Consider the following 116,888-nt stretch of genomic DNA (forward strand, 5'->3'; position numbering starts at 1 on the left):
GGACCGTGCACCAGTCTGGCTAACGCTAAGCTACGTAAGTCGTTAGCCAGTACTTTTCCCCTCCTCCTAACCAGCCAGTGCCGTGTGTGTCATTCTGGAGCTTTCCCTGGTGAGTGAGGACATCCTTACCTAGCTGCAACACCTAAACTTAACATCAGTGATTATTGTGACCCACTGGAAGTTTAAAATTCTCAAGCAGGAGAAGGCTAAGAAGTGAATTGGATTTTAATCGTCAGACACCCAAATAGGGTGCAGATTACAAAATTAGCAGATATTATTCTGATTACAGGCCTCAAGCTGAAGAGAACAACAAGAAAACACTTACCTCAAGCTAGAAAAAAGGAAAATACTTACCGTTTTTGAACCAAATTAAAGGGAAACCTAAGGAAAAGGACATTTAAAAGATACCACTCTGTCATGCCTGATGAAGGACAAGCCGCCCTCCGAAACGTTGCAACAAGGCAGAGTGAAGCAGGACCAAGTCGGCCTGAATTAAAGATAAATGAATCAACAGCTACAGGACCCGTGGAGTCCAATTTTTTGAACCGGCGCAGAGGTAATGCACCTTTGTGGCTTTTATAAGGTGAAATGTGGAGTTGGGAGGTGTTTTTCACTTTCTGGGGACTCTGAAGGCACATCACAGGACCGTGCACCAGTCTGGCTAACGCTAAGCTACGTAAGTCGTTAGCCAGTACTTTTCCCCTCCTCCTAACCCTAACCCTTCTATTCCTAATCCTAACCACGCCCCGACCTCTTATCCTAACCTTAACCATTTTACACCCTTGCCTAACCCTAACCAGATTGACCCCAAATTATGTGGACATTTAGTTAATAAAAATTATATATCATCTATCAGTTAAAATTAAAAGTCACATCTCATTTAACAACAATTGGCATGCAAGGGGTTAAAAAGCAAACATGATTCTAGACCTATTAAAGCAATTATTGACATACAAGGGGTTAAAAACAAATTCATTGTTATTCTATCAGTAACACTAATTAAACGGTAATAATTCCAAACAATAACAGTGTGCAAAGGGTTAAAAACACATGATATAAGTCCTTAAAAAACATCTATGGGCCTACAACAACAAACAATTCATCCAACAACATCATTGACTATTTTTTAAAACTACTTGTAATTCAATAGATGTAACAATGCATACAACTAAATCTGCCTTAAAAATACTATAAAATTCTAATTGGCATAATCCAGAATAGAAGGGGTTAAAAACAAATTCATTTTAATTCAATATAAAACACTCATTAGTCTCCAAGGGTTAAAAAACGGACAAATTCCTATGAGGCAGAATGACAAGCACGGGAGACTATAAATTGAGGGGAGTGGCCTCCTCCTTCCTTCATTCTTACTCTGACTCTCCATGAGGTAACATCTCAGCCAGCCTGCCAGTTTCAGCATTCTTTTCTTACCTGTATTGTGCCTTAGCCTGAAGAAGACCCATTGGGGTCGAAACGTCGCGCACGGGCACACACAGTAGAATTACTTTTTTTACAGAAAGCTTAAATTTAATTTTCGTTCGAAAAAAATAAATTTTCCCGTTATTTTGAATCTTTTCGGTTTTATTTTTTAAAAAAACAATTTCAGTTATTTCAGAGAGTAAAACCTTTTTTTCGCTTTTAGTTTATAGAGGGCTTAATAAGACCACTCAGTCATGAGTCTCACTCATGGCGACGGATGGACCGTGGTTCGCCGCGGCGGACGACGCCGACCCCCTGGACAGGGGGTCTATGAAGATCGTCCACGAACAGGTTTTGACGGACGTCAAAACCACTTCTCTTACCGTGGGGGAAGGGACTACCGGGGGAAGGACCGTGCACCTCCTGTCTCCCATCGTGATGGGGGTCAGGTTCAGTTCCCCTTCTCTGAACAATAGGCTGAAAACCAATTTCAAATCAGTAATGATAGATTTGGGGGTCTTACAGGACCATCAAGTAATTTCAGCCTACAGGAAAAACAAAAATCTAAAGGACCTTTTGGTACGTGCAAAACTTAAACCCATACGACAACCAAAAATCAATTCTACACCTGAATATTTCTGTAGCCTAAAATTTGTACGCAACAGGGTTAATAAGACTATTTTTGAAATCCCACAAAGGTTTAGCCCTCATACCTCAAACTGTATCTACATTATTTTCTGTTCCAAATGTGGAATACAATACATTGGGGAGACCAAGAATTCTATTTCAACTCGTATGACACAACACCGATATAATATCAGGAATAAAAAGGAAACTCAGATCCCCATAGTTAAACATTTTATTTTCCATGGCTTGCTGGCTGTTAGAGTGGCAGGGATCCATAGCAATTCCTTTTGGACGGACACTGAAAGAAAGAAAATTGAAAGAAAATGGATCTACCTATTAAGTACAATAGAACCATCAGGATTGAACAAAAAATATAATTAGACTGACAATTAGGTTAAAAAGTTACAGTTCATGGAATGAAGGACTAACACAAATTTTCCCTCCTCACTCTTCCCAATTTTTCTCCATCTTCCTTAATTTTCCTACAGTTACCCTGAATTCTATTCCTAATCCTAACCACGCCCCGACCTCTTATCCTAACCTTAACCATTTTACACCCTTGCCTAACCCTAACCAGATTGACCCCAAATTATGTGGACATTTAGTTAATAAAAATTATATATCATCTATCAGTTAAAATTAAAAGTCACATCTCATTTAACAACAATTGGCATGCAAGGGGTTAAAAAGCAAACATGATTCTAGACCTATTAAAGCAATTATTGACATACAAGGGGTTAAAAACAAATTCATTGTTATTCTATCAGTAACACTAATTAAACGGTAATAATTCCAAACAATAACAGTGTGCAAAGGGTTAAAAACACATGATATAAGTCCTTAAAAAACATCTATGGGCCTACAACAACAAACAATTCATCCAACAACATCATTGACTATTTTTTTTAAAACTACTTGTAATTTAATAGATGTAACAATGCATACAACTAAATCTGCCTTAAAAATACTATAAAATTCTAATTGGCATAATCCAGAATAGAAGGGGTTAAAAACAAATTCATTTTAATTCAATATAAAACACTCATTAGTCTCCAAGGGTTAAAAAACGGACAAATTCCTATGAGGCAGAATGACAAGCACGGGAGACTATAAATTGAGGGGAGTGGCCTCCTCCTTCCTTCATTCTTACTCTGACTCTCCATGAGGTAACATCTCAGCCAGCCTGCCAGTTTCAGCATTCTTTTCTTACCTGTATTGTGCCTTAGCCTGAAGAAGACCCATTGGGGTCGAAACGTCGCGCACGGGCACACACAGTAGAATTACTTTTTTTACAGAAAGCTTAAATTTAATTTTCGTTCGAAAAAAATAAATTTTCCCGTTATTTTGAATCTTTTCGGTTTTATTTTTTAAAAAAACAATTTCAGTTATTTCAGAGAGTAAAACCTTTTTTTCGCTTTTAGTTTATAGAGGGCTTAATAAGACCACTCAGTCATGAGTCTCACTCATGGCGACGGATGGACCGTGGTTCGCCGCGGCGGACGACGCCGACCCCCTGGACAGGGGGTCTATGAAGATCGTCCACGAACAGGTTTTGACGGACGTCAAAACCACTTCTCTTACCGTGGGGGAAGGGACTACCGGGGGAAGGACCGTGCACCTCCTGTCTCCCATCGTGATGGGGGTCAGGTTCAGTTCCCCTTCCCTAACCCATCGTGATGGGGGTCAGGTTCAGTTCCCCTTCCCTAACCCTAACCCTAACCCTCAAAAATTTCTTCCCTAACCCTAACCCTTTCAAAAATTTCTTCCCTAACCCTTTGGAGGTGCTTTTCACTTTCTGGGGACTCTGAAGGCACATCACAGGACCGTGCACCAGTCTGGCTAACACTCGTTAGCCGGGACTTTTCCCCTCCTCCTAACCAGCCAGTGCCGTGTGTGTCATTCTGGAGCTTTCCCTGGAGAGTGAGGACATCCTTACCTAGCTGCAACACCTAAACTTAACATCAGCGATTATTGTGACCCACTGGAAATATAAAACTGAAACCTCAAGCAAGAGAAGACTAAGAAATTGGATTTTAATCGTCAGACACCCAAATAGGGTGCAGATTACAAAATTAGCAGATATTATTCTGATTACAAGCCTCAAGCTGAAGAGAAGAGCAAGAAAACACTTACCTCAAGCTGGAAAAAAGGAAAATACTTACCGTTTTTGAACCAAATTAAAGGGAAACCTAAGGAAAAGGACATTTAAAGATACCACTCTGTTATGCCTGATGAAGGACAAGCCGCCCTCCGAAACGTTGCAACAAGGCAGAGTGAAGCAGGACCAAGTCGGCCTGAATTAAGGATAAAAGAATCAACAACTACAGGACCCGTGGAGTCCAATTTTTTGAACCAGCGCAGAGGTAATGCACTTTTGTGTCTGCTACAAGGGAAAATGTGGAGTTTGGAGGTGCTTTTCACTTTCTGGGGACTCTGAAGGCACATCACAGGACCGTGCACCAGTCTGGCTAACACTCGTTAGCCGGGACTTTTCCCCTCCTCCTAACCCCTAACCCTAACCCTTCCTAATCCTAACCACGCCCCGACCTCTTATCCTAACCCTAACCATTTTACACCCTTGCCTAACCCTAACCAGATTGACCCCAAATTATGTGGACGTTTAGTTAATAAAAATTATATATCATCTATCAGTTACAATTAAAAGTCACATCTCATTTAACAACAATTGGCATGCAAGGGGTTAAAAAGCAAACATGATTCTAGACCTATTAAAGCAATTCTTGACATACAAGGGGTTAAAAACAAATACATTGTTATTCTATCAGTAACACAAATTAAACGGTAATAATTCCAAACAATAACTGTGTGCAAAGGGTTAAAAACACATGATATAAGTCCTTAAAAAACATCTATGGGCCTACAACAACAAACAATTCATCCAACAACATCATTGACTATTTTTTTAAAACTACTTGTAATTTAATAGATGTAACAATGCATACAACTAAATCAGCCTTAAAAATACTATAAAATTCTAATTGGCATAATCCAGAATAGAAGGGGTTAAAAACAAATTCATTTTAATTCAATATAAAACACTCATTAGTCTCCAAGGGTTAAAAAACAGACAAATTCCTATGAGGCAGAATGACAAGCACGGGAGACTATAAATTGAGGGGAGTGGCCTCCTCCTTCCTTCATTCTTACTCTGACTCTCCACGAGGTAACATCTCAGCCAGCCTGCCAGTTTCAGCATTCTTTTCTCACCTGTATTGTGCCTTAGCCTGAAGAAGACCCATTGGGGTCGAAACGTCGCGCACGGGCACACACAGTAGAATTACTTTTTTTACAGAAAGCTTAAATTTAATTTTCGTTCGAAAATAATAATTTTTCCGTTATTTTGAATCTTTTCGGTTTTATTTAATTAAAAAAAACAATTTCAGTTATTTCAGAGAGTAAAACCTTTTTTTCGCTTTTAGTTTATAGAGGGCTTAATAAGACCACTCAGTCATGAGTCTCACTCATGACGATGGATGGACCGTGGTGCGCCACGGCGGACGACGCCGACCCCCTGGACAGGGGGTCTATGAAGATCGTCCACGAACAGGTTTTGACGGACGTCAAAACCACTTCTCTTACCGTGGGGGAAGGGACTACCGGGGGAAGGACCGTGCACCTCCTGTCTCCCATCGTGATGGGGGTCAGGTTCAGTTCCCCTTCCCTAACCCTTTATCAGGTATTTGGACGATATTTGGGGAATTTATCAGGTATTTGGACGATATTTGGGGAATTTATCAGGTATTTGGACGATATTTGGGGAATTTATCAGGTATTTGTACGATATTTGGGGAATTTATCAGGTATTTGGACGATATTTGGGGAATTTGGAGTTCTTTACCATGGATATAGAGAGTCTCTATACTAATATCGATACCCAGGCAGGTTTACTGGCAGTCCAAAAAATATTTCAAAAATATCCTGATGAAAACAGACCAGATGACGCAGTATTAAAGCTTTTGGAAATTAATTTAACCAAAAATGACTTTGAATTTAATGAAGAATATTATTTACAAATTAAAGGAACAGCTATGGGCAAAAGGTTTGCCCCAGCTTATGCCAACATATTTATGGCAAACTGGGAGGAGGAAGCCCTATCCAAATGCCCCAAGAGGCCTCTCTATTATCTCAGGTATTTGGACGATATTTGGGGAATTTGGACATATTCAGAGCAGGAATTTGACCAATTCATTGATATTTTAAACAACCATGACCCTTCTATTAAATGCAAACACATAACTAATCAAAACTCAATAGACTTTTTGGATACCACAGTTTACAAGGGACCATCGTTCATTCAGAACCACACATTGGATGTTAAAGTGTTCTTTAAAAAGACGGATACACATGCCCTTCTTTTTAAAACAAGTTTTCACCCAAAACACACGTTTAAGGGCATTGTGAAATCCCAATTGTTGCGATTCAGTCGAATATGTACGCAGACAGAGGATTTTTGGAAAGCAGTCCAAATTCTTTTCAGAGTATTACGTGAACGAGGTTACTCGAGAACCTTTCTGAGACAGTGTCTCAAATCTTTCCAAGTTCAGAAACAGAAATCCCGAAATACAATCATTCCTATAATCACTACATTCTCATCGGCCAGTATGATTCTGAACAATAAGCTGAAAACCAATTTCAAATCAGTAATGATAGATTTGGGGGTGTTACAGAACCATCAAGTAATTTCAGCCTACAGGAAAAACAAAAATCTAAAGGACCTTTTGGTACGTGCAAAACTTAAACCCATACGACAACCAAAAATCAATTCTACACCTGAATATTTCTGTAGCCTAAAATTTGTACGCAACAGGGTTAATAAGACTATTTTTGAAATCCCACAAAGGTTTAGCCCTCATACCTCAAACTGTATCTACATTATTTTCTGCTCCAAATGTGGAATACAATACATTGGGGAGACCAAGAATTCTATTTCAACTCGTATGACACAACACAGATATAATATCAGGAATAAAAAGGAAACTCAGATCCCCATAGTTAAACATTTTATTTTCCATGGCTTGCTGGCTGTTAGAGTGGCAGGGATCCAAAGCAATTCCTTTTGGACGGACACTGAAAGAAAGAAAATTGAAAGAAAATGGATCTACCTATTAAGTACAATAGAACCATCAGGATTGAACAAAAAATATAATTAGACTGACAAATTAGGTTAAAAAGTTAGAGTTCATGGAATGAAGGCCTAACACAAATTTTCTCTCCCCAGTCTTCCCAATTTTTCTCCATCTTCCTTAATTTTCCTACAGTTATCCTGAATTCTATTCCTAATCCTAACCACGCCCCGACCTCTTATCCTAACCCTAACCATTTTACACCCTTGCCTAACCCTAACCAGATTGACCCCAAATTATGTGGACGTTTAGTTAATAAAAATTATTATATATCATCTATCAGTTAAAATTAAAAGTCACATCTCATTTAACAACAATTGGCATGCAAGGGGTTAAAAAGCAAACATGATTCTAGACCTATTAAAGCAATTATTGACATACAAGGGGTTAAAAACAAATTCGTTGTTATTCTATCAGTAACACTAATTAAACGGTAATAATTCCAAACAATAACAGTGTGCAAAGGGTTAAAAACACATGATATAAGTCCTTAAAAAAACATCTATGGGCCTACAACAACAAACAATTCATCCAACAACATCATTGACTATTTTTTTAAAAAAACTACTTGTAATTCAATAGATGTAACAAGGTATATAACTACATCAGCCTAAAAATACTATAAAATTCTAATTGGCATAATCCAGAATAGAAGGGGTTAAAAACAAATTCATTTTAACTCAATATAAAACACTCATTAGTATCCAAGGGTTAAAAAACGGACAAATTCCTATGAGGCAGAATGACAAGCACGGGAGACTATAAATTGAGGGGAGTGGCCTCCTCCTTCCTTCATTCTTACTCTGACTCTCCATGAGGCAACATCTCAGCCAGCCTGCCAGTTTCAGCATTCTTTTCTCACCTGTATTGTGCCTTAGCCTGAAGAAGACCCATTGGGGTCGAAACGTCGCGCACGGGCACACACAGTAGAATTACTTTTTTTACAGAAAGCTTAAATTTAATTTTCGTTCGAAAAAAATAATTTTTCCGTTATTTTGAATCTTTTCGGGTTTTAATTTTAAAAAAACAATTTCAGTTATTTCTGAGAGTAAAAACTTTTTTTCGCTTTTAGGTTATAGAGGGCTTAATAAGACCACTCAGTCATGAGCCTCACTCATGGCGACGGATGGACCGTGGTGCGCCGCGGCGGACGACGCCGACCCCCTGGACAGGGGGTCTATGAAGATCGTCCACGAACAGGTTTTGACGGACGTCAAAACCACTTCTCTTACCGTGGGGGAAGGGACTACCGGGGGAAGGACCGTGCACCTCCTGTCTCCCATCGTGATGGGGGTCAGGTTCTGTTCCCCTTCCCTTATATTAGTCAAGTATATGTGATGGTGTGTGTGAGTGTCTGACATGGCCTGATAGTGTGGGGCAGGATGTACAATTTCATACAGCCTTACCAGGTTAATTGAGCCCTAACCTTAACCATCTGACCCTCTGACCTAAACCTAACCAATCAGGATATTTTAATTACTGTAATTGATACACACTGAGTGTTAATTTCAAACTGATTTGGCACTACAAGTACTTTAGGTTAAAAACTACAAAATGACTACCCACTAGGGGGCGCCACTGGAGGATCTCTCACTTCCCAGGTGGTGGGAGGGGTCAAGGGTCATAGAAGTTGCTGACTTCCTGTCCCGCTCTCAGACCCTGTTTTTGCTCGTTTTTGTACTACAGAACTCAACGCACAGTAAGAATTTAATGCCTGAAGAAGGTCCTTTTAATGACCGAAACGTTGCATTACTGCGGGTTTATTATTTATTTATTTTTATAATAATAAAACCTTGCAAACGAACCATCACGACTGGCTTTTTTCACTTTTTCACTGTTTAGCTTAGTTTTGAAGTGCTAGCTAGCTGTCTTCCCGACACTGCCACACACTGAAAAACCTGCTGAACACCGCGAACATGACGCACCGAGGAGAGGAGGACTGGACGCGGGTCCACTACCGACACGGACGGATGCAGCAGCGGGGCCGCTCGCCACCGTCACGGGTAAGAGAGAGCCCGTACTCCCGCCGCTACCACGAGCCGCGGCAGCCTCCCCGCTCCTACGCAGCGGCCGTCAGGGCCCCGCCAGCTACGCGGACCTACCGCCGCGAGCCCCCGCACAGAGAGGACCATCGCGGACCTCCACCGGTCCGAACCAGGACCGACTTCTCCAAACGCAGCAACAGGTACGAGGGGTTCAATAGAGCGACCCGAGGGCAACGCGGCACAGGCGACCCTCCGCCGTCTGACCCAGACTTTACCTTTAGAACCAGAGTGGTTTACAGACTGATCAAAGCTAAACACCACCTTAGCAAGGTCATGGCACCAGAACCACCCAACTCCATCACTAAGATGACCCACAATCTGGCCACTGTTATCAAACCGGCGGCTCCAAACGCCACGACCCTGTCACTCATTGACGGTAACGCCAGAAACTGGGCCTACAACACACTGCTGATACTCAGTGACCACTACAGGGACTGCATTCAGACGGACCTGCAGATACTGGTAGAGTTAGAAGTGACTGACTGGCGAGAGAACTTTGAGGTAGCCTCAGCCTGGGCCAGACGCCATTTTGGGCGCAGACTGCACCAAGATACGCTGGATGACACACAGGTGCTCCTGATCCAGCGCCTCTCCAGAGCCCCACCGGCTCACGCCGAGCCTGGCCCGCCAGCCCACACATCCGCAGCAGCACAAGCAGTAGTAGTGGACCCGACCTTAACAGTGGCCAGCACCACACAGATAGACGACGCACAGCCTTCCACACAGACTCAGACGGCGACAGCTCTGCCCCCCGGGCCGGTTGGCATTCAACCTGGGACTGCTCAGACTCTACGGCCACCAGCGGCCCCACCTTCTACGCCGGCGGCTCCACCGCCCACACCAGCGGCTCCAGAACCTGCACAACCACCTGCCGCCACCCAGCCTCCACGCCGGCCCCCTGCAGCGCAGGGGAACCCAGCGCCGGCTCGTCAGCTCAGCGTGACAGCGGAGGTACACGCCCCACCTGCAGTGGACGTCCTCCTGCCAGACATCACAACACCGGCCGGACCGTGTCTCCTCTCCACGGCCACGATGACAGAGCAGGGGACGAACGGGCCCACAGATCCTCAGTCTCCCCCTTTCCTCCCTTCTCTCTTTCCTGACTTTCTCTCCTCTCCCCTCATCTATCTGTCTGCACCTGTCCTCCCTCCCTCTCTCTCTCCGTCTTCTGAGTTCGTCCCTGACACGTGGCTGAAGCCCCAGGAGCAGAGACCCAGGCGCACCACGGGGCGCCGTAGCGTGGCCCCCAGCTCACCTCAACCTCCAGCTCCTCCTGAGGACCCCAGCGCCACGGCCACGGCTGACGAGGTAATCGTGGTGGAGGCATCTCCGCAGGTAGCACCTCTGCCTCCTGCCCCAAAAACTGCTTTGGGGCCTGTTCAAAGACAGCTGACCTTTGACCCACCTGCAGCTGCTGCTGCAACAGCAGCAAACACACCGGCACGTCGCCCCACACGACACACTAACACCAGTAGGAAAATGAAAAAGAGGTTCCTGTAAGCCAGGAACAAGTGGCTGATCATGGGGGATTTGAATGATTAGATGTAGGCAGTGTAACATTCAGTATGTTGGGGAGACGGGGAACACCCTTTTGACCAGGTTTACACAATACAGATACAACATTGGGAGGAAGAAAAAGACACACATCTCACTGGTCAAACATTTTATTGAGCATGGCTGGTCCCAACTCACCGCACTGATCCTGCAGTGTGACCCCTACTGGTCCACAGCTCAGAGACGGCCTGAGGAGAGGCTCTGTATTCACCGTCTGGGCACTTTTATTCCAGGGGGCCTCGATGGGAAGTGGGGGCTAGGAGCTAGCTGGCAGCTGATGGCCTGTGCATTCAATGTCGCCGCCTTCGGCGTCGACATTTCAATTTTTTCTTCCCTAACCCCTAACCCTAACCCTAACCCTTTTGTTTTTTACCATGGGAAATGTGGAAAAATGCTTCAAAACTCAAACAAGGAGGGAGTGTTTTTGCCTTTTTGGGGTCGCTGGAGGCGCATCACAGGACAGTGCACCAGACTGGCTAACGCAGAGCTTTGTAAGACGTTAGCCAGCTCTTTTTTCCTTCCCCTAACCAGCCAGCGCCGTGTGTGTCCTCTAGAGGGCCTCACGGGGGTGGAGACACTCTTACCCAGCCCAAATCCCTCACCTTAACCTCAGTACTTACCGTGACTCACTGAAGACCTCAATTGGAAAAGACTCAAGCAGAAGAATCCTGGAAACCTAAAATACATAGCCTCAAGCTGAAGTTAAAAAGGAAAATATTGACCGTGTTCAAACCTCATTCAAGTGAAACCTAAAGAAAAAGGAAACTTAAAGATGCCACTCTGCAAAGCCTGATGAAGGACAAATAGTTCTCCGAAACGTTGCAACAAGGCAGAGTGAAGCAGGACCAAGTAGGCCTGGATTAATAGGACAGGAAGATAGGAAAATTCATCGTAAGACATCCAAGTAGGATGCAGACATTAAAGGATTCGTGAAGTCCAATTTTTTGAACAAAGGCAAAGGTAATGCACTTTTGTTTTTTACGATGGGAAATGTGGGAAATGCTTCAAAACTCAAACAAGGAGGGAGTGTTTTTGCCTTTCTGGGGTCTCTGGAGGCGCATCACAGGACAGTGCACCAGACTGGCTAACGCAGAGCTTTGTAAGACGTTAGCCAGCTCTTTTTCCCTTCCCCTAACCAGCCAGCGCCGTGTGTGTCCTCTAGAGGGCCTCACGGGGGTGGAGACACTCTTACCCAGCCCAAATCCCTCACCTTAACCTCAGTACTTACCGTGACTCACTGAAGACCTCAATTGGAAAAGACTCAAGCAGAAGAATCCTGGAAACCTAAAATACATAGCCTCAAGCTGAAGTTAAAAAGGAAAATATTGACCGTGTTCGAACCTCATTCAAGTGAAACCTAAAGAAAAAGGAAACTTAAAGATGCCACTCTGCAAAGCCTGATGAAGGACAAATAGTTCTCCGAAACGTTGCAACAAGGCAGAGTGAAGCAGGACCAAGTAGGCCTGGATTAATAGGACAGGAAGATAGGAAAATTCATCGTAAGACATCCAAGTAGGATGCAGACATTAAAGGATTCGTGAAGTCCAATTTTTTGAACAAAGGCAAAGGTAATGCACTTTTGTTTTTTACTATGGGAAATGTGGGAAATGCTTCAAAACTCAAACAAGGAGGGAGTGTTTTTGCCTTTCTGGGGTCTCTGGAGGCGCATCACAGGACAGTGCACCAGACTGGCTAACGCAGAGCTTTGTAAGACGTTAGCCAGCTCTTTTTCCCTTCCCCTAACCCTAACCCCTAACCCTAACCCTTGGATGACATTTGGGGAATTTGTCCCTACTCGAGAGAGGATTTTGATAGTTTTGTGACCACCTTGAACAATCACAATCCATCCATTTCACTCAAATTCTGTATTAGCCAGACTGCTGTGGATTTCCTTGACACAACCACCTTCAAGGGCCCAGATTTTGTGTCCACCCTCAGGCTTGATCTCAAGGTTTTCTTCAAAGAAACAGACACACATGCCTTGCTACACAAATCCAGTTTCCATCCAAAACACACATTCGCAGGGTTAATAAAGTCACAACTTCTGAGATTCCATAGAATTTGTACTAGAGTAGAGGATTTCAAAGGAGCCACAAAAGTGCTGTTCTCAGCTCTGGCCAACAGAGGGTACTGTAGGTCCTTCTTGCGCAGAGCTTTGAAAACCTTTCAGCACCCTAAAGTTGTCAATACTGACTCTCTCCTCCCTGTTATCACTACCTATTCCCCAGCAGCAGTAAAGCTTATTAGGGCACTCAAAAACAATTTCCACCATTTGACATCCACCACCCAGCTGTTACAGAACCATAGACTCATCGCTGCATACAGGAAAAACAAAAATCTGCAAGACACTTTAGTCAAGGCCAAGCTGGCAGCAACTACTCACTCTAGATCCATAGGACACGGAGAATTTTTTAGGCACCACCCCTGGGTGCTGAACCCACACAACAACAATGTTTTTCCTACACATAGGCATGGAAGTGTTCATTCCAGGAATTGTGTTTATTTGATTAGATGTAGGCAGTGTAACATTCAGTATGTTGGTGAGACGGGGAACACCCTTTTGACCAGGTTCACACAACACAGGTATAACATTGGGAGGAAGAAAGACACACACATCCCACTGGTCAAACATTTTATTGAGCATGGCTGGTCCCAGCTCACTGCACTGATCCTGCAGTGTAACCCCAGATGGTCCACAGCTCAGAGACGGCGTGAGGAGAGGCTCTGGATTCACCGTCTGGGCACTTTGATTCCAGGAGGCCTCAATGAGAGGTAAGGGCTAAGAGCTAGCGGGCAGCCGATGGCCTGTGCACTCAATGTCGCCGCCTTCGGCGTCGACATTTCAATTTTTTCTTCCCTAACCCTAACCCATGGTCTGATAGTGTGGGGCGGGATGAACAATTTCATACAGCCTTACCAGGTTAATTGAGCCCTAACCTTAACCACTTGACCCTCTGACCTAAACCTAACCAATCAGGACATTATAATTACGGTAATTGATATACACGGAGTGTTAATTTCATATTGATCTGGCACTACAATTAAATTAGGTTAAAAACTACAAAATGACTACCCACTAGAGGGCGCCACTGGAGGATTTCTCACTTCCCAGGTGGTGGGAGGGGTCAAGGGTCATAGAAGTTGCTGACTTCCTGTCCCGCTCTCAGACCTTGTTTTCGCTCGTCTTTGGACAACAGAACTCAACGCACAGTAAGAATTTTATGCCTGAAGAAGGTCTTTTTAAAGACCGAAACGTTGCATTACTGCAGGTTTATTATTTATTTTTTTATAATAATAAAACCTTGCAAACGGACCATCACGACTCGCTTTTTTTACTTTTTTACTGTTTAGCTTAGTTTTGAAGTGCCAGCTAGCTGTCTTCCCGACACTGCCGCACACTGAAAAACCTGCTGAACACCGCAAACATGACGCACCGAGGAGAGGAGGACTGGACGCGGGTCCACTACCGACGCGGACGGATGCAGCAGCGGGGCCGCTCGCCACCTTCACGGGTAAGAGAGAGCACGTATTCCCGCCGCTACCACGAGCCGCGGCAGCCTCCCCGCTCCTACGCAGCGGCCGTCAGGGCCCCGCCAGCTACGCGGACCTACCGCCGCGAGCCCCCGCGCCGAGAGGACCATCGCGGACCGCCAGTTCATCACCGCCGCGGACCTCCGCCGGTCCGAACCAGGACCGACTTCTCCAGACGCAGCAACAGGTACGAGGGGTTCAATAGAGCGACCCGAGGGCAACGCGGCACAGGCGACCCTCCGCCGTCTGACCCAGACTTTACCTTAAGAACCAGAGTGGTTTACAGACTGATCAAAGCTAAACACCACCTTAGCAATGTCATGGCACCAGAACCACCCAACTCCATCACTAAGATGACCCACAATCTGGCCACTGTTATCAAACCGGCGGCTCCAAACGCCACGACCCTGTCACTCATTGACGGTAACGCCAGAAACTGGGCCTACAACACACTGCTGATACTCAGGGACCACTACAGGGACTGCATTCAGACGGACCTGCAGATATTGGTAGAGTTAGAAGTGACTGACTGGCGAGAGAACTTTGAGGTGGCCTCGGCCTGGGCCAGACGCCATTTTGGGCGCAGACTGCACCAAGATACGCTGGATGACACACAGGTGCTCCTGATCCAGCGCCTCTCCAGAGCCCCACCGGCTCACGCCGAGCCTGACCCGCCAGCCCACCCTCCCGTAGCAGCACACGCAGTAGTAGTGGACCCGACCTCAACGGTGCCCAGCATCACACAGACTTCCACACACACACAGACTCAGACGGCGACAGCTCTGCCCCCCGGGCCGGTTGGCATTCAACCTGGGACTGCTCAGACTCTGCGGCCACCGGCAGCCCCACCTTCTACGCCGGCGGCTCCGCCGCCCACACCAGCGGCCCCAGAACCTGCTCAACCACCTGCCGCCACCCAGCCTCCACACCGGCCGCCTGCAGCACAGGGGAACCCAGCGCCGGCGCGTCAGCTCAGCGTGACAGCGGAGGTACACGCCCCACCGGCAGTGGACCTCCTCCTGCCAGACATCTCAACACCGGCCGGACCGTGTCTCCTCTCCAAGGCCACGATGACGGAGCAGAGGACGGACGGGCCCACGGATCCTCAGTCTCCTCCTTTCCTCCCTTCTCTCCCTCCTGACTTTCTCTCCTCTCCCCTCACCTGTCTGTCTGCACCTGTCCTCCCTCCCTCTCTCTCTCCTTCCTCTGGGATCGTCCCTGACACGCAGCCGGAGCCCAAGGAGCAGAGACCTAAGCGCACCGCAAGGCGCCGGAGCGTGGCCCCCAGCTCACCTCAGCCTCCAGCTCCTCCTGAGGACCCCAGCACCACGGCCACGGCCGACGAGGGAATCATGGTGGAGGCATCTCCGCAGGTAGCACCGCTGCCTCCTGCCCCAAAACCTGCTTTGGGGCCTGTTCAGAGACAGCTGAGCTTTGGCCCACCTGCAGCTGCAATAGCAGCAAACACACCGGTACGTCGCCCCACACGACACATTAACACCAGCAGGAAAATGAAAGAGTGGTGCCTGTCAGCCAGGAGCAAGTGGCTGATCATTGGTGACTCAAATGTTGCCAGGTTTCCCCCTTTCCAGTGCCCTGACCTGCAAGTAGACAGCTTCCCTGGGGCCACCTTCAGGCACGCAGAAGCCATTTTGGCTAGGACCAATGTGTCTGCTAACATTGAAAAACTGATTCTCTCCTTTGGGGTTAATAACAGGGCACAAAAAACAATGACTACTGTTAAACAGGTACAGAGGGCAATCAGGATGGCGAAGCTGGCTTTTCCCCAGGCCACAGTCATGGTGCCGGAGATTAATTTCTCCAGACACCTGCCTCACGAAGAGCAGGAGAACCTCAGACAGCTGAACCACTATCTCACTAACAATCAGCTGTTTATCCCTGCTCTCCCAAGGAACGACTTCACCACCGAGAGAGACGGCATCCACTGGTCTCACTCCATGGCCCAGCACATGCTGGACCACTGGTTGGAGTCGTTAAAGTAGGTACCCCCGTGAACACACGTCCTCAGACGGGGGGAAAAATTGTTATTAATTTGTGCCAGAATTTTGAATTGTCTGCAGCCCAGTCTGCTCTACTCAGCAGGGGTCTAAATTTCATTCCCTCAATCAGCAGCAACTCGGACTTGAAAAAACAAATCAGATTTGACATCCAACAGTACCACAGACGACTCAAATTAGCGACTTACTTTGCACACAGACCCGACACAGACCGCCCACTGTTCACCCCTAAATCGCAGTGGGTTCCCCCGAAGGGCAAATTACCCCCCGAAATTGAAACACTCATTCAGACGGACTTACAGCACTTCCAGGACCACTTCAGACTGGGCTGGGTCCCACAGAACCTGAACAAATTCGAATCTGAAGCATTAGATCAATTACGACACAACAAAGACATTGTCATCAAACCAGCGGATAAGGGCAGTGCAATAGTGATTATGGACAGAGAGCAATACCTGTGGGAGGGATACAGACAGCTACTGGACACGACTTACTACTCCAAATTAAAGAAACCCATCTACATGGACACAATCCCGGCAATTGACAAGATTATACAATCACTACATGACAAAAAATTCATCAACCATAAACAAAACTGTACCTGATGGGAGACAGCGAACCCCGACCTAGACTCTTTTACATGCTGCCTAAAATCCACAAACCCCCTGCTGGGTGGAGCAGACCCGGGGAAATCCCTCCTGGGAGACCCATCGTGTCCGACTGCAGCAGTGAGACCTATCACACAGCTGAGTTCATAGACCACTATCTCAATCCTCTTTCGATTAGACATGCCAGCTACATCAAAGACACATATGATTTTGTTGAAAGAATTAAGCAGATCCGCGTACCCCCTAATGCATTTTTATTTACCATGGACATTGATAGTTTATATACAAATATTGTCATTTCAGAAGGCATTCAGGCCATTAAAAACATATTCCTACAATTCCCAGACGCCAAAAGACCAGACAGAGAGTTGTTGCAGCTCCTGGAAATAAATCTGACCAAAAACGACTTTGAGTTCAACGGACGATTCTTCCTCCAAATTAAGGGAACAGCTATGGGTAAAAAATTCGCACCTGCTTACGCCAATATTTTCATGGCAGAATGGGAAACAGCTGCACTCAACTCCTGTCCCAAAAGACCCCTTTATTATTATAGATACCTGGATGATATTTGGGGAATCTGGCCCTATTCGAGAGAGGATTTTGATCTCTTTGTGATCTCCCTGAACAACCACAATCCATCCATCAAACTGAAATACTGCATTGACCAGACTGCTGTGGACTTCCTTGACACCACCACTTTTAAGGGCCCAGATTTTGATTCGACTCTCAGACTTGACCTCAAGGTGTTCTTTAAAGAAACAGACACACATGCCCTACTACACAAATCCAGTTTCCATCCCAAACACACATTCGCAGGTCTGATAAAGTCACAGCTCCTGAGATTTCACAGGATTTGTACAAGAGCAGACGATTTTAAAGCGGCCACGAAGGTGCTGTTCTCGGCTCTGTCCAGCAGAGGGTACTGTAGGTCCTTCCTACGCAGAGCCTTGAGAACCTTTCAGCACCCCAAATTGCTCACCACTGATTCTCTCCTTCCTGTCATCACCACCTATTCCCCCGCAGCAGTACAGCTGGTTAGGACACTTAAAAATAATTTCCACCACTTGACATCTACTACTCAGCTGTTACAGAACCATAGGCTCATTGCTGCCTACAGAAAAAACAAAAACCTGCAGGACACTTTAGTTAGGGCCAAGCTGGCACCACCCACTGACTCTAGACCCATCGGGCACGGAGAATTTTTTAGGCACCACCCCTGGGTGCTGAATCCCCACAACAATAATGTTTTTACCACACATAGGCATGGCAGTGTTCATTCCAAGAATTGTGTTTATTTGATTAGATGTAGGCAGTGTAACATGCAGTACGTTGGAGAAACAGGGAACACCTTGTTGACCAGGTTCACACAACACAGGTACAACATTGTAAAGAAAAAAGACACACACATCCCCCTGGTTAAGCACTTTATTGAGCATGGCTGGTCGCAGCTCACCGCGCTTATCCTCCAATGTAATCCCAGGTGGTCCACAGCCCAGAGACGACGTGAGGAGAGGCTCTGGATACACCGACTGGGCACTTTGACTCCGGGGGGCCTCAATGAGAAGTGAGGGCTCGGGACTGGCTGGCAGCTGATGGCCTGCGCATTCGGCGTCGACATTTCAAAAATTTCTTCCCTAACCCTAACCCTTTCAAAAATTTCTTCCCTAACCCTTTGGAGGTGCTTTTCACTTTCTGGGGACTCTGAAGGCACATCACAGGACCGTGCACCAGTCTGGCTAACACTCGTTAGCCGGGACTTTTCCCCTCCTCCTAACCAGCCAGTGCCGTGTGTGTCATTCTGGAGCTTTCCCTGGAGAGTGAGGACATCCTTACCTAGCTGCAACACCTAAACTTAACATCAGCGATTATTGTGACCCACTGGAAATATAAAACTGAAACCTCAAGCAAGAGAAGACTAAGAAATTGGATTTTAATCGTCAGACACCCAAATAGGGTGCAGATTACAAAATTAGCAGATATTATTCTGATTACAAGCCTCAAGCTGAAGAGAAGAGCAAGAAAACACTTACCTCAAGCTGGAAAAAAGGAAAATACTTACCGTTTTTGAACCAAATTAAAGGGAAACCTAAGGAAAAGGACATTTAAAGATACCACTCTGTTATGCCTGATGAAGGACAAGCCGCCCTCTGAAACGTTGCAACAAGGCAGAGTGAAGCAGGACCAAGTCGGCCTGAATTAAGGATAAAAGAATCAACAACTACAGGACCCGTGGAGTACAATTTTTGGAACCATCGCAGAGGTAATGCACTTTTGTGTCTGTTATAAGGGAAAATGTGGAGTTTGGAGGTGCTTTTCACTTTCTGGGGACTCTGAAGGCACATCACAGGACCGTGCACCAGTCTGGCTAACACTCGTTAGCCGGGACTTTTCCCCTCCTCCTAACCCCCCCCCATTTTTAGATGATTTACACACTTCGTACTTTAACAAACTCCTCCTAGGGATTTAGTCGGATCGATGAAAAATTTCTGCTGTGCCTTCTAAAGGCATTGACAATGAAAAGTTGTGCTATTTGCGAGTTTTCGTCAATGGGCGTGTCCGTGGCGTCGATGATTCGCCATGAAACAGGAAGTTGTCGTATCTTCAGTGTACATGCTCACATCTGCACCAAAGTGTACATGTAGGATGAGAGTCCCGCCCTGAACACATGTACATGCTGACATTCACCCACAGTCATAGCGCCACCTGCTGGCAACAGGAAGTGACTTTTAACGAAGCAGCCCCCGCCGCACGTTTTATCTACGTGCACGAATTTTCTGTGGTACGTGTATCTTGTCCAGACGCACAAAAAAGCCTCTTGGAGCGATGCCCTAAAATCAACAGGAAGTCGGCCATTTTGAATTTTACGTCAAATTTTGGATGATTTACACACTTCGTACTTTAACGAACTCCTCCTAGGGATTTAGTCCGACCGACTTCAAATTTGTGCTGTGCCTTCTAAAGGCATTGAAAATGAAAAGTTGTGCTATTTGTGAGTTTTTGTCAATGGGTGTGTCCGTGGCGTGGCGTCAGAGATCAAGTCTTCGCCATGACACAGGAAGTTGTTGTAACTTCAGTGTATATGCTCACATCTGCACCAAACTGTACATGTAGGATGAGAGTCCCGCCCTGAACACATGTACATGCCGACATTCACCCACAGTCATAGCGCCACCTGCTGGCAATAGAAAGTGACCTTTAACGAAGCAGCCCCCGCCGCACGTTTCACCTACGTGCACGAATTTTCTGTGGTACGTGTATCTTGTCCAGACGCACAAAAAAGTCTCTTGGAGCCATAGCCTAAACCCAACAGGAAGTCGGCCATTTTGAATTTTACGTCAAATTTTGGATGATTTACACACTTCGTACTTTAACGAACTCCTCCTAGGGATTTAGTCCGACCGACCTCAAATTTCTGCTGTGCCTTCTAAAGGCATTGAAGATGAAAAGTTGTGCTATTTGCAAGTTTTCGTCAATGGGCGTGTCCGTGGCGTGGCGTCAAAGATCAACTCTTCGCCATGACACGGAAGTTGTCGTAGCTTCAGTGTACATGCTCACATCTGGACCAAACTGTACATGTAGGATGAGAGTCCCGCCCTGAACACATGTACATGCTGATATTCACCCACAGTCATAGCGCCACCTGCTGGCAACAGGAAGTGACTTTTAACGAAGCAGCCCCCGCCGCACGTTTCACCTACGTGCACGAATTTTCTGTGGTACGTGTATCTTGTCCAGACGCACAAAAAAGTCTCTTGGAGCCATAGCCTAAACCCAACAGGAAGTCGGCCATTTTGAATTTTACGTCAAATTTTGGATGATTTACACACTTCGTACTTTAACTCCTCCTCCTAGGGATTTAGTCCGACCGACTTCAAATTTGTGCTGTTCCTTCTAAAGGCATTGAAGATGAAAATTTGTGCTATTTGCGAGTTTTCGTCAATGGGTGTGTCCGTGGCGTGGCGTCAAAGATCAAGTCTTCGCCATGACACAGGAAGTTGTTGTAACTTCAGTGTACATGCTCACATCTTAACCAAACTTTACGTGCTTGATAACTCTCCCACCCCGCTATGGAGGACCGATCCTGACACAGTCAGAAATAAATACAGAAATAAATAAATGCTCAATAAATAAATAAGCATCCAATTAAATGCACAAAAAAATAAAGTAAATAAATAAATGTAGGTAGTAATTAAATTATACAAGGAGACATCAATGTATATATTTTAATTAGTGCCTTTACTTATTCACCTTTGTTATAATTACCTTATTTGTTTATTCAACTTTATTTATTACTAATTTTTTTAATGTATTTATTTATGTGTGTTTTTAATATTTTTGTCTGTTTTATTCTTCCTTTGTATTTATTTACCTTATTTATTTTCAGCCATGGTATTTATTTCTGCCTGTCTTTTTTAAATTTTTGTCTCATTATGCAAATGAGGAGGGGCTGTGTCTCAAGGGGTCATCTTCTCTGCTATTGGTGGACCAATCAGACAGGAGAGCTCTAGGCCTACTCTGCCTGCAGACATCAACGATCTTGCCCCTCACACAGTCAGATGGCTTCCTTCAGTGCGCTGAGGTGTTTAACAACTCTGAAGACACTACCAGCCATGTCTTCCTTCTCTTTTCACGTAGACGCTCCGACAGACAGTGCTTTCAGTTTGCTGCATGCATGGACACAGAACTGCGGTATAGAGAGAAGCACACGGTCAGCTGGCTGCAGCTAAATCTGGAGTGCACTCGTATTCAATTCTGTATGGTAAATTCAGTTTTAACGGAGCAGAGCGAGCTGACAGGCAGAGTTAGAGACTTTTTCTGTCCGTTTCTCTCTTTACAAAGACGCATGTTGTGGTCAGAGTCTTCTCTGAGAAGCGAGCACGACATACAACACAATTTATCAAATTACACAACGGATATACAGTATGAAAATAAGATTGATTGGATTATACTCAAAGGAAGTATAAAACCTCTTACATGGGTCTATTAAAAGTAAAGTAACACAAAAATGTCCGGGAAATTACTTTGATTTAAGTACTGCAGTTATACATTAGAAATAAAAATAATAATAATAATCCTTATTTGTAGAGCACTTTTCAAAAACAAGTTACAAAGTGCTTTAACAAGTGTAAAGAATAATACAAAAAAAAAGATAAGAGCATGAAAATTTAATATAAAATTAGTAAAATACAATAAAATAAAAGGGATAAAATAAAGTCAAATAAGATCGGGAAAGCTCTCCTATAAAAGTATGTTTTAAGAAGGGACTTAAAAGAGTTCACTGACTCAGCCGACCTGATTTCCTCGGGCAGGCTGTTCCAGAGCCTCGGGGCCCTGACAGCAAACGCTCTGTCCCCTTTAGTTTTCAGTCGAGACTCTGGAACAGACAACAGACCTCTGCCCGAGGATCTCAAGGTACGTGCTGGTGCGTATGGGACTAAAAGTTCAGAAATATAACAAGGCGAGAGGCCATGAAGAGCTTTAAAAGTGATCAATAGAATTTTAAAGTCAATTCTAAAACATACTGGGAGCCAGTGTAATGAAGCTAAAATAGGAGTAATGTGGTCATATTTCTTTGTTCTGGTTAAAAGCCTGGCAGCTGAGTTCTGGACAGTCTGGAGTCGATCAATAGATTTTTGGGTTAAACAGGTGAAAAGGCTGTTGCAATAATCCAGGCGTGATGAGATGAAGGCGTGTAAAATGGTCTCGGTGTCCATAAAAGTTAACATAGATCTAATTTTAGCTATATTTCTAAGTTGATAAAAACATGATTGAACAAGCTTTGTGGTGTGCTGCTCGAAATTTAAATTACTATCAAACCAAACACCAAGGTTCTTTGCCACAGGCTTAATGTGATTTACTAGGGAACCAGCAGATGGCAGTATTTGATTTGCCATCTGCTGAGACCCGATGACCAGGATTTCTGTTTTGTCTGAGTTCAGCTGGAGGAAATTATTTGACATCCATTTTTTAACTTCACAAAGGCAGTTGTTAAGTGAACTCAGCATTCCAGGGTCTGTGGATCTGACGGGCAAGTATATTTGTGTGTCATCAGCATAAATATGAAAAGAAATGCCATGTTTATGGATAATATGTCCAAGGGGAAGCAGATACAAGGAAAACAAAATGGGTCCTAAGACCGACCCCTGAGGCACACCATATTTAACTGGACAGAATGAAGAGACATAGTTGTTTACAGACACGCAAAACTTCCTATTTGACAGGTAGGATGAAAACCATTCTAGAGCAGTACCAGAGATCCCCACCCAGTGCCTCAGTCTGTCTAACATGATGTTGTGATCAATGGTGTCAAAAGCAGCGCTAAGGTCCAGGAGTACAAGGACTGAGCACATACCTTCATCAGCAGACATTAAAAGGTCATTGGTGACTTTAAGCAGGGCAGTCTCAGTGCTGTGGTACTTCCTAAAACCAGACTGAAACTTTTCAAATATTTTGTTATTTTCCAGCACAGTGAGCAGCTGTTTGGACACAATTCTTTCTAGAATCTTTGCAATAAAAGGCAGTTTTGAAATTGGTCTAAAATTTTGTGGGAGGGAGGGATCTAAACCAGGTTTCTTTAAAAGTGGGTTCACGCAAGCCGTTTTAAAATAATCAGGGACACAACCAGTAGATAGGGAGCTGTTGAAAACAGAGATCAAATGGGGCCCAACAGAATCTACTACTTTTAGTAAAAATTTTGTAGGTATTATATCAAGTGGGCTGGAGGACCCTCTCATTTGTGATACTGTTTTTAAAAGCTCAGCCAAGTCGATGGGATAAAACTGGTTAAAACTCTGTTGTTCCTGGTGAGGAACCTCTGAGTAAGAGGCCACGGGGGTAATAGAGGCTCTGATTGACACCACCTTATTGGTAAAATAAGATAAAAACAATTCACAGTCATCATTACTTCCAGCTGAGGCACAAGGAGGGGTTGGGTTTACCAGCTGATCCACAGTCTTAAACAGAAACCTGGGATTGTGTTTATGTGTAGTAATGAGTTCAGAAAAATAGTGTGTTCTCGCATCCTTAACCATTTTATTGTAGTTAATTAATAAATCCTTCAGACTGAGGTAATGGACTTGGAGACTAGATTTTTTCCATCTGCGCTCTGCTTTCCTGCATTCCCTTTTTAGGCTGCGAATGCTGTCATTTATCCAGGGTTGCTTACTAGCTTTAGACGTAGGCCTAACCTTTAGAGGAGCAGTAATATTTAGTGACGACAAGCAGATATGATTGAAGTGATCGACCAGATTGTTGGTGTTGGAATCAGACAGGTGTTGGCTTTGGCTCTGAAAGAATGCGCAAAACTTTGAAACACTTTGTTCATTAAAGATGCGACAACACACGGAGCTTGGTGAGGCGGCATGAGTAACAGGCGAATCGCAGCTAAAAACAATACATCTGTGGTCAGATATGGTCATGTCCACTAATTCCACAGAGGAAATGCTGACACCCAGGGTAAAAACCAAGTCCAGTGTATGACCACGGTTATGTGTTTGCCCTTTGACATGTTGTTTGAAGTTAAAAGAAGTGGCCATATTTAAAAAGTCAGTTGCATTAACATTGTTGGGGTCATCAACATGAATATTAAAATCGCCACAAAGAACAATTCTGTCATAATTTAAAACCAGAGTAGATAAAAATTCAGGAAGTTCTGATAAAAATCCTCCAGGCGGTTTTGGGGGGCGATAAATTATAACAAATATGATAGGTTGCAGCCCTCCAACTTTAAGAGTGAGAACTTCAAAGGAGTTAAATTCATCACAGCGTACTTGATGACATTTAAAATTTTTCCTATACACGCTCACTAGCCCACCACCACGACCACTGACCCTCGGTTGACTAAAGCAATCATATTGAGGCGGACACAGTTCAGCTAGCTGGCTATAGTCATTCATCTGCAACCAGGATTCAGTTAAAAACATAAAATCTAGATTTGCAGACAAGATAAAATCATTTAAGATAAAAGTCTTACTTGAAAGTGATCTCACATTGAAGAGAGCCATTTTAAATGAGTTTGTTCTGGGTGCTGGAGTTGGTGCAGTTGTCCTAATCCTTAAGAGATTACTATTATTTCTGTGTGGGATGTGCACGTTTCGGTTTACTGGTCTATGCGTGATGATGACAGGAATAGAAGTCTGTGGAACAGCGCTGGGAGCAGACGGCTTTACATGCCAGCAGGTGGAGACAGTTGTTTGTGGCAGTGAGCCAGAGATCTGTTCAGTGAGTGGTGGTGTGTCCAGGTGTGCTGCATGAATGATTAGTCATTCACGTAAGTCATGTGTGGACCGCACCACATGCTGTATGTGCGCAGCTAACATTTCTGAGCCCCGTTTGTTTGGGTGAAGTCCGTCTGTCTTAAAAAGAGACATTCTTTGCCAGAAAATATTAAAATTATCCACATAACACACACGATGAGCCCTGCAGGCGGACTGGAGCCAGTCGTGGAGGCCAAGGAGTCTACTGAAGCGGCCAGCACCGCAACCGACTGTGGGAATGGGACCAGAGATAAAAACGGACTTTCCGCACTGCTTTAAAAAGTTAGAAGACGGTTAAAATCTGATTTTGTCAGCTCAGACTGCCGAAGAGCTGTGTCATTTGTTCCGACATGGACTATCACTCTTGTGATGGAGGACGGGAGCGACGGCATTAGGTCCTGGAGTTTTTTTAAAATGTCAGCCGTGGTGGCACCGGGGAAGCAGCGAGTGGTAGCGTTAAAGAAACGGAGGTTTCTGGTTATGGAGTCACCAATTATTAGTGTGGTTGGGGAGAAAAGGGACGAGGAGATGCCGGTTGTGGGTTCCAGAGCAGGACTGAGCAGAATCTGCTTCAACACTGCGTGCGGACTGAGGATGGAGTGTGTGAGCTGTTGAGTGTTGTGTTGGAGTAGCAGTAACAGACCTGAGAGAAGTGCTACCCGACGGTGCAGGGTAGAGACGGCCTCCGGAGCGTCTGAGCACAGCCTCCTTCAGGATCCTACGTCGGGAAGCGGAGGTTTTTGACCGGGATGACGGCCGCCGATCAGGTCCGGCGGCAGACCGGCGGCCCAGTGCAGGAGATGTAGCCGGTGAAGGAGATGCAACAGTGTCGGCAGGCACTGTGCGCCGAAAGAGATCCGTATCAGGGAGACTCGAAGCCGCAGGTGAATCCGCTGGATGGACCGGAGTGTCGTTAGACAAGGCTGCATAGCGGTTGGAGAGGCCGATGTCCGGAGGAGAGGCAGCCCCATCCGAGCCTCTCTTAAAGCCACGGACCACCACTTCAGCCCAGGTTGACTGATGCTTCGGAGTCGAGCAGGATGAAAGCCTGGGAAGGGTAGAGGGGTCCCATAACACGGTGTCCTGGATGTTAGCGGTTGTGCTAAGAGAAACAATCTGTTTGGCTTGTACTGAAGCCACATCCATAAAGCCAGTCAGCAGGGAATCTTTCTCTTTGAGTTCCTCTGAAAGTCGTCGGATGTCTTCCATAAGGTCAGCAATCTTCTTGTTCGCTTTCTTAAGGAGTGAGCAGTCCTCAAGGGGCAGAGTTATCTCGGCTTGCATAGTCACCGGAGCTTTGTTGCGATCAGTAGCGTTGATCGCGTTTTTACGGTCATCTATCTTAAAATCCATGTCGGATGACTAAAATCCTTAACCCACGTAAAACTTAAATAAAGTTAAGTTAAATAAAAGGATATAAAAAATGTAACGAAAAAAGTGGATTAAAACTGGATAAGAGTCCGGTTCAAGACGGAGCTTCCAACAGGTGGCTACAGACGCCAACGCATGCGCAGAGTGCAGATTACGTCAGCAATTACGTCAGAAATCTTGTGATACCTTCCTACCTTTCTGATAGGAAGCCTTCTTGAGGTGGTATAAAACATTTCTTCTTATATTCTGATTTGAGTTGTGGACAACTATGACCACATGAATTAAAAAAATTAAACATTTCACTGCCCAAGTCAGCTATAACACAAGTCTTGTTCATCAGACTACATGCTGTACAGTATTTGTGGACAGATTTTGTCCCAGGATTTATTATGCATTTCTTCTTCTTCGTTGCATGATTTAGAATAATAAGGTGAGAAATGGGTCTGTTCTGAGTTCATCCTGCACTGCAGCAGCTAATAAAGTCCATTTAATCCCAAAACGCTTTTCTTTTAGGCAGGCTGGAGCAGAAAACAACTCACCTTTCTCAAGTTGTACAGTAATGTCACATGTGTATGAAGGTGGATCAAACAAGCTAATCTTAAATGTCAAAGTAGAGAGGAGCCTAGTAGGCCTATTTATTTTCATTCATTACACAATATGAATAAGCTATGCAGACAGTTGTAAAGAAAGAACATCTTTTTCTTCTGTTCTCTACTTGTTATAGTTACACAGTATTAGGGGTGTGGGCTGTATTAAAAGTATCCACTGTTCTCCCATGCTCTAACACACAGTAACGATGAAATGTGTGCTGTTCTCACATTCTTCCTCTGTATGTACACATAAACAACAAGGCAGGGAAATATAAAAGGAATTTATTTTATTGTTTGGGTACATTATTGTTCAGTGTACATGCTCACATCTGAAACAAACTTTACGTGCTTGATAACTCTCCCACCCCGCAGACATCTACACACCAATACCGATTTATATTCATAGCGGCAAGTGCTATGTAGCTCCACATAGGGGACACAGGAAGTGACATATAACACCTTCATGCGGCGTCATAACCGCGTAGCAAATTCACAGCCGCACCGGCAGAGCTCCAGAATGTGCAACTCGGCCGGCTCACACGCGGACGCGCTTACAAGTGCGAGGGCCCGCCCAACGCTGCTTGCAGCTTTAATTATTGTTATTATAATCATTAACATGATGAATATAAATAATAAATATCTGTACCATTTTTCATTTAGTCTATAGCAACATCACCTTTACTGTCTGTACCTCTGTGTGTGGATATTCTGGAGGCTTCATCCCTCTCTCTCCCTCTCTCTCTCTATCTCTCTCTCCCTCTCTCTCCCTCTCTCTCTCCTTCATCCCAACCGGTGGAGGCAGATGGTCGCCCACCCTGAGTCATGGTTCTGCTCGAGGTTTCTGCCTCTTAAAGGAAGTTTTTCCTTGCCTCTGTCTCCTAGTGCTGCTCTTGGTGGGAACTTTTGGGCTTCTGTAAATAACATCACAGAGTACGGTCTAGACCTGCTCTTTTATGAAAAGCGCTGTGAGATAACTGTTGTTGTGATTTGGCGCTATATAAATAAAATTGAATTGAATTGAAACAAGATTGCAAATCCACGATCAATAAGAAAATCACTCACACATTTAAAACACTTCATTACTGAGATAGTTTAAGCATCATACAATATTAACACAGGGGTTTCTAAAATGTAGAAACAGTAACGTAAAAGCAACCTGTGTTTGCATTCTCTATCTGCGACAGCTGTGAGTTCGACTTTAGGATGTGATCTAAGCCAAGATAGAGATCACCCAATCTACTATCCTAACCATAGGAGACAATTTTAAGTAGCTTTTTCTCCTTGCTGTGTAGGTCCCCATGGTACTTCAATAAAATAAATGCTCTTTTTCTCCTCTCGGGCTACACGGCAGGTTACCACAATAGTCATCGTTAAGAGTCACAGAAGAATGAAAAGAGAAAATAATCACTCGTGCATTTGAAACAGCTTGTTACTGAGAAAGTTTAATTGTCATTATTTACTATAACACGGTTTAACCACAGTTAAGTAAAAGTTTGTAATATAATTGCAATATATAAAACGTAAGTACCCAACAACAGAAATGTGGCTAGTGAAAATGCTGTGTGACTGACAGTTTCGGGAGCCACAGGTGCTGTTTGACCTGAAAGCAGAAATGTTCCCTAGGATCTCAGCCAAGGAATTAATTGACCTTAGTGAGCTGTCATTGGCCGGGCCCACCTAAAGGACCAAATGTAGCAAAAGGTCCCAAAGGAGTTTAGAGGAGTTTTCCTGTGAAATGTACATGTCAGTTGCTCACCTGTCTCAACAGTTATTCCTGTTGGATTCATGGTGGCATATGAACATGTAGCTGAGTTGCTCAATTGTTCTGTGGTGAGGCAGTGCAGGAAATGGTGCACATAGATGGGATCTTGTTTGCACAATCTTGGACTGTATGCACCAAAGAAAAACAAATAAAACCTTCCTGCCTGTCTTCATGTTACTCAGATCTGCAGTATTGGCAGTTTCAGATTGTTACAGTTATATTTTTCAGTACAATTTCCTTCAGCAAACCTGCTCCAACTTGAAGCTTTCTGTTACGTAAGCACATTTTTTGTTTTAACCACACAGGTAGAGGAGATGTAAAAGATATGAACTTTGTCATTGTTTCCCATGAAAGGAGAATTAACTTTGGGATGGGTTTTAATGTAGAAAACACGTGGTTACTACAAAGGGTGGGCCAATCAAAAGTATTATAATTGTTCCGAATGGCCAGACTAGACTGCTCTGCTTTGAAATTATGAGCTGATCAAAGGTTAACAAAAGTCTCTGTTTCAACACATGTATCAAAATGTTTTCCTGAATGTTTCCCACAACTCATTTTGTCACTAAACTATTTCACTCCTCTCTCTATGAAACCGTTAAAACAAAAGAATCCTTCTGAGTTGTCAGTTTTCCTCACATTAAAAGAGAAGACAAACAGTGGTTTAATCAACATTCTGATGCAGTCTTTTGGCCTAAAATCCAGCAGTTTACATTTTAAGAAAGACAGTGATCACTGAAATACCTTTGGTAAGAAATATCAGCTTTGTTGTAACTTTTCAAACTCTAAAGTGTATGATATGAACCAATGAAATAACTAGTATTTACCTTGTTTACTTAGCTGTGAGTCCTACTTTAGGATGTGATCTAAGCCAAGATAGAGATCACCCAATCTACTATCCTAACCATAGGAGACAATTTTAAGTAGCTTTTTCTCCTTGCTGTGTAGGTCCCCATGGTACTTCAATAAAATAAATGCTCTTTTTCTCCTCTCGGGCTACACGGCAGGTTACCACAATAGTCATCGTTAAGAGTCACAGAAGAATGAAAAGAGAAAATAATCACTCGTGCATTTGAAACAGCTTGTTACTGAGAAAGTTTAATTGTCATTATTTACTATAACACGGTTTAACCACAGTTAAGAAAAAGTTTGCGGGAGCGTGCAACACTAACATTTCTTTATTTATTTTATTTTTAAACCTGTCCTGCCCAGCAGCCTGGTATAGAGTATAATGACCTGGATACCATATTGTGCCAGACAGATTTTACTTTAACGAGAGAGTATTAAAATACTCCTTTGTCGGTTTTATTATTTATTTAATTATGTATTGATTTGTCACCGGGCCGGACAGGGGGGCAGACACGGGGATGGGGGGGCACAAACAGACAGCATACAGAGAAAGGACAAGACCTGCAAGAGAAGGGGGATGGAAGGTGGGGACAACAGGGAAAAGCAGTGGGAAACACCAATTGCAGAAAGCAACGAAACCTGCAATAGAACAGAGAGGGGGGAGTAGGAGAAAAACACAACAACAACAACAACAAACAAACACAAACAAAAACAAACAATAAAAATAAAAATTATAATAATAGTAAAAGACAACCAGCCGAACAGCAGCAATGAACAGCTGACATAGTAAGACAACTAACAGAGAAATGTGAAAACAAGAAACAGTCACACACACTAAATAAGCAACACAGCACAGCCACGAGAGCTGGAATAATAATTAATTTAAATAAGTAACTGAAAGAAAAGCATCAGGAATAATTCTACCAGGGACAACCTAAGTTTGTTTGTGTCTGTGTGTGAGACTGTGTGTGTCTGTGTGTGTGTGTGTACATGTGTGTGAGCATAAGCCTGTTAAAGAATGTAGTCGTTAGTGAGAGTGGGACGCCACGACTGTGCCACACCGACCCCAGCAACAGGCAGGCAAGAACCCCAGTAGCCAATAGGGGTTAGAGAAAGAAAAAGAATAAATCAATCAAAAAAAAAACAAAGACTCCCAGATGCACCGCGATGCAAACGCAGAAGACCCCGACCCAAATGCCAGTTGACAACATAATGCCAACGGAACGCAAGGAGTTACTTAGTGAAAATCCTATAGTGACGGTTTCTGTCCCCCGACCATCGAAATTATTTAAAAAGGTAAACAGAAGAGGAGCTGTGCATAAAAACCTCATAAAAATTAAAACCACAAGAGCAATAGTGCAAACGAATAGGAGAGTTAAATGTGGACTCTTAAACATCAGATCTCTCTCTTCTAAAGGTGTACTAGTAAATGAACTAATATCAGATTATGATATTGATTTATTTGGTCTTACTGAAACCTGGCTGGGTGATGGAGAATATGTTAGCCTAAATGAATCCACCCCTCCCAGTCATATTAATACTCACATTCCTCGAGGCACAGGCCGAGGAGGTGGAGTTGCAGCTAACTTCAACTCTAGCCTACTAATCAGCTCTAAACCTAAACTATAACTCATTTGAAAGTCTTGTTCTTAGTCTTTCGCACCCAAGTTGGAAATCACTGCAACCAATTCTCTTCATTATAGTGTACCGAGCACCTGGTGCGTACTCTGAATTCTTATCTGAATTTGCAGAGTTTTTGTCAACTTTAGTCCTTAAAACGGACAAAGTTATTATTGTAGGGGATTTTAATATTCATGTGGACGTTGAGAATGACAGCTTCAGTACTGCGTTTATCTCTTTGTTAGATTCCATCAGCTTCTCTCAGAGTGTTCATGAACCGACTCACTGTTTTAACCACACCCTCGACCTTGTTTTGGTGTATGGTATTGAAATTGAACATTTAGTGGTGTTCCCACAGAATCCCTCTTTATCCGACCACTGTTTGATAACTTTTGAGTTTGTATTGCTGAACTACACGCCATTGGGCAAAAATTTCTATACAAGATGTCTGTCTGATAGTGCTGTAACTAAATTTAAGGATGCGATTCCATCAGCTCTAAATTCATTATCTAGTCACAAAGTAACGGAGGACTCCTATGCTAATTTCAGTCCCTCCCAAATCGATCATCTTGTTGATAGTGCTGCAGGCTCGCTGCGAATGACACTGGACTCTGTAGCCCCTCTAAAAAAGAAAATACTAAAACAAAGACGGTTAGCTCCATGGTATAATACTGAAACTCGCAAATTAAAGCAAATATCACGTAAACTTGAGAGGAATTGGCGTTCCACCAAAGTGGAAAATTCTCGTTTAATTTGGCAATATAGTCTTAAAACTTATAGGAAGGCCCTCCGTAATGCCAGAGCAGCGTACTACTCGTCATTAATAGAGGAAAATAGGAACAACCCCAGGTTTCTTTTCAGCACTGTAGCCAGGCTGACAGAGAGTCACAGCTCTATTGAGCCAAGTATTCCCATAGCTCTCAGTAGTTACGACTTCATGAGCTTCTTTAATGATAAAATTCTAGCTATTAGAGACAAAATTCACCAAGACCTGCCCTCAACTGGCACCAACTTATCTCTTAACTCAGGAACCTTAGAAACAGCTGTAGAACCAGATACATGTTTAGACTGTTTTGCTTCCCTCAATCTTTACCAACTAACTTCAATAATTTCTTCATCTAAGCCATCAACCTGCCTCTTAGACCCCATCCCGACTAGGCTGCTTAAAGATGTTCTACCCTTAGTCAGCACCTCTATACTAGATATGATCAATCTATCTTTATCAACAGGCATGTACCACAGTGTGGGGCGGCTGTGGCTCAGGAGGTAGAGCCTGGCTCCCCCTGGTTGCGTGTCGAAGTGTCCTTGGGCAAGATACTGAACCCCGATTTGCCCCTGGCGGCTGTTCCGCCAGTGTATGAATGTGTGTGAATGTTAGTTTCCGTTTGAGCACTTAGGCTCAGTGTGTGAATGTGTGTGACTGGTGAATGCAGATGTACTGTAAAAGCGCTTTGAGTGGTCGAAAAGACTAGAAAGGCGCTATACAAGTACGGAGCATTTACATTTACAGTACTTTAAAGTAGCTGTAATTAAACCTCTTCTGAAAAAGCCCAAACTTGATCCGTATGTTTTAGCAAACTATAGACCTATATCTAACCTTCCATTTCTCTCTAAGGTTCTGGAGAAAGCAGTTGCTAAACAGCTGTGTGACTTTCTACAGAGCAATAGTTTATTTGAGGATTTTCAGTCAGGATTTAGAGCTCATCATAGCACAGAGACAGCACTGGTGAAAATTACTAACGACCTCCTTATTGCATCAGACAAAGGACTTGTCTCTGTACTGGTTTTATTAGATCTAAGTGCTGCATTTGATACCATTGACCATCAGATCCTATTGCAGAGACTGGAATATTTCATTGGCATTAAAGGAACCGCTCTAAGCTGGTTTAAGTCCTATTTATCAGATAGATTTCAGTTTGTACATGTTAACGATGAGTCCTCCATGCACGCCAAAGTTACTCATGGAGTTCCTCAAGGATCTGTCCTTGGACCAATCCTCTTCACTTTATATATGCTTCCTTTAGGCAATATTATCAGGAAACATTCCAAAAGCTTTCATTGTTATGCAGATGATACTCAGTTATATCTATCGATCAAGCCAGATGAAACTCATCAGTTAGCTAAACTTCAAATGTGCCTTCAGGATGTTAAAAGCTGGATGACCTGTAATTTTCTCATGTTAAACTCAGATAAAACTGAAGTTATTGCTCTGGGGCCTAAGCACCTCCGTGACGCATTATCTAAAGATATAGTTTCCCTGGATGGCATGGCCTTGGCCTCCAGCAAGGAGGCATCTTGGAGTTATCTTTGATCAGGACATGTCGTTTAAGTCTCACATTAAGCAAATTTCAAGGACGAAAATGCGAAAGGCGAAAATCAGGAACATCCTGTCTAAAAATGATGCAGAAAAACTAGTCCATGCATTTGTTACTTCTAGGCTGGATTACTGCAATTCCTTATTATCAGGCTGCTTGAAAAAGTCCGTTAAGACTCTTCAGCTGATCCAGAATGCTGCAGCACGTGTTCTGACAGGAACCAGGAAAAGAGATCACATTTCTCCTGTCTTAGCTTCTTTGCATTGACTTCCAGTAAAATCCAGAATAGAATTTGAAATCATTCTTCTTACCTACAAAGCTCTTAATGGTCAGGCACCATCTTATCTTAAAGAGCTCATAGTACCTTACTACCCCACCAGAGCACTGCGATCCCAGAATGCAGGTTTACTTCTGGTTCCTAGAGTCTCCAAAAGTAGACTAGGAGCCAGAGAGTTCAGCTATCAAGCTCCTCTCCTGTGGAACCAGGTTCCAGTTTGGGTTCAGGAGGCAGACACCATCTCCACATTTAAGAGTAGGCTTAAGACTTTCCTCTTTGATAAAGCTTATAGTTAGGGCTGGCTCAGGTGAGTCCTGAACCATCCCTTAGTTATGCTGCTATAGGCCTAGACTGCCGGGGGATTTCCCATGATGCACTGAGCTCCTCTCTCCTCTACCTTCTCTCCCTCTGTATGCAACTTCATCCCATTATTGCATGTTACTAACACAACTTCTCCCCTTTCTGGTAGTCTTGTGCTTTCTCGTCCCTCTCCTCTCTCCTACAATCACTTCCTGCAGGTTTTCTGGCTCTGGAGCTGTGGAGTCTGGATCTGTGGCTGCGGGTCACCTGCTGCCCCCGTGTTCCTGCTCGACACCCTCTGCTGCAACGACTATTGTTGCTAGTCTTATTGTTATTATTGTTGTTATAATCATTAACATTACGACTGTTATCATTAACACTATTATAAATATCTGTACCATTTTTCATTTAGTCTATAGCAACATCACCTTCACTGTGTGTACCTCTGTGTGGATATTGTGTAGGCTGCCTCCCTCCCCTCCCTCTCTCTCTCCCTCTCTCTCTCCTTACATCCCTCTCTTTTCTCTCTCTCTCTCTCTTTTTCTCTCTCTCTCTCTCTTTCTCTCTCTCTCTCCCCCCCCCTTCACCCCAACCGGTCGAGGCAGATGGCCGCCCACCCTGAGCCATGGTTCTGCTCGAGGTTTCTGCCTCTTAAAAGGAAGTTTTTCCTTGCCTCTGTCACCTAGTGCTTGCTCTTGGTGGGAACTGTTGGGCTTCTGTAAATATCATCACAGAGTATGGTCTAGACCTGCTCTTTTATGAAAAGCGCTGTGAGATAACTGTTGTTGTGATTTGGCGCTATAAAAATAAAATTGAATTGAATTGAATTGAAAAAGCGTAACCCCCGGAAGAGCAGCACCTGGGACGACCGCGGCGCGCACACAACATAGACCAGTGCTCCCCCCCCACCCAGCACCCCACCGCCGCGCAGCGAACAACAAACAAATGCCCAAATGCCACGCAGTCATCAACACCAATGCACAAGTGACGAGCCCAACGCGCACACTGCGCGCACACTGCGCGAACACTGCGACACCCAATGCCCAGTAGCCCCCCGCAATTCCCGCGTGCGTGGTCGGGCAAACGAGAGAGAGCAAACAGAATAACACGACCAGCAGAGAGAAACACCAGCAGCAAGTCCCAGCCTGGCAGCAAACGCGCCGCACAGGTCACCGTGCACCCGCCAATAAAAGTCCGCCGTCCCTCCAACCGCCGGAAAAAACTAAGGCCGCCGGCCCCAGCCGACATCCCCCATGCCCAGCATGCCCCCCCGGCCGCCGTGCAACACCAGCCAAACCAGCAACGAGGCAAAATCAACTAGCTCAGCTGCATGCCTCCAACAACCCACCGACCCATCAAGGGCCGAGAACTCCAGGCACAAACCCAGAACAAACCGGAGCACATCCCGAAAACTAACTATATACCTCAGTATCCAGAGGGGTCCAACAACTGGCCGACAGAGAAATGGGGAAGCATGGATCCGAGGCCAACGAAGCAAAACAGGGACGCAAACAAGTCCCTCCAAGCCAACGAGGAAATGACTCCCCCGGACTCCCAATGCACAAACTAAACGCCCAGCAGCCATTCAGAGACCCTGCCCAGGGAAAAAGCATAATGCATCAAGATGCATCGACAATCGCCCCACAATCCCACCGCAGCCCACCAAACCGCAATCCGATCAACCCGCGCAGAAACCCCCACCCCCAGAAGCCAGGGCACCCTGTGACCCCCCAAAGCGCAAAGGACCCCAGACCGCATGTCCCGGGGTAAGCTGTACCCCGCCCCAAGGAAGGACAGCATAAAGCCGTGCCGGGAAGCTCCCTGCCTCCAGGGAGCGATAACGCGGAAGAAACCAGGCCAACGGTCCCCCAGCCCAGCCAGAGGCATCCCTCCCCCTATAGTGCAGGCAGTGACAGCAGCCCCCGAGGCCGATCTCATCCCCGGACAGGGGCCCAGCCCCCCCAGTCAAGCACCCACAAGGAGGAGCACCAAAACCTACCCCGACAACACCGGCCATGCGCCCCAGAGACTCCCAAAAGCCCCCACTGTGAGAGAGCTGGCAGGGGGAATCAGCGGGAGCGAAGAGAGGAGACAACGGGCCCCCAGGCCCAGGGACACACCACCTGCCCAGAAATGAGCAAAGGCCACAAGCCCGAGTCCCCAGAACCCTAGGTCAAGGGCGGGCCCCCACGCCAGGGGAGCCCCGACCCCCCCTAGCCCACCCCAGATCAGGCAAGGCCGTCCCCAACCCCACAGCATCCCCGCCGCCCGGGGCTCCAGGGGTAGGACACGGGGCCAATGAGAATCTCTCCCACTTCTTCACCCCTCTGCCTGCCTAAATGTATGGGTTTGTGTTGGATGCATGTCATGGATTGTGAAGTGTTGTATGGTGGAGTAAAGATAAGGTGTGTGGTATCTAAGGTGCAACTAAAATTGGAGGGTAGTTGAAACACAGGCACCCCACAACTGTCAGGTAGTGGAGCCTCCCATTGTGCCCCTCCCATCCCCCAAGCCATCTGTGTCTAATGTGTAATTAAAATTGAGGGGCGGGCAGTGGGGGAGGAAGAGGTGCGAGGCCGCAATAAAGCAGCCCCACCCCCCAAATGCCCTGCAGGCTGCCCGCCCCCCAGGGTCTTAAGGGTGTATGTTGTGAGACATGACCAAAGGGGAAAAGGTGAAGGTCATAGGGAGGCTAGAAGACCAGATTCCTGACTGGCCCCATCATTCATTCTGTCCCGTCCCCCACCAGGTCCCTCCAGCCCAGGGCTTATAGCAAGAGCCCCTCTAGCACCAGCAGCACCCCAGAGTCAGCGACAACCCCGCCCATCCCCAGGACGGGCCCAGGGGTGCCCAGCCCCCCCAGCACACAGACCAGCCCCAGCCCCAGAGGCTCCAAAGCCATGAGCCCCAGACCCCCACAAACCCCCGAGGCAGGTCAGTTCAGCCCCAACCCAAAGTCCAACAATCCCCTGTCCTCGCCGGGGCCCCTCCGGCAGCCCCACTGCCACCCCCCTACCTCACCACTCCCCCACAATCAGGAGCACCCCGAGCACCACCTGGCCATCGGAGCTGCCCCCCCCGAAGGTCAGCCCACACCCACCCCGTCAACCCCTTCTTCCCCGTCCCCCAACCCTCCAACAACCAGTCGCCAGACCCCTCAGAGAACCGAAATGCAATTATCAGGATGGACAGCATGCACACAGGACAGAGCCGCATGCCAGCCCAGTTCAGGCCCGCACCTGATGCCCCCCACCCCCGACAAGCACGCAAGCCAATAACGACCTACAGGTGAGCCAACCAACACTACCCAGCTACCAATCTAACTAGCGGCACACAACAGCCAAGTAATGCGCTGCACAGGAGAGATGCCAGCCGGCGCAAACCGCCCCCATCCCCACCGCAGCCAGAGAGACCACAGACCCCACCCACGGCTACACCGTGACCCACACTGCACGTTCACCACCAGACCGAAACCAACTACAAGCATCCCCCCCCGCCAACCCACACCGCCATGCCCGCTGCCCGCCCCCTCCCCCCAACCCGGACCCACACACAGGACACACAGAGAGGCAGCCAAGCACCTAGCGCCACCACATCCGCACAGCGCACGAGTCAAAATCACCATCCGCGCACCAATACAGACAACCATGCGACACCCAAGCAGAGTGGCTACCCACCCCGCAGCAGCGGCACAGCGAATACAGGGCAAACACCGGTCCCCCCGTCAAGCCCGCGCCCAAGGCATCCCGAGCACCGCCCCCCCCGCCAACACCACGTCATCAACCAACATTTAAAAAAAATAGAAAAGTCCCCCATGCCCGCACTGCAATGCATCTAAGAATCAACCCACCCCGAAACACACCTACCGGCCGTACGGGACCCTGACCGGCAAGGCAGCACACACCCACCCCCATTAAGTGATAAAGTTGATCAAGGGGGACCAGAGAGATTGGAATTGTGTCAATTTGTTTTTTTTACAGCAGACATTTTCTCCATGCTAATGTGATCTATAAGGTGATTCCGATGTTGGGTGATACTTATATTCTTTTTGGCCTTCCAGTTCATGAGGATAGTTTTGTTGGCGATGCATAAGGCAGTGAGAAGCATGTATGATGTGTCAACCTCTATACTAATGTCACTTAGGTCCCCCAGCACGCAGAGTGATGGGGAAACTGGGACGGGGTAACTTAGCCATCTTCTGCCAGAACTTTTGAACAGGTGTACATTGCCACATAGCATGCATGTAACTATCAGATATAATAATAATAATAATAATAATCCTTATTTGTAGAGCACTTTTCAAAAACAAGTTACAAAGTGCTTTAACAAGTGTAAAGAATAATACAAAAAAGATAAAAGCATGAAAATTTAATATAAAATTAGTAAAATACAATAAAATAAAAGGGATAAAATAAAGTCAAATAAGATCAGGAAAGGCTCTCCTATAAAAGTATGTTTTAAGAAGGGACTTAAAAGAGTTCACTGACTCAGCCGACCTGATTTCCTCGGGCAGGCTGTTCCAGAGCCTCGGGGCCCTGACAGCAAACGCTCTGTCCCCTTTAGTTTTCAGTCGAGACTCTGGAACAGACAACAGACCTCTGCCCGAGGATCTCAAGGTACGTGCTGGTGCGTATGGGACTAAAAGGTCAGAAATATAACAAGGCGAGAGGCCATGAAGAGCTTTAAAAGTGATCAATAGAATTTTAAAGTCAATTCTAAAACATACTGGGAGCCAGTGTAATGAAGCTAAAATAGGAGTAATGTGGTCATATTTCTTTGTTCTGGTTAAAAGCCTGGCAGCTGAGTTCTGGACAGTCTGGAGTCGATCAATAGATTTTTGGGTTAAACAGGTGAAAAGGCTGTTGCAATAATCCAGGCGTGATGAGATGAAGGCGTGTAAAATGGTCTCGGTGTCCATAAAAGTTAACATTGATCTAATTTTAGCTATATTTCTAAGTTGATAAAAACATGATTGAACAAGCTTTGTGGTGTGCTGCTTGAAATTTAAATTACTATCAAACCAAACACCAAGGTTCTTTGCCACAGGCTTAATGTGATTTACTAGGGAACCAGCAGATGGCAGTATTTGATTTGCCATCTGCTGAGACCCGATGACCAGGATTTCTGTTTTGTCTGAGTTCAACAGATTTGGAGGCGAGAGTTTAAGAAAGTCTGTTATCATTGGAGGTAAATCTAAGTCCATTATTTTATCCTTAAATCTAGCCTGAATTATGGATTTAAACTGTTGAAATTTCAGAAATCTATTATGGCTAATTCCATAGCGCAAAACTAATACCTCTCTACTCATACCCTGTAGGAAAGCAGGAAATGTGTTTGTATGGGAATAATCTGGAAAATAATCACCTGTACACTCATTTCGGGTTGACGTATCTCCACTTACTCAGAGCTACCAGAGCTTCATGATGATAAACTTTAGTCCAGTCAAAGCTCTGAGGAAATGCGGATGGAAAACAAACATTCCAAAAGTGCACAAAAATGATATAGACCTAGAGAAAACTTAAATGTTGCTGCCTTCATTTTTTCTTGGACAAAAATAATTTGTTATTCGTTGCTCTTTGTTTCTAATGTGGGATCATTTTCTACTCTGTGTTACAGTACTTTCTGCAGTTATGAATAAATATTTAAAAGTGTTTCTTTGATTATATAAAATAAGAAGCTGCTCTTTTAGTGTGTTTATCCTAATAGACTACATGTTTTCTAAAAGAACTTTAAACATACCCTATCAGAGCTAATGATAATACTAGTACATTATAGCATATGTACATTTTACAATATATAAAACGTAATTTCCCAACAACAGAAATGTGGCTAGTGAAAATGCTGTGTGACTGACAGTTTCGGGAGCCACAGGTGCTGTTTGACCTGAAAGCAGAAATGTTCCCTAGGATCTCAGCCAAGGAATTAATTGACCTTAGTGAGCTGTCATTGGCCGGGCCCACCTAAAGGACCAAATGTAGCAAAAGGTCCCAAAGGAGTTTAGAGGAGTTTTCCTGTGAAATGTACATGTCAGTTGCTCACCTGTCTCAACAGTTATTCCTGTTGGATTTATGGTGGCATATGAACATGTAGCTGAGTTGCTCAATTGTTCTGTGGTGAGGCAGTGCAGGAAATGGTGCACATAGATGGGATCTTGTTTGCACAATCTTGGACTGTATGCACCAAAGAAAAACAAATAAAACCTTCCTGCCTGTCTTCATGTTACTCAGATCTGCAGTATTGGCAGTTTCAGATTGTTACAGTTATATTTTTCAGTACAATTTCCTTCAGCAAACCTGCTCCAACTTGAAGCTTTCTGTTACGTAAGCACATTTTTTGTTTTAACCACACAGGTAGAGGAGATGTAAAAGATATGAACTTTGTCATTGTTTCCCATGAAAGGAGAATTAACTTTGGGATGGGTTTTAATGTAGAAAACACGTGGTTACTACAAAGGGTGGGCCAATCAAAAGTATTATAATTGTTCCGAATGGCCAGACTAGACTGCTCTGCTTTGAAATTATGAGCTCGTCGCTCTTCAGTCTCACTATTGAACCAAATCCGTTCTTTTAAGGCCATGCTCCAAGTCCTTAAAGAGGCTAAATATGTTTTTTTTAATCAGTTATATTATCTATTTGTGAATGAGTTGTAAACTCACAAAAATGAACGTCACTTGGAACAGTCACAATGCTGCACCCAGTGTGAAGGCACCTTTTGACATAATTAACTTTTTTATGAAAGAAGCATGTAAGGACAAATGTGTTCAAGGAGATCATTTAGATTCTGTCAAAATGTGCTGCTTTCATGATAGGCCTTTACAATCCCATTTGCATAGTAAATGGAAATAGCGCCTTTCTAGTCTTCCAACCACTCAGAGCACTTTTACACAAAGTCACTTTCACACACAATCATACACCGATGGAACAGCCATCGGGGGGAATTCGAGGTTCAATAGCTTGACCAAGAACACTTCTAACAAGGGATGGGAGACGCTACTCAATACGTTTAAGATATCGACTGAAACAGCCCAGTATCACAGCAAGCTTGGATCGATCGCTCCGTTCTATTACATCAATTAATAAAGCTTTAATAATAAAGTGGCGTAGCAGCAATCAACTGATTTTTGGGGTGGGGATGGAGCACTGGATAAGACGCATGCCTTTGGTGAGAGAGAACTGGGTACAACTCCCCACTGTGACACACCAATGTGTCCCTGAGCAAGACACTTAACCCCTAGATGCTCCAGGGGCGTGCGACCTCTGACATAAATAGCAATTGTAAATCACTATGGATAAAAGCGTCTGCTAAATGAAAAAATGTAAATGTAATTTTATTGACGGAGTCTCCGGCTGCAGCTGCGGCTGCTTCAGGTGTAGCTGGTTTGATCAGTTGGATGTGCAGCCTTTCTTTTACGCTATTTGTGATTCTTTAGTGTGGTTTAGTTACTTGTTTAAACAGACTCCTGACTTGTTTTATACTTGTGGCTGTTGTTTTGGAGGTTTGTGACTCACCACTGAAGGAAAAGCACTCACAGAGATGTTCTCAGTTTATTGATCAAAGGTTAACAAAAGTCTCTGTTTCAACACATGTATCAAAATGTTTTCCTGAATTTGTTTCCCACAACTCATTTGGTCACTAAACTATTTCACTCCTCTCTCTATGAAATCGTTAAAACAAAAGAATCCTTCTGAGTTGTCAGTTTTCCTCACATTAAAAGAGAAGACAAACAGTGGTTTAATCAACATTCTGATGCAATCCTTTGGCCTAAAATCCAGCAGTTTACATTTTGAGAAAGACAGTGATCACTGAAATACCTTTGGTAAGAAATATCAGCTTTCTTGTAACTTTTCAAACTCTAAAGTTTATGATATGAACCAATGAAATAACTAGTATTTACCTTGTTTACTTGTGACTGAATTAAAAGAGTATGAATTCTAAACATTTTTAATTGACTTTCTTCTCCTGTACCTAAAATCTTATTAAATGAATTAGCGAAATCTTCTTGTGGTTGTGCTGTAATCTGTTTACATTCCAGCAGCAGAGCTGCAGGTGGCTGGATACTCCCACAAACCTGGAAGTATAAAAGTAGAGGAACCACTCACTCGATGCTTTTATCAAACGAGCAGTTCATCTTTGGAACTTCTTGGCTTCATCGAGAGGTAAGAGAGGCTGAATTCTGTAAGTAATCATGATGTGGTGATGGTGAAGTGGCATGCCTTGTGAAGACACATGCCTTTGGTGTGGGAGACCAATGTGTCCCTGAGCCAGACACTTAAGTCCTAGCATCTCCAGAGGCGTGCAACCCCTATTTGGATAAAAAGCATCAGCTAAATGACTAATTATTTCATCATGATTCAACTGTAATTATGGAAGCCTTTAGAGGACTAGATTAAAATGATCACGTAAACATGAAAATGACAAAATCTGGCAGCACTAATTAATAACCAATTAAAACATAAACCTATCACGAGGATAAAAACTAAATATTGTTATATGGCAAATGATTTGAAATCTGCTCTGCCTTTAGTGATTTTTACAATGATCTTTATAGGTGAGAGCACTTACATTCTTCTCATTATGAGGGGAGTATGGAAAAGTTCCTGGAAGGTCTGACACTACCACAGCTAACAACCGAAGAAATAGATTATTTGGACATGGAAATTAGTGATGAAAAAATTATGGATGTCATAGATTCATTGTCAGGTAGAAAGGCAAGTGGCCCAGATGGATTGCCAGTGGAGATATATAAAAGGTTTAAGTGCATAATTGCCCCCCCCCCCCCCCACCTCCCACTGAATAAAATGTTTAAACACTCTTTGATGGTTAAAAGTCTTCCTCCTACTCTACAATGAGTTACAATAACAATTATTCCAAAGGAAGACAAGGATCCAGCCTCATATCGACATATATCAAATCAAAACACAGATTCAAAATTATTGGCAAAATTGTTAGCTCAAAGACAACCAACTTATTCCTAGACATATCTCTCCTGATCAAACAGGTTTTATCCCCAAGATGTATGCATACTGGAATATTAGACGATTATTGGGAGTGATATATATAATAATATATTAAAAATAAGGCTAGTGATGCACATATAGTGAGCTTGGATGCGGATGGAGGTATCTTTTTAAGGTTTTACTCAGTTGGTCAAGTTGCTCTATACAGATACAAAATCAGCTGTTCAGTGAATGGGATACTGTCACCGGTCTTTTCTATAAACAGAGGTCACCACTTTTGTTTGCTCTTGTTATTGAAACCATGGCTGAAGCTATTAGATGTAATGAGAAATTTAGTGGTATTAAAGCAAAGCAGGCTGAGCATAAAATTGTCTTGTATGCTGACGTTCTGTTGTTCCTAACTAATTCTAGTACTTCTCTACCAGAACTTATTGAGGTAGTTAACAGATTTAACAGTTTTTCAGGATATAAGATTAATTCTGGGAAATCAGTCGCACTGCCGATGGGTAGATTAAGACAGGATAAACTAAATATTCCATTCAAGATAGACAGAGATGGGCTGAAATATCTTGGTATCTTTAACCCATATGACCTGAATCAGTTAATAAAATATAATATAGTACCTATGATAAAAAGATTAAGAATGATTTACAAAGATGGTCTGTGCTTAAGTTCAACATGATTGGTAGGATTGCATTGATTAAAATTTATATTTTACCAAGATTACTGTATCCTATCCTAATGTTTCCATCAGATATTCCAACAAAATATTTTATAGATTTGCATAGATTTCTATGGAAAATTCATATGGGACACTAAAAGATCCAGATTTAAGTTGGGAAAACTGCACTCTCGGTATCTAAAGGAGGCCTCTCTGTGCCCAATTTTAAGTTTTATCATTGGGCTGCTCAACTAAGACATATGTTGAACTGGAAAAAAGAGGATTCCGGAAGTGTGTACAGAGAATTAGTGATTACAGGGTGTGAATCAATATTACCATCTGACCTACCATTTATAGACAGAACTACCTTGCAACCTCTGATACAAGACAATTTTGTGCCTGTATATTGGGGAGACTAAACAACCACGACACAAACGCATGGCTCAACACAGAAGGGCCAACTCCTCAGGTCAAGACTCTGCAGTCTACTTACATCTGAAGGACAGAGGACACTCGTTTGAGGACCACCAGGTGCACATTTTAGACAGAGAAGATGGATGGTTTGAAAGAGGTGTCAAGGAAGTCATCTACACCAGGGTTGAGAAGCCGTCATTGAACAGGGGAGGGGGTCTACGCCACCACTTATCCCCCACTTACAATGCTGTCCTTTCATCACTTCCCAGGAAACTCAACAAACGTAACCTATTGGCCTCAGGTGAAGATACCAATGATGGTCGTTCAGTCTTGGCCACAGGTAGTCTTAACGACTGTAACGACTGTCGTCACAGCAACAAGTGACACTAACGAACCAGCGGTATCGATGACCCGGGCCAACGACCCCACTGAGGTTAAATAGCTGAGTTTCCCTGCCAGTCAGTCAGAACTGAAGAAGTCCTTTGGATGAGGGACGAAACGTCTTCCAGTAGCTTCAACCAAGTCCAGTTGCCCTTGACTTTAACCTTCGTTGGATAATTTGTAAACTTGTACACTTGATTATGCAACAGAAATAATAAAAATAATTATTTCACTTCTCTCTCTATGAATATAGAGAGAGGAGTATATAATTTTAAATCTTTGTTTTTGTCGAGGGAGTCTTGGTTACTTTCAACGGAGCACTGCTTCTGGTTTAACAAAAAGGATGTTTTTTATAAATTTTATAAAAGGTCAATCCCTGTAGAGATCCTTTGCATAATTTTGTCAGACACCTAAAAGAACCATCTGAGCCTGCCAGTGCAGGAGAAATACCTTGGATTATGTTGCAGCCATGTTTCGCTGCTGCACACTCACTCAGTACTGGGCGTTGTCTTAATATGTCATGTAGAAATCCAAAAACATGGTTCACATAAGAATCCATGTATCATTCGTTCTTTGATCATTCCGTTTAAAAATCTAATAGGAAAAAAACGTTTTTTTGTTTTTCTGTGTCTTCACATTTGTGTAGCATCTTGAACTTGAACCGATGGAGGAGCCTGATTTAATGCTGTCCACTCTTCCTGGGGCTCAGTGTTGTCAGTTATATAACGCATGTTGACAGTGCAGTCTGAGTTAGATCACGTCACTGCTGAAAGAAGTCTTTAAACTTGGGTAGTGTTGTACAGGGCTGTAATGTAGTGATCTATACTGACTTGAGAAGCAAGCCTTGATGTTGGGGTATTTTCAGATCTGTCCAAAAGACGACCATTGACACCTTGCACAAGGAGGGCAAGACACAAAAGTTCACAGAGCTCTGTGTCCAAGCACATTAATAGAGAGGCCAAGGGAAGGAAAAGATGTGGTAGAAAAAAGTGGACAAGCAATATTGCTTGAAGTCCAGTGTAAAGTTTCCTCAGTCAGTGATGGTTTGGGGTGCCATGTCATCTGCTGGTGTTGGTCCACTGTGTTTTCTGAGGTCCAAGGTCAACGCAGCCGTCTACCAGGAAGTTTTAGAGCACTTCGTGCTTCCTGCTGCTGACCAACTTTATGAGATACAGATTTCATTTTCCAACAGGACTTGGCACCTGCACACAGTGCCAAAGCTACCAGTACCTGGTTTAAGGACCATGGTATCCCTGTTCTTAATTGGCCAGCAAACTGGCCTGACCTTAACCCTATAGAAAATCTATGGGGTACGCCAGACCAAACAATGCAGAAGAGCTGAAGGCCACTATCAGAGCAACCTGGGCTCTCATAACACCTGAGCAGTGCCACAGACTGATGGACTCCATGCCACGCCGCATTGCTGCAGTAATTCAGGCAAAAGGAGCCCCAACTAAGTATTGAGTGCTGTACATGCTCATACTTTTCATATTCATACTTTTCAGTTGGCCAACATTTCTAAAAATCCTTTTTTTGTAGTGTTCCTAAGTAATATTCTAATTTTTGGAGATCATTAGTAGAAAAAGAAGCATCAGCAACTGTGTTTTCAAAAAGTAAAAGTAAAAGACATAACATTCATAATAATGTGCATTTACACTTCCTCAAGTTCAGTCCGACACAAATAAAATATACAGTTCATTAGTTCACTGAAACACAGAAAAAGTTCTCCGTCCATCAAAAATAGAAAGCCATTGTAGTAAATGTTCAGTTCCTTAAAAAAAAGGAAAAAAAGAACTATAAGCCACAGTCTTCACAGAGGAAAAACTCTGGGACTAACGGTGTGGAGATTGGTTACCTTGTTTTAGTGCTTAGAACGGCATGCATACACAGACACACAGCCAGTCAGTCAGTCGGACAGTATACTGTTGATCACAACAGGAGGTTAACGTGCTTGTGATCACGCAGCAGCTCCTTTAACCGACTTTATGCATTCTACCGCTGTGGGCGGTCTACAACGACACGATGCAAGTCCGTCCGTAGATACTGATTATCCGCTATCAGCCACAGCCGCCATGGTCCAGAGGCCATCGCACACACACTGGTCGGGAAAAGCTCTTTTCATGCCTCATTCCAACGCATCTCCGCTGCCGGAAATGAGACTTGTGTTCTTGTTGAGAACGTTCTTGTAAGTCGTTCTTGGAAGAATGAACTTGCAATGTCACGAGCACACAAAACGCTGCTGACGGTTTGAGACAATGAGCTCTTGCTGGTATTGCACAATACCCCAAGCACAGAGGCCGACTGCAAATACTGTGACCACAACTCTGCTGTACACCATAATGTAATGTCTAATATATTACATTTATATTTATTCATTTACCTGATGCTTTTATCCAAAGCAACTTACAATTGCTATATATGTCAGAGGTCGCACGCCTCTGGAGCAACTAGGGGCAACTAACAGTGGGGGATTCAACCCTGGTCTCTCACACCAAAGGCAGGTGTGTGTTATCCATGCCGCCATCACCACCCCATATTAATAATATTAATAATAATAAATATAGCCACAAGCAGCGATTTGCGGGTTCATATCTTTTTTCGCAATATCGCCCTTAAATGAATTTCACACATATGGTGCAATATTGTTACGAAACAATGGCTCTGGAAATGACCACAAATGAGCAACCGGAGGACCAATCATCACAAAACTCACAGGATATGTTCAGATAGGTGCCTCGGATATACCTGAACAGTTGTACGTACATTACTAGGGGGCGCTACAAGCGCAAGAAAGGTGCTTAGCATCACACAAATTACACTATAAATCCCATATTCATTCTCCAATCATCACAAATCTCCCAGGATATGTCCTCATAAGTAACTGAAACATGACCTGAAAGTTTCATTTAAATTGAACACCCAAGGGCGCTATAAATGCAAACAAACTGCAGTGGATTAAACGCAAAACAGGCTACAAAATACAAATTGTTTGTCCAATCAATACAAAACTTCCAGGATATGTCTAGATAAGCACCTCACACATACCCTGAAAGTCTCATTCAAATCAAAAACTAAGGGGCGCTATAAATGAATTGTAACTGGATGTGAAACGATACAAATGAAGTTATAGATCAGAAAATGGTTGTCCAGTTGTTACAAAACTTGCAGGATGTATTTTATGACAATGTTGAACCGTATATGTGAAATTATTTTGATGGCGATATTAGGTATATATATATAAGGTATGAACCCGCAAATCACTGCTTGCAGCTATATTTATTATTATTATTCTCTCCCACTTTTTTTTTCTTCATTTCAGAGTGAAAATTATGGATTATGAAGTGACCGTACACACTGGCGATCTCTTTGGCGCCACTACTTTCAACGATGTCTACATTAATCTGGTGGGAACGGATGGAAGGAGCAAACGCAGTTTGCTCAAGAGTGCTATATCCTTCTTCAGAGGAACAGTGAGTCTGAATTATCCCTCTGTATGTTTAAATGTAAAACACACTTCATCAACTTGGCTCAATTTAGAGAAGCTGAATTTAACCCTCACCAGCTCAGACTCATAGCTCTGTGATCTATGGCCACAAAGGTGACGAAAAAAAACGTAATGAGCTTCAAATCTTTAGACTTTAATGCAGTGCCCATATGTTGCACTAGTTTTATTTTGTTTGCTCTTCTTCAGTAATTGGATGCTAATAAGTGGGGGGCAGCAGCTCAGTTCTTCACATTCTCGTCATATCTTGTATAAATGTTTTCCAAACATTTCTTTTCTTACTCCAGGTGCATCATTTTACCGTGTCCTGCCCAAAATCCCTGGGAAAGCTGGTCCTGATAGAGCTACAGAAAGAGCGTCAATCAGTGTTCCCTCAAGACTCCTGGTTCCCTGCCAAGGTGGAAGTGAAATCCCCTGAGGGAAAGACTTACCACATTCCCATCTACCGCTGGATCACTGACAGTAAGGTGCACCGCTTCAGAGAAGGAACAGGTTTGTGCTTTTCACTGACATCAGAAGACATAAAAGAAAAATAACTCCTGGAGTAAATTCATGCCAGCAGATATCAACAAGTTCAAACCTTACTGTGGTTCTTTCTTGAAGCTCTGACAGACTTGGAAGACATCAGTCCGCTTGGCAAGAGCAGTCGGCAGCAGGAGCTGGATCAGCGAGACCAACAATATCGGTGAGAACTACACATTTTAACTTTATGCACCCCAAAACCAACATGGACTTAAACCTGCTCCACATTTGGTATTATAACATATGTTGGAATACATGAGTACATGTCAAGTGTATTATGCTTGCAAAACTGCAGATACTTGTGTATATAGACAGTCCAAAGTTCCTCAACACTCTGCTCTTCCATGTTATTCCTAGCTGGGATGTGTATGTAGAGGGGCTACCTCACTGCATAAAGGCAAAAGACCCCTCTTCTCTGCCCTTGGAGGTCCAGTTCTCCTTCACCAAAAATGCAGAGTTCATCTACAATGGAGCCACAGGGTGAAGTCAGATATCTTTATAACTATGTACCTGCGTACCTACCTGCCTATTAAAGAGATAACGATAAAGTCAGTACTTGCTTTATTTTCTAGGCTGAGTAAGCTGCAACTTAAGGTGCTGGTCGATTGCATTGACAACTGGAATAGTATTCAAGACATCCATCGGGTGTTCTGCTTAAAACAGACCGACATATCAGGTACTGTACTGTCATGGTGGTTTAATAGTATACATTCAACTGTGACTATTCAGATATTTAACTGTATTTCATTACCTAAATATTATTAAATGGTTTTTAGGCCTGAGATAAGTGATTAGATTGTACTGAATACTTCATAGTTGTGAAGGATTCTTGGGTACTATGAAACAGGTTTCCTGAAGTCATGATAGGGTCAATAGCTGAGCTAAGGTCAGCCGAAGGTGACAGCCACGGACTCCCAAAAACTCTAGGTCAGCGACAGAAGGAACTGTGTACATACAGCTGCAGGAAAAAGTATGTGAACCCTTTGGAATGACCTGGATTTTTTCTCTGGAAAATATGACCTGAACTTCATCTAAAACACAACAATGGACATACACAGTCTACTTTAACCAATACCTTACAGACAACTGATGAGATTGGAGGTGTTGGTTAGAGCAATGAAGCATTGCCTCGACCAAAAGAGCTCTCTGAAGACCTCATATCAAGAGTTGTTGACTTGCATGAAGCTGGAAATGGTTAGAGAAGTATCTCTGAAAGTCCATGGTGGCACAAACTTTATGAGTGGAGAACGTTCAGCACTGTTGCTGCCCTCCCTAGGAGAAGATATAAAAGCCCGACCATTTGATTGGCCGGCCGATACGATCGCCCGTTATGCGCTAATTGCATTTAAATGGGTGTAACAGCGGAGTCTTTAGTGTTGTGGTGTTGTGTCTCATCCACTCGTTGCTAGGTTTCGGGTGTGTGGTGATTGCTGACAGAACCTGTGCACATTCAGCTGCAGAATCATTGTGCCGGCTGGCGGCAGTTTTCCTTTAGCTTTTGACATTTTACGGAGTAATGACTCCTGTGATTTTGTTTGCCTTTGTTCTAATAATAAAACACAACGTTAATTTTTCATCAGGTGTCTCCCATCCTTACTTTTGTGACTTAACATCAGTGCTTACTCCCTAATCCCCTACTGGGATGTAACAATGGGTATCAGTGTTTATAACAGGCAATTAATTAAGATTAAAAAAGAAACAGAGAGGCGGATCTTCACTCATGAAACAAAACAATCAAAACAATCAGTTGACCGGAGTCTACCGGAGCATGTAAAAACAAAACAACCCCCAACTGGACGAGAGTATAATCACGCTGAGTTGGTCATTTGTAATGTTATATTCATGAATTAAATAATAAGAAAAACAGACCCAGTTACTTCTCCTCTCCTGAAAACATCAGAATCAGAAAGAGCTTTACCAAGTAGTTTTTACACATACGAGGAATTTGCTTTGTGATGAGGTGCTACATGTAAACACACATACAGAAATATATAAATATGGATTAGACAATGCAAGTTATATAAGAATAATAAAAGACAAAAATAATACTATTTGCAGAGAAAGAACAATGTCGCAGATATTTACATGTAAATTATTGCCGGTGTCAGTGGGGCACCCGAGCCTTGTTAATAAGGCTGCAGACGGGAAGAAGCTGTTTTTGTGGCGAGAGGTTTTGGTCCTGATGGACCTGGAGGTGTACAGGTCCTGAAGAGAAGGAAGAGATTGTCCGATTGACTCTCAAAGCGGCAGTAGAACTAGTTCAGCTCATTTGCCAGGCGAGAATCGTTGATGGGTTTATAGTTTGTGATCTGTCTGAGCCCCCTCCAGACAGAAGTGGCATCGTTTGCAGAGAACTAGTGCTGTAGCCTCTTTGAGTGCAGTCGTTCATTCATGACTTGCTAATTCTCCCGTTTTTCATTACCTCCTCCCAGCTCAATGCAGTGTTTAATGTTACGGTAGTTGGGTGTTGAAAGCTACGCTACTGACAGAATTGATTGTAGATTTCTTTCTGAAACAGTGTGGCAGTTTTGGTGAACAGCCCTCTCATTTGTCCCTAGTTCATCACGTCTAAATATTATCGAACTTCACTTACAACAGCTGCACATTGCTTAATTAGCCACAAAGTTGGCTAATATCATGTTAAACAGCATCGTAATGCTAATGTTGTCATGAGCGGATAAACCATAGATTAACTTATTCTTAATCTGCGAGACGCATATCTGTAGTTACAGTCGTGTGTCAGAAATGATTAAACCAGAGGGGAGATAAAATAAATGTGAGCTGAACAAGTATCTAACACAGCTTTCTGCCAGACAAAGTGATCTAACTCCTCTTTCAAATGTGAAACGTCAGTGTGAAATCTGAAGTTGTAGACAGTCATGTAGTAATAGATGCAGGTCGCTCGATCATAGAGGCCATGATTTAGAGCCAAATGGTTTCTCATTGGTTTGGATATTATTACAGAGTGCAGGTTAAACTTGATGTGAATACGCTGCATAGAAAATAGTTACTGCCGATTATATGTAACAAAATACACATGTTTATTCTCTCTCACTCTTTATTTACAGATGGCTTCTAGCAGCATTTTGTAACATGAATCCATTCAGGGAAAAGTACACTGCTCAAAAAATGAAGGGAACACTAACACAACACATCCTAGATCTGAATGAATGAAATAATCTATCAACCCATGGAGGTCTGGATTTGGAGTCACACTCAAAATCAAAGTGGAAAACCAAACTACAGGCCGATCCAACTTTGATGTAATGTCCTTAAAACAAGTCAAACTGAGGCTCAGTAGTGTGTGTGGCCTCCACGTGCCTGTATGACCTCCCTACAACGCCTGGGCTCCTGATGAGGTGGCAGATGGTCTCCTGAGGGATCTCCTCCCAGACCTGGACTAAAGCATCCGCCAACTCTGTGGTGCAACGCGGCGTTGGTGGAAGGAGACATGATGTCCCAGATGTGCTCAATTGGATTCAGGTCTGGGGAACGGGCGGGCCGGTCCATAGCATCAATGCTGACACAATCCAGCCATATGAGGTCTAGCATTGTGTTGCATTAGGAGGAACCCAGGGCCAACCACACCAGCATATGGTCTCACAAGGGGTCTGAGGATCTCATCTCAGTACCTAATGGCAGTCAGGCTACCTCTGGCGAGCACATGGAGGGCTGTGCGGCCCCCCAAAGAAATGCCACCCCACACCATTACTGACCCACCGCCAAACCGGTCATGCTGGAGGATGTTGCGGGCAGCAGAACGTTCTCCACGTTTGTCACATGTGCTCAGTGTGAACCTGCTTTCATCTGTGAAGAGCACAGGGCGCCGGTGGCGATTTTACCAATTCAAAACGTCCTGCACGGTGTTGGGCTGTAAGCACAACCCCCACCTGTGGATGTCGGGCCCTCGTACCACCCTCATGGAGTCTGTTTCTGACCGTTTGAGCAGACACATGCACATCTGTGGCCTGCTGGAGGTCATTTTGCAGGGCTCTGGCAGTGCTCCTCCTGCTCCTCCTTGCACAAAGGCGGAGGTAGCGGTCCTGCTGCTGGGTTGTTGCCCTCCTACGGCCTCCTCCACGTCTCCTGATGTACTGGCCTGTCTCCTGGTTTTTTTGAGCAGTGTATTATAGGCCACATACAGAACAGCTTTCAATATCGGCTAAGTGTGTTTTTTACAGGAAAGGGCTCTAATATCCAAATCATTTTCATCATCAAAATATTAAATTATAAATTGTCTCTGTTTCACTTTAATATCAGCTTCAGCTTTGCCCACCAAAAACCCATATTGGTCTGGCTCTAGAAAACAGAATTGTTTGTGTGGTATTAGTTTAAGCAGACTGTGTTTGTCTGTTGTTGTGACTTAGATGAAGATCAGATCACATTTTATGACAGAAATCCAGATACTGTACTTAATTTGTCAAGGTAAGCTAACAGCAATAGAGAAAGATGTTCTAGTCCAATGTTTGGAACTCAAAGAAGTTAATCTCTTTCTTATTTTTCCAGTCTATGTCAAGGAACACTGGAAGGAGGATGCTTTTTTTGGCTACCAGTTTCTGAATGGCGTCAACCCTATGATGATCAAACGTTGTACAACTCTGCCCGATAACTTTCCTGTCACTGATGGCATGGTCTTTCTCAGTGGTCAGGGTAAACTGGAAGATGAAATGAAGGTAACTTCTGGTAATTAAATGACAAATAGTACATGAAATATCCACACTGTATTATGATGACTGAGGGTCAAAACACAAGAATATTTCACAAAACACAATAATGTTTGAGTTCATGGAAAAGGTGGGCCAACATTTCTTGTTTGAGATTTGACTGAAGTCCCTGGTAACAGTTCAGTGTCATTTCCTGTTTCTATTGTGCACTATTCTCAACAGTGACCTTGCACAAATGTTAAACTGAGTTTGAGAGGATGGAGGAGGCGACTGAAATAATAAGGGATCATTTCAGTTATAGTAACATTCCCACCCTGAAAACATCTAGATTCATATATCAACTCACTATTAGTGAGTCGCTCCTACGACGGTTACATCACTGCCTCGCCCCTTGCTGACCTTAGCATGTTCTTATTAACCCTAGACTCACCTTCCCAGTGGGCATCTGTCCAGCCACAGTCACCTCTGGCACACTTTTTATATTTCAATATAGTAAAAAGATTACATCCTGACTTACATTTAGCATGCAGTTATATGTTTGTCCAATAATAAAACATACTGATTACTTAGAATATGCAAAATATGTTGTCATTAACTTTTGGCCCATTTGTACATAATTTTATTAGAAACTGATTTATTACACAATTAAGTCTTAAGTTTTGTTTCTACAGTTTCACAAAGACGTACCTTTGCTATAGCCACGGACACGTTATGTCTGTTTGATCCAGATTAAAGCTGTAGACTAAAATAAACTGGGCGACACAGCTTTAAGATGCTGTGCTGTAATCCTAACCCTGGAAGTTGTTGTAACTTCGGTGTACATGGTCTAATCTGTTCCAAACTTTACATAATTGAAGTCCCTCCCTGAACACATCTACAAGCCAATATTCACTCAGTCATAGCGCCACCTGTTGGCAACAGGAAGTGACTATCGTTGCACTCTGATGTACTGCTCTGACAGGTTGGCCATATCCACTTTCAAACTTTCTTGCACATACTCAAATCTGTACCAATCTTAAATCATCACATGAAATTTTATTGGTTTGTTACAGACTTCATGTAAAGCTTAATTAGCAGGTGTTCTCTAGCACCACATGGGGCACAGGAAGTGATGTTTAACGTGCAGCATCCAAAGTGTGACAATTCAGAGCTAATCTGAGAGGTGGCTTCTGCAGTGCGGCCACGGCACATCCCGCAGCACATCATATAAACACCACCAAAGAAGACACAGCATTGAAGAAGCGAGAGCAGGACTTGTCAAGGTGCAGATTTTTCAATAAAGTCAAAAGTTTAACAGATGCCCAGAGCATCACTAGCTGCCTGACAGCGAAACAACCACTTTACAGCAATGTAGCACTTAGAGGGTCCCCTAGGCTGTGATGGCAAATCAAGTTTTCAAATCAACAGCTCAGGCGAACACTCATCTTTCTGTGAATTTTATTCAAGTCTTCTGCTGAAGGACTCAGTGGGACACACAGGCATCAGAGTATCATCCGAGTGAGCTGCAGTGTCTCAGCACATGCAGCTTTTATCCTGATCTCAGGGTCAGAGCAATATCTCACCACGGGAACATGATGTCTTTAAGAGGACCTCTGGAGAACACTCAATCTAAACCTATCGCAAGGACAATCATGTCCTGGTACAGCCAGGTACATGTTGTGAAACAATAAAAGACATGATGGCCACATCTTAACACATCACACATATTTAGCTCCCTTTAACTTTAGTGAAGGCAGGAATCTTTGTTCGTTTGTGTTTCCATTATGTCAAAGACCTTCACTCAGACATGTTGCTGTGGACCTACGGATCGCCCACTGACTAGAATGGCCATGATTGGTTCCAGCTGCTGTGTCCTGTGGAAGGTGTTGTGTTTTGTGAAATGTCATTGTGGTTTTTAATAACGTTAATGTATTTTGTGAAACGTTGATGTTTTTTGACCCTCACAGCCACCATACTGTACACATGTGAGTCAAATAATTTCTCACCCTCACTGAAATTTCAAACAGAGAGGCAACATCTTCCTGTGTGACTACAAGTGTTTGGAAGGTGTAAAAGCAAACATCGTGAATGGGAAGCCGCAGTACTTGATGGCTCCGCTGGTCCTTTTACACAAGACGCCTGATGATAAGATGATGCCAATCGCTATTCAGGTGAGATTAGAACTAGCTGATAGTAAACCTGTAAACTAGAGTAATAAGATGACTATAACACTAACACTATTTTTCTGAACTCATTACTACACATAAACACAATCCCAGGTTTCTGTTTAAGACTGTGGATCAGCTGGTAAACCCAACCCCTCCTTGTGCCTCAGCTGGAAGTAATGATGACTGTGAATTGTTTTTATCTTATTTTACCAATAAGGTGGTGTCAATCAGAGCCTCTATTACCCCCGTGGCCTCTTACTCAGAGGTTCCTCACCAGCAACAAGAGAGTTTTAACCAGTTTTATCCCATCGACTTGTCTGAGCTTTTAAAAACAGTATCACAAATGAGAGTGTCCTCCAGCCCACTTGATATAATACCTACAAAATTTTTACTGAAAATAATGGATTCTGTTGGGCCCCATTTGATCTCTGTTTTCAACAGCTCCCTATCTACTGGTTGTGTCCCTGATTATTTTAAAACGGCTTGCGTGAACCCACTTTTAAAGAAACCTGGTTTAGATCCCTCCCTCCCACATAATTTTAGACCAATTTCAAAACTGCCTTTTATTGCAAAGATTCTAGAAAGAATTGTGTCCAAACAGCTGCTCACTGTACTGGAAAATAACAAAATATTTGAAAAGTTTCAGTCTGGTTTTAGGAAGTACCACAGCACTGAGACTGCCCTGCTTAAAGTCACCAATGACCTTTTAATGTCTGCTGATGGAGGCATGTGCTCAGTCCTGGTACTCCTGGACCTTAGTGCTGCTTTTGACACCATTGATCACAACATCATGTTAGACAGACTGAGGCACTGGGTGGGGATCTCTGGTACTGCCCTAGAATGGTTTTCATCCTACCTGTCAAATAGGAAGTTTTGCGTGTCTGTAAACAACTATGTCTCCTCATTCTGTCCAGTTAAATATGGTGTGCCTCAGGGGTCGGTCTTAGGACCCATTTTGTTTTCTTTGTATCTGCTTCCCCTTGGACATATTATCCATAAACATGGCATTTCTTTTCATATTTATGCTGATGACACACAAATGTACTTGCCCGTCAGATCCACAGACCCTGGAATGCTGAGTTCACTTAACAACTGCCTTTGTGAAGTTAAAAAATGGATGTCAAATAATTTCCTCCAGCTGAACTCAGACAAAACAGAAATCCTGGTCATTGGGTCTCAGCAGATGGCAAATCAAATACTGCCATCTGCTGGTTCCCTAGTAAATCACATTAAGCCTGTGGCAAAGAACCTTGGTGTTTGGTTTGATAGTAATTTAAATTTCGAGAAGCACACCACAAAGCTTGTTCAATCATGTTTTTATCAACTTAGAAATATAGCAAAAATTCCATCTATGTTAACTTTTAAGGACACCGAGACCATTTTACACGCCTTCATCTCATCACGCCTGGATTATTGCAACAGCCTTTTCACCTGTTTAACCCAAAAATCTATTGATCGACTCCAGACTGTCCAGAACTCAGCTGCCAGGCTTTTAACCAGAACAAAGAAATATGACCACATTACTCCTATTTTAGCTTCATTACACTGGCTCCCAGTATGTTTTAGAATTGACTTTAAAATTCTATTGATCACTTTTAAAGCTCTTCATGGCCTCTCGCCTTGTTATATTTCTGACCTTTTAGTCCCATACACACCAGCACGTACCTTGAGATCCTCGGGCAGAGGTCTGTTGTCTGTTCCAGAGTCTCGACTGAAAACTAAAGGGGACAAAGCGTTTGCTGTCAGGGCCCCGAGGCTCTGGAACAGCCTGCCCGAGGAAATCAGGTCGGCTGAGTCAGTGAACTCTTTTAAGTCCCTTCTTAAAACATACTTTTATAGGAGAGCCTTTCCCGATCTTATTTGATTTATTTTATCCCTTTTATTTTACTGTATTTTACTAATTTCATATAAATTTTTCTTGCTCTTATCTTGTTTTTTTGTATTATTCTTACACTTGTTAAAGCACTTTGTAACTTGTTTTTGAAAAGTGCTCTACAAATTAGGATTATTATTATATTATTATTATCATTCAAACCACAAAATATTGATTTCCCAGAATTCTCTCCGCTGGGATTACACTGTATCTCCTCCTCCTGTGGAGATCTGTAAAAAAAAATATCCACAAATATCTCACTACCCAAACATTTGTCTTGTGTGTCTTGCTATATGCAAATATGTACAATTCACTCTGTAAACACATATTTTAATTTCACATACAAAGTGTTATTTACACATTTGTGGATCTATATTTACACACAAAACAGTTTTGCACATTTGGGGATGATTTTCTGTCTATTTGCAGGTCATGGTACATTTGTGACTTCCTTTTTACACATTTGTGGAATTTTGTCCACTCTGTACCACAGATCTGTAGATGTGAGAGCAGTTTATTAGCTACACCAGCAGGTGGCAGTAGCGACATTGCCTCTCAAGAGTCTTATATCCATTGCAGTACCCAGGGTCATCTGTAGGACACAACAACTTCTGACTGTTTCTGACCATGTCCATCCCTTTATGGCCACCATGTACCCATCCTCTGATGGCTACTTCCAGCAGGATAATGCACCATGTCACAAAGCTCGACTCATTTCAAATTGGTTTCTTGAACATGACAATGAGTTCACTGTACTAAAATGGCCTCCACAGTCACCAGATCTCAACCCAATAGAGCATCTTTGGGATGTGGTGGAACGGGAGCTTCGTGCCCTGGATGTGCATCCCACAAATCTCCATCAACTGCAAGATGCTATCCTATCAATATGTGCCAACATTTCTAAAGAATGCTTTCAGCACCTTGTTGAATCAATGCCACGTAGAATCAAGGCAGTTCTGAAGGCCAAAGGGGGTCAAACACAGTATTAGTATGGTGTTCCTAATAATCCTTTAGATGAGTGTATATATCAATGAATTAGCAAACCAATTAGAGAGAATGTGTCGTTCAGGCCTCCTCCTGAACGACACAGAGATCAGAGGTCTGCTGTATGCAGATGACTTAGTGTTGCTCTCACATACTAAAGAAGGTTTGCAGCCGCACCTTAAACTCCTGCAGAGATTCTGTCAGACCTGGGCCCTGACAGTAAACACAGCAAAGATTAAGATAATGATCTTCCAGAAACAATTCAGAATTCAGGTTACACACAATTTCTATTTAGACACCACTAAATTACAACATACAAAAATCTACACTTACCTTGGCCTCAACATTACATACACAGGGAACTTCAACATGGCTGTGAAAGATCTGAGGGACAAAGCAAGGAGAGCTTTCTATGCAATAAAATGAAACATTAAAATTTATATTCCAATTGAAATCTAGCTTAAAATTTTCCAATTTGTACTAGAACCAACAATTCTATTTGGTAGCGGGGGCCAAAACTTAATAATGAATTTGACAAATGGGACAAAACAATCATAGAATCTTTCCATAACAAGTTCTGTAAGAGCATCCTGCAGGTGTGGAAAAAAGACACCAAAGAACCTATGCAGAGCAGAGCTCAGCCAAAACCCCCTCTCACTAAAAATACAGAAAAGATCACTTAAATTTTACAATCACTTAAAACCAGTTAACCCCCAGACATATTATCACAAAGCCCTAACATACCAGGAGCTGAAACTAGAGAAGAGTCCCCTCAGCCTGCTGGTCCTGAGGCTCTCTGCAGTAACAAGTCCCCAACAGCCTCAGGACAGCAATACCAACTCAAGCAGACCAAACCAAATTATCAGCAAGCAGAAAGAAAAATATATTGAATACTGGAAAGATACAACCAAAACACAAAGTAAATTACAATGTTATCTGACCCTAAAAAGAGAATTCACACTGGCAAATTACCTGAGTACAATAAAATGTCCCAAACTAAGAAAAATGTTAACATACAGACTGAGTGAACACAGCCTGGTCATAGAAAAGGGTCGACACAGACAGAGCTGGCTACCACAAGAGGAGAGACTCTGCTCCCAGTGCGACAGGGGACAGGTAGAGACTCAGAGGACAGGTAGAGAGACAGAGCTGCACTTTCTAACGTCATGCCCTAAAGATAAAACACTAAGACAAAAACACTTTAACATTTCCGAAATATACCCCGAATTTCAATTCATATCAGACACACAGAAACTCCCCTATTTACTGGGAGAAATCCCCAAATGTGAAATAATTGCAGCAAAATATGTCTCCTCATGCCATGAAGTGAGGACAACCAGTGCAACCTCAGAGTGATAAATAATTGTACAAATTTTCAAATCATTATTTTGATTGTTTAATATTTTAGTAATTGTTTTGTTTTTATATTTGATACCGTTAAACATTTTCATTTATTTATAATTTTGTTAATTAACTAATTTTTAAAAATAATTTTGTCTATTAATATACACACACGTTACTGTTTCATTTATTTTATTTTAATTTTGAATATATTTTAAAAAAAATTAAACACACACTTTTATTTATTGATTTTAGTATCTTTTTATTTAGTTTTTCACACACACAAACGCTTACTGTTTTATTTATGTTTTAAAAAAATTATATTTATTTTTAACACACACACACACACACACTCATTTGTTTATTTTATTTTAATTTTTAATATAGTTTAATTTTTCTAACACACAAACACACATACGCTTTGATTACTTTACGCTTTAATTACTTGTTTAATGAAATGTATGAGGTTGATTGTTCTTATGTAGTTTGTATAATGTTTATGCAATATTGCTGTTTTACATTCATGCCAATAATGCTAATTTGAATTGAATTGAATTGACAAGTAATGGATTGCATGAACCCCTTCCCACTCCAATCTCCTGCAGCTGAAGCAGACTCCAGCAGTGGACAATCCCATCTTTACTCCTGCTGATTCTGAGTGCGACTGGTTGATGGCCAAGATTTTTGTGAGAAGTGCAGATTTCGCCGAGCATCAGCTCAACACTCACCTGCTGCGCACTCATCTGCTGGCTGAGGTTTTTGCCGTGTCACTGCTGCGCAACGTGCCCATGGTGCACCCACTGTACAAGGTAACCATGAGGGAGATTACTGAATTACTAAAAGTTTTTTCAACTTGCTGATTATTTCACTCTGCTTATATAAGCATTTAGATTTCAGACTTTTTTAACAATAGTGTTACTAACAGAGTTTTCTTTTTCCTTCAGCTCCTCATTCCTCACACTCGCTACACTCTTCAGATAAATATCATAGCTCGACTTAATCTAATATCTGAGCAAGGACTTTTAACACAGGTACAAATAAACCAACAGCCTCAGTCAACTATTACATCAACAATGTTTCTTTTTTCCATATCATGTACAATATTTTTTAATCTATTCCTCACGTATGAGAATGTTCCCTAGATTGCAGCTTGTGGTGGAGAGGGTATGATCACAATCCTGAAGAGAGGGCTGTCCTCATTGACCTACAGCTCGCTCTGTATACCAGACGACATTGCTGAGCGTGGGCTGGAGGCTGTGCCAAACTTCTACTACAGGGATGATGGACTCCAGCTTTGGGATATCATCCACAGGTATTTTAGGCAGTATCTATTTTCCACATTATGTTAATAGTTTATATTTAGAATACCCTAAAAATACCATAAAAATGGATGTTTTAGTCACATGAAGTTGCAATGCAAAACAATATAAAGACTTACTTGTTCAAGTTAGAATACATTTGGAGGACATGAAGTAAACCTTAAGAATAGCCCACAATTTTATTTGTTTCAATCACTGAACTCGCCCTGCCAATGTTTGAGACAGGCCTTCAATTTCAATTCAATTTTATTTATATAGCGCCAAATCACAACAACAGTTATCTCACAGCGCTTTTCATAAAAGAGCAGGTCTAGACCGTACTCTGTGATGTTATTTACAGAAGCCCAACAGTTCCCACCAAGAGCAGCACTAGGAGACAGAGGCAAGGAAAAACTTCCTTTTAAGAGGCAGAAACCTCGAGCAGAACCATGACTCAGGGTGGGCGGCCATCTGCCTCCACCGGTTGGGGTGAAGGAGAGAGAGGGAGAGAGAGAGAGAGGGAGAGAGAGAGGAACAGAGAAAAAGAGAGGGATGAGGGAGGCAGCCTACACAATATCCACACAGAGGTACAGACAGTGAAGGTGATGTTGCTATAGACTAAATGAAAAATGGTACAGATATTTATAGTAGTGTTAATGGTAACAATCGTAATGTTAATGATTATAATAACAATAGGACTAGTAACAATAGTCGTTGCAGCAGAGGGTGTCGAGCAGGAACACGGGGCAGCAGGTGACCCGCAACCACAGATCCAGACTCCACAGCTCCAGAGCCAGAAAACCTGCAGGAAGTGATAGTAGGAGAGAGGAGAGGGACGAGAAAGCACAAGACTACCAGAAAGGGGAGAAGTTGAGAGGAAAGTCTTAAGCCTACTCTTAAATGTGGAGATGGTGTCTGCCTCCTGAACCCAAACTGGAACCTGGTTCCACAGGAGAGGAGCTTGATAGCTGAACGCTCTGGCTCCTAGTCTACTTTTGGAGACTCTAGGAACCACAAGTAACCCTGCATTCTGGGAGCGCAGTGCTCTGGTGGGGTAGTAAGGTACTATGAGCTCTTTAAGATAAGATGGTGCCTGACCATTAAGAGCTTTGTAGGTAAGAAGAATGATTTTAAATTCTATTCTCGATTTTACTAGAAGCCAATGCAAAGAAGCTAAAACAGGAGAAATGTGATCTCTTTTCCTGGTTCCTGTCAGAACACATGCTGCAGCATTCTGGATCAGCTGAAGAGTCTTAATGGACTTTTTTCGAGCAGCCTGATAATAAGGAATTGCAGTAATCCAGCCTAGAAGTAACAAATGCATGGACTAGTTTTTCTGCATCATTTTTAGACAGGATGTTCCTGATTTTCGCAATATTACGTAGGTGAAAAAAGGCGGTCCTTTTTTTGCTTAATGTGAGACTTAAACAACATGTCCTGATCAAAGACCAATTTAGTCTATAGCAACATCACCTTTACTGTCTGTACCTCTGTGTGTATATTGTGTAGGCTGCCTCCCTCCCCTCTCTCTCTCCTTCCATCCCTCTATTTTTCTCTCTGTTCCTCTCCTGCCCTCTCTCTCTCTCTCCCTCTCTCTCTCTCTCCCTCTCTCTCCTTCACTCCAACCGGTCGAGGCAGATGGCCGCCCACCCTGAGCCTGTGAAAAGCCTGTGAGATAACTGTTGTTGTGATTTGGCGCTATATAAATAAAATTGAATTGAATTGATTGGCTAGTAGTCCTTAACTAGGTACTGAGCATGTGCAACTCCCAACAAAGATCATTTAGAGACAAGATGTATCACTCCATAGCTAAAACGAAGCCTTCAACACTGGGTGAAAAGAGGACCTGTAGCAATGTGCAGTATGACAAAAATATAACCATGGAAACTTGTTCTGGTACAACCTCTAACTAATTTTAGGAACCTGAAAATGAGGCCGGCTTCTCTGTAAAACATAGAACAGAAAGTTGTTTCCCCTCCAGTAGCTGACGTCCGTCCGCCTTCGTTCAGCAGCAGGTGCATCGTATGTCCGTGCTGGTAGAATATCCACCAGCTCCACATCTTCTAATGTAATACCAGATAAAGTCTCTCTCTGAGTTTCTCTGTCAAATGCTAAAATTTATTTAAACTAAGAGCAAGCTGTTGGCAAATATTTTCTATATACTACACATGTTTTGATCGATTGTTCATGCCTGCAAGTTAATTAGCCCAAGATGGAATGGTGCCATACCTGGTCGTTAGCCCCAAATGACTGTACTGCCATGTTCTGTCGTCTTAAACACTTTTAGGCCTCTGTCCTCTGGGAGTGACGTAACTGAGGGCCATTAGGTGCGTTCGAGATGACGGCGGCTGACTTTTGCCAACTTGATAGTCTAATGTGAGCTGCCGGTCACTGCGGGGGCGCCGAATAAAAATGGCACCATCAGGTCGGACACATTCTACCTGCAGCGGCTCACTGTGAGCTGAGATCAATGACTGATCTTGCGGCATTTGCAAAGAAAAATACCGCAAGACCAGGTAACAGTGTGGTTCCAACTTGGTGCAGTCAGGAAAAAGCAACTTCGGGTTGCTTTCTTTTTAAAAAGAACACTTTCTAAGACATCACCATTAAATTGTCTTTACAAAAGGGACCACAGCAGTGTGTATAAAAAATTATTCAACTAGGAATGTGTTTCATCTAATTGTTCCACATTTCTCAAAGGTTCGTGCAGGGAGTGCTCAGCTACTACTACAAAAATGACGATGACGTAAAGGATGACTCTGAGCTGCAGAAGTGGATTCTGGACATTTTTGAACACGGATTCCTTTCCCAAGCAGGCACAGGTGGGCTTCGAAGAACAGCTTTGTTTTAATGAGGATAAGTAGTGCTGTATTTGCACATTTCTATCATAGATTCAAGTTCATTTCTCAGAGACGTCATCAGGTAATGAAGTTTATTCTCTTAAATTTGTAGGGATTCCACGCAGTTTTACCACTGTGGCTGAGTTGGTCAAGTTTGTTACCATGGTGATCTTCACCGGCTCAGCACAGCACGCTGCCGTGAATTCTGGACAGGTGAATCCTTTTAATGCTATCTTATTTACATGTTCAGCTTCCTCTGAACTGGAGACAAATTATGAATGACACCTGACTGTGTGAGCCTTTAATATAAACTAGGATCTACAGCCATGATAGCAGGTCTGGGAAGAGATAAGCTGTACTTTAGCACAGGGGTGCCAAATGCCAACATGCTGACTTTTAGCAGGTATAATGTTCACTAAGATCGCAGTGTTAGTTTACCATGCAAGAATGTGCACAGTACAGTACAGCCAAGGCCGACATCTTCAGTTTTAGACCAAAGTATTGGACAAATAAACATGTTGAGGATGACAGCAGATGAAAGGTCAGTGCAACAAAGTTATTACAGTTCATCCTGAGGGGAACATGAATAGCAAATCCACCAATGTGAACCACATGGTGGTGCTACAGTAAAAGTCAGGATTCATCATCTAGGGACCATGAGTGTCTTTTGTTCCAATCATGGCAATACATCTAGTGGCTGTTGCACTATTTCAGTGACCAACAGGTTGACATGGCGTGGTTTTAATATACTTCACTGCAGTATGACTATGGTGGCTGGATGCCCAACACTCCCCCCACTCTGCAACGTCCTCCACCAGCCAAGGGGACGGCAAGCGAGGCCACCATGCTGCAGACATTACCTGACGTCAACACAACAGTTCAGGGAATGGCCACCGTGTGGCTCCTCAGCAAACAGTCCTTGGACTTTGTAAGTGCCCAGGACGTCATGACAAAGGAAATTTCATAAACAGTTTTTGTTCAAGTTGTGTAACATAGGCGAATGTCATTAGAACCAAAATACCCTTTGATCCTGCTCACTTCCTGCAACTGCACACTTTATTGCCAATAATCTAAGTTTAATAAATAAAATTATATGTACCATTGATCTTATCAGGTCCCTCTTGGCCAATACCCGGAGAACCACTTCAGTGAGGAGACTCCCTGCCAGCTGATAAAGGTTTTCCAAGGAGAGCTTGAAGTGTTAAGTGTAACCATCCAAGTCAGGAACAGGAGTCTGAAAGTGCCATACACATACCTGGATCCAGTAGGGGTAGAAAATAGTGTGGCCCTTTGAGTATCAGAGGGTGGGACCTCCTCAGCTGCGAGGAACTGCATGCTCTAATACTGATTCTACTGCATGTGACCATTGTACGCTGAACTGTGGTTTTTATACATCATTCTTGGTGAAACTGTGTCTGAAATCATCTTCTGAACTTGTCAGTGAATACACATCTAATGAAATTACAGTGGGAAAAATATTATTTTGCATTGTGGTTGTAACACTTTAGAAGTGTAATGTGTAATCTATGAGGGAACTGTGTGTCTGTTTCATCTCATGTGACAGAACATAGCATGATTCATTCGGTTCTGTCACTGTTGAAGGAGATTTTGTTTATTGTTCCTGTGAGGGATTTTTTTTTCTGGCAATGCCATTTCCTCCCATGCTGCATGTAATAAAGAACTGATTCTCAACATCAATATTGACTGTTTATCACACTTACAAATCTAAAATGCAAAATGTGAAGCTGCTGCAATAAGAAGTTTCTTTCAGTATAAACACACGCCTCTTATTATTACCAAATTTATTTTTCCCCTGTAAAGGGTCTTTGAGTATTTACAAAAGTGCTATTTAAATCAAATGTATTGTTTTGTGGCTGATTTGTAATTTAATAATTACAACCAAGGCCTCATAATTATTTCTCTCTATGTTCTACACATCGTCACATTATTTATTTTATTTTTTATTTATTTATTTAACAGGGACAATGTACAATATATGTACTGTACCAGATTTAGCTAAAAGCTGATTCCCATCTGCAGTCCCTGGGCAGCTGCCAATAGCGTGCAAAATATTACAGTAAAAATCGACTCCCAAATCTAAACCTTAAATTTCATAAATATATAGATAAATGCCAACCAATTCAAACAACTAAAACTCAAATATATCAAACATCCCAAAACCATAACAAATCCAACATCAACAATCCAGACACAAAAAGAAACAAACTGTCATTACAAGATTTTTACATACACAGTAAAAAACATGACTGACCACATTCAGTGTTTCATAGCTCAGTGACTACATACCACTACCTTTAAAGTGTTTGAATGTACTGCATTCTCTGACACTCAGTGGTAAGGAATTCCACATCCCAGCTGCCTTTACTGAAAAGCAGTTGTCCAAATGTTGTAGATCGAACCTTAACACAACAGTCCCCTCTAGAGGAAGTTCTTGTTAACCTTGAGCTGGGGCTGCTTATTGTTACATCCTGTTTGCCATGTCATGAATGATCTTATATACTAACCCAACATTGGACATAAACAGGAAGTTTTCAAAAGTCAACAGGTTATGCTTTTTGATTATATTACTATAATGACAGACGTTTTCAAGGAGGCTACCAACAATCTGGATGAGTTTACAGAGGCTGTGACGTCGACTACATCTGCTTCTGTGAGGACAGCTGCATTCCAACACGCACCAGGAGGAGGCATTTAGGAGTGGTGACAGGGCCGGGTGCAGGGCGTTAAAGTACAGGTCTAGCAAGGAGGTGCGAGAAGCTAAACAACTGTACGCAGAGAGACTAAAGAACCAGTTCTCTGCAAAAGACGCCACTTCTGTCTGGAGGGGGTTCAGACAGATCACAAACTATAAACCCAAAATTCTCCACTCCATAAACGATTCTGCAGTTCTACTGCCACTTTTATCTCTTTTCCACCAAAGCATTTTGAGAGTTGGTTCAGAGCCAGCGCCTACTCGCGAACCAGTTCTTTATGTTTCGACAGCCAAAGAACCGGTTCCTGGACAGGAAAACTGGTTCCAAAGCAACACCAACTCTTTGCTGGACTAATAATAATAATAATAATAATAATCATCTTTATTTGTAGAGCACTTTTCAAAAACAAGTTACAAAGTGCTTTAACAAGTGTAAAGACAATAATACCAAAGAGACAATAATACAAAAATAATACAAGATAAAAGCATGAAAACATTGAAAAGACTAAAATACACATTTAAGATAAATATAAAATTAGTAAAATAGAATAAATAAAAGGTATAAAATAAAGTCAAATAAGATCGGGAAAGGCTCTCCTATAAAAGTATGTTTTAAGAAGGGACTTAAAAGAGTTCACTGACTCAGCTGACCTGATTTCCTCGGGCAGGCTGTTCCAGAGCCTCGGGGCCCGGACAGGGCCACGTCATGCTTACGTAGGGGACTGGGTTATTGTGACCAACAACACAACGGAAAAGGTTGTGACTGCCATTGCTAAAAACAATGCTAGTAAAGATAGTACAATGATTGAAGAAAGATGGATTCTAAAGCAAAACAGTGGTCAGTGGAGGAGACAAACTGTTTGTTAGCGTCCTCGGCAGAGGTACAGCAAAAAAAAGGAGGAAATGGACGGCCACGTAGTAGAAATCCCCATTTTAAGGTTTTGGACTCAGTCCTCGTCGACAGACCGGCGTGCCAGGTCACTGGAGTGTTAAATTCTGACGCTGCTGCAGGGTATTGCCAACAACGTTACTGATTCTGGTCTTTCCTAATGTTTTACCTTGTTGCAAACAAACTATACATTTCTTATACCTGTGCTTGCTTGACCAGCCAGAATCAGCTAGCTAGCATGCTATTGCTAACAATAGCTAACACAGACACTGTATAGGGTGCAATGGAAACATTTGTGATTTAAACATGGTCTTATTTTTGTTGTTTATAGAGTAGTTGGGCATTGATTGATGATTGTGAACCTAACCGGGAGCTACCGCTACCACTACACTGCAGCTCACCAGTACAGTCTTGCAGCTCAGCAACTGAAAGCTCCTCATCTGCCTCTTCCAGTCAGTCCACCAGAAAGAGTAAGGATTCTTGTTATGAGTATCAACAAACTGAAATATATCAGTGTTCATTGAATAATTCACTGCAGATCTGTATGTGATTAAATTGCATGAAGTGCCCAATAAGTGTGTACTAGTGGTAGTGTAGGGATATGATAGTAGACATACGTTATAAGGTGTGTCAGTGTAGTATTATAGTATCATATATTATTTTGTTAATATGTTGCATTGACTCTTGTGTTGCAAAATACACTATCTGTGTTAATTGTAATGTTTTTTGTGCACAGGCAAGACGAAATGAGACATGAATGGGGAGCTGCTGGAATATTTTGAGAGGTCTGACGAAAGGTTCCTGCAGCACTGCAAGGAAATAAATGATACCTTGCTGAAGAAAATGGATGCAGACTCAACTGCAATGCTTGGACTCATGCAGCGTATAGTCACGGGGATGGAGAGGCAACCCCACTGATGAGTGCTACTGAATCAGAAAGAAACTATGTCACACACTCTAATATTTTAGGTTTTGCACAGTATAATTTTGAAAAAAAAAATAGCAATAGACTGTGTAATGAGTCCTCCATGCACACCAAAGTTAGTCATGGAGTTCCACAAGGTTCTGTCCTCGGACCAATCCTCTTCACTTTATATATGCTTCCTTTAGGCAATATTATCAAGAAATATTCCTTAAACTTTCATTGTTATGCAGATGATACTCAGTTATATCTATCGATCAAGCCAGATGAAACTCATCAGTTAGCTAAACTTCAAATGTGCCTTCAGGATGACCTGTAATTTTCTAATGTTAAACTCAGATAAAACTGAAGTTATTGCTCTGGGGCCTAAGCACCTCCGTGACATTATCTAAAGATATAGTTTCCCTTGATGGCATCGCCCCGGCCTCCAGCACCACTGTGAGGAATCTTGGAGTTATCTTTGATCAGGACATGTCATTTAAGTCTCATATTAAGCAAATTTCAAGGACCGCCTTTTTCACCTACGTAATATTGTGAACATCAGGAACATCCTGTCTAAAAATGATGCAGAAAAACTAGTCCATGCATTTGTTACTTCTAGGCTGGATTACTGCAATTCCTTATTATCAGGTTGCTTGAAAATGTCCATTAAGACTCTTCAGCTTGTCCAGAATGCTGCAGCACGTGTTCTGACAGGAACCAGGAAAAGAGATCATATTTCTCCTGTCTTAGCTTCTCTGCATTGGTATCCAGTAAAATCCAGAATAGAATTTAAAATCATTCTTCTTACCTACAAAGCTCTTAATGGTCAGGCACCATCTTATCTTAAAGAGCTCATAGTACCTTACTACCCCACCAGAGCACTGCGCTCCCAGAATGCAGGGTTACTTGTGGTTCCTAGAGTCTCCAAAAGTAGACTAGGAGCCAGAGCGTTCAGCTATCAAGCTCCTCTCCTGTGGAACCAGGTTCCAGTTTGGGTTCAGGAGGCAGACACCATCTCCACATTTAAGAGTAGGCTTAAGACTTTCCTCTTTGATAAAGCTTATAGTTAGGGCTGGCTCAGGTGAGTCCTGAACCATCCCTTAGTTATGCTGCTATAGGCCTAGACTGCCGGGGGATTTCCCATGATGCACCGAGCTCCTCTCTCCTCTACTTTCTCTCCCTCTGTATGCAACCTCATCCCATTATTGCATGTTACTAACACAACTTCTCCCCTTTCCGGTAGTCTTGTGCTTTCTCGTCCCTCTCCTCTCTCCTCCCATCACTTCCTGCAGGTGTTTCTGGCTCTGGAGCTGTGGAGTCTGGATCTGTGGTTTCGGGTCACCTGCTGCAAGTCCTATTGTTATTATTGTTATTATAATCATTAACATTATGATTATTATCACTACTGTAAATATCTGTACCATTTTTCATTTAGTCTATAGCAACATCACCTTTACTGTCTGTACCTCTGTGTGTATATTGTTCTCTCTCTCTCTCTCTCCCCCTTCCTACCCCCCCCAACCGGTGGAGGCAGATGGTCGCCCACCCTGAGCCATGGTTCTGCTCGAGGTTTCTGCCTCTTAAAAGGAAGTTTTTCCTTGCCTCTGTCTCCTAGTGCTGCTCTTGGTGGGAACTGTTGGGCTTCTGTAAATAACATCACAGAGTACGGTCTAGACCTGCTCTTTTATGAAAAGCGCTGAGATAACTGTTGTTTTGATTTGGCGCTATATACATAAAATTGAATTGAAATTGAATTAGCCTACATGTCACTAACACAGATGTTTGAAATTGATGACGATGGTTTAACTTGATTAATAATCTATCCTAAGAATTATTTAACCTACTTCATTTTATAGTGGGCCAACTCTCCCTAAATTTCCTTTTTTATGGCTACCATTTCACATAGCCTCCAAATCTTCACAGGATAGTAAACTGCTTAAGATATTACAGTATTTTTGCAGGGTTAGAGTTACTTGGGAGCTCAGCTCCCATAAAAAGGTTCTGAGCCCCAATGGAAGCAGTAAAATCATGCATCTGTGTTGGCCACCAATTAATTTATCAATAACCATTATTTTGAATCACAAATGTATTTTTCATGGATGGCTGCACTTCTCGCACAGTTTTGAACTAACAGGCTGAGACCACAACCATGTTCAACTAGAATTCACTGCAGCTTATTTGTTTAGTATTACTGGCTTTTGATGTACCCTCCAATTAGTACAGCACTGCATATTATAATATGCTTGCTACTGTGTGCCAGCATCGTAAAATAGTATCATTTTAATATTAAGCTATACCTACCATAAAGGGCAGAATTGTGTCTCACCTTAAGCTATAATCTTTGATGCATTTTTCAGGCTATTGAAACTACTTTGTTGCAATATCTCAGACATATGGGGAAAGTAGTGGGCTGCTGTGTGCTTGTTTGTGCGTGAAAGAGATGGAAGTGTTGACTAAACAATGATCTCTCTGCCAGTAACGTTAGTATATTATAGACCCCCCCAAAGTTCTGATTATAACTCGAACCCTGTGTTTTTGCATAGGCCTATTGAAATGAATACAACAGCTACAAACCTGACTTGCATTGTATAACCAGGTGCATTTGTGGCTACTGTGCCTCCATGCCAGAAGCCTGGGAGAATGTGTGCTGTAGGGAAGTCAGTCAGGTAAGACATTGTGGCTGTGGCTCAGGAGGTAGACCCGGTTGCCCGTTAATCTGAAGGTCGGCAGTTCAATCCCTGGCTCCTCCAGGCTGCATGTCAATGTATCCTTGGGCAAGATACTGAACCCCGAGTTGCCTCTGGCGGCTGTTCCAGTGTATGAATGTTAGTTTCTGTTTGAGCACTTAGGCTCAGTGTGTGAATGGTGAATGCAGATTTGAGTGGTCCAAAAGACTAGAAAGGCTCCTCTACACATGTAAAGTATCTGATCTACTTAAATTTGTATTATTTGCAGATGACACAAACATCTTTGGTTCTGGTCAGAATTTACAGCAACTCCTGGACTTAATCACTTCAGAAATCAGAAAAATAAAACAGTGGTTTGACACAAATAAGTTATCATTAAATTTGAGCAAAACTAAATTCATGATATTTGGCAATTGTAAAATAAATCAAGTTCAGTTTCAGATCAAACAATGTTAATATAGAAAGATTATATGAAATGAAATTCCTTGGAGTGATTATAGACGACAAGATTTGCTGGAAATTTCACATAAAACATATCCAAACAAAAGTGCCTAGAAGTATTTCAGTCCTGGCTAAAGTTAAGCACCTTCTAGATTACAGATCACTCCTCATTCTGTATTGTTCACTGGTGTTACCGTATTTAAATTACTGCATAAAGGTTTGGGGTAACACATCAAAATTCATTGCAATCGTTATTTATACTTCAAAAAAGAGCTATGAGAATAATTCACAACACTGGATATTTGAACACACCAACTCATTTTCACAGTCTAAAGCATTAAAACTACTTGATCTAGTTGAATTTCAAACAGCAGTAATTATGTTCAAGGCTAAAAACAATTTATTGGCTGGAAATATACAGAAAAGGCTTTCTGAAAGAGAGGGGCTACGACTTAAAGGGAAAGTAAAATTTTAAGACTCTCAGTTTTCTAACTACTAGGAAAAGTTTCTGTTGCTGATGGAGCACTGCTTTGCAGCAGCATTGGTAGCAGTCACAGCCAACCGCTCTCACACATATTTCCTTATGTAATGTAGAGTGCACATTAGAGTAGCCAGACAGTATTGTGTGACTTCAGTAGAAATTAATTTGCAGTGACATTGTTTTGACTGGAACTCCTCCAAGTATTATATCCATTTCAGAATGACACCAGCAAGGAGCGTTGTTTACTAGTGTGCATGATGCCATTGTTGCTGTTCAAAATAATGGGATCATACCAGTGATTTGAGTGATGAGGTGGTTGAAAATGTTGATGAAGTGGACAAAGAATCAGACAATTGATTCCTTGCTGTGTCCTCTGACCATCTTAGATGTGATCCCCTCGCCTCAGCTCTCCTACATAACAACTAGCAGTATCAGGCCATGCAGAAAATGACCATTACATTATATTCATTCATTTAACACTTTTATCCAAAGCGACTTACAATTGCGATACATGTCAGAGGTCACACGCCTCTGGAGCAAATAGGAGTTAAGTGTCTTGCTGAGGGACACAATGGTGGATGTCTCACAGTGGGAATCAAACCAAGCATCTTATCTATGCGCCACCACAAAAAGTTTGCAAGATGGGCGACAGTTTAAAAAACCCTTACTGCTGGTGAGGAATGTTCAAATCCTATACTTACCTTGAACATGATAACTAGACAAAGCATCATTACATCTGCAGTTATGTGTAAATCTAGATTTATTGCATACCTTTTGCAGCTGGTCCTGCATAAACTCCTTCAGAGTTTTGTATTTTTATTTCAGTTTTTTTCTCATCCAGAAGGTTGGTAATCCTGAGTGAGACAGGAAGCACCACTGTATGGCATACTTCCATGGCAATAATTTAACATCATGTAATATGTATTAACATGTACGAGCTATGGCTGCAGAATAGAAAAGAACAGGCTGCCATCGCTGAGCATCTCTTCTCAGGACGTCAGCTCATATGTAAAATGTTCTGCCTGATATTGTACAACTGAATGCTTAAATCTTTTCATTTCAAGCAAAAAACTATTGAATGTAAAGAGCAACAAAGACTACCTTGGCATGTGGCCTGAATTCCTAATAGTGTCCCTCAAAGTACTGACCACATACTCCATACCTGTTATTGAAAGAACTGCTGAGCGCCCTCTGTTCACCTGATCAACAGTCAGGGCCACAGTACTGACTTTGGAAGTGCAGGCATCCTGTAAATGAACCCCTCCGGCAGGTTAGTGCACTAAAATGTTAACAAATCTACAGAGGAGTACAGAAGATGCCATTAGGAAGCAGTGAAAGGTCAAAGTTCAACTAAAAAGCCAAATTAGTCTTTTTTTGCTTTCTAACATTGCACAATATCAGCCAGAACATATTTAATAAAAGATGGCCTCAGAAGCCTGACTGATGTCCTGAGAAGACTTTGTGTTGACAGCCTGATTTTTAGATAATTTCATCAAATTTTGGTGAATTAGGTGCAGAGACATTAGGCTACATAGTTGTGCTTTGTTTATTTAGTTAACTCACCCACCCAGAGAAAGAAATTCTAGTCAAAGGATTAAACTTTGTCATCACACCACAGCAACTACCTATAGTAGACCTCATCGCAGCCACAGAATCGGCCATTAGGAAAAACAAATTAACAGAAACAGAAGCGGAACAGCTCAGACTAAAGGTATCTGCAGCCCTTTCCAATGTGAAGGCCCCCCCTTCCAACCTCACCATCCAAGAAAGGAAGGCTGTGACATCTCTGAGCAAGTATCAAAACATCACTATCCTACCTGCAGACAAAGGAAGATGCACGGTAGTACTTAACACAGCGGACTACCAGAACAAAGTCAACACACTACTAATGGACACAAACACGTATGAGACACTGAGGCGAGACCCAACCAGCGGATACAAGAAGAAGGCCATAGAATGTCTACAAAAGTTACAAAAGGACAACACAATCTCCCGTGAACAATATTACCGTCTGTATCCTGGAGAAGCCATTCCATGCATTTATGGACTACCCAAGATACACAAAGAAGGAGCCCCACTCAGGCCGATTATCAGCAGCATTAACTCGGTCACCTACAACATTGCCAAACACATTTCCACCATCTTAGCTCCATTGGTGGGAAACACGCCTCACCACGTCCAAAACTCTATTGACTTTGTAAACAAAGTTCGAGGACTAAAACTGGATCCAGATGAAACCATGGTATCCTATGACGTGACTTCTTTGTTCACCTGCATCCCCACCATAGAGGCAGTAGAAACAATTAGGAAACGGCTAACACAAGACAACACCCTGGACAACAGAACTAGCCTCAGCCCTGACCAAATCTGCAAATTACTCGACCTCTGTCTAAACACCACCTACTTCCAGTACAACGGTGGATTCTACAGACAGAAGCATGGCTGTGCCATGGGCTCACCGGTATCCCCGATTGTGGCAAACATCTACATGGAAGAAGTGGAGAATAAAGCCCTCAACTCCTTCAGAGGAATAGCACCGAGCCACTGGTACAGATATGTGGACGACACCTGGGTCAAAATTAAAAGCCTTCACAGAACACATCAACTCTGTGGACAGTCACATCAAGTTCACACGAGAAGATGTTCACAACAACAGTTTGGCCTTCCTGGACTGCGCTGTACACATTGAAGAGGACAGGAGCCTGCAGATTGGTGTTTACAGAAAACCCACACACACAGACCAATACCTACTGTTCGATTCCCACCACCCACTGGAGCACAAGCTAGGGGTCATGAGGACACTGCACCACAGAGCGGAAAACATACCAACAAGCGCCCAAGCCAGAGAGAAGGAACAGAACCACCTGAAGGGGGCACTTACAGCCTGTGGATACCCTAAATGGACCTTTGTGAAAACAGCCACAAGATCCAAGAAGAACAAAACTACAGGGGAGGAAAAGAAGGTCAAACGCAACAACATTGTGATTCCATACGTGAACTCAGGAGGATTTTCAACAAACACAACATCCCTGTGTTTTTTAAACCCAAGAACACACTAAGACAGATGCTGGTCCACCCCAAAGACCGCACACCCAAACACAAGAAAAGCAATCTAGTGTATTTGGTCCAATGCAGTGAGGAATGCACAGACCTGTATATTGGGGAGACTAAACAACCACAACACAAACGCATGGCTCAACACAGAAGGGCCAACTCCTCAGGTCAAGACTCTGCAGTCTACTTACATCTGAAGGACAGAGGACACTCGTTTGAGGACCACCAGGTGCACATTTTAGACAGAGAAGATGGATGGTTTGAAAGAGGTGTCAAGGAAGCATCTACACCAGGGTTGAGAAGCCGTCATTGAACAGGGGAGGGGGTCTACGCCACCACTTATCCCCCACTTACAATGCTGTCCTTTCATCACTTCCCAGGAAACTCAACAAACGTAACCTATTGGCCTCAGGTGAAGATACCAATGATGGTCGTTCAGTCTTGGCCACAGGTAGTCTTAACGACTGTCGTCACAGCAACCAGGAACACTAACGAACCAGCGGTATCGATGACCCGGGCCAACGACCCCACTGAGGTTAAATAGCTGAGTTTCTCTGCCAGTCAGTCAGAACTGAAGAAGTCCTTTGGATGAGGGACGAAACGTCTTCCAGTATCTTCAACCAAGTCCAGTTGCCCTTGACTTTAACCTTTGTTGGATAACTATGACCTGGATGACTGAGAATCTTCATAGACATTTAGTTAATGTTACACTGGTTTGAGAAGGTAACACGCTGTCATTATTTGCATTGCACATTACTTTTCTGAACACTGAACTGTACTACCAGGGAGTTAAGGATTTCTCTTTCATATGTGCACCACCGTATGGGCCCCAACGTTTACAAATCCAAGCACTAAGTTGAACTGTGATGGTACAGGTTACATTTATTTTCATTCAGTTCACACACACACGGTTTAATTTTTTTAAACAAGACAGGGAAGTGTTACTTGAAGTGTACCAGAGTGGTTTGATAAAGCATCTTTTGGCCATTTGTCAGTATATGTGTATATATGTGTATATATATATATATATGTGTATATATGTGTATATATATATATATATATATATATATATATATATATATATATATATATATATATATATATATATATATATATATATATATATATATATATATTAAGGGTTCATTGTAAGGCTTAAACTTTTAAGTTAAAGCTTTGGTGTTTTAGGTTTGATACAAAAAAGCACCCATTGTTTATCTGTTGTCTATACTTATCCTGCCTGAAGTCACTGTAACAAATATTAGTAAATAGGGAATATTTAGCCAGCTCGCCATCAACAGCTAAGAACCCAGGGTCCTGTTTAACACACTTTTAAAGAGATGGTATTCTGCTCATTTTCAGGTTCAAAATTAGGGGTTGTACCAGAACAGGTTTACATGGTTTAATTTTCAAAAAACACTATATGTTTCTCATACTGCACATTGCTGCAGCTCCTCTTTTCACCCTGTGTGTTGTACGCTCCACTCTTGAGCTACAGAGTGATGCATCTTACTTAAGTTAAAGCATTTGAACCTTCCTCAGAATGTAAAGACAGATAAGCGGTATGAAAAGCTTCCAGCTGTGTTTTCCTCTGCCGTTGTTGCTGCAGCGGTCCGTGTGACGGCGGGAGCAGAGGGCTCTGTGAGCGGGCGGCTGGCCGGCCTCACACGCTCCTCCCGCGGGTCGCCGCAGGCTTCCACCGCAGCCACCTGTGGAGCTCCTCAACTGTGAGGATATTCATCACATTTTTGTTCTGCTATCACTTCTTGTAAAACTGTCAGCACTGGAAATCTACACAGCTGATTTCACCTCAGAACTTCTCAGAAGTGGATTTAGTGATGAAATTCCATACAAAAACTGTAAAATATAAAACTTTCTGTTGCTGCCTCTGTCTGGTGCAGCAATGATGATGCAGTGAATAGTGAATATTCTCTCTGACCAATCAGCAGTCTGTCGAGTTTTCACGTTACACTTCATTGTGATGTCACAAGTAAAAGAAGGGAAGGACTGGACTACAAACGAGCTGTTTTCAGTTCAGAGCAGAGTTTTCTGTGAGAGATGGGAACTCCCTTTGGGCTGGACTTTGGGCTTTTTCAATTTGCAAACCTGTTACATGCACAAAAAAGATATATAACTCAATAAAGGAGAGGGGGAAAGCCAAAAAGCAGAATACCACCTCTTTAATATAGTAGCCCGGTGTGATAGTAAGGTACACTTTAGGTCTCGTTTGTTCAGCTCTACTAGTGTCAACAAGGGGTTACACGTAGCAGATGAAACAACTATTCATTTTACCGAAATCATCTCCAAAGACAAATCGCCTGAAGCCGAGCACTGTAAAAATATAATAAAATGCTCTAATGTCTCCATTTTACTTGTTACATGATGAACCTAGTTACATAAGCACAGTCACGTCAAAATGCTCCTTTGACACCGTCATTGTAGCATAAAGACAGATTCCATATTAAGAAGTTCAGCCTTTATTTGTTAACTCTTGATTCCTTCCCTAGGTATTTACCCCATTGATGTGATATGTACTATGAGCTCTTACTTTATGGCTTGGCATCAAAAATCCTTCATTAATTGATTCGATTCAAAGCTTCACATACCATTACAATCATTCTGCCTTTTCACATTCATTGTCCACTTAATGGGACAGTAAAGCAAATGAAGCACCATGCTTCAGCCCATGAGTGAACCTACTGAATGGAAAGTTTCATCTTGCTATCACTATTTCTTATCAGAAGACACGTGGTGGAGCTGGGATGTTACTTACAGAGACGTCAGGAGTAGCTTTCTGAAGAGTTGGATCCAGCCAGGGGGCGCTGTCAAGTCTTCAGAGCAACATCTTGTGTCCCAATACACCGCATGACTGCAAGAGTTGAAGATCAGGGAAGCAGGAGGGGGTGGAGTCTGCTGTCATCTCCACTCTTGTGCCTTGAGGTCTCAGTTAGGGTGTTAAGTCAGTTTTTTCACAAAAGAGCATTTTCCCTTTAAAGTGTGTTTTTTTCTGGAAGCTTAGAGATAGTATGTCATAATACCAATCATTAACACTCATTGTGATGACCCCCCACAGTCAAATGATCTCAAAAGGAGCAATATGGCTCCAAGGGGGCATGGTCTAATTAGTGAAACAGTTTTGGGGATTCTGACCTTAGGTAAATAATGATGGCCTAAAACTAACAAGGTCGATTAAAGTCTACCCCTAATCAAACCCTAAAAAGTGATTTTACCCTAAGGTAGGAAGGTAAAATCAGAGGATTAAGGGCTACACCCAAGTCAGAAGATTAGTACCCAAACCTAACTAACAATGGATGTCTAAGCCTAAAGTGAGTAAAACATAATGTTCTCCAGAAGAATGCATGTTGACAGTGTCCGGATATGATGAATGTAAAGACAAGTTAATATCATGGCGGCTGACAAAGCCAGGGAGGCTTGTTGGCATCACATTGACTAAATCTGTAGCCCAATTATCTTCACAGTGTTCGTACTGTAGTTCAAATCTCTATCTCTACTATGTGTGTTATCGGCTCTTCTGGTAATATGATTAAGATATAAAGGTACAACTGCACATAAGGTCCATTGTAATAGAAGAAAAGGAGCCAGCGGAGAGGACCCAGCCTCTAACACAACCACCTAGCAGCATCACCATTGATCACTGCGGTTGCAGAACACACACACAACCATCGGAATCAGATTCAGCTTTATTGCCAGGTATGTGTACAATGTTAGTGTTGTGGTGTCCGAACGATAATGCTGCGTGATGTGTTGAGAAGAAATCTGCTTGACACTGTTCTTGATTATAAAAGTTTATTACATCAAAGAATTCAGCATCAATTACAAGCTCTGCAGCAGCTTGGAGAGTGACCCAGCCCGATAACCACTCTGTCTCTCTGTACATCGAACACAGCTTATATAGGACATGTTTAGGTCTCTGCTAAAAACCATATAAGGGCACAGTGCTGTAGAATAAGTGTAACCATCAGAAGGGTACAGTCCCTTCATACACACTAATCTCTTCATACACACTAATCTCTACTTCCCCTAACACTGCACCCATCAATCATTACTTCCCCTAACACTGGGTCCACTGTGTCTCTCTCCAGCTCTGGGTCAGGGGTCAAGTTCTATAGGAGGGTTCACTCTTGGTACACCCATCAATCATTACTTCCCCATAAGGGTTCACTGTCCCTCTCTCCAGCTGCAGAGCATTATGTTAAACTGTAATGGTCAAATGCACATATGTTATACACCACAGTGTCATTCAACGTGAGGGTCCATGACATAGTATATGTACATTTGGTGAGTAAAACATCTGTGTAAACATAAAATATCTTATATGTGAGGAGAGAGACCTGAGTGGCACCCCAGATAGAAGAATTAAACGGTCACATAAAAATGGCACCCAGATGGGACCCTCAAACTAAAATCGTCGAATGATAAAATAAAATAACAGTGAAATAAATTATACAAGCCATACATTGTGACATTAAAGCAAACTATTTCTGGGACAAACAGAACAAAGGAAGACAAAATGGCTGACAACACTAAATCCTTATGGCATGGAAGGGGAATCACCTGTGATACATCCTGTCCCTGCTCCAATATTATCCCCCACAACATATCAGTCACTCTGTCACATTCTGCCTGTCGGCCATGTTTTAGTTTAGCACTCTAAATTTTGGTCAGTTGAATATCTTTTATCTTGGTCTGTTGTGTTGTGTCCAGTCTGTTAGTGTTTATTGTGAGCTAGGCTTTATTTGTTATCCTTCTTATCATTTTATATTTATCTGTTCTGTTCAGCTATCTTAGTCTGTTGTTGAATTTGTCTGTTAAATTATTTTTGTTTGTGCCTTCTCTGTCTCTTGGTTTCTTGGTTTCTAGGTTTTGGTTCTTGATTCTAAGATTTGGGTTTTGCATCTACATTTTAGTTCTGTTGAGTTAAGAATCTGTTATTTAGTCTGGGTTGTTATTCACTTATTATCTGTGTTTAGTGGTGTTTTGGTATTTTCCTTATTTCCATTCTGTTCCTTGTTGAATGTTGTCCTTGTTGTGAACTCAACCAGACGCACTTCAAAGAAGGTCAGATGGTGTCAAAAGAGGGAGGGAAGTTTCCCTCCCAGAGAGATGACCTTTTCACATGTAAAAACCAGAGACATCGCCTGGTGTTTGGTAAGGATCAAAAGAGACTCAATCAGACAATGCATCGCTTAAGGATTGTGTATTCAAAGAGCCTAAGTGAACCTTTCTAGCCATAAAGGTGACCCCTTCTCCCTCCCGCAGGTCACCTCCAGCCTCAACCTGACTCTTTTCTCTCCACAGAACAACTGAGCCATTAACCACCATTTCATTCTCTGATAGCCGATGCGATAAGACAGAAATGCAAAGAAAAGAGACCATAACAACCCCTGTTTCTCGAACCAAGCAAGGTTCCACTATAACTGTGTTTGTTCTGTTTAAATGATAACCTTGCTAAGTGAGCAGCGGTGTTTGCCTCTGAGTTTAGTAAGTAATGACCCTTTTGTTATCCTTTAGTGATGTTTGAAGACTAGCAGACCCATAAGAAAGCAATCTTGGGGAGCGCTCGTGTGCATCACCAGCCTCTCAGTTAAAGTGGAGTGTCTACTCTTTTCTTGTGTGACCCGAGCGTCACGAAGGGAACAAGAAAGGTATAACACGCAAGTGTTTAAAACTCGGCTTACGCTGAGAGAGAGATTAAAGGCAAACACATGCAACGTATATTTCTTTATCCCAAAAAGTTAACACCTTAGCGATGTCCGGGAGCCCATCCCAAAAAATTGACGTCACACTACCTAGCGGGATCAATAAAAGTCCCTGCTGTCTTTTGTTCGCTCTTCTCTTCAAAAATAAAAACTCTTCTCTTTTAAAACTTTCTTGAAACTAAACGTATATGCTCTCTTAACTTCCTTTACTTTTTGAAATTCCGATTTTTTTCGTTTCATACTTAAATCTCCTTCAGACGAGCTGAGAAAGCTACAACCCTGAATTCCAAATTTCTTAGCGGGAGATTTGATTTTTTTTATTCTGTTGGAGCTGCCTGCTTAATCTCAGCAACATTAAATAGCCTATATTCCCGAGGCCTCGCGAACCTATGGTGAATGTGTGAGTTTATTTGATTTTGTTGTTGCAACCTCATCCGACCGTTGTGAGCAACTTTGGACCAGAAACTCAGAAGCTTTCATTTATGGCCTTGAATAAATGAAACCACGGCTCTGACGACAGAACCCTGAGTGGGCCCTATAGCGACACCAAAATAATTGAGATCAGAGTAAAAGCCTTGGCTGACGGCCCGTTGCTGCAAGCGCTTCCCACAGAGGACTCCGGACCCAATCCACCGGTTTTGAACCCAACTCGAAAACGCCACTCGAGTCGTGCCAGAACCGACTCCCCAAGCCAACCGGCAGTCGAGCCTCGCTACGGGAGCTGCGGCAACGGTAGGCCAAAACAAACAACACTCTGTGACTCGTTGGTGTTCTCTAGTGGCTCCATCCACAGTTAATAATCCTTAGATTAGTCAAACTAAATCTGCAACCTAATTTTGGTCATTTTTTTCCCTCATACTCGTAGAATTCTCTCCCTCTACAATATAAACTGAAATTCAATTGAACCTTACATAGGTTACCCTGTTTTATTGGTTGTCATATTAACTGTTACCCTGTAATATGACCACATTTACCCACTATTGTACCCTCTTTTGTTAGTTAATAAATTCACCTTGAGCACAGTGATGTATGTGTGTGTGTTATTAAGAATCTAGAGTCCCTATACATAGAACTTATGCTCAGATCTGAGACTGACTGATTTCAGAATAACTGAACCAGTAACAACTAATGAATTACCAGAAATTCGTGTAATTCTCAGGCTATACTCAAGGACTTAAAGCCTTGGGCGGACAAGCAAATCTGTAGGTGGTGCTCCTAATTTCGAGGCATAAATTAATATTCACGGAAATATTAATTTTCATAACTGTATTAAAATTTTACATAGCCGAGGTCTTCTACATCCTGTTTCCTGGTTAGTTGTGTCCCTGTTCCCTACCCCGCTCTGAGTAACAGTTTGTCCATGTTTTCTGTTTTGGAGCTTTGTTCCCTGTCTTGTGTTCTTTGTTTAGCCTTTTTTATTTCATTGTTCTTTTGCAAGTTTCTGTTTAGCTGACTTTGTACCTGTGTGTCATGTATCTTAGATTTAGCTCTGCATTTTGGTTCTGTGTCATAGTTTATGTCTGTGTTTAGTGTCCAGTAACCTAGATTATGTCTGTTCCCCCAGTTACCACTCTGCCTGCCTGCCTTTCTGTTTTCCCCTTGCTGTCTCTCCGCCTCATTAGCCCTGATCCCGGTCACCTATTTTGCTCCCACCCTGCTTGTTAGTCCCTGTGTATATACACTCACCTAAAGGATTATTAGGAACACCATACTAATACTGTTTTTGACCCCCTTTGGCCTTCAGAACTGTCTTGATACGTGGCATTGATTCAACAAGGTGCTGAAAGCATTCTTTAGAAATGTTGGCCCATATTGATAGGATAGCATCTTGCAGTTGATGGAGATTTGTGGGATGCACATCCAGGGCACGAAGCTCCCGTTCCACCACATCCCAAAGATGCTCTATTGGGTTGAGATCTGGTGACTGTGGGGGCCATTTTAGTACAGTGAACTCATTGTCATGTTCAAGAAAGAATGATTGAAATTTGAAATGATTGGAGCTTTGTGACATGGTGCATTATCCTGCTGGAAGTAGCCATCAGACGATGGGTACATGGTGGCCATAAAGGGATGGACATGGTCAGAAACAATGCTCAGGTAGGCCGCGGCATTTAAACGATGCCCAATTGGCACTAAGGGGCCTAAAGTGTGCCAAAAAATACATCCTCCACACCATTACACCACCACCAGCAGCCTGCACAGTGGTAACAAGGCATGATGGATCCATGTTCTCATTCTGTTTACGCCAAATTCTGACTCTACCATCTGAATGTCTCAACAGAAATCGAGACTCATCAGACCAGGCAACATTTTTCCAGTCTTCAACTGTCCAATTTTGGTGAGCTCTTGCAAATTGTAGCCTCTTTTTCCTATTTGTAGTGGAGATGAGTGGTACCCGGTGGGGTCTTCTGCTGTTGTAGCCCATCCGCCTCAAGGTTGTGCGTGTTGTGGCTTCACAAATGCTTTGCCGCATACCTCGGTTGTAACGAGTGGTTATTTCAGTCAAAGTTGCTCTTCTATCAGCTTGAATCAGTCGGCCCATTCTCCTCTGACCTCTAGCATCAACGAGGCATTTTCGCCCACAGGACTGCCGCATACTGGATGTTTTTCCCTTTTCACACCGTTCTTTGTAAACCCTAGAAATGGTTGTGTGTGAAAATCCCAGTAACTGAGCAGATTGTGAAATACTCAGACCGGCCCGTCTGGCACCAACAACCATGCCACGCTCAAAATTGCTTAAATCACCTTTCTTTCCCATTCTGACATTCAGTTTGGAGTTCAGGAGATTGTCTTGACCAGGACCACACCCCTAAATGCATTGAAGCAACTGCCATGTGATTTGTTGATTAGATAATTGCATTAATGAGAAATTGAACAGGTGTTCCTAATAATCCTTTAGGTGAGTGTATGTTTGGTGTGTCTGTTCATTCCCTGTCTGGTCATTGCAGTGTGTTTACATTCAGTCGTGTCTTGTGTGTGGAGTGTTCTGCCTGATCTTCTGCTGTTTAAGTCTGTTGGATTTTGGATGCCTCAACTGCCTGTCAGCCTAAGGACCTGCTTTTGTTGGAATTAAAATCCCGGAACTGCATCTCTGCTCCAGTGTCTTGCGTTTGGGCTCTCTCTTATTTGCACTTCATCTCAGACTCATGACAGAATGACCGGACCAGTAAAGAGCCCAGCAGACACACTTACTGAGGAACAATCTGAACTGTTAAGGGATTTACTGGAGCTGATAAGCATGTGGTTTGAGGCCAGTCATTGTCACCTTAAGGAGGCTATTGTTGTTCTCGCCAGGAACACTGGCAGGACACTGGCCACGAGGCCAGGAGCAGCAGACTCTTTCCCGGATTGGGTGGTTGACTTCCTCCACACCTCAGCTCATTATTGGTTCCTCAGCCCGTTAGCCTGGAATCGGCTAATGCCCGGAAAGCTCCCCTCAGGCCATCTGTTCCCCTCTGCTAGTTCCCAAAGGACTTATTCTCTGCCTGCTAGCTGCAGGCCGGGAAGCATCCTCCTGTCCTGCCCGGCTAGTGAAGCTAATCGTCCGCCTGTATCGTGTTTGACTAGTGAAGCTAGTCCTCTAGCCCTGCTAGCCCTTTTCCAGTTTATCAGTGGTCCGACTGACACCAGCCCCAAGGTCTCTGTCGGTGGAGTCCTGCCCCCAGAGTCTGTCGGTCGGACCACCGACAGACTCCCTCATCAGTGGTCCAGTTGACACCAGCTCTGAGGTTTACGTCGGATGTCCAGCCGACCCCTGAAAAAACAAACTAGTATTTGCAAAAGACACACTTTGGGCCATCTTCTAACCTGCTGTAAACCCGAATGCTTAGTCATTCTCAAGAATAAAAGTACAACTACATTGATACATGTCAAATTTTCTTTATTAAACAATCATTATCTAAACTTGCAACATCTCCAGCCTTTTCTATATTTCACAGAAACAAAATATGTCACAGTGAAATTTGTTTGACTGAATCAAACATTCAATCAATAATAAAATTGTTTGTTGTTAGTCGCAGAACTAATCTCAGAAGCAGCGCCATTAAAATGAGAAATGAAAAATGAAATTTCAGTCTTATTATTTTATAACCAACAATTAGTGAAGAACCCTGATTCATTAACACTCCTGTACAAACTAACTTAACAGCAAAGTCCTTGAAGCTGGACAAACTAAAAAAATTAAGTGGCCATGCATCATTTTACTCCATAACTGCACTTATTATGATTGTTGTTGCAATGGAAAAATTGACTTTCTCGTCCCTCTCCTCTCTCCTCCTGTCACTTCCTGCAGGTGTTTCTGGCTCTGGATCTGTGGTTGCGGGTCACCTGCTGCCCCCGTGTTCCTGCTCGACACCCTCTGCTAAAACGACTATTGTTACTAGTCCTATTATTATTATTGTTATTATAATCATTAACATTGCGATTGTTATCATTAACACTACTGTAAATATCTGTACCATTTTTCATTTAGTCTATAGCAACATCAGTAGCAACATCACCTTTACTGTCTGTACCTCTGTGTGTGGATATTGTGTAGGCTGCCTCTCTCTCCTCTGTCTCTCTCTCTCTCTCTCTCTCTCTCTCTCTCTCTCTCTCTCTCTCTCTCCTTCACCCCAAACCGGTCGAGGCAGATGGCCGCCCACCCTGAACCATGGTTCTGCTCGAGGTTTCTGCCTCTTAAAGGAAGTTTTTCCTTGCCTCTGTCTCCTAGTGCTGCTCTTGGTGGGAACTGTTGGGCTTCTGTAAATAACATCACAGAGTACGGTCTAGACCTGCTCTCTGTGCAAAGGATAGATCAAGCTAAGCAACAGTACAAGTGCATCGTTCAACCTGGGGAGATCACTCACAATTTCCTCTTCAACTACAACAGAAACGGTCTCAGAGTTGAAGTGGACGGCAGCAGGGACGTCGTCAGTGACCACAGTGAGGAGAGCCACAGGCGTCTCAGCAATGTCTGGTTCATATTTGCACTGAAAAATACAAACAATCCAATTATGAGGATAATTTTAAAAGACAGGTTGTAAGTCATGCACTGTATGCTTATCGGTTCCCCCCACAAACTGAAAGCATAGGTTCATATTTTTCCAAATCTGGCTTGATACAACACTCACATGCCAGTTTGTTAAGTGTTACTGGTGGCTGTAATGATTCCTTCTGGCTATACTGGCCCTAGATTCTTTTCCTACTCTGGCTCAACTGTAAGACATTGAGGATGATGAATGCACTGTTAAGTTCATAAGAAACTGTTACTCTTTGTTACCTCCCCAGCTTATCTAGGGGTGGGGGACGAACAAAAGATTAATAACCTGGGTGGAAAAACCAAGGACAACTCAAAAAGTGTAAAAGCATTTTGAGCGGTCGAAAAGACTAGAAATGCGCTATACAAATACGGAGCATTTACATGTTTGTCCTTCATTTAACCACATGGTACCTGCTACCTATTTCCAAGAGAAATGGCTAAAATAACGAACCCAAAATAAATCAGTAATATCTCCTTGTCACGGACCACCATCTCTGTGGTTGAGTATGTGCTATGACTACTATAGCATTGCAGTCAAGTTGCATGTTTGGTACCCAGTAGACCTGGGTTCAAATCCGGATGGGGTTACTGCTTTGGCCTTTCCATCACACTCCTCAACCATTAGGCCTAGGTGCATAATTCTGATCTCCTTTGAAAGGTCAGAAGCTAAGGAAAATAAATCATTGTACATAATCATATTTATTTTACCATTACAGACTACATGGAGATGCAATACAGAAAAAAATTTATATTTTCATCCTTGCCTGGTAAAAAAAGCTCTATTTTAATTCAATAAACCATCAAAACCATCACAAGGTAGATTATAATGCACCTGAATATCTTCTAATACACCTAAAATACAACTACAACTGTAAATTTGATGAAAAGAAACTGATGTACAACAGTTATTACACAATCTTTCAAAAATAAAGCATGCGAATGTCCATGTTTTGGCCATATTTACTGTTCACTTTTATTGGGAGTTATCTTTAAAACACTATTTCTCTCCACACTTCCACATTCCAAATAACAAAGCAGCAAACACTATGCCTTACAGGCCACAGCTTCAGAACAGAAAATCCTTCAGGGCTGTAAGTGGGCTCTTTAAGACATCTGGCAGGCCGCCATCTTGGTGAGGTCGGCTTCTTCACTAAGTTTTGTTTCTGTCTTCAGATTGAAGTAGAGAACAAGAGTTTGCTTTTTTTATCGGCCTCTGCTGGTGACCGTAGGAGCTACACAGACATGCAGGATATCAATCGACAAACAAAGTACAACAGCAAACAACAGTGAAAATCAATTAGCTGCCCGGCAGGTATTGGGAAGGTCTGGTAACAAGAGGTTAACATTCACTGGTTTCTTTCTGTGTGTGTGTGTGTGTGTGTAAGTTTGCATTTGTGCCTAAAACATGCAGCCAGTCCTCATTTCTGTCATGCATCTGCCCTCCAATATAAATATGTGCATGGTTTCATGTGAGTGACCAGGCAGCTACCTGATGGGTAAGTTCTGATGCCTGTCTACCCATTGGTTTTATCTCTGTCCTGTGTGAGTATGTGGAGGATGGGTGGATTTGTGTAAGTGTGTGTTTGTTTGTGCCTAAAACATGCAGCCAGTCCTCATTTCTGTCATGCATCTGCCCTCCAATATAAATATGTGCATGGTTTCATGTGAGTGACCAGGCAGCTACCTGATGGGTAAGTTCTGATGCCTGTCTACCCATTGGTTTTATCTCTGTCCTTTTATGGTAAGGGTGGGGTGTGTACTAAGATGGGAACAGGTGAATTCTGACACCCGGTTTCACTTGCTGTCACCTTCTTCTCTGCATCGCACGGTAAGACTTTGTCTCATTATTTGGTCCTTTCAGTATTTTCTTTTCATGAGGATTAAAGTGTTATTCTGTAGTTGGGTTGGTAAATAATATCACAGAGCCTGGTCTAGACCTGCTCTTTATGAAAAGTCACATGAGATAAATGATTGGTGCAGTATAAATAAAACTGAACTTAAGGCAAGTTTATGGATAGATTCACTATCAGCACTGTGAATCCAGATCCTGAAGAAACTCTGATTATATTCATGTATGCAGCACAGCTCTTCTGTCGGTGAAGGACGAAGACATGGACGGCAACACCACTGTGAATGATGTAAAAGCAGGTACACACAAACACACACAGTCACAGGCAAGTCTTGTGTTCCAAACCACTGACTGTTGTCGTGGAAATTATATTCCTGGGGACCAGAGGTTCTGTCTCCTAAAGTCTAGCCCCGAGCAAAGGGATACATCATCATTTACACAGTCTAGGTTTCTATGTTTTGGGGAACAGAGATCCTCTCTCAGTCTTGAATGAACAGTCCATGAGAGGAGAGGAACAACAAGAGGGGAAACACCAAAACTCAGAGCTCACAGCTCTGACCTAAACCCTAGAAAATGTGGACAGACCAACATAGGGAGTATAGGAGAGGAAAGTTTAAGGATAAAACACAATACATAATAATAATAATACGAAAAGAACATACATAAAAGATTTGTCAGGATCGGTGGGTACGCAAAGCACCAAGACATGAACTGAGACGCAGAACTAGGAGTTAAGACACAGAGAGAACAGAGAACACAAGACCAGGAACCGGACCTGAAAACAGGAAACACGACAAATGACTAACAGAATGGAGGAGGGAACAGAGATGGAACTGATTGGGAAACAAGACAACACTAAACATGGAACAGAACAGCAAATAAGGGAAACACCAAGAAACAGTGTGACTAGATTAAACGTAAGAGGACACAATTTTCTGCCATAACAATCCTCTCTCTGCCCATATATGGACATCCAAATACAGAAAACTGACAATAGAAAAGTAGCTGTCACCAATTTTGCAGAGCATAGACATTATGGGCATCAAACATATTTATATTTGTACTCATCTTGGGTGAGAACCTTGGCTATCAAATATCATGTATAAAATATTCATAACTGATTTGTGGTGTTGTATCTATATATTGTCTCCTAGATTAACCTGCAGGATAAAACAGGGACATCTATGAAAGCTACAAGTGTGAATGTTTCTTTGCAGGACTACTTTTGTGTCTGAGACATTTGTTTTTTTTAAAAACTGTTGCCTGGTTCCATCAGATAAAAGCTTTTCCAAGTGTATGCATTACTCGCCAATCGAATGATCCTGTCACTGGAAAGAAATAGATAATAAAGAGTTTGCTCTTTATTTGTGGATGAATTCCATAAAATGAATTCAATTAGTCTTTCAGACAGTCACATGTTAATATCTCAATATTTAACCGTTACAAGCTTTGACAGTTGATTGTAATTAAAGTATCCACCATCTCCATCTTTTGTTAATTGTACACCTACATCAACAGAGACTTGATTCAAACCCGGCCGCGATTTGATTTCTTTTGTTAAACTAATTTGGGACCCCTCTGGGCACCGCTTGATGATCATTGGAGGAAAAGTCTGGGATGGAGCATTTTTGCCTGTGAGGCTGTGAGGCTTCATATGGCATGAAAAGGACCTCCAATGCCAATACTACTCTTGAGCATGTACCTCTCAATCCTTCCGGCAGGAGTGGATATTTAGCCTATGTTTCTAACAGGGCCGTGTCGACTTTGTAGTCGCTTGTGAGCATGCATTCCCAGCCCTGGCCGGTGTCGGGCGGGCGTCGGAGAGTGGGGAAGGTTTAAATTTGGAAACTACAGGTGAGCGTTCCATGCAGGCTGTGTAAGGCAGAGGCAACTGCCTAGAGCGTACATGAATATTAAAATCGCCACAAAGAACAATTCTGTCATAATTTAAAACCAGAGTAGATAAAAATGCTCCAGGTGGTTTTGGGGGGCGATAAATTATAACAAATATGACAGGTTGCAGCCCTCCAACTTTAAGAGTGAGAACTTCAAAGGAGCTAAATTCATCACAGCGTACTTGATGACATTTTAAATTTTTCCTATACACGCTCACTAGCCCACCACCACGACCACTGACCCTCGGTCGACTAAAGCAATCATATTGAGGCGGACACAGTTCAGCTAGCTGGCTATAGTCATTCATCTGCAACCAGGATTCAGTTAAAAACATAAAATCTAGATTTGCAGACAAGATAAAATCATTTAAGATAAAAGTCTTACTTGAAAGTGATCTCACATTGAAGAGAGCCATTTTAAATGAGTTTGTTCTGGGTGCTGGAGTTGGTGCAGTTGTCCTAATCCTTAAGAGATTACTATGATTTCTGTGTGGGATGTGCACATTTCGGTTTACTGGTCTATGCGTGATGATGACAGGAATAGAAGTCTGTGGAAGTTTGTTAAAAATGTCAGCCGTGGTGGCACCGGAGAAGCAGTGAGTGGTAGCGTTAAAGAAACGGAGGTTTCTGGTTATGGAGTCACCAATTATTAGTGTGGTTGGGGAGAAAAGAGGACGAGGAGATGCCGGTTGTGTGGTTCCAGAGCAGGACTGAGCAGAATCTGCTTCAACACTGCGTGCGGACTGAGGATGGAGTGTGTGAGCTGCCGAGTGTTGTGTTGGAGTAGCAGTAACAGACCTGAGAGAAGGGCTACCCGACGGTGCAGGGTAGAGACGGCCTCGGGAGCGTCTGAGCGCAGCCTCCTTCAGGATCCTACGTCGGGAAGCGGAGGTTTTTGACCGGGATGACGGCCGCCGATCAGGCCCGGCGGCAGACCGGCGGCCCAGTGCAGGAGATGTAGCCGGTGGAGGAGATGCAACAGTGTCGGCAGGCACTGTCCGCCGCAGGTGCATCCGCTGGATGGACCGGGGCATCGCCAGACAGGGCTGCATAGCGGTTAGAGAGGCCGATGTGCGGAGGAGAGGCAGCCCCGTCAGAGCCTCTCTTGCAGCCATGGACCACCACTTCAGCGATGGTTCACTGATGCTTCAGAGTCGAGCAGGATGAAAGCCTGGGAAGACTAGAGGGGTCCCATAACACGGTGTCCTGGATGTTAGCAGTTGCGCTAAGAGAAACAGTCTGTTTGGCTTGTACTGAAGCCACATTCATAAAGCCAGTCAGCAGAGAATCTTTCTCTTTGAGTTCCTCTGAAAGTCGTCAGATGTCTTCCATAAGGAGTGTGCAGGGGGCAGAGTTATCTCGGCTAGTATAGTCACCGGACATTTGTTGTGTTCAGTAGCGTTGATAAAGTTTTTATGGTCATCTAGCTTAAAATCCATGTCGGATGACTAAAATCCTTAACCCACATAAAACTTAAGTTAAAATAAAAGGATATAAAAAACATAAAAGTGTGGATTAAAACTGGATATGAGTTAGGTTTAAGACGGAGCTTTTGACAGGTAGCTACAGATGCCAACACATGCGCAGAGTACAGATTACGTCACACACACACACACAGGTAGGAGCTATTGATAGTGTAGTGTAAACTCTTGTTAATCATTCATTTGTGCTGTAGGCAATATCAAATAGTTAAAGGAAAAACTTTACAAAAAAACGGTTAAAGCATTAAAACTGTTATTCACTAATATTATTGAAATGTGTTAGTCCAGCAACCTTCATTCAGTCCTTATTCAACCTCCCCCCTTTTGTCCATGTGGTCCCTTGGGACACACATGAGCAACCTTCTGGACCATGTTTTGAAAGGGTTAAACAATAACATTCAACAACATGGAATGAGCTGACAGCATCCGTTCTGGCTTCTCCTGTTTGAATCTGTTAGTGTGATTTTTATCATTAAAGGGCAGCAAATGGGTGCAGACACACAAACATCCAGTTCAGTATAAAATAAGCAACAGAAACAATAAGCAACAGGACAACAAAGCACCAGGCCTACCCCCTAACCCTTTCCCCCCCAGATATAGTGTCAGGTACCTGTCTTCTTGTCAACCACCCAAGTGAGAACGCAGGTCAAAGGTCAGGTCTTGGTAGTCCCCGAGTACGGCGGACTGTGGAGAGCCTTTTCAGTTAGTGAGGCTCTGGCCTCTCAGTGAACAGTTTTGAGTCTTTCAAGTGCACTGTTTTTCACCATGAATCATGGGAGAGGTATTCATCTTTCTTTAACCGTGGTTGACCATTAGGATCCTTAGTCTACAAAATTGTCATCACATCTGTATGGTGATTGGTTTTTGAATAGATAGAAAAGGCTTGTACACCGTGGGAGGAAGAGACGGACTCTCATTGTGATCACATGTCCCAGGTTTATCCTGTCTGTTCTAATTGCAATTGAGACAGACTAGCCTTGTGTGTGGCCATTGAGAGCTAACCACTTTAGCAAAAATGGTCATCTCAGCATGCTTCTTGTGATGGACAGCAGAACAAAACCGACCAGCTGCATGGCTAATGTAAAATTTTTTACCTGGCCTTTGAATCACCAGCAGAGAAATGTGTGGCATTTCACGTTGGTGACGTACTGCGGTAATCGTGCTGCCTCATTTCCGTTTCCGGTACTTGTGTGTTGGTAGTGTGTTGTACTGCTCTCGCTAAATACCAGTTAAATTTGTTCAATTACAGCGGCTAACTGTCCGCTAAAAACTTATTCTTATAGTAATTTTGCCTAAGCACTCACAATTCTTTCTATCTTTTGGTGACTTCTGTTCAATCTTATAGTTGTTCAAAAGTTTTGGACGAAATTAGCTCAGCAGCATTCATGTCAACGTTGAGAATGACAGCTTCAGTACTGCGTTTATCTCTCTGTTAGATTCCATTGGCTTCTCTCAGAGTGTTCATGAACCGACTCACTGTTTTAACCACACCCTCGACCTTGTTCTGGTATATGGTATTGAAATTGAACATTTAATAGTGTTCCCACAGAATCCCTCTTTATGTAAATTCTCTGTATTTGTATAGCGCCTTTCTAGTCTTTTCGACCACTCAAAGCGCTATTTACACTACATCTGCATTCACCAGTCATACACATTCATACACTGAGCCTAAGTGCTCAAACCGAAACTCACACACATACATACGCTGGTGAAAATTCATTATCAAGTCACAAAGTAGGACTCCTATGCTAATTTCAGTCCCTCCCAAATCGATCATCTTGTTGATAGTGCTGCAGGCTCGCTGCGAATGACACTCAACTCTGTAGCCCCTCTAAAAAAGAAAATACTAAAACAAAGACGGTTAGCTCCATGGTATAATACTGAAACTCGCAAATATTAAAAAAAAAACTCCCACCAAAGTGGAAAATTCTCGTTTAATTTGGCAAGATAGTCTTAAAACTTATAGGAAGGCCCTCCGTAATGCCAGAGCAGCGTACTACTCGTCATTAATAGAGGAAAATAGGAACAACCCCAGGTTTCTTTTCAGCACTGTAGCCAGGCTGACAGAGAGTCACAGCTCTATTGAGCCAAGTATTCCCATAGCTCTCAGTAGTTACGACTTCATGAGCTTCTTTAATGATAAAATTCTAGCTATTAGAGACAAAATTCACCAAGACCTGCCCTCAATTGGCACCGACTTATCTCTTAACTCAGGAACCTTAGAAACAGCTGTAGAACCAGATACATGTTTAGACTGTTTTGCTTCCCTCAATCTTTACCAACTAACTTCAATAATTTCTTCATCTAAACCATCAACCTCCCTCTTAGACCCCATCCCGACAAGGCTGCTTAAAGATGTTTTACCCTTAGTCAGCACTTCTATGCTAGATGTTGTGGTGTCCAAACGATAATGCTGCAATGATGTGTTGAGAAGAAATCTGCTTGACACTGTTCTTGATTATAAAGTTTATTACATCAAAGAATTCAGCATCAATTACAAGCTCTGCAGCAGCTTGGTGAGTGACCCAGCCCGATGGCCACTCTGTCTCTCTGTACATCAAACACAGCTTAAATAGGACATGTTTAGGTCTCTGCTAAATACCATATAAGGGCACAGTGCTATAGAATAAGTGTAACCATCTGTTAGACACCACAGAAGGGTACAGTCCCTTCATTCACACTAATCTCTTCTTTCCCTAACACTGGGTCAGAGGTCAAATTCCATAGGAGGGTTCACTCTTGGTACACCCATCAATCATTACTTCCCCTTAAGGGTCCACTGTCCCTCTCTCCAGCTGCAGAGTATTATGTTAAACTGTAATGGTCAAATGCACATATGTTATACACCACAATATGATCAATCTATCTCTATCAACAGGCTATGTACCACAGTACTTTAAAGTAGCTGTAATTAAACCTCTTCTGAAAAAGCCCAAACTTGATCCGGATGTTTTAGCAAACTATAGACCTACTACCTTCCATTTCTCTCTAAGGTTCTGGAGAAAGCAGTTGCTAAACAGCTGTGTGACTTTATACAGAGCAATAGTTTATTTGAGGATTTTCAGTCAGGATTTAGAGCTCATCATAGCACAGAGACAGCACTGGTGAAAATTACTAACGACCTCCTTATTGCATCAGACAAAGGACTTGTCTCTGTCCTGGTTTTACTAGATCTTAGTGCTGCATTTGATACCATTGACCATCAGATCCTATTGCAGAGACTGGAACATTTCATTGATGCACTGGGCTCCTCTCTCCTCTACTTTCTCTCCCTCTGTATGCAACCTCATCCCATTATTGCATGTTACTAACACAACTTCTCCCCTTTCTGGTAGTCTTGTGCTTTCTCGTCCCTCTCCTCTCTCCTCCTGTCACTTCCTGCAGGTGTTTATGGCTCTGGAGCTGTGGAGTCTGGATCTGTGGTTGCGGGTCACCTGCTGCCCCCGTGTTCCTGCTCGACACCCTCTGCTGCAACGACTATTGTTACTAGTCCTATTGTTATTATCGTTATTATAATCATTAACAATACAATTGTTATCATTAACACTACTATAAATATCTGTACCATTTTTCATTTAGTCTATATCACCTTTACTGTCTGTACCTCTGTGTGGATATTGTGTAGGCTGCCTCCCTCTCCCTCCCTCTTCCTTCTTCTCTCTCTCTTTCTCTCTCTCTGTCTCCCCCTCTCTCTTTCTCTCTCTCTCTCTCCCCTCTCTGTCTCTCTCTCTCTCCCCCTCTCTCTCCTTCACCCCAACCGGTCGAGGCAGATGGTCGCCCACCCTGAGCCATGGTTCTGCTCGAGGTTTCTGCCTCTTAAAAGGAAGTTTTTCCTTGCCTCTGTCTCCTAGTGCTGCTCTTGGTGGGAACTGTTGGGCTTCTGTAAATAGCATCATAGAGTACAGTCTAGACCTGCTCTTTTATGAAAAGCGCTGTGAGATAACTGTTGTTGTGATTTGGCGCTATATAAATAAAATTGAATTGAATTGAATTGAATTGACATTAAAGGAACCATTCTAAGCTGGTTTAAGTCCTATTTATCAGATCGATTTCAGTTTAATAATAAATAATAATAATACATCTTATTTAAGGCGCCTTTCTCGGCACTCAAGGACACCGTACAGGCATGCAAAAACATTGAAAAGCAGCAAAACTAAGAACATTAAAACAAGCTAAAAGCAAAGAATTTACATCAAATGAGGTAGGCAGTTTTAAACAGATGTGTTTTGAGTTGCGACTTAAAATGGGAGAATGAATCGATTTTTCTAAGTTGGGGTGGTAAAGAGTTCCAGAGACGGGGGGCAGAGCGGGCATGCTCTGCTTCCCATTGTGGTGAGACGAGCAGGGGGGACAGACAGGTGAATGGAGGAAGAGGATCTAAGGGAGCAGGTGGAAGTTGGACCCTGCAGGAGATCAGGCAAATACAGAGGGGCAAAGTTGTGGATGGCCTTGAATGTTAACAGAAGGACTTTGAATTGGATACGGGACAGGACCGGGAGCCAGTGAAGCTGTTGGAGAACAGCAGTGATGTGGTGCATGGAGGGTGTTCGAGTTATGATGCGGGCAGCTGAAATCTGGTACAGTTGAAGTTTATGAAGGTATTTGTGATGGAGGCCGAAAAAGAGAGAGTTGCAGTAGTCCAAACGGGAAGTGACAAGACTGTGAACAAGAATGGCGGCAGTAGGGGGGGTAAGGGAGGGATGGAGGCGATTGATGTTTCGTAGATGGAAGTAGGCAGACCGGGTAATGTTATTGATGTGGGACTGAAAAGATAAAGTGCTGTCAAGAATGACTCCCAGACTCTTAACCTGGGGGGAGGGTGAAACGGAGAAATTGTCAAAAGTAAGTGAAAAGCTGTTGGTTTTGGATAATGTGGATTTAGTTCCAATGAGGAGGACCTCGGTTTTATCACTGTTTAATTTGAGGAAATTATTGGTAAACCAGGTTTTTATTTCCGAGATACTGTCAGTGAGGGAGGTTGGGGGGAGAGAGGACAATGGTTTGATAGAGAGGTAGAGCTGGATGTCATCAGCATAACAGTGGAATTGAATATTAAATTTGCAGAAGATATTGCCCAGGGGAAGGACACACCACCCTGGGCGGTGGTGGGTGAACGAACTGAATGCAGCCAGAAAAATAAGATGTGAACCAGTCTAACGGAGTGTGAGTGATGCCTATAGAAGATAACCTGTTGAGGAGAACAGAGTGACAGATGGTATCAAAGGCTGCACGCAGGTCGAGGAGGATGAGAATGGTAAGTAGTCCAGAATCAGCTGCCACAAATCATTGGTGATTTTGATAAGTGCTGTTTCAGTGCAATGAAGTGGACGGAAACCAGACTGGAACTGTTCATCAGTTCCAGTCTGGTTTCCGTCAGGTTATTCTAGGAAAGATGAAGATGGAGTTGAGAGGTAACTGTTCTTTGGATATAATTGGATATAGGACGGAAGTTATTGAAGTTAGAGGGGTCGGCGCCAGTTTTTTTCAAAATCGGGGGAATGGCAGCAGTTTTGAATGATGTAGGGACAGTTCCAGTGGGGAGAGAGGAGTGGATGATAGCAGAGATGAGGGGAACCAGGGAGGGAAGGCAGGCTTTAACAAGTTGTATGGGAATGGGATCAAGTTGACAGGTGAAAGGCTTGGATTTCATATTGAGTTCTGTAATTTCTGTGGTAGAGGGGAGCTAGAAGGAGGAGAATGGATGTGTGAATGGCTGAGAGTCCGTTGAGATACTGAGGTGAGGAGTAGATCCAAGGTGCTGGTGTTGATGTTTTTAATTTTTTCAGTGAGAAATGACGCGATAGAGTTGCAGAAGGATGTTGTGTACAGGTGAGGAGGGAGAAAGTCCTTGGGTTGGGTAATATTGTTAAGTAGGGAGAACAGTGACTTGGAGTTTCCTTTTTTTCAATAATTATACTGGAGTAGTAGTGGGTTTTGGTGTTAGCAACAGAGTCCTTATAACATAAGATGTGGTTATTGTACATTTCTTTGTGAATAGTGAGACCAGTTTTCCTGTACAGACGTTCAAGTTGCCGACCTTTGGCTTTCATGAGACGAAGATCGGGGGTGAACCAAGGGGCGGAGATGGAAAAGGAAACAGATCTGTTTTTTAACGGAGCAAGGGAATTAAGAATGTTATGGAGTCCAGTGTTGTAATGAGAAACCAGAGAATCGGGGGTGGATAGATTGTGAGTGTCAGGAAAACAGAAGGAGTGGATACTTGAAGTGAGAGTGGCAAGATTAATGTTATTTATATTCCGAATGAAATAAGGCGTGATATTTTAGAAATGGAGAGAGTGAGTTTCAATGTCAGCTGAGAAAAGTCGTTGGGCTGTTGCCATGTCTCGGTTAAAGAGAGAAAGTCTGGAGGCTGGAAGGTGATGTCCGGATGAAGATGGTGAGGGCGCAGCCGAAGCAGGTCAGCGGCTGAGAACTGAAGCAGACCCGTCACTAGCAGGTGAACAGGCAGTACAAAGAATCAGACACAAACAAACAAGATGTATGTCCTAACGGCCCACATTATAGATGGGGATTTAAGCGGCATGAAAACGCAAGATGAGGCTCAGACCAGAATGGAACAGGTGAGATAACTATAAAGGCTCAGACAAACAGTAGTGCCGGCAGATCGTACGAGTATTCTGTATGAAGGGAATTACACTGTCCGATTGAGTTATAGAACCATAATGCATGTCTGAAAGTTAAAAGATACGAGGTTTACCAGTGAGCAGTGGCAGCAAGTTGCGCCAGCGTTCACTCGCATCCGGGCATATTTCAATAATTCTACAAACTGCTTGGCAGTGTGGAGTTCATGTTAAAGTTAAAATGCACGCCAAAGTTAGTCATGGAGTTCCTCAAGGATCTGTCCTCGGACCAATCCTGTTCACTTTATATTTGCTTCCTTTAGGCAACATTATCAGGAAATATTCTATAAACTTTCATTGTTATGCAGATGATACTCAGTTATATATATCGATCAAGCCAGATGAAACTCACCAGTTAGCTAAACTTCTAATGTGCCTTCAGGATGTTAAAACCTGGATGACCTGTAATTTTCTAATGTTAAACTCTCTCTATAGTAGAATAATAAACTTTCTCTATAGTAGAATAATACTTCTGATGTACGTCAAACTTCTTAGAAAAGTATCATACAAGATGCTCAACTCCCTCTGAATCCTCTTGGAGTAAGACACCCCCAACACCAGCATCACTAGCATCAACAGCTAGTTTAAAAGGCCTATCAAAATCAGGGGCGGCAAGGACAGGAGCACTTACTAACAGTGCTTTCAAGTTGTCAAATGCAGAGTGACACAAACTGGACCAAATAAATGTGACGTTTGGATTGAGAAGGTTAGTCAAGGGAGCAGCAACGGAAGCAAAGTTCTTACAAAAGCTGCTCCAACAACAATAGCCTTCCATCCCAAGAAAACGTTTCAACTCACACCGAGTCGTCGCAACTCACAATAGCCTCTACTTTAATTCAATTCATTTCAATTTTATTTAAATAGCGCCAAATCACAACAACAGTTATGTCACAGTGCTTTTCATAAAAGAGCAGGTCTAGACCGTGACTCTGTGATGTTATTTAGAGAAACCCAACAGTTCCCACCAAGAACAGCACTAGGCGAGAGAGGCAAGGAAAAACTTCCTTTAAGAGGCAGGAACCTCAAGCAGAACCTGGCAAACAGATCCAGACTCCACAGCTCCAGAGCCGGAAAACCTGCAGGAAGTGATAAGAGGACAGAGGAGACGGACGAGTAAGCACAAGACTACCGGAAAGGGGAGAAGTTGTATTAGTAACATGCAATAATGGGATGAGGTTGCATACAGAGGGAGAGAAAGTAGAGGAGAGAGGAGCTCAGCAGTCTAGGCCTATAGCAGCATAACTAAGGGACTCACCTGAGCCAGCCCTAACTATAAGCTTTATCAAAGAGGAAAGTCTTAAGCCTACTCTTAAATGTGGAGATGGTGTCTGCCTCCTGAACCCAAACTGGAACCTGGTTCCACAGGAGAGGAGCTTGATAGCTGAACGCTCTGGCTCCTAGTCTACTTTTGGAGACTCTAGGAACCAAAGTAACCTTGCATTCTGGGAGCGCAGCGCTCTGGTGGGGTAGTAAGGTACTATGAGCTCTTTAAGATAAGATGGTGCCTGACCATTAAGAGCTTTGTAGGTAAGAAGAATGATTTTAAATTCTATTCTGGATTTTACTGGAAGCCAATGCAAAGAAGCTAAGACACGAGAAATATGATATCTTTTCCTGGTTCCTGTCAGAATACCTGCTGCAGCATTCTGATTCAGCTGAAGAGTCTTAATGGACTTTTTCGAGCAGCCTGATAATAAGGAATTGCAGTAATCCAGCCTAGAAGTAATAAATGCCTAGACTAGTTTTTCTGCATCATTTTTAGACAGGATGTTCCTGATTTTCACAATATTACGAAGGTGAAAAAAGGCGGTCCTTGAAATTTGCTTAATGTGAGACTTAAACGACATGTCCTGATCAAAGATAACTCCAAGATTCCTCACAGTGGTGCTGGAGGCCAGGGCGATGCCATCAAGGGAAACTATATCTTTAGATAATGTGTCATGGAGGTGCTTGGGCCCCAGAGCAATAACTTCAGTTTTACCTGAGTTTAACATTAGAAAATTAAAGATCATCCAGGCACATTAGAAGTTTAGCTAACTGATGAGTTTCATCTGGTTTGATCGATAGATATAACTGAGTATCATCTGCATAACAATGAAAGTTTATGGAATATTTCCTGATAATATTGCCTAAAGGAATCATCTATAAAGTGAAGAGGATTGGTCCGAGGACAGATCCTTCTGATCCATCTGATAAATAGGACTTAAACCAGCTTAGAGCAGTTCCTTTAATGCCAATGAAATGTTCCAGTCTCTGCAATAGGATCTGGTATATGGTAATGGTATAAAATGCAGCACTAAGATCTAATAAAACCAGTACAGAGACAAGTCCTTTGTCTGATGCAATAAGGAGGTCGTTAGTAATTTTCACCAGTGCTGTCTCTGTGCTAATATGAGCTCTAAATCCTGACTGAAAATCCTCAAATAAACTATTGCTCTGTAGTGCCGATGGGACAGACCTTTCCATGCCCAACAACCTTGCCCAAGTATGTTACTGTGGCCTGTCCAAATTCACATTTGGCAAGGTTCAAAGTCAAATTTGTAGCATCAAGCCTATGGAACACCTCTTTCAGCTGGACTACATGCTGAGACCAGGTAGAGCTGTAAATAACCACATCATCAAGATAAGCCTGACAGTCTGCAACTCCTTTCAACACCGTATTTACCAGACGCTGAAATGTGGTTGGTGCATTCCGTATCCCAAAAGCCATAACACGGTACTGGCAAAAATCATCTGGTGTTACAAAAGAAGATATTTCACAGGCCCTCTGAGTGAGAGGGACTTGCCAGTAGCCCTTTAAGCGGTCCAACTTTGTAACAAATGCTGCGGATCCTACTCTGTCAATACAGTCATCTAATCGTGGAAGAGGGTAACAATCAGGCTTAGTGACAGAATTGAGCTGCTCCTTCCCAAGTGGGATGGATGCCGTCTCTCCGGATCAGACCAGGTCTTCCCCAGAAAGTCTGCCAATGATCTACAAAGCCCACATTGTTTGCTGGACACCACCTCGACAACCAGCAGCGGAATGACGACATGCTGCTATACATGTCATCACTGGTCAGATTTGGCGGGGGTCCAGAGAAAACTACGGTGTCCGACATTGTTATGTACACACCGACTCAACATTAAACTTAGTGACCTCCGATTGGCGAAACTGGGAGTCATTACCGCCGACGTGTCGCCCACTCTGGCCCCAGGGATGCACTTAACTATGGCCGCTGGCTTTGCTAACTTCACGTTTCTCAAAATGGAGCTGCCAATGATCAGAGTTGCTTTCTCAGTGGGTGTGTCGCTCAGTGGGGAAAATCTGTTAGAAACGTGAACAGGTTGATGGTGCCCCGTGGGCTTTGAATGCTTACAACTATTCCTCCTTCAGGCAGTCACCCTGCCACCCCTTCCTGGCTGCTCAGGAAATCCTGGGGGAGGGCTACCAGAGGCTAACTCAGGCCATTCCGCACCGACTACCGGGGACTGGCTTGCTACAGTAGCTAAAGACTGATCTACCAAGGTGTGGAGCCGGACTTCTAAATAAACTACACTTGTTACATGTACCATTACCGCTAAAGGAGGCAGAGGAGTAACTGAACATCTGACACACCGAGCAGGAGAAAGTAGGAGAGGGAGGAGGAGAAGCCATCGCTAGCTGCCAAGCTAAAGTAAGCTAAAGTACTGTAGGGTTGGCTACCAAAACTTTTGAACAACTATGAGAATAAACAGCAGTCGCTAAAAAATAGAAAGGCACCTAGCAATGTCCAACACAACACAATGTGACATGACACATCACGACACGAGAAGGGAAAACCTATAAATTAAATGATACAAGGCGACACGACACAAAACGAGATGACACAACATGAGGCGATACAACACAAAATGAGATAACAACACTCGAGACGAGACAACAAAACTTGAGACGACATGACACATGATGACACAACACAAAACGAGATGACATGTCACGAGATGACATGTCACGAGGTGACACGACATGAGACGAGACAACAAAACTCAAAACGAGATGACACGACATGAGATGACACAACACGAGACGGCAGGACACAAAATGAGATGACATGACACATGATGACAGGACATGAGACGAGCCGACAAAACACAAAACTAGATGACACGAGACGACACGACATGACATGAATGAGACAACATGAGACGAGACGACACAAAATGACAGGACACAAAACGAGATCATACGACACGAGGAGACAAGACAACACAAAACGAGATGACACGACATGAGACGAGACAACATGACACAAAACGAGATGACATGATATGAGACCACACGAGACAACATGAGATGACACATCACGACATGAAGAGACGAGACAACACGAAACAAGATGACACGACATGGGATGACATGACATGAGACGACACGACGCGGGATGACAGGACATGAGACGACACGAGATGAGGTGACACGACACGAGGTGACACGACACGAGGTGACAGGACATGAGACGAGACGGCAAAACACAAAACTAGATGACACAAGACGACACGACATGAGACGACACACCACATGACGACACAATACAAAACGAGATGACAGGACATGAGACGACACGAGACGATACGACACAAAATGAGATGACACGACACGAAACGACAAAACACAAAACGAGATGACATTTCACAAGGTGACACGACATGAGACGAGACAACAAAACTCTGAATCCACAATCCAAATAAGATCCAAACAGATTGCTGTCAGTAGCATGCACGACGGTAAGGTGTCTCCCCCTTCTCCCCGACCCAGGTGGTCTCTCCTCCAGACCACCACCCAGTCTCCTCCTTTGCCCTCTCTCTCCCTCCTTTCTAATGTCTCCCCCTTCTCCCCAGACCCAGGTGGTCCCCCCCAGGCTTCATCCACAGACATCCAGGCTCCTCCTCAACAGGTTCAGTATCAGGTGGTCCAGCAGGACGTCATGAACCCGGGAGGTCAGATGACTCAACAAGGTCACGTGGTCCAAATGACTCCTCAGCCAGTGCAAATGGTCCAACAGCAGCCCAGTAAGAGTCTCAGTGTTATTTTACAATGATGAAGAAATCTGTCATTTACATGCTTACATAAATACAGTATGTAAATCCAACGAAGGTTAAAATCAAGGGCAACTGGACTTGGTTGAAGATACTGGAACCTATTGGCCTCAGGTGAAGATATCAACGATGGTCGTTCATTCTTGGCCAAAGGTAGTCTTAACGACTGCAACGACTGTCGTCACAGCAACAAGGAACACTAACGAACCAGCGGTATCGATGACCCGGGCCAACGACCCCACTGAGGTTAAATAGCTGAGTTTCCCTGTCAGTCAGTCAGAACTGAAGAAGTCCTTTGGATGAGGGACGGAACGTCTTCCAGTATCTTCAACCAAGACCAGTTGCCCTTGATTTTAACCTTCGTTGGATAACTATGACCTGGATGACTGAGAATCTTCATAGACAGTGTGTACATCCTATATACAGTATTTATAGATTTGTGTTTCATACGATGCTTGATAAATATACATGGTGTTATTTCACATCTTGACATAAAATATAATTTACATCATTTAATCAAATGTGTTACTCTTTGTCCCCCAAATGTGGTCTCAGTGTTGAGATACAAGAACCAAGCTGCTTCAATTAAAACATTACATTACTGCAAATAGTTCATATTAATATTACTGCACATCATATTAAAATTATAAACACTTCTGAACCAATGAAATAGTTTTTTCAAAGCCAAATAAATGTAATTTCTGAAGGAAGCATATGAGCTCTCCACCCACACTGGGTGACTCAAGATTGAAAGGTCATCAGTATTTAATGTCTTTATCATCACTAAAAAATTAAGTTGTTTTAACTACATTATAAAAAAGTACAATTACTGTTGAAGTGATTTTTATTAGATGCTAAGAGTCAAAGTTAACATAGCAGGGCTTGTTTGCTAACATAGTAGAGCTTGTTAGCTAACAAAGCAGCTTGTCAACTAATAAAGCAGCTTGTTAGCTAACAAAGCAGGTTGTCAATCAATAAAGTTAACAATTATTCTGAAAAGAGAATAAACAAAGAAGTACACTTAATCTACTCTCTCTAGCTAGTCTGTACTCGGGTCCATAACAATCTTTGGGTCCACTGAAACTCCCAAAACCCTCGGACACTACAGAGAAGCCAGGACATGTCTTTCCGCAGGCCGCTTTGATCCAGTAATACTCTGGACCCACCTGCGCATTTACAGGTGGACAGAGGTTCCTGCAAATCACTCAGCGTGAGATTTAAGACCACTTCCTTCACTCTGTTCAATCTCACTCTCATTATCTTTTCACTCAATTACCTACTCATTTCTTACTGTGTAAATATTTAATTAAAAGCAATGGTAAAACGCTAAAAACAAAGAAAAATTAAACAAGACAGTAAAAGTTACAGTGCAGTACAAGTTCAATCGACTAGTTAAAGGCAGCGGTAAAAAGAACAATCTTAAATATTTAATTAAAAGCAATGGTAAAAAGAAGAGTCTTCAGTCTTAATTTAAAAAAAACTGCGCAGACCTGCAGTTATCTGGGAGTTTGTTCCACATAGTGGAGCTTCTTAGTTAACATAGTGGCGCTTCTTAGCTGCCATTTCTGCAACAGTTTAGATGTAAAAGATATTAAGTGACACGTCTCTTTAACATTGCGTGGAAGTCGGGTACAGTGCCCAAGGAGTGGCAGACTGGGGTGGTGGTTCCCCTGTTCAAAAACTGACCAGCTCTTTACTCTCACAAGGATCCTGGAGTGGGCTTGGGAGTATGCCTATCCAGTCTACATGTGCTTTGTAGATCTGGAGAAGGCGTATGACCAGGTCCCCCCGGGAGATATTGTGGGAGGTGCTGCGGGAGTATGGGGTGAAGGGGGCCCTTCTCAGGGCTATCCAATTCCTATACATCCAAAGCGAGAGCTGTGTCCAAGTACTCGGCAGTAAGTTGGACTCTTTCTAGGTGAGGGTTGGCCTTTCGTCAGGGCTGCGCTTTGTCACCTATCCGGTTTGTGATATTCATGGACAGGATATTGAGGCATAGTCGTGGCGAGGAGGGGCTGCGGTTCGGTGGGCTTGGGATCTCATCACTGCTTTTTGCGGATGATGTGGTCCTGATAGCATCATCGGTCCGTGACCTTCAGCTCTCACTGGATCAGTTCGCAGCCGAGTGCGAAGCGGTTGGGATGAGGATTAGCACCTCTAAATCTGTGGCCATGGTTCTCAGCAGGAAACCGGTGGAGTGCCAACTCCAGGTAGGGAATGTGTCCTTACCCCAAGTGAAGGAGTTCAAGTACTTCAGGGTCTTTTTCACGAGTGAGGGGAGACTGAAGCAGGAGATTGGCCGGAGAATTGGAGCAGCGGGGGCGGTATTGCACTCACTTTACCGCACCGTTGTGGTGAAACGTACATGGTACCGGTCGATTTTCGCTCCTACCCTCACCTATGGTCATGAAGGCTGGGTCATGACCGAAAGAACGAGATCACGGGTATAAGGGGCCGAAATGGGTTTCCTCAGGCGGGTGGCTGGTGTCTCCCTTAGAGATAAGGTGAGAAGCTCGGACATCTGCAAGTAGCTCAGAGTAGAGCCGCTGCTCCTTTGTGTTGAAAGGAGCCAGTTGAGGTAGTTTGGGGATCTGGTAAGGATGCCTCCTGGACGCCTCCCTAGGGAGGTGTTCCAGGCACGTCCAGCTGGGAGGGGGCCTCTGGGAAGACCCAGGACTAGGTGGATAGATTATATCTCCACACTGGCCTGGGAACGCCTCGGGATCCCCCAGTCAGAGCTGGTTAATGTGGCTAGAAAGAGAAGTTTGGGGTTCCCTGCTGGAGCTGCTCCCCCCGCGACCCGATCCCAGTTAAGCGTATGAAGATGGATGGATGGATGGATGGAGATATTAAGTGCAGTGCAGTGAAGTTTTGAAGTGAAGACATATTGTGGACTACAAATGATAAAAACCCTCAAAACTAAACATGTCACAGATTCAAATCTCTGTGTAGCTGTTCATATGGATTACACACTGATGGGTAAATGTGAAGTTATTGAAGTAGATTTTTCCCATAGTTGCAGAAACACTCAAAAATGAATACGATGAATGTATTCATGAATGTGAATATGTGTACACAGACCATTTCCACACACATGCAGCAACACATGGAGAGATGTTAGAGCCAGGGGTAGTGCAGCAGCCAGAGCAGTTGTGGGTTCAGGGGCTTGCTCAAGTCCAGCAAGGACCCCTAACTGCTCCCCGGGCACCGAGGACAGTGGCTGCCCTCTGCTCCTGAGTAGGATGATAATAAATTTCCCCCTCAGGGATCAATAAAGTATAAAGAGTCTGTATGTATGTAACCAGTGTACCGTTGTGTGCCTCAGTCCAGGTTATGATTTGTTCTGGGGACCTGGGTGATGTCCCCACCTTAACCACCTGCAGGAACTGTGGACAGCGGGTCGAAACCAGGGTGGTGTATCAAAGTGGCGTGCTGGCCTGGCTGATCTGTGGACTCTGCCTTCTGATTGGGTAACACACACATACACACTTTAATCAAACAAACACTAACAATGATATTCATCAGGAGCACTTTCAGACACTTTACGCAATGGCTCTCTGACAAACATGACGTAAGAAAGGTAATAAATACCACTACCGCGTACCACTCACATTACACACATCACCTTTGCGGTGCTGAAAGATGCTATATTTAATCTGTTGTTGTTATTATTGAGGTTCCTATTTTTAACAGGACAAAACTACAATATCTGCTGTACAGTGACATTGAATGAATTACTTGTAATGCCATCCTATTTATCGTAGAGCAACCCCTGTACAGTGACATTTGTCTTCAGGGTTAGGGGTAGGACGTGGGCTAACATTACATATCATACATCACATATATGCGACATGTATGTCCTTCTCGTCCTCCCTCCTCTTCTCTCACAGGCTGTGGTGCGGCTGCTGTGTCATCCCCTTCTTCATGGACAGATGCAAAGACGCTCATCACTACTGCAGCAAATGCAACACTAACCTCAGTGTTCACAAGAGACTGTAGAAGTCAACCCCCCCCACCCCCACCCCCGCACACACACACACTCATTTTGTGTGTCACTGTGAGTCTGATGCATCTCTTTATATTAAAGCAACACACGCAGCAATGTATTCCTTCTGTGGTATGTTGGTATAATCAAGTTCAGCTAAATCAGTATATGAAAATATAAATGATCAACTTGATGGTGTTTGGTTGTGGGATAAGCAGATGATCACACCTGTCTTTGACTGGTCCAGGAGTGCTCACAACAAAAACATGTCAGGAAACCTTTCGCAGCACAACTGGAAGCTGTGGGACAACAAGATGTTAAAAACTCTGGTCAGGCTGGTGGACCTCTGGTGGGTTTTGTTTATGTACTTCTCTGTTTTTTCTCCTTTAATAAATCAACCAAAAGACAACAGTGAGTCATTTATTTGTTCAAATTTTACCACAGACACAGGCACATTTCCTGGACTCTGGTAAAGTTGGGGAACTGCAGGAAGTCTGAAATCTGGAATTTTGGTCCCCATGACAAAAAACGTGAATTGGGCCGCCTCTGCGCAGCTGTTGTCACCACATCTCTAGCAGCTCACTGTCCCATCAAAAGCTTTACATAACTCTAATTAAAGGCTTGCAACTGTCTTGCTTCTTGTAGTTCAATACTAGCACAATATCTACTGCTGGGGATTTGTACATGCAGGCCTGCGCACAGCAAGCAGTTTACTATTTGATGCTAGATTAAAAGCCACCATAAAAAAGGCAATCTTTAACAGTCTCAATGTATTTTTATTGTAAAATCAAGAGATAAAATTCTCTTAACATTAACACCTATCTACAGACGCCATTTAACGGCCATAATTCAGTCTAAATGAACATCTCAAACTGGATCATTTTAATGTTGTCTGTAACTTCCATGCAGACTGTTTCCAGCTGTCCAGCATCCAGCACAGACAGGAGGTTGTTTTTATTACATAATGATCATTATGTGAGAAAATTAAGAAATATTTCATTTTCTTTGTTGTTCTGGTAAAAAGAGCCAGAGAAATCCCCACAGCCTCCCTGGAATGATGCTAACTGGCCTGTCATTAACACCATGCTGCTCCCCTTCTTCACTGTACATAGACGCTGCTGCACTTTCAAATACTCTCCTTACAGACTCATTACTGTTGTACGTTATTTTGCTCATTTATGCTACGTGTATTCCATGTGTAACTATAAGTTGTTCCGCATGTCTACACTTTCTTGGCCAGGTCGCCGTTGCAAATGAGAAACTGTTCTCAATGGGCCTACCTGGTTAAATAAAGGTTAAATAAAACTAAAATTAAAGTGGGAAAGGGAGGCTAAAGTTCTGGGCAGACTGGGCTGATGCTGACTTGGCAGGTGTTTTGAGTTAATTAGCTGATTAGAGTGTGGCACCAGGTGTCTTCAATATTCAACCTTTTCACAATATTCTAATTTTCTGAGATACTGATTTTGGGGTTTTCATTTGTTGTCAGTTATAATCATCAAAATTAAAAGGAACGAACACTTGAAATATATCAGTCTGTGTGGAATGAATTATACATTATAAAAGTTTCACTTTTTGAAAGGAATTACTGAAATAAATCAACTTTTTGATGATATTCTAATTATATGACCAGCACCTATGTGGTCTTGGCCGCTGTGCTGCAGCTCAGTTTCAGGGTCTTGGCAGTCTTCTTACAGCCTCTGCCATCTTTATGTAGAGCAACCGTTCTTTATTTCAGGTCCTCAGAGAGTTCTTTGCCATGAGGTGCCATGTTAAACTTCCAGTTACCAGTATGAGGGAGTGGGAGTTAGTTAGACATCTCTGCACAACACCGGATCAGCTGGTGCTCTGTGAAACATAGAAGTTGTTTCCCTCCAGTAGCTGACGTTCGTCCGCCTGCCTTTCAGTTTCTCTCTGCCTGTATGTGTCTGCTCTGTTGACTCTGCCCATTAGCAGGATGTCTCAGCTGGAGATCCCATAGGTCCAGGAACTGAGCGAAACTCACTACAATCCTCCCTCCTTTAAAACAGCCGGCTCCATCTTTGGGCCTAAGAATAAGCAGACCTCACCTCAGGTAGAAATGGCATTTACAGGATCAGATTAGAAACCTTAGGTCAAGCACATCCTGAGCACAGAATCATTTTTAGAATAATGAATCATTATTATCATTATCACTATGATTATTGTCAATCAAAATGAATCAGTTTTAGAATTAGAACAATTAAAAAATAATAATAGGCTTCTAATGAACTACTAGGGCATTTTATGCAAGGTGAGCCCTTGACTACAGTAAGTAACTAAATAAGTCATATCACTTTTAAGAGTTACTGTTGACTCAGGAGCCTCTGCCGTCCTAGCGCTTTTAGACCTCACTGCTGCCTTTGACATTGTTGACAAGAGGATTGAGTAATCCTCTTTGGGATTGTGTGGGAATCAAAGGTACTGTTCTTAGGTGGTTTCAATTCTATCTAACGGATAGGAGCTTCTCTGTCCAGTTCAAATAACCGCTCAACTGTGAGGAGTCTTGGTGTTGTATTGGACAGTGCGTTTAGAGTTGATAAACAGATATCCACCACTGTTAGATCCTGCTTTTTCCAGTTGAGAACTATAGCCAAGGTAAAGGCCTAGCTCCCTTCTAAAGATTTGGAGAGGGTGATAAATGCCTTCATAACTTCCCACCTCGACTAATAATAATAATAATAATAATAATAATCTTTATTTTTAGAGCACTTTTAAAAAACAAGTTACAAAGTGCTTTAACAAGTGTAAAGACAATAATACCCAAGAGAAAATAATACAAAAACAATACAAGATAAAAGCATGAAAACAACAGGGGAACCCCTGGTTCTGTGCCAATTACAGGGGTATCACACTTCTCAGCCTCCCCGGTAAAGTCTATTCCAGGGTGCTGGAACGGAGGGTGCAGCCGATTGTCGAACCTCAGATTGAAGAGGAACAATGCGGTTTTCGTCCCGGTCGTGGAACAACTGACCAGCTCATTACTCTCACAAGGATCCTGGAGTGGGCTTGGTATGCCTATCCAGTCTACATGTGCTTTGTAGATCTGGAGAAGGCGTATGAGCGGGTCCCCCAGGAGATACTGTGGGAGGTGCTGCGGGAGTATGGGGTAAGGGGGGCCCTTCTCAGGGCTATCCAATCCCTGTACATCCAAAGCGAGAGCTGTGTCCAAGTACTCGGCAGTAAGTCGGACTCTTTCCAGGTGAGGGTTGGCCTTCGCCAGGGCTACGCTTTGTCACCTATCCAGTTTGTGATATTCATGGACAGGATATCGAGGCGTAGTCGTGGCGAGGAGGGGCTGCAGTTCGGATGAAGATGGATGGATGGATGGATCAAATTAGTAGAATAGAATAAAATAAAAGGGATAAAATAAAGTCAACTAAGATCGGGAAAGGCTCTCCTATAAAAGTACGTTTTAAGAAGGGACTTAAAAGAGTTCACTGACTCACCTGAGCTGATTTCCTCGGGCAGGCTGTTCCAGAGCCTCGGGGCCCTGACAGCAAACGCTCTGTCCCCTTTAGTTTTCAGTCGAGACTCTGGAACAGACAGCAGACCTCTGCCCGAGGATCTCAAGGTACGTGCTGGTGCGTATGGGACTAAAAGGTCAGAAATATAACAAGGCGAGAGGCCATGAAGAGCTTTAAAAGTGATCAATAGAATTTTAAAGTCAATTCTAAAACATACTGGGAGCCAGTGTAATGAAGCTAAAATAGGAGTAATGTGGTCATATTTCTTTGTTCTGGTTAAAAGCCTGGCAGCTGAGTTCTGGACAGTCTGGAGTCGATCAATAGATTTTTGGGTTAAACAGGTGAAAATGCTGCTGCAATAATCCAGGCGTGATGAGATGAAGGCATGTAAAATGGTCTCGGTGTCCTTAAAAGTTAACATAGATCGAATTTTTGCTATATTTCTAAGTTGATAAAAACATGATTGAACAAGCTTTGTGGTGTGCTGCTCGAAATTTAAATTACTATCAAACCAAACACCAAGGTTCTTTGCCACAGGCTTAATGTGATTTACTAGGGAACCAGCAGATGTCAGCATTTGTTTTGCCATCCACTGGGACCCAATGACCAGGATTTCTGTTTTGCCGGAGTTCAGCTGGAGGAAATTATTTGACATCCATTTTTTAACTTCACAAAGGCAGTTGTTAAGTGAACTCAGCATTCCAGGGTCTGTGGATCTGACGGGCAAGTATATTTGTGTGTCATCAGCATAAATATGAAAAGAAACGCCATGTTTATGGATAATATGTCCAAGGGGAAGCAGATACAAGGAGGAAGGAAAACAAAATGGGTCCTAAGACCGACCCCTGAGGCACACCATATTTAACTGGACAGAACGAGGAGACATAGTTGTTTACAGACACGCAAAACTTCCTATTTGACAGGTAGGATGAAAACCATTCTAGGGCAGTACCAGAGATCCGCACCCAGTGCCTCAGTCTGTCTAACATGATGTTGTGATCAATGGTGTCAAAAGCAGCGCTAAGGTCCAGGAGTACCAGGACTGAGCACATACCTTCATCAGCAGACATTAAAAGGTCATTGGTGACTTTAAGCAGGGCAGTCTCAGTGCTGAGGTACTTCCTGAAACCAGACTGAAACTTTTCAAAAATATTTATTTTCCAGTACAGTGAGCAGCTGTTTGGACACAATTCTTTCTAGAATCTTTGCAATAAAAGGCAGTTTTGAAATTGGTCTAAAATTTTGTGGGAGGGAGGGATCTAAACCAGGTTTCTTTAAAAGTGGGTTCACGCAAGCCGTTTTAAAATAATCAGGGACACAACCAGTAGATAGGGAGCTGTTGAAAACAGAGATCAAATGGGGCCCAACAGAATCCATTACTTTCAGTTAAAATTTTGTAGGTATTACATCAAGTGGGCTGGAGGACACTCTCATTTGTGATACTGTTTTTAAAAGCTCAGCCAAGTCGATGGGATAAAACTGGTTAAAACTCTGTTGTTGCTGGTGAGGAACCTCTGAGTAAAAGGCTGCGGGGGTAATAGAGGCTCTGATTGACACCACCTTATTGGTAAAATAAGATAAAAACAATTCACAGTCATCATTACTTCCAGCTGAGGCACAAGGAGGGGTTGGGTTTACCAGCTGATCCACAGTCTTAAACAGAAACCTGGGATTGTGTTTATGTGTAGTAATGAGTTCAGAAAAATGTGTGTTCTCGCATCCTTAACCAAGTTATTGTATTTAATTAATAAATCCTTCAGACTGATGTAATGGATATGGAGACTGGATTTTTTCCATCTGCGCTCTGCTTTCCTGCATTCCCTTTTTAGGCTGCGAATTCAATTCAATTCAATTCAGTTTTATTTATATAGCGCCAAATCGCAACAACAGTTATCTCACAGCGCTTTTCATAAAAGAGCAGGTCTAGACCGTACTCTATGATGCTATTTACAGAAGCCCAACAGTTCCCACCAAGAGCAGCACTAAGCGACAGAGGCAAGGAAAAACTTCCTTTTAAGAGGCAGAAACCCCAGAACCATGGCTCAGGGTGGGCGGCCATCTGCCTCCACCGGTTGGGGTGAAGGAGAGAGAGAGGGAGAGAGAGGGAGAGAGAGAGAGAGAGTGAGAGAGAAAGGGCAGGAGAGGAACAGAGAGAAAAAGAGAGGGGAGGGAGGCAGCCTACACAATATAAACACACAGAGGTACAGACAGTAAAGGTGATGTTGCTATAGACTAAATGAAAAATGTTCTAGATATGTATAGTAGTGTTAATGATTATAATAACAATTAAAGCTGCAAGCAGCGTTGGGCGGGCCCTCGCACTTGTAGCGCGTCCGCGCGTGAGCCGGCCGAGTTGCATATTCTGGAGCTCTGCCGGTGCGGCTGTGAATTTCCTACGCGGTTCCGACGCCGCATGAAGGTGTTATATGTCACTTCCTGTGTCCCCTATGTGGAGCTACATAGCACTTGCCGCTATGAATATAAATCGGTATTGACGTGTAGATGTCTGCGGGGTGGGAGAGTTATCAAGCACGTAAAGTTTGTTTCAGATGTGAGCATGTACACTGAACAATAATGTACCCAAACAATAAAATAAATTCCTTTTATATTTCCCTGCCTTGTTGTTTATGTGTACATACAGAGGAAGAATGTGAGAACAGCACACATTTCATCGTTACTGTGTGTTAGAGCATGGGAGAACAGTGGATACTTTTAATACAGCCCACACCCCTAATACTGTGTAACTATAACAAGTAGAGAACAGAAGAAAAAGATGTTCTTTCTTTACAACTGTCTGCATAGCTTATTCATATTGTGTAATGAATGAAAATAAATAGGCCTACTAGGCTCCTCTCTACTTTGACATTTAAGATTAGCTTGTTTGATCCACCTTCATACACATGTGACATTACTGTACAACTTGAGAAAGGTGAGTTGTTTTCTGCTCCAGCCTGCCTAAAAGAAAAGCGTTTTTGGGATTAAATGGACTTTATTAGCTGCTGCAGTGCAGGATGAACTCAGAACAGACCCATTTCTCACCTTATTATTCTAAATCATGCAACGAAGAAGAAGAAATGCATAATAAATCCTGGGACAAAATCTGTCCACAAATACTGTACAGCATGTAGTCTGATGAACAAGACTTGTGTTATAGCTGACTTGGGCAGTGAAATGTTTAATTTTTTTAATTCATGTGGTCATAGTTGTCCACAACTCAAATCAGAATATAAGAAGAAATGTTTTATACCACCTCAAGAAGGCTTCCTATCAGAAAGGTAGGAAGGTATTTCAAATGTACAACTGCAGTACTTAAATCTAAGTAAAGTAATTTCCCTGACATTTTTGTGTTACTTTACTTTTAATAGACGCATGTAACAGGTTTTATACTTCCTGTGAGTATAATCCAATCAATCTTATTTTCATACTGTATATCCGATGTGTAATTTGATAAATTGTGTTGTATGTCGTGCTCGCATCTCAGAGAAGACTCTGACTGCAACATGCGTCTTTGTAAAGAGAGAAACGGACAGAAAAAGTCTCTAACTCTGCCTGTCAGCTCGCTCTGCTCCGTTAAAACTGAATTTACCATACAGAATTGAATACGAGTGCACTCCAGATTTAGCTGCAGCCAGCTGACCGTGTGCTTCTCCCTTTACCGCAGTTCTGTGTCCATGCATGCAGCAAACTGATAGCACTGTCTGTCGGAGCGTCTACGTGAAAAGAGAAGGAAGACATTGCTGGTAGTATTGTCTTCAGAGTTGTTAAACACCTCAGCGCACTGAAGGAAGTCATCTGACTGTGTGAGGGGCAAGATCGTTGATGTCTGCAGGCAGAGTAGGAGCTCTCCTGTCTGACTGGTCCACCAATAGCAGAGAAGATGACCCCTTGAGACACAGCCCCTCCTCATTTGCATAATGAGGTAGAAATGCATACAAAAATTTAAAAAAGACAGGCAGAAATAAATACCATGGGTGAAAATAAATAAGGTAAATAAATACAAAGGAAGAATAAAACAGACAAAAATATTAAAACACACACATAAATAAATACATTAAAAAAATTAGTAATAAATGGATGCTTATTTATTTATTGAGCATTTATTTATTTCTGTATTTATTTCTGGCTGTGTCAGGATCGGTCCTCCATAACGGGGTGGGAGAGTTATCAAGCACGTAAAGTTTGGTTAAGATGTGAGCATGTACACTGAAGTTACAACAACTTCCTGTGTCATGGCGAAGACTTGATCTCTGACGCCACGCCACGGACGCACCCATTGACGAAAACTCGCAAATAGCACAACTTTTCATCTTCAATGCCTTTAGAAGGCACAGCACAAATTTGAAGTCGGTCGGACTAAATCCCTAGGAGGAGTTCGTTAAAGTACGAAGTGTGTAAATCATCCAAAATTTGACGTAAAATTCAAAATGGCCTACTTCCTGTTGATTTTAGGGCATCGCTCCAAGAGGCTTTTTTGTGCGTCTGGACAAGATACACGTACCACAGAAAATTCGTGCACGTAGGTGAAACGTGCGGCGGGGGCTGCTTCGTTAAAAGTCACTTCCTGTTGCCAGCAGGTGGCGCTATGACTGTCTGTGAATGTGAGCATGTACATGTGTTCAGGGCGGGACTCTCATCCTACATGTACAGTTTGGTCCAGATGTGAGCATGTACACTGAAGTTACGACAACTTCCGTGTCATGGCGAAGAGCTGATCTTTGACGCCACGCCACGGACACGCCCATTGACGAAAACTTGCAAATAGCACAACTTTTCATCTTCAATGCCTTTAGAAGGCACAGCAAAAATTTGAGGTCGGTCGGACTAAATCCCTAGGAGGAGTTCGTTAAAGTACGAAGTGTGTAAATCATCCAAAATTTGACGTAAAATTCAAAATAGTCGACTTCCTGTTGGGTTTAGGCTATGGCTCCAAGAGACTTTTTTGTGCGTCTGGACAAGATACACGTACCACAGAAAATTCGTGCAAGTAGGTGAAACGTGCGGCGGGGGCTGCTTCGTTAAAGGTCACTTTCTGTTGCCAGCAGGTGGCGCTATGACTGTGGGTGAATGTCGGCATGTACATGTGTTCAGGGCGGGACTCTCATCCTACATGTACAGTTTGGTCCAGATGTGAGCATGTACACTGAAGTTACAACAACTTCCTGTTTCATTGCGAATCATCGACGCCACGGACACGCCCATTGACGAAAACTCGCAAATAGCACAACTTTTCATCGTCAATGCCTTTAGAAGGCACAGCAGAAATTTGACATCGATCCGACTAAATCCCTAGGAGGAGTTCGTTAAAGTACGAAGTGTGTAAATCATCCAAAAATGGCCATAAAATTCAAAATGGCCGACTTCCTGTTGACTTTAGGCTAAGGGTTCTTGAGGCTTTTTTGTGCGTCTTGATACGATACATGTCCCCAGAAATTTTCGTACATGTAGGTTGAACGTGAACGAGGGGCTAATCATTTCCAATTTTCTAGGTGGCGCTAGCGAGTCATTTTGCCACGCCCATGTGCGAAACTTGTAGAATACGAAATTTTCTTTGTATGCAATGTTTGCAAATTTTGGTGAGTTTTCGAGTATGTTTAGGCCATGTCATTTGGGCCTACTTTGCAGAAAAAAAAAAAAAAAATATATATATATATATATAATGCGAGCAAATTCAATAGGGACCTCGCACGGTCGTGCTCGGGCCCTAATAATAATAATAGGACTAGCAACAATAGTCGTTGCAGCAGAGGGTGTCGAGCAGGAACACAGGGGCAGCAGGTGACCCACAACCACAGATCCAGACTCCACAGCTCCAGAGCCAGAAAACCTGCAGGAAGTGATAGGAGGAGAGAGGAGAGGGACGAGAAAGCACAAGACTACCGGAAAGGGGAGAAGTTGTGTTAGTAACATGCAATAATGGGATGAGGTTGCATACAGAGGGAGAGAAAGTAGAGGAGAGAGGAGCTCAGTGCATCATGGGAAATCCCCCGGCAGTCTAGGCCTATAGCAGCATAACTAAGGGATGGTTAAGGACTCACCTGAGCCAGCCCTAACTATAAGCTTTATCAAAGAGGAAAGTCTTAAGCCTACTCTTAAATGTGGAGATGGTGTCTGCCTCCTGAACCCAAACTGGAACCTGGTTCCACAGGAGAGGAGCTTGATAGCTGAACGCTCTATCTCCTAGTCTACTTTTGGAGACTCTAGGAACCACAAGTAACCTTGCATTCTGGGAGCGCAGCGCTCTGGTGGGGTAGTAAGGTACTATGAGCTCTTTAAGATAAGATGGTGCCTGACCATTAAGAGCTTTGTAGGTAAGAAGAATGTTTTATTTTAAATTCTATTCTGGATTTTACTGGAAGCCAATGCAAAGAAGCTAAGACAGGAGAAATATGATCTCTTTTCCTGGTTCCTGTCAGAACCCGTGCTGCAGCATTCTGGATCAGCTGAAGAGTCTTAACGGAGTTTTTCGAGCAGCCTGATAATAAGGAATTGCAGTAATCCAGCCTAGAAGTAACAAATGCATGGACTAGTTTTTCTGCATCATTTTTAGACAGGATGTTCCTGATTTTCGCCTTTCGCATTTTCATCCTTGAAATTTGCTTAATGTGAGACTTAAACGACATGTCCTGATCAAAGATAACTCCAAGATGCCTCCTTGCTGGAGGCCAAGGCCATGCCATCCAGGGAAACTATATCTTTAGATAATGCGTCACGGAGGTGCTTAG

General features: G+C 43.0%; 2 protein-coding genes across 3 annotated transcripts; both read left to right on the forward strand.

The window, feature by feature from the left end:
- Positions 1 to 8,306: 8,306 nt before the first annotated feature.
- LOC119912007 (polyunsaturated fatty acid lipoxygenase ALOX15B-like) lies at positions 8,307 to 65,558 on the forward strand. Its single transcript, XM_038730981.1, has 18 exons — positions 8,307 to 8,483; positions 13,467 to 13,561; positions 15,164 to 15,309; positions 42,315 to 42,438; positions 48,015 to 48,165; positions 48,485 to 48,689; positions 48,801 to 48,882; positions 49,077 to 49,199; positions 49,292 to 49,395; positions 53,226 to 53,392; positions 55,390 to 55,533; positions 60,334 to 60,537; positions 60,673 to 60,759; positions 60,871 to 61,040; positions 63,727 to 63,848; positions 63,979 to 64,079; positions 64,627 to 64,794; positions 64,981 to 65,558. The coding sequence occupies exons 1-18, from the start codon at positions 8,307 to 8,309 to the stop codon at positions 65,158 to 65,160; spliced, it is 2,550 nt and encodes an 849-aa protein (XP_038586909.1). The 3' UTR covers positions 65,161 to 65,558.
- A 21,961-nt stretch (positions 65,559 to 87,519) lies between these two features.
- LOC119913381 (cell death-inducing p53-target protein 1 homolog) lies at positions 87,520 to 107,093 on the forward strand. Of its 2 annotated transcripts, none has more exons than XM_038732795.1 (5): positions 87,520 to 87,603; positions 87,856 to 87,923; positions 102,502 to 102,672; positions 106,025 to 106,169; positions 106,590 to 107,093. In XM_038732795.1, the coding sequence occupies exons 2-5, from the start codon at positions 87,887 to 87,889 to the stop codon at positions 106,696 to 106,698; spliced, it is 462 nt and encodes a 153-aa protein (XP_038588723.1). In that variant the 5' UTR covers positions 87,520 to 87,603; positions 87,856 to 87,886; the 3' UTR covers positions 106,699 to 107,093. The 2 variants fall into 2 exon arrangements, with proteins under 2 accessions (XP_038588723.1, XP_038588724.1); XM_038732796.1 differs by having other exon boundaries at positions 87,540 to 87,603; positions 87,861 to 87,923.
- Positions 107,094 to 116,888: the final 9,795 nt, after the last annotated feature.

This window comes from Micropterus salmoides, unplaced genomic scaffold (genome assembly GCF_014851395.1).
Source record: "Micropterus salmoides isolate LMB-PRFRI ecotype aquatic unplaced genomic scaffold, ASM1485139v1 Ms_hic_scaffold_2, whole genome shotgun sequence".
Lineage (NCBI taxonomy): Eukaryota > Metazoa > Chordata > Actinopteri > Centrarchiformes > Centrarchidae > Micropterus > Micropterus salmoides.

Coding starts and splice junctions, on each gene's coding strand:
- LOC119912007 (XM_038730981.1), top strand. CDS start 8,307: ATGGCGACGGATGGACCGTGGTGCGCCGCGGCGGACGACGCCGACCCC. Junction 8,484..13,466: donor TGTCTCCCATCGTGATGGGG/GTCAGGTTCTGT, acceptor CTGATCCTGCAG/TGTAACCCCAGATGGTCCAC. Junction 13,562..15,163: donor CCAGGAGGCCTCAATGAGAG/GTAAGGGCTAAG, acceptor GGCCACCGGCAG/CCCCACCTTCTACGCCGGCG.
- LOC119913381 (XM_038732795.1), top strand. CDS start 87,887: ATGGACGGCAACACCACTGTGAATGATGTAAAAGCAG. Junction 87,924..102,501: donor TGTGAATGATGTAAAAGCAG/GTACACACAAAC, acceptor CCTTCTCCCCAG/ACCCAGGTGGTCCCCCCCAG. Junction 102,673..106,024: donor AATGGTCCAACAGCAGCCCA/GTAAGAGTCTCA, acceptor TGTGTGCCTCAG/TCCAGGTTATGATTTGTTCT.